This window comes from Astyanax mexicanus, unplaced genomic scaffold, assembly GCF_023375975.1.
Source record: "Astyanax mexicanus isolate ESR-SI-001 unplaced genomic scaffold, AstMex3_surface scaffold_37, whole genome shotgun sequence".
NCBI classification, from domain to species: domain Eukaryota; kingdom Metazoa; phylum Chordata; class Actinopteri; order Characiformes; family Acestrorhamphidae; genus Astyanax; species Astyanax mexicanus.
Genome location: NW_026040047.1, coordinates 482,611 through 626,789, shown reverse-complemented (window position 1 = coordinate 626,789; position 144,179 = coordinate 482,611). Strand labels below are relative to the sequence as shown.

Sequence of the window (144,179 nt, the reverse complement as noted above, 5' to 3'; positions counted from 1 at the left end):
TGTTAAGCTGAGTGAGCTGGTTTAGCTGAGTGAGCTGGTTTAGCTGAGTGAGCTGGTGTAGCTGAGTGAGCTGGTGTAGCTGAGTGAGCTGGGTTTAGCAGAGTGAGCTGGGTTTAGCAGAGTGAGCTGGGTTTAGCAGAGTGAGCTGGGTTTAGCTGAGTGAGCTAAAAGAGCTGAGTGAGCTGGTTTAGCTGAGTGAGCTGGGTTTAGCTGAGTGAGCTGGGTTTAGCTGAGTGAGTTGGTTTACCTGAGTGAGCTGGGTTTAGCTGAGTGAGCTGGGTTTAGCTGAGTGAGCTGGGTTTAGCTGAGTGAGCTGGATTTAGCTGAGTGAGCTGGGTTTAGCTGAGTGAGCTGGGTTTAGCTGAGTGAGCTGGATTTAGCTGAGTGAGCTGGGTTAAGATGAGTGAGCTGGGTTAAGATGAGTGAGCTGGGTTAAGATGAGTGAGCTGGGTTTAGCTGAGTGAGCTGGTTTAGCTGAGTGAGCTGGTTTAGCTGAGTGAGCTGGTTTAGCTGAGTGAGTTGGGTTTAGGTGAGTGAGCTGGGTTTAGCTGAGTGAGCTGGATTTAGCTGAGTGAGCTGGGTTAAGCTGAGTGAGCTGGGTTAAGCTGAGTGAGCTGGGTTTAGCTGAGTGAGCTGGGTTAAGCTGAGTGAGCTGGGTTAAGCTGAGTGAGCTGGGTTAAGCTGAGTGAGCTGGGTTAAGCTGAGTGAGCTGGCTTAAGATGAGTGAGCTGGTTTAGCAGAGTGAGCTGGGTTTAACTGAGTGAGCTGGTTTAGCAGAGTGAGCTGGGTTTAGCTGAGTGAGCTGGTTTAGCAGAGTGAGCTGGGTTTAGCTGAGTGAGCTGGTTTAGCTGAGTGAGCTGGGTTAAGCTGAGGGAGCTGGGTTAAGCTGAGTGAGCTGGTTTAGCTAAGTGAGCTGGGTTTTGCTGAGTGAGCTAGAAGAGCAGAGGGAGCTGTGTTCAGCTGAGTGAGCTGGTTTAGCTGAGTGAGCTGGGTTAGCTGAGTGAGCTGGGTTTAGCAGAGTGAGCTGGGTTTAGCTGAGTGAGCTGGGTTTAGCTGAGTGAGCTAAAAGAGCTGAGTGAGCTGGTTTAGCTGAGTGAGCTGGGTTTAGCTGAGTGAGCTGGGTTTAGCTGAGTGAGTTGGTTTACCTGAGTGAGCTGGGTTTAGCTGAGTGAGCTGGGTTTAGCTGAGTGAGCTGGTGTAGCTGAGTGACCTGGTGTAGCTGAGTGACCTGGTGTAGCTGAGTGACCTGGTGTAGCTGAGTGAACTGGGTTTAGCCGAGTGAGCTGGGTTTAGCCGAGTGAGCTGGTGTAGCTGAGTGAGCTGGGTTTAGCTGAGTGAGCTGGATTTAGCTGAGTGAGCTGGGTTAAGATGAGTGAGCTGGGTTAAGATGAGTGAGCTGGGTTTAGCTGAGTGAGCTGGTTTAGCTGAGTGAGCTGGTTTAGCTGAGTGAGCTGGGTTTAGCTGAGTGAGCTGGTTTAGCTGAGTGAGCTGGGTTAGCTGAGTGAGCTGGGTTTAGCAGAGTGAGCTGGGTTTAGCTGAGTGAGCTGGGTTTAGCTGAGTGAGCTAAAAGAGCTGAGTGAGCTGGTTTAGCTGAGTGAGCTGGGTTTAGCTGAGTGAGCTGGGTTTAGCTGAGTGAGTTGGTTTACCTGAGTGAGCTGGGTTTAGCTGAGTGAGCTGGGTTTAGCTGAGTGAGCTGGTGTAGCTGAGTGACCTGGTGTAGCTGAGTGACCTGGTGTAGCTGAGTGACCTGGTGTAGCTGAGTGAACTGGGTTTAGCCGAGTGAGCTGGGTTTAGCCGAGTGAGCTGGTGTAGCTGAGTGAGCTGGGTTTAGCTGAGTGAGCTGGATTTAGCTGAGTGAGCTGGGTTAAGATGAGTGAGCTGGGTTAAGATGAGTGAGCTGGGTTTAGCTGAGTGAGCTGGTTTAGCTGAGTGAGCTGGTTTAGCTGAGTGAGCTGGTTTAGCTGAGTGAGTTGGGTTTAGGTGAGTGAGCTGGGTTTAGCTGAGTGACCTGGGTTTAGCTGAGTGAGTTGGTTTTGCTGAGTGATTTGGTTTTGCTGAGTGAGCTGGGTTAGCTGAGTGACCTGGGTTTAGCTGAGTGAGTTGGTTTTGCTGAGTGAGTTGGTTTTGCTGAGTGAGCTGGGTTAGCTGAGTGAGCTGGGTTTAGCCGAGTGAGCTGGGTTTAGCCGAGTGAGCTGGGTTTAGCCGAGTGAGCTGGTGTAGCCGAGTGAGCTGGGTTTAGCCGAGTGAGCTGGGTTTAGCCGAGTGAGCTGGTGTAGCCGAGTGAGCTCGGTTTAGCTGAGTGAGTTGGTTTAGCTGAGTGAGCTGGGTTTAGCCGAGTGAGCTGAGTTTTGCCGAGTGAGCTGGTTTAGCCGAGTGAGCTGGGTTCAGCCGAGTGAGCTGGTTTAGCTGAGTGAGCTGGGTTTCGCTGAGTGAGCTGGGTTAAGCTGAGTGAGATGGTTTAGCTGAGTGAGCTGGGTTTAGCTGAGTGAGCTGGTTTAGCTGAGTCAGCTGGGTTTAGCTGAGTCGGCTGGGTTTAGCTGAGTGAGCTGGGTTTAGCTGAGTGAGCTGGTTTAGCTGAGTGAGCTGGGTTTAGCTGAGTGAGCTTGTTTAGCTGAGTGAGCTGGGTTAGCTGAGTGAGCTGGGTTTAGCTGAGTGAGCTGGGTTTAGCTGAGTGAGCTGGGTTTAGCTGAGTGAGCTGGGTTTAGCTGAGTGAGCTGGGTTAGCTGAGTGAGCTGGTTTAGCTGAGTGAGCTGGGTTTAGCTGAGTGAGCTGGGTTTAGCTGAGTGAGCTTGTTTAGCTGAGTGAGCTGGGTTAGCTGAGTGAGCTGGGTTTAGCTGAGTGAGCTGGTTTAGCTGAGTGAGCTGGGTTTCCCTGAGTGAGCTGGTGTAGCTGAGTCAGCTGGGTTTAGCTGAGTCAGCTGGGTTTAGCTGAGTGAGCTGGGTTAGCTGAGTGAGTTGGTTTACCTGAGTGAGCTGGGTTTAGCTGAGTGAGCTGGGTTTAGCTGAGTGACCTGGTGTAGCTGAGTGACCTGGGTTTAGCTGAGTGAGTTGGTTTTGCTGAGTGAGTTGGTTTTGCTGAGTGAGCTGGGTTAGCTGAGTGAACTGGGTTTAGCCGAGTGAGCTGGGTTTAGCCGAGTGAGCTGGTGTAGCTGAGTGAGCTGGGTTTAGCTGAGTGAGCTGGATTTAGCTGAGTGAGCTGGGTTAAGATGAGTGAGCTGGGTTAAGATGAGTGAGCTTGGTTTAGCTGAGTGAGCTGGTTTAGCTGAGTGAGCTGGTTTAGCTGAGTGAGCTGGTTTAGCTGAGTGAGTTGGGTTTAGCTCAGTGAGCTGGTTTAGCTGAGTGAGCTGGGTTTAGGTGAGTGAGCTGGGTTTAGCTGAGTGAGCTGGATTCAGCTGAGTGAGCTGGGTTAAGCTGAGTGAGCTGGGTTTAGCTGAGTGAGCTGGCTTAAGCTGAGTGAGCTGGGTTTAGCTGAGTGAGATGGGTTAATATGAGTGAGCTGGTTTAGCTGAGTGAGCTGTGTTTAGCTGAGTGAGCTGTGTTTAGCTGAGTGAGCTGGGTTTAGCCGAGTGAGCTGGGTTTAGCTGAGTGAGCTAGAAGAGCAGAGGGAGCTGTGTTAAGCTGAGAGAGCTGGGTTTAGCTGAGTGAGCTGGGTTTAGCTGAGTGAGCTGGTGTAGCTGAGTGAGCTGGGTTAGCTGAGTGAGCTGGGTTTAGCTGAGTGAGCTGGGTTTACCAGAGTGAGCTGGGTTTAGCAGAGTGAGCTGGGTTTAGCAGAGTGAGTTGGGTTTAGCTGAGTGAGCTGTGTTTAGCTGAGTGAGCTGTGTTTAGCTGAGTGAGCTGGGTTAAGCTGAGGGAGCTGGGTTAAGCTGAGGGAGCTGGTTTAGCTAAATGAGCTGGGTTTAGCTGAGTGAGCTAGAAGAGCAGAGGGAGCTGTGTTAAGCTGAGTGAGCTGGTTTAGCTGAGTGAGCTGGTTTAGCTGAGTGAGCTGGTGTAGCTGAGTGAGCTGGTGTAGCAGAGTGAGCTGGTGTAGCAGAGTGAGCTGGGTTTAGCAGAGTGAGCTGGGTTTAGCAGAGTGAGCTGGGTTTAGCAGAGTGAGCTGGGTTTAGCTGAGTGAGTTGGGTTTAGCTGAGTGAGCTGGGTTTAGCTGAGTGAGTTGGTTTACCTGAGTGAGCTGGGTTTAGCTGAGTGAGCTGGGTTTAGCTGAGTGAGCTGGATTTAGCTGAGTGAGCTGGGTTTAGCTGAGTGAGCTGGATTTAGCTGAGTGAGCTGGGTTAAGCTGAGTGAGCTGGGTTTAGCTGAGTGAGCTGGGTTAAGCTGAGTGAGCTGGTTTAGCTGAGTGAGCTGGTTTAGCTGAGTGAGTTGGGTTTAGGTGAGTGAGCTGGGTTTAGCTGAGTGAGCTGGGTTTAGCTGAGTGAGCTGGGTTAAGCTGAGTGAGCTGGGTTTAGCTGAGTGAGCTGGGTTAAGCTGAGTGAGCTGGTTTAGCTGAGTGAGCTGGCTTAAGATGAGTGAGCTGGGTTTAGCTGAGTGAGCTGGTTTAGCAGAGTGAGTTGGGTTTAACTGAGTGACTTGGTTTAGCAGAGTGAGCTGGGTTTAGCAGAGTGAGCTGGGTTTAGCAGAGTGAGCTGGGTTTAGCTGAGTGAGCTGGTTTAGCAGAGTGAGCTGGTTTAGCAGAGTGAGCTGGTTTAGCAGAGTGAGCTGGGTTTAGCAGAGTGAGCTGGTTTAGCAGAGTGAGCTGGGTTTAGCTAAGTGAGCTGGTTTAGCAGAGTGAGCTGGTTTAGCAGAGTGAGCTGGGTTTAGCAGAGTGAGCTGGGTTTAGCTGAGTGAGCTGGATTTAGCAGAGTGAGCTGGGTTTAGCTGAGTGAGCTGGATTTAGCTGAGTGAGCTGGGTTTAGCTGAGTGAGCTGGTTTAACTGAGTGAGCTGGGTTTAGCTGAGTGAGCTGGTTTAGCAGAGTGAGCTGGGTTTAGCTGAGTGAGCTGGTTTAGCAGAGTGAGCTGGGTTTAACTGAGTGAGCTGGGTTTAACTGAGTGAGCTGGTTTAGCAGAGTGAGCTGGGTTTAGCAGAGTGAGCTGGGTTTAGCAGAGTGAGCTGGGTTTAGCTGAGTGAGCTGGGTTAAGCTGAGGGAGCTGGGTTAAGCTGAGTGAGCTGGTTTAGCTAAGTGAGCTGGTTTAGCTGAGTGAGCTAGAAGAGCTGAGTGAGCTGGTTTAGCAGAGTGAGCTGGGTTTTGCTGAGTGAGCTAGAAGAGCAGAGGGAGCTGTGTTCAGCTGAGTGAGCTGGTTTAGCTGAGTGAGCTGGTTTAGCTGAGTGAGCTAGAAGAGCTGAGTGAGCTGGTTTAGCAGAGTGAGCTGGGTTTAGCTGAGTGAGCTGGTTTAGCTGAGTGAGCTGGGTTAGCTGAGTGAGCTGGGTTTAGCAGAGTGAGCTGGGTTTAGTTGAGTGAGCTGGGTTTAGCTGAGTGAGCTAAAAGAGCTGAGTGAGCTGGTTTAGCTGAGTGAGCTGGGTTTAGCTGAGTGAGCTGGGTTTAGCTGAGTGAGTTGGTTTACCTGAGTGAGCTGGGTTTAGCTGAGTGAGCTGGGTTTAGCTGAGTGAGCTGGTGTAGCTGAGTGACCTGGTGTAGCTGAGTGACCTGGGTTTAGCTGAGTGAGTTGGTTTTGCTGAGTGAGTTGGTTTTGCTGAGTGAGTTGGTTTTGCTGAGTGAGCTGGGTTTAGCTGAGTGAGCTGGATTTAGCTGAGTGAGCTGGGTTAAGATGAGTGAGCTGGGTTTAGCTGAGTGAGCTGGATTTAGCCGAGTGAGCTGGGTTTAGCTGAGTGAGCTGGGTTTAGCTGAGTGAGCTGGATTTAGCTGAGTGAGCTGGGTTAAGATGAGTGAGCTGGGTTTAGCTGAGTGAGCTGGGTTTAGCTGAGTGAGCTGGTTTAGCTGAGTGAGTTGGGTTTAGGTGAGTGAGCTGGGTTTAGGTGAGTGAGCTGGGTTAGCTGAGTGAACTGGATTTAGCCGAGTGAGCTGGGTTTAGCTGAGTGAGCTGGGTTTAGCTGAGTGAGCTGGGTTAAGATGAGTGAGCTGGGTTTAGCTGAGTGAGCTGGTTTAGCTGAGTGAGTTGGGTTTAGGTGAGTGAGCTGGGTTTAGGTGAGTGCGCTGGGTTTAGCTGAGTGAGCTAGAAGAACTGAGTGAGCTGGTGTAGCTGAGTGACCTGGGTTTAGCTGAGTGAGTTGGTTTTGCTGAGTGAGTTGGTTTTGCTGAGTGAGCTGGGTTTAGCTGAGTGAGCTGGGTTTAGCCGAGTGAGCTGGGTTTAGCCGAGTGAGCTGGGTTTAGCTGAGTGAGCTGGGTTTAGCCGAGTGAGCTGGGTTTAGCCGAGTGAGCTGGGTTTAGCCGAGTGAGCTGGTGTAGCCGACTGAGCTGGTGTACCTGAGTGAGCTGGGTTTAGCTGAGTGAGTTGGTTTAGCTGAGTGAGCTGGCTTTAGCCGAGTGAGCTGGGTTTAGCCGAGTGAGCTGAGTTTAGCCGAGTGAGCTGGGTTCAGCCGAGTGAGCTGGGTTCAGCCGAGTGAGCTGGGTTTCGCTGAGTGAGCTGGGTTAAGCTGAGTGAGCTGGTTTAGCTGAGTGAGCTGGGTTTAGCTGAGTCAGCTGGTTTAGCTGAGTCAGCTGGGTTTAGCTGAGTCGGCTGGGTTTAGCTGAGTGAGCTGGGTTTAGCTGAGTGAGCTGGTTTAGCTGAGTGAGCTGGGTTTAGCTGAGTGAGCTGGGTTTAGCTGAGTGAGCTTGTTTAGCTGAGTGAGCTTGTTTAGCTGAGTCAGCTGGGTTTAGCTGAGTGAGCTGGGTTTAGCTGAGTGAGCTGGGTTTAGCTGAGTGAGCTGGGTTAGCTGGGTTTAGCTGAGTGAGCTGGGTTTAGCTGAGTGAGCTGGGTTTAGCTGAGTGAGCTGGGTTAGCTGAGTGAGTTGGGTTTAGCTGAGTGAGCTGGGTTTAGCTGAGTGAGCTGGTTTAGCTGAGTGAGCTGGTTTAGCTGAGTGAGCTAGAAGAGCTGAGTGAGCTGGGTTTCCTGAATGAGCTGGTGTAGCTGAGTCAGCTGGGTTTAGCTGAGTGAGCTGGGTTAAGCTGAGTGAGTTGGTTTAGCTGAGTGAGCTGGTTTAGCTGAGTGAGCTGGTTTAGCTGAGTGAGCTGGGTTTACCTGAGTGAGCTGGTGTAGCTGAGTCAGCTGGGTTTAGCTGAGTCAGCTGGGTTTAGCTGAGTGAGCTGGGTTAGCTGAGTGAGCTGGGTTAGCTGAGTGAGCTGGGTTTAGCTGAGTGAGCTGGGTTTAGCTGAGTGAGCTGGTGTAGCTGAGTGACCTGGTGTACCTGAGTGAGCTCGGTTTAGCTGAGTGAGTTGGTTTTGCTGAGTGAGTTGGTTTTGCTGAGTGAGTTGGTTTTGCTGAGTGAGCTGGGTTAGCTGAGTGAGCTGGGTTTAGCCGAGTGAGCTGGGTTTAGCCGAGTGAGCTGGGTTTAGCCGAGTGAGCTGGTGTAGCCGAGTGAGCTGGTGTACCTGAGTGAGCTCGGTTTAGCCGAGTGAGCTGGGTTTAGCCGAGTGTGCTGAGTTTAGCCGAGTGAGCTGGATTAGCCGAGTGAGCTGGGTTCAGCCGAGTGAGTTGGTTTAGCTGAGTGAGCTGGGTTTCGCTGAGTGAGCTGGGTTAAGCTGAGTGAGCTGGTTTAGCTGAGTCAGCTGGGTTTAGCTGAGTCGGCTGGGTTTAGCTGAGTGAGCTGGGTTTAGCTGAGTGAGCTGGTTTAGCTGAGTGAGGTGGGTTTAGCTGAGTGAGCTGGGTTTAGCTGAGTGAGCTTGTTTAGCTGAGTGAGCTGGGTTTAGCTGAGTGAGCTGGGTTTAGCTGAGTGAGCTGGGTTAGCTGAGTGAGCTGGGTTTAGCTGAGTGAGCTGGGTTTAGCTGAGTGAGCTAGAAGAGCTGAGTGAGCTGGGTTTCCTGAATGAGCTGGTGTAGCTGAGTCAGCTGGGTTTAGCTGAGTGAGCTGGGTTAAGCTGAGTGAGTTGGTTTAGCTGAGTGAGCTGGTTTAGCTGAGTGAGATGGTTTAGCTGAGTGAGCTGGGTTTACCTGAGTGAGCTGGTGTAGCTGAGTCAGCTGGGTTTAGCTGAGTCAGCTGGGTTTAGCTGAGTGAGCTGGGTTAGCTGAGTGAGTTGGTTTACCTGAGTGAGCTGGGTTTAGCTGAGTGAGCTGGGTTTAGCCGAGTGAGCTGGTGTAGCCGAGTGACCTGGGTTTAGCTGAGTGAGTTGGTTTTGCTGAGTGAGCTGGGTTAGATGAGTGAACTGGGTTTAGCCGAGTGAGCTGGGTTTAGCCGAGTGAGCTGGTGTAGCTGATTGAGCTGGGTTTAGCTGAGTGAGCTGGATTTAGCTGAGTGAGCTGGGTTAAGATGAGTGAGCTGGGTTAAGATGAGTGAGCTGGGTTAAGATGAGTGAGCTGGTTTAGCTGAGTGAGCTGGTTTAGCTGAGTGAGCTGGTTTAGCTGAGTGAGCTAGAAGAGCTGAGTGAGCTGGTTTAGCAGAGTGAGCTGGGTTTAGCTGAGTGAGCTGGTTTAGCTGAGTGAGCTGGGTTAGCTGAGTGAGCTGGGTTTAGCAGAGTGAGCTGGGTTTAGTTGAGTGAGCTGGGTTTAGCTGAGTGAGCTAAAAGAGCTGAGTGAGCTGGTTTAGCTGAGTGAGCTGGGTTTAGCTGAGTGAGCTGGGTTTAGCTGAGTGAGCTGGGTTTAGCTGAGTGAGCTGGTTTAGCTGAGTGAGCTAAAAGAGCTGAGTGAGTTGGTTTAGCTGAGTGAGTTGGTTTTGCTGAGTGAGTTGGTTTTGCTGAGTGAGTTGGTTTTGCTGAGTGAGCTGGGTTTAGCTGAGTGAACTGGGTTTAGCCGAGTGAGCTGGGTTTAGCTGAGTGAGCTGGGTTTAGCTGAGTGAGCTGGATTTAGCTGAGTGAGCTGGGTTAAGATGAGTGAGCTGGGTTTAGCTGAGTGAGCTGGTTTAGCTGAGTGAGTTGGGTTTAGGTGAGTGAGCTGGGTTTAGGTGAGTGAGCTGGGTTTAGCTGAGTGAGCTAGAAGAGCTGAGTGAGCTGGTGTAGCTGAGTGACCTGGGTTTAGCTGAGTGAGTTGGTTTTGCTGAGTGAGTTGGTTTTGCTGAGTGAGCTGGGTTAGCTGAGTGAGCTGGGTTTAGCCGAGTGAGCTGGGTTTAGCCGACTGAGCTGGTGTACCTGAGTGAGCTGGGTTTAGCTGAGTGAGTTGGTTTAGCTGAGTGAGCTGGGTTTAGCTGAGTGAGTTGGTTTAGCTGAGTGAGCTGGCTTTAGCCGAGTGAGCTGGGTTTAGCCGAGTGAGCTGAGTTTAGCCGAGTGAGCTGGGTTCAGCCGAGTGAGTTGGTTTAGCTGAGTGAGCTGGGTTAAGCTGAGTGAGCTGGTTTAGCTGAGTGAGCTGGGTTTAGCTGAGTGAGCTGGTTTAGCTGAGTCAGCTGGGTTTAGCTGAGTCGGCTGGGTTTAGCTGAGTGAGCTGGGTTTAGCTGAGTGAGCTGGTTTAGCTGAGTGAGCTGGGTTTAGCTGAGTGAGCTGGGTTTAGCTGAGTGAGCTTGTTTAGCTGAGTGAGCTTGTTTAGCTGAGTGAGCTGGGTTAGCTGAGTCAGCTGGGTTTAGCTGAGTGAGCTGGGTTTAGCTGAGTGAGCTGGGTTTAGCTGAGTGAGCTGGGTTAGCTGGGTTTAGCTGAGTGAGCTGGGTTTAGCTGAGTGAGCTGGGTTTAGCTGAGTGAGCTGGGTTTAGCTGAGTGAGCTGGGTTAGCTGAGTGAGTTGGGTTTAGCTGAGTGAGCTGGGTTTAGCTGAGTGAGCTGGTTTAGCTGAGTGAGCTGGTTTAGCTGAGTGAGCTAGAAGAGCTGAGTGAGCTGGGTTTCCTGAATGAGCTGGTGTAGCTGAGTCAGCTGGGTTTAGCTGAGTGAGCTGGGTTAAGCTGAGTGAGTTGGTTTAGCTGAGTGAGCTGGTTTAGCTGAGTGAGCTGGTTTAGCTGAGTGAGCTGGGTTTACCTGAGTGAGCTGGTGTAGCTGAGTCAGCTGGGTTTAGCTGAGTCAGCTGGGTTTAGCTGAGTGAGCTGGGTTAGCTGAGTGAGCTGGGTTAGCTGAGTGAGCTGGGTTTAGCTGAGTGAGCTGGGTTTAGCTGAGTGAGCTGGTGTAGCTGAGTGACCTGGTGTACCTGAGTGAGCTCGGTTTAGCTGAGTGAGTTGGTTTTGCTGAGTGAGTTGGTTTTGCTGAGTGAGCTGGGTTAGCTGAGTGAGCTGGGTTTAGCCGAGTGAGCTGGGTTTAGCCGAGTGAGCTGGGTTTAGCCGAGTGAGCTGGTGTAGCCGAGTGAGCTGGTGTAGCCGAGTGAGCTGGTGTACCTGAGTGAGCTCGGTTTAGCTGAGTGAGCTGGCTTTAGCCGAGTGAGCTGGGTTTAGCCGAGTGAGCTGAGTTTAGCCGAGTGAGCTGGATTAGCCGAGTGAGCTGGGTTCAGCCGAGTGAGTTGGTTTAGCTGAGTGAGCTGGGTTTCGCTGAGTGAGCTGGGTTAAGCTGAGTGAGCTGGTTTAGCTGAGTCAGCTGGGTTTAGCTGAGTCGGCTGGGTTTAGCTGAGTGAGCTGGGTTTAGCTGAGTGAGCTGGTTTAGCTGAGTGAGCTGGGTTTAGCTGAGTGAGCTGGGTTTAGCTGAGTGAGCTTGTTTAGCTGAGTGAGCTGGGTTTAGCTGAGTGAGCTGGGTTTAGCTGAGTGAGCTGGGTTTAGCTGAGTGAGCTGGGTTTAGCTGAGTGAGCTGGGTTAGTTGAGTGAGCTGGGTTAGCTGAGTGAGCTGGGTTTAGCTGAGTGAGCTGGGTTTAGCTGAGTGAGCTGGGTTTAGCTGAGTGAGCTGGGTTTAGCTGAGTGAGCTTGTTTAGCTGAGTGAGCTGGGTTTAGCTGAGTGAGCTGGGTTTAGCTGAGTGAGCTGGGTTTAGCTGAGTGAGCTGGGTTTAGCTGAGTGAGCTGGGTTAGCTGAGTGAGCTGGGTTTAGCTGAGTGAGCTGGGTTTAGCTGAGTGAGCTAGAAGAGCTGAGTGAGCTGGGTTTCCTGAATGAGCTGGTGTAGCTGAGTCAGCTGGGTTAAGCTGAGTGAGTTGGTTTAGCTGAGTGAGCTGGTTTAGCTGAGTGAGATGGTTTAGCTGAGTGAGCTGGGTTTAGCTGAGTGAGCTGGGTTTAGCCGAGTGAGCTGGTGTAGCTGAGTGACCTGGGTTTAGCTGAGTGAGTTGGTTTTGCTGAGTGAGCTGGGTTAGCTGAGTGAACTGGGTTTAGCCGAGTGAGCTGGGTTAAGATGAGTGAGCTGGGTTAAGATGAGTGAGCTGGGTTAAGATGAGTGAGCTGGTTTAGCTGAGTGAGCTGGTTTAGCTGAGTGAGCTGGTGTAGCTGATTGAGCTGGGTTTAGCTGAGTGAGCTAGAAGAGCTGAGTGAGCTGGTGTAGCTGAGTGACCTGGGTTTAGCTGAGTGAGCTGGGTTAAGATGAGTGAGCTGGGTTAAGATGAGTGAGCTGGTTTAGCTGAGTGAGCTGGTTTAGCTGAGTGAGCTGGTTTAGCTGAGTGAGTTGGGTTTAGCTGAGTGAGCTGGGTTTAGCTGAGTGAGCTGGGTTTAGCTGAGTGAGCTGGGTTTAGCTGAGTGAGCTAGAAGAGCTGAGTGAGCTGGTGTAGCTGAGTGACCTGGGTTTAGCTGAGTGAGTTGGTTTTGCTGAGTGAGCTGGGTTAGCTGAGTGAGCTGGGTTTAGCCGAGTGAGCTGGGTTTAGCCGAGTGAGCTGGTTTAGCTGAGTGAGCTGGGTTTAGCTGAGTGAGCTGGGTTTAGCTGAGTGAGCTGGGTTTAGCTGAGTGAGCTGGGTTTAGCCGAGTGAGCTGGGTTTAGCTGAGTGAGCTGGGTTTAGCCGAGTGAGCTGGGTTTAGCCGAGTGAGCTGGGTTTAGCCGAGTGAGCTGGGTTTAGCCGAGTGAGCTGGGTTTAGCCGAGTGAGCTGGGTTTAGCTGAGTGAGCTGGGTTTAGCCAAGTGAGCTGGTGTAGCTGAGTGAGCTGGGTTTAGCTGAGTGAGCTGGGTTTAGCTGAGTGAGCTGGGTTTAGCCGAGTGAGCTGGTGTAGCCGAGTGAGCTGGTGTACCTGATTGAGCTCGGTTTAGCTGAGTGAGTTGGTTTAGCTGAGTGAGCTGGGTTTCGCTGAGTGAGCTGGGTTTCGCTGAGTGAGCTGGTTTAGCTGAGTGAGCTGGGTTTAGCTGAGTGAGCTGGGTTTAGCTGAGTGAGCTTGTTTAGCTGAGTGAGCTGGGTAAGCTGAGTGAGCTGGGTTTAGCTGAGTGAGCTGGGTTTAGCTGAGTGAGCTGGGTTTAGCTGAGTGAGCTGGGTTAGCTGAGTGAGCTGGTTTAGCTGAGTGAGCTGGGTTTAGCTGAGTGAGCTTGTTTAGCTGAGTGAGCTGGGTTAGCTGAGTGAGCTGGGTTTAGCTGGGTGAGCTGGGTTTAGCTGAGTGAGCTGGGTTTAGCTGAGTGAGCTGGTTTAGCTGAGTGAGCTGGTTTAGCTGAGTGAGCTAGAAGAGCTGAGTGAGCTGGGTTTCCTGAATGAGCTGGTTTAGCTGAGTGAGCTGGGTTAAGCTGAGTGAGCTGGGTTAAGCTGAGTGAGTTGGTTTAGCTGAGTGAGCTGGGTTAAGCTGAGTGAGTTGGTTTAGCTGAGTGAGCTGGGTTAGCTGAGTGAGCTGGGTTTACCAGAGTGAGCTGGGTTTAGCAGAGTGAGTTGGGTTTAGCTGAGTGAGCTGTGTTTAGCTGAGTGAGCTGGGTTAAGCTGAGGGAGCTGGGTTAAGCTGAGGGAGCTGGTTTAGCTAAATGAGCTGGGTTTAGCTGAGTGAGCTAGAAGAGCAGAGGGAGCTGTGTTTAGCTGAGTGAGCTGGTTTAGCTGAGTGAGCTGGGTTTAGCTGAGTGAGCTTGTTTAGCTGAGTGAGCTGGTTTAGCTGAGTGAGCTGGGTTTAGCTGAGTGAGCTTGTTTAGCTGAGTGAGCTTGTTTAGCTGAGTGAGCTGGGTTTAGCTGAGTGAGCTGGGTTTAGCTGAGTGAGCTGGGTTTAGCTGAGTGAGCTGGGTTAGCTGGGTTTAGCTGAGTGAGCTGGGTTTAGCTGAGTGAGCTGGGTTTAGCTGAGTGAGCTGGGTTAGCTGAGTGAGTTGGGTTTAGCTGAGTGAGCTGGGTTTAGCTGAGTGAGCTGGTTTAGCTGAGTGAGCTGGTTTAGCTGAGTGAGCTAGAAGAGCTGAGTGAGCTGGGTTTCCTGAATGAGCTGGTGTAGCTGAGTCAGCTGGGTTTAGCTGAGTGAGTTGGTTTAGCTGAGTGAGCTGGTTTAGCTGAGTGAGCTGGTTTAGCTGAGTGAGCTGGGTTTACCTGAGTGAGCTGGTGTAGCTGAGTCAGCTGGGTTTAGCTGAGTCAGCTGGGTTTAGCTGAGTGAGCTGGGTTAGCTGAGTGAGCTGGGTTAGCTGAGTGAGCTGGGTTTAGCTGAGTGAGCTGGGTTTAGCTGAGTGAGCTGGTTTAGCTGAGTGAGTTGGGTTTAGGTGAGTGAGCTGGGTTTAGCTGAGTGAGCTGGGTGTAGCTGAGTGACCTGGGTTTAGCTGAGTGAGTTGGGTGTAGCTGAGTGACCTGGGTTTAGCTGAGTGAGTTGGTTTTGCTGAGTGAGTTGGTTTTGCTGAGTGAGCTGGGTTAGCTGAGTGAGCTGGGTTTAGCCGAGTGAGCTGGGTTTAGCCGAGTGAGCTGGGTTTAGCCGAGTGAGCTGGTGTAGCCGAGTGAGCTGGGTTTAGCTGAGTGAGCTGGGTTTAGCCGAGTGAGCTGGTGTAGCCGAGTGAGCTGGTGTACCTGATTGAGCTCGGTTTAGCTGAGTGAGTTGGTTTAGCTGAGTGAGCTGGGTTTAGCTGAGTGAGCTGGGTTTAGCTGAGTGAGCTGGGTTAGCTGAGTGAGCTGGGTTTAGCTGAGTGAGCTGGGTTTAGCTGAGTGAGCTAGAAGAGCTGAGTGAGCTGGGTTTCTTGAATGAGCTGGTGTAGCTGAGTCAGCTGGGTTTAGCTGAGTGAGCTGGGTTAAGCTGAGTGAGTTGGTTTAGCTGAGTGAGCTGGGTTTAGACAAGTGAGCTGGGTTTAGCCGAGTGAGCTGGTGTAGCCGAGTGATCTGGGTTAGCTGAGTGAGCTGGGTTTAGCCGAGTGAGCTGGGTTTAGCTGAGTGAGCTCGGTTTAGCTGAGTGAGTTGGTTTAGCTGAGTGAGCTGGGTTTCGCTGAGTGAGCTGGGTTAAGCTGAGTGAGCTGGTTTAGCTGAGTGAGCTGGGTTTAGCTGAGTGAGCTGGGTTTAGCTGAGTGAGCTGGGTTAGCTGAGTGAGCTGGGTTTAGCTGAGTGAGCTGGGTTTAGCTGAGTGAGCTGGGTTTAGCTGAGTGAGCTGGGTTAGCTGAGTGAGCTGGTTTAGCTGAGTGAGCTGGGTTTAGCTGAGTGAGCTGGGTTTAGCTGAGTGAGCTGGGTTTAGCTGAGTGAGCTGGGTTTAGCTGAGTGAGCTGGGTTTAGCTGAGTGAGCTGGTTTAGCTGAGTGAGCTGGTTTAGCCGAGTGAGCTGGTGTAGCCGAGTGAGCTGGTGTACCTGATTGAGCTCGGTTTAGCTGAGTGAGTTGGTTTAGCTGAGTGAGCTGGGTTTCGCTGAGTGAGCTGGGTTAAGCTGAGTGAGCTGGTTTAGCTGAGTGTGCTGGGTTTAGCTGAGTGAGCTGGGTTTAGCTGAGTGAGCTGGGTTAGCTGAGTGAGCTGGGTTTAGCTGAGTGAGCTGGGTTTAGCTGAGTGAGCTGGGTTTAGCTGAGTGAGCTGGGTTAGCTGAGTGAGCTGGTTTAGCTGAGTGAGCTGGGTTTAGCTGAGTGAGCTGGGTTTAGCTGAGTGAGCTGGGTTTAGCTGAGTGAGCTGGGTTTAGCTGAGTGAGCTGGGTTTAGCTGAGTGAGCTGGTTTAGCTGAGTGAGCTAGAAGAGCTGAGTGAGCTGGGTTTCCTGAATGAGCTGGTGTAGCTGAGTCAGCTGGGTTTAGCTGAGTGAGCTGGGTTAAGCTGAGTGAGTTGGTTTAGCTGAGTGAGCTGGGTTTCGCTGAGTGAGCTGGGTTAAGCTGAGTCAGCTGGGTTTAGCTGAGTCAGCTGGGTTTAGCTGAGTCGGCTGGGTTTAGCTGAGTCGGCTGGGTTTAGCTGAGTGAGCTGGTTTAGCTGAGTGAGCTGGGTTTAGCTGAGTGAGCTGGGTTTAGCTGAGTGAGCTGGTTTAGCTGAGTGAGCTGGTTTAGCTGAGTGAGCTGGTTTAGCTGAGTGAGCTGGTTTAGCTGAGTGAGCTAGAAGAGCTGAGTGAGCTGGGTCTCCTGAATGAGCTGGGTTTAGCTGAGTGAGCTGGGTTTAGCTGAGTGAGCTGGGTTAGCTGAGTGAGCTGGGTTTAGCTGAGTGAGCTGGGTTTAGCTGAGTGAGCTGGGTTAGCTGAGTGAGCTGGGTTAGCTGAGTGAGCTGGGTTTAGCAGAGTGAGCTGGGTTTAGCAGAGTGAGCTGGGTTTAGCTGAGTGAGCTAAAAGAGCGGAGTGAGCTGGTTTAGCTGAGTGAGCTGGGTTTAGCTGAGTGAGCTGGGTTAGCTGAGTGAGCTGGGTTTAGCTGAGTGAGCTGGGTTTAGCTGAGTGAGTTGGTTTACCTGAGTGAGCTGGGTTTAGCTGAGTGAGCTAGAAGAGCTGAGTGAGCAGGTGTAGCTGAGTGACCTTGTGTAGCTGAGTGACCTGGGTTTAGCTGAGTGAGCTGGGTTAGCTGAGTGAACTGGGTTTAGCCGAGTGAGCTGGGTTTAGCCGAGTGAGCTGGTGTAGCTGAGTGAGCTGGGTTTAGCCGAGTGAGCTGGGTTTAGCCGAGTGAGCTGGTGTAGCCGAGTGAGCTGGGTGTAGCCGAGTGAGTTGGTTTAGCTGAGTGAGCTGGGTTTAGCCGAGTGAGCTGGGTTTAGCCGAGTGAGCTGGGTTTAGCCGAGGGAGCTGGTTTAGCCGAGTGAGCTGGGTTAAGCCGAGTGAGCTGGGTTAAGCCGAGTGAGCTGGTTTAGCTGAGTGAGTTGGGTTTAGTTGAGTGAGCTGGGTTAGCTGAGTGAGCTGGTTTAGCTGAGTGAGCTGGTTTAGCTGAGTGAGCTGGTTTAGCTGGGTTTACCTGAATGAGCTGGGTTTAGCTGAGTGAGCTGGTTTAGCTGAGTGAGGTAGAAGAGCTGAGTGAGCTGGGTTTACCTGAATGAGCTGGTTTAGCTGAGTGAGCTGGGTTTAGCTGTGTGAGCTGGGTTTAGCTGAGTGAGCTGGGTTTACCTGAATGAGCTGGTTTAGCTGAGTGAGCTGGGTGTAGCTGAGTGAGCTGGGTTTAGCTGAGTGAGCTGGTTTAGCTGAGTGAGCTGGGTTTAGCTGAGTGAGCTGGGTTTAGCTGAGTGAGCTGGGTTTAGCTGAGTGAGCTAGAAGAGCTGAGTGAGCTGGGTTTACCTGAATGAGCTGGTGTAGCTGAGTGAGCTGGGTTTAGCTGAGTGAGCTGTGTTTAGCTGAGTGAGCTGGTTTAGCTGAGTGAGCTGGTTTAGCTAAGTGAGCTGGGTTTAGCTGAGCGAGCTGGGTTTAGCTGAGTGAGGTAGAAGAGCTGAGTGAGCTGGGTTTACCTGAATGAGCTGGTGTAGCTGAGTGAGCTGGGTTTAGCTGAGTGAGCTGGGTTTAGCTGAGTGAGCTGGTTTAGCTGAGTGAGCTGGGTTTAGCTGAGTGAGCTGGGTTTAGCTGAGTGAGCTGGGTTTAGCTGAGTGAGCTAGAAGAGCTGAGTGAGCTGGGTTTACCTGAATGAGCTGGTGTAGCTGAGTGAGCTGGTTTAGCTGAGTGAGCTGGTTTAGCTGAGTGAGCTGGGTTTAGCTGAGTGAGTTGGGTTTAGCTGAGTGAGCTTGAAGAGCTGAGTGAGCTGGTGTAGCTGAGTGAGCTGGTTTAGCTGAGTGAGCTGGTTTAGCTGAGTGAGCTGGTGTAGCTGAGTGAGCTGGTTTAGCTGAGTGAGCTGGGTTTAGCTGAGTGAGCTGGGTTTAGCTGCGTGAGCTGGGTTTAGCTGAGTGAGCTGGGTTAGCTGAGTGAGCTGGGTTAGCTGAGTGAGCTGGGTTTAGCAGAGTGAGCTGGGTTTAGCAGAGTGAGCTGGGTTTAGCTGAGTGAGCTAAAAGAGCAGAGTGAGCTGGTTTAGCTGAGTGAGCTGGTGTAGCTGAGTGACCTGGTGTAGCTGAGTGAGCTGGGTTAGCTGAGTGAACTGGGTTTAGCCGAGTGAGCTGGGTTTAGCCGAGTGAGCTGGGTTTAGCTGAGTGAGCTGGGTTAGCTGAGTGAACTGGGTTTAGCCGAGTGAGCTGGGTTTAGCCGAGTGAGCTGGGTTTAGCCGAGTGAGTTGGTTTAGCCGAGTGAGCTGGCTTTAGCCGAGTGAGCTGGCTTTAGCCGAGTGAGCTGGGTTTAGCCGAGGGAGCTGGTTTAGCCGAGTGAGCTGGGTTTTGCTGAGTGAGCTGGGTTAAGCTGAGTGAGCTGGGTTAAGCTGAGTGAGCTGGGTTTAGCTGAGTGAGCTGGGTTAGCTGAGTGAGCTGGTTTAGCTGAGTGAGCTAGAAGAGCTGAGTGAGCTGGGTTTACCTGAATGAGCTGGTGTAGCTGGGTTTAGCTGAGTGAGCTGGGTTTAGCTGAGTGAGCTGGGTTTAGCTGAGTGAGCTGGGTTAGCTGAGTGAGCTGGTTTAGCTGAGTGAGCTGGTTTAGCTGAGTGAGCTAGAAGAGCTGAGTGAGCTGGGTTTATCTGAATGAGCTGGTGTAGCTGGGTTTAGCTGAGTGAGCTGGGTTTAGCTGAGTGAGCTGGTTTAGCTGAGTGAGCTGGTTTAGCTGAGTGAGCTGGGTTTAGCTGAGTGAGCTGGGTTTAGCTGGTTTAGCTGAGTGAGCTGGTGTAGCTGAGTGAGCTAGAAGAGCTGAGTGAGCTGGTTTAGCTGAGTGAGCTGGGTTTAGCTGAGTGAGCTGGTTTAGCTGAGTGAGCTGGGTTAAGCTGAGTGAGCTGGGTTTAGCTGAGTGAGCTGGTTTAGCTGAGTGAGCTAGAAGAGCTGAGTGAGCTGGTTTAGCTGAGTGAGCTAGAAGAGCTGAGTGAGCTGGGTTAGCTGAGTGAGCTGGGTTAGCTGAGTGAGCTGGGTTAGCTGAGTGAGCGAGAAGAGCTGAGTGAGCTGGTTTAGCTGAGTGAGCTGGTGTAGCTGAGTGACCTGGTGTAGCTGAGTGAGCTGGGTTAGCTGAGTGAACTGGGTTTAGCTGAGTGAACTGGGTTTAGCTGAGTGAGCTGGGTTTAACTGAGTGAGCTGGGTTAGCTGAGTGAACTGGGTTTAGCCGAGTGAGCTGGGTTTAGCCGAGTGAGCTGGGTTTAGCAGAGTGAGTTGGTTTAGCTGAGTGAGCTGGCTTTAGCCGAGGGAGCTGGGTTTAGCCGAGTGAGCTGGGTTTAGCCGAGGGAGCTGGTTTAGCCGAGTGAGCTGGGTTTTGCTGAGTGAGCTGGGTTAAGCTGAGTGAGCTGGGTTAAGCTGAGTGAGCTGGGTTTAGCTGAGTGAGCTGGGTTAGCTGAGTGAGCTGGTTTAGCTGAGTGAGCTAGAAGAGCTGAGTGAGCTGGGTTTACCTGAATGAGCTGGTGTAGCTGGGTTTAGCTGAGTGAGCTGGGTTTAGCTGAGTGAGCTGGGTTTAGCTGAGTGAGCTGGGTTAGCTGAGTGAGCTGGTTTAGCTGAGTGAGCTGGTTTAGCTGAGTGAGCTAGAAGAGCTGAGTGAGCTGGGTTTATCTGAATGAGCTGGTGTAGCTGGGTTTAGCTGAGTGAGCTGGGTTTAGCTGAGTGAGCTGGTTTAGCTGAGTGAGCTGGGTTTAGCTGAGTGAGCTGGGTTTAGCTGGTTTAGCTGAGTGAGCTGGTGTAGCTGAGTGAGCTAGAAGAGCTGAGTGAGCTGGGTTTACCTGAGTGAGCTGGTGTAGCTGAGTGAGCTAGAAGAGCTGAGTGAGCTGGGTTTACCTGAGTGAGCTAGAAGAGCTGAGTGGTTTAGCTGAGTGAGCTGGGTTTAGCTGAGTGAGCTGGGTTAAGCTGAGTGAGCTGGGTTTAGCTGAGTGAGCTAGAAGAGCTGAGTGAGCTGGGTTAGCTGAGTGAGCTGGTTTAGCTGAGTGAGCTAGAAGAGCTGAGTGAGCTGGTTTAGCTGAGTGAGCTGGTTTAGGAAAAACAGTTACACCCAGCAGCATAAGTTCAAGCTTTATGATAATAGGAAAAATACATGAAATATAAAACAATAACCAATTATATGCAACGTAAATATGTTTATAATTATTATAATTCATTGTATTAGATCAGATCAGTTATAGGTTGGGATATATATTTAAAGTGGAATTATTGATGTTATTGTTTTTGCCTAGTTAAGATTGAGCTGATGTTTTGTTTTATTTATTTCCTAATTATTTTGTTATTTATTTAGTGTGACTGGATTTTATTTATTGGACACTTCAAAATTATTAATTAACAATTATATTATATTAGCTGAGTGAGCTAGAAGAGCTGAGTGAGCTGGGTTTATCTGAATGAGCTGGTGTAGCTGGGTTTAGCTGAGTGAGCTGGGTTTAGCTGAGTGAGCTGGTTTAGCTGAGTGAGCTGGTTTAGCTGAGTGAGCTGGGTTTAGCTGAGTGAGCTGGGTTTAGCTGGTTTAGCTGAGTGAGCTGGTGTAGCTGAGTGAGCTAGAAGAGCTGAGTGAGCTGGTTTAGCTGAGTGAGCTGGGTTTAGCTGAGTGAGCTGGTTTAGCTGAGTGAGCTGGGTTAAGCTGAGTGAGCTGGGTTTAGCTGAGTGAGCTGGTTTAGCTGAGTGAGCTAGAAGAGCTGAGTGAGCTGGTTTAGCTGAGTGAGCTAGAAGAGCTGAGTGAGCTGGGTTAGCTGAGTGAGCTGGGTTAGCTGAGTGAGCTGGGTTAGCTGAGTGAGCGAGAAGAGCTGAGTGAGCTGGTTTAGCTGAGTGAGCTGGTGTAGCTGAGTGACCTGGTGTAGCTGAGTGAGCTGGGTTAGCTGAGTGAACTGGGTTTAGCTGAGTGAACTGGGTTTAGCTGAGTGAGCTGGGTTTAACTGAGTGAGCTGGGTTAGCTGAGTGAACTGGGTTTAGCCGAGTGAGCTGGGTTTAGCCGAGTGAGCTGGGTTTAGCAGAGTGAGTTGGTTTAGCTGAGTGAGCTGGCTTTAGCCGAGGGAGCTGGGTTTAGCCGAGTGAGCTGGGTTTAGCCGAGGGAGCTGGTTTAGCCGAGTGAGCTGGGTTTTGCTGAGTGAGCTGGGTTAAGCTGAGTGAGCTGGGTTAAGCTGAGTGAGCTGGGTTTAGCTGAGTGAGCTGGGTTAGCTGAGTGAGCTGGTTTAGCTGAGTGAGCTAGAAGAGCTGAGTGAGCTGGGTTTACCTGAATGAGCTGGTGTAGCTGGGTTTAGCTGAGTGAGCTGGGTTTAGCTGAGTGAGCTGGGTTTAGCTGAGTGAGCTGGGTTAGCTGAGTGAGCTGGTTTAGCTGAGTGAGCTGGTTTAGCTGAGTGAGCTAGAAGAGCTGAGTGAGCTGGGTTTATCTGAATGAGCTGGTGTAGCTGGGTTTAGCTGAGTGAGCTGGGTTTAGCTGAGTGAGCTGGTTTAGCTGAGTGAGCTGGGTTTAGCTGAGTGAGCTGGGTTTAGCTGGTTTAGCTGAGTGAGCTGGTGTAGCTGAGTGAGCTAGAAGAGCTGAGTGAGCTGGGTTTACCTGAGTGAGCTGGTGTAGCTGAGTGAGCTAGAAGAGCTGAGTGAGCTGGGTTTACCTGAGTGAGCTAGAAGAGCTGAGTGGTTTAGCTGAGTGAGCTGGGTTTAGCTGAGTGAGCTGGGTTAAGCTGAGTGAGCTGGGTTTAGCTGAGTGAGCTAGAAGAGCTGAGTGAGCTGGGTTAGCTGAGTGAGCTGGTTTAGCTGAGTGAGCTAGAAGAGCTGAGTGAGCTGGTTTAGCTGAGTGAGCTGGTTTAGGAAAAACAGTTACACCCAGCAGCATAAGTTCAAGCTTTATGATAATAGGAAAAATACATGAAATATAAAACAATAACCAATTATATGCAACGTAAATATGTTTATAATTATTATAATTCATTGTATTAGATCAGATCAGTTATAGGTTGGGATATATATTTAAAGTGGAATTATTGATGTTATTGTTTTTGCCTAGTTAAGATTGAGCTGATGTTTTGTTTTATTTATTTCCTAATTATTTTGTTATTTATTTAGTGTGACTGGATTTTATTTATTGGACACTTCAAAATTATTAATTAACAATTATATTTTTCTTCTATTTAGGTTAACTTATTTTTTTCTCACTTCTTGTGGTTGTTTTTTTTCCTTTTTTGCTGCAGCTGTTAAAGGTATAGACCGTTTCAATGAGGAAAACAATAACAAAGCTACTGCGCATGTCGACGCTTCTATTTTCAAGGATACAGGTGTCAAAATGAGAGCGCATATTTCGCAACTCTCCCAAAAACAGAGCAAACATACGGTCAGAAATTAGTAAAAAAGTGATCAAACTTCTTTTCCTGATCCTTTGATAAGGAATTAATAGGGAAGTTTTTTCCTCGGATTTAAAACGCTTGCCAGAGGTTATCTACCCAGATGTGTATCACTACCTTGTTGAAACGTGTGTGTTTACACCAGAGAGGCAGTGAAAGCGTACTGCAGTTTGGACGCATATAATTACCGTCTCAGTGGAAAAGTTGGGGATATTTGTTCCTGTAGTAGAGAAGCATCACTATAGTGTTTGGTGAGGTTGGAGCAAGTCAAACGCTGTCCAACACGTACTCTGCATGATTTATAGATCAGAAGGAGGGAGGAGTTGAGAGCAGACACTGTAACTGCAGGCAGGTCAGCAGTGTGAAAAACGAAAGCAGGCATGTTTACTATGGAGCACCAAAAATGACATAAGTATGAATGAATAAATGTTGAAATGAATAAATAAATAAATAAATGTTGACATACATAAATGCACATATAAATGAATAAATAAATACATAAATAAGAAATGTATTTATTATTTAACTTATTTACCTATACAATTATTTGTGCATGTATTTATTTATTTCAACATTAATTAATTTATTCATTTATTTATACATTTTTATGTGTATTTATTTATACTTATGTAATTTTTGGTCCTAAATAGTTTACTTGTTAAAAGAACAATTTGACCTGATTTTCAATGTTTGTGACTCTCAGATTAGGTGAAGTTTGCATTCATGTTAAATTAAAAAGTTACATCCACTGTTTCGAATGCTGTTTACCGCTAAACGGAAGTGTCCTAGGAACAGCTACGTCACTTCCTACGCTCATAAATATTCCTCCGAAACAGTCTATAGTATCTTTTGCTAAGGTGCATTGAATTAAATTAATGTTTTTTACTATTTTAACAATCTTTATTCATTTTACAAGATTTTAACACGAACACGTTCTCATTATTTAATTAAAAAATACTAGTTCTGTTCATGTAAGTACACTACTACTAGTAGTAGTTCAGTGTTTTAGAGTTTGTTGTGTAACAAACGGTGTTAATATAATATCCTCTCCTATAAATAATACACAGTACTCTGCTTATAATTTCAAATTTCTCCCACTAAGTTAGCTGTTATCCATATTTGTTATCCTAGCTCATATTTATGCAGTTTAATGCTATAATATCATATATTCTTTTATAAGAGCCACACCATGAGATCTGCTGTGGTTCTGCAGAGGGAGACTGTCCGACTTAACCTCTCCCACCTCAACTGCGCCAGGCTGCTCAGCTGTATCTTTAACACACACAACCAGTTACGACTCTGGTGCCCTCTGGTGGTCACAGAAACCCAGAATATATTATTAAACTGTATTTTTCCTCCACTGTGGTTCACATTTGGACTTTTTACCTGAGCACAGATTTCACACATACATTTCAGTTTTTGTGGATTGATTTCAGTATCAAAACAATTGCAGTTCATCCTTCTTACATTTTGGTCTCATTGTAAATATGTGCACTGTGAACATAATTAATAAACTATGTAATCAACATAATTTTAAATAACTGTTTTATTTCTTTAGGTAATTGTTTCACTGCTCTGCTGCTCCTCTCCTCCTCCATCCCTCAGCTGCTTTAAAGAGAGGAGTGGGGAAAGTGGAGTTCTGGGGCGAGTGGTCAGTCTGGTGGTGAAGTGGATGAGAAGGAGCTGTTTTATTTACACTTTATTGTTTGTTTGTTTTTTCAAGAGGAACTTTACAATAAAACGTATATTTCAACACAATATCTAAATTCATAATATACACATTATGAAGTTTTTGACATTTATATATTGTTTGTAAGTAAAAATGTTGTAAAGGGTCCATTTGTCTCTTTTTTCTTTATGATTTTTCAAAGTCCTTTTTCTTTTAAGTTCAACTATGATCTGTTTAAAAACACCTGATTTATTTCCACCTGAAATATTTAGATTAAATATAGCAATTTTATATCTTGTTTTCCATAGTTTACATTTAACCATACAACCATACAAATAATCAGCCTAATAATTTCCCTTTGAGATTCAGTGAGGCTTTTAAAATTCCATATTTATTGTCTTTAGATTATATATAATTGTTAATTTACCATTAATTTGATTTCATTTATTCCATACTTTTAGCTATGAGATTAAAACAAAAAATTATAGTGTTTCTAATTGGGCACAATTTGTTGTAGGACACATAGTGCTCTTTATTTTATAGTTCTATTTTATAAGGTTTCTTACATGAAGCCTTTCATTTGAAATCCGCTCTCATTTCTTCCAGAATTTTATTTTTATATATATTTTTATTTATCTGTTCTAAATCATTAGCTGTTAAGCCTTTTTATGAAACCATAGTACCATCGTTTCTTTATTTATATATCTTTATTAGATTCAAAAACCCATTTCATTTTATGACCTTTATATGTATTTACTAAGTTTGAAAACATTATTATATTAGATATTATGTTTCTGAGGAACCTTTTTTTCCCTTGCAATTTGTGATTTTTTTCCCCCAGCCATTCTGCTTGCCTATATATAATTAAAGTGTATCCCTTTTTCTATCTGGTTCGTAGGGGATAGACTGTATCCTCGCTTCCTGCGAAGTGCCCTAAACTCTGAATTGGGATAAACCCTAAACCCTGCTGTGACGCCGCGGCATTAACCGGAAGAGCACGTCATTTCCTGCTGTGTGTACTGACGTGTCCGCGCGGAGGGTCCGCGGTGTGTTTATACCCGCTCTGTGTAACGGAGAGTTTAACAGAGTGTTTAACAGAGTGTATTAGTGTTAGTTCAGGCGCTGTAGAGTTCAGTAGTCGGGCAGGATGCTGGATTTCTTCTCTATATTCAGTAAGGGCGGGCTGGTGCTGTGGTGTTTTCAGGGCGCGGGGGTCTCCGGCTCGTTCGCGGGCCCGGTGAACGCGCTCATCCGCTCCGTGATCCTCCAGGTGAGCAGACCTCGCCCCGGGTTTATCAGAAGGAGACAGTATGTTCTCTAACTGTTCATTTACTGGTAATCTACCCTCACAGACACGGAGTTACACAGTCCTGCACTGAATTCTGAACCCACGAGAAACGGGCACTCAGTACCAGACTTTATCTAAGTGTAATATAAAGAATGTTGGAACAGCTATCAGAGCTTCGGTTAGAAGAACATATGTTAACTGCAGCCTTGTGTGGGTTCAGTACAGAAACACAGTAGTTTAGCCGATTTACTGTAATTATTTGTGTTAAATAGAAGCTAATCATCCTCGTTTAGAGCTCATTAAATAACAGTATATAATATGTGATTTTAATATAATATTAACCTGTTATTACATTTATATTTCTAATGTCAATGTTTTAGTCCAGTTAAAATGCTCTTTTGTCACTGTGGCTGTTGAGATAAATCCGTTTTCTAGATATACTTTACAGCATTTAGGGCCTTACATTTATTAGGGATGCTTTTGAGAATTTTTTTTTTGTTGAGGCCGAATAAGTAAAAAAGACCCAATAATTCATAGTGCTTTTTTTGTTTGTTTTGATAGAATATTAAAACCTTTAGTTCTTAAGATATTTTCAAAGTGTAGTTTAGTTATAGAGAATGTTGCTTTCTCTAATTTCTCTACATCTTTAATTTAAATGCTTAACTTACATTTAGGCGAGGGTGGGGGGTGTTTTCCTCAGTCTCTCACTGAATGAATACAGTAAAATTTATTCTCACTTTTCATATAAGTGACAAAGTCTTAATTCCTTTAGATAGTTTCAGATAATCTTATTCTTTATCACTGAAGCTGTGGGTGTAAATAGTGTTACAGTACGCTTAAGAATATTTCATATAGTTTATATGTGTTTATACTGCAGCTGAAAATCCACACTTAATCTTTGTCAGGTGTAGTTTGGGATTGTAATTATAGAAATGAGAAGAATATTTGTAATAATGATTACTTGATTAGTCAGTATTACTAATGTATTAATCAGCTTCAATGCATATGTTTTTATTTGTTTCTAAAGTACACATACTTTTGTTGACAGGAGCGCACTGGAAACAGTTCCTTTACCCACAATGCTCTGAGTCTGAAGTACAAATTAGACAACGAGTTTGAGTTGGTGTTTGTGGTAAGTGTTTAAGTGCCTAAGCAAGCGCTTTTAGATAATCAGCTAAATCTGAACTCTACTACGGTTCATTCTGTTTATATTTATGACATTTTGCTGATGGTTTTACCCAGAACTGCCCTAAGTCATGGTACACTGAGAACAACAGGTGAATGTAGGTAGGTGCCCGGTAACTCCTAATGATGTAGAGTGGTATAGTACCGCATTACCTTACACCAGGTGCCAGGTGTAGAGAAATTCTCAGTAATACATGTCCTTTGTGAATGTGTTGCCCTTTTAACTTGGTCACCTTTAGCAATGTGATGGGCTCGAAATTGTTCAATTGATTAATGCCCTTCTGTGCAAAAAAATTTTTTGACTATGTCAAAAATCAAACAGTTATTTTGAAGGGAGGGACAGCAAAAAAATCTGCAATACTTAAATATAGAATACATAAATAAAAACACTTGTGAAAGAAGTTATTTAGATTATTTTAATAAACTAATAGTATATGTGCAGTGTTTTTAATGATCTCAGTTCATTTTTGTAATCTTGTTTTATTATGTCTCCTGAATTAGGTGGGATTTCAGAAATTCCTGACTCTTACTTATGTGGACAAGTTCATAGATGATGTTCAGCTTCACTTCAGAGATCGCTACAAAAATGAGTTGGAGCAGAAGGGTGAACTTAAATTTTTAATCAATCGTTTTGAGTTTGAGGACGATTTCCACAGGCTTCTTAGGTAGGACTTGGTGAGAAGGGTCACAGACTGATTGCTTCTGCATTTGAAGCTTTTTTATAAATGTAAACTTTGAGGGGACTGCTTTCCTAAAAGTGTGTGTGTGTCTGTCTGTGTGTGTGTGTGTGTGTAGTAAAGCAGAAAAGGAGAGCATAGCTAGACTTCCAATGAAGACTTACAGTGAGTCCAAGAAGTCTCAGAAAACTGTGAAGTCTATGATTGAAACAAAGGGTGGAGAAAAAGTCAAGGAGCAGACTGGCAAGAAAAATAAGCATGCAAAAAAAGGTGAGATTATTTAACATCTGGCCATTAGACACACAGTTTGCTGTTGGAGCTCTACTCTAACTTTTAATTATTCTTGATTTATATAAAAACAACCCTCCTTCGTTTAACCTGATCTATCTAATTGTTGCCTTCAGAAGTAAACTAAGGTTGTTTGCACTTTGTAAAGGAAGAATGGTTTGTTTTCTTTACACCTTTTTGGATTCGTTTGTATAGCTGTGAATACAGTACTCGCACTCCGGTGAGGACCACAGTAACTACAAGCGGTGGTCTCTGGAACTTTTTGTTTGTGTTGAGAATAAAACATGCATCAGTTAAATGGCTGTTTGGTAAACTGGTATATTTTTCTGATAAATACTGCAGTTGCAAACCAATGCCACCTCTGCTATTGCTCCAGCACTAGTAGATTATCTTCCTGTACTTATTTTATTGCTCCTGCCCACATTTAAAACTTGGAGGTACTTATGTTTAATTTAACTATACAAAACCATACGTATCTATTGTACTTAATGTATTAGTGTTTAGTAGGGATGTCCTGATCCAGGCATGTTTTAAAGAATTAAATATTAGCTATTTTAATATTAGTAATATACTATTGTAATCTTAACCACAGTGTTGAGGGTGCCATGTAGTTTCCTCAGTGCGCCATAAACAGACATTATTGTCCAGTCGGCAGCACTAAAGAAAAGCTCTCAGCAGGTAAATAAACAAATGTACTTAGAATCTGCAGTGAGGTCATGTTTTACACTGGATAAAACTATTGAGAAAGCACTGTTTTATCAGTGGAAGAACTGAGGGCCTTTCTTTGTTTTGAAGGTTGCCTATAAACCGAAGGGAAGCTAATGCTAATACACGTAATATTTCTGTCAAGGGAACTAGGAGCTGAAAGCATTGTAAATTAACTTATAGGTTTGTCACAGACAGGCATTCTTTGAAGACACTCTTAAAGCTAAAATACATTCGCTGTATAATATGTTAAAGATGCTTAGTCATTATACCATTAAGCAAGAAACTAAAGGAGTAATGAGTTCTTAGTAAAAGAAAGTAAGTTAATGTTTTCAATGTTTTTTTTTCCTTTGTTCTAGCTGAAACAGGTGGAGAGGAACAGACCAAATCTCAGAGTGTCTCTACGAAGGCAGTGGAGAATGGGAACCAGGGCATGACGCAAGAGGAGATCATTCAGAGAAACCGTGCAGAATTTATACGCAAGCAAACGGGTGGACGAGGAGAAAAGATTAAGTAAATTAAGATTATAAGGAGTATGAATAAGCAAAATAATCTGTGATTTTTGCTCATGCCCTATTCTATACAAGGGGTAGGTTGTACCAGCATGTTGCAGTTACTCAATTTTTCTGTGTTCATGTTTGACAGCAAGTCACCTAGGCCTCAGAATCCAAAGGGGAAGGTGAATAGAGTTTGGGACATGGGTGGTACTAACTGCAAGGATCTAGACTACAGTAAAACCAACAGCAACACTTCCCATAACAACCAGAGTCAAGACAATGACGCTCCAGCTGAACAAGTAGGTATCCAGAAAATGAAACCAGAAAAAAAGCACAATTTAATTCAGTTTTACCTGTGTTGAGCAGCTCAGTGCTAAGTACACACTAAAAGAGATGTTCTTTCCCAGCAAATCCAGGTGCACTCTATGAAGGGTGAGCTGCGTGATGTGGACTATGAGTCCTCAGAGGATGAAGAAGAAGAAGAAGAAGTGGAGGAAGAAGAGGAGGATAGAGGAATGACTGCTGATAGCAGTAGGAAAGGGTGAGACCCCTGCATTGCAAAAAAGGACTAGAAAATAACTCAATTCAATATTTAATGTTGAAAAGGCCTCACTGTCATTTGAAACAATTGAATTTTATGTCCCGTGTATTACTGGAGACGTACAAGGGTTAAACAATGAAACTGGAGCACCTGGTTTTAGAGCACAGTAATTGATTGTGGTGACGGACAGTTCTGGTGGAAACAGGAGAGTTGAGGTGCACATTGAATTCTGCGTGATTTGATCAGCCGTGGTTTTATGGTTTTTGGATACAATCCGGGTTAGCACCCGAACATCCCTTTCAGACAGCCATGAAACCTCCCACACTAAAATGACAAGTGTTTCAGTTTCACTGTCCAACCCCTGTACTTCACGTTCATCCCTAAACTTTTTCTTTACTAACTACAATGTAGGATGCTTGTTCTCATATCTACCGTTTGGTTGTAGATCATTAAATGTGTGATATTGCAGAATTATTGCAAATAAAATTATTTGTATTGGTGTAATTTAACTGTTTTGCAAAGTTATAGCAAATAAAGCTTGTTTTTGATATTATTAGTCAGTTTGTTTAAAAAAACTGATTTAACAGATTGTGTGGTGTTGCTATAATTGACATAGTAGTATTTGCTGTCTGAAAAGAACATGTTGCAGTAAATGTTGCACTGGCCACTTTTTTGTTTTGGTTTGCTTTTGATGTAGCTCCGGTCACAGTAACTGAAATATGTTCCTAGTAAATAATTTAAAATGTATTTAAAGAAATAAGTGTTTTATCTTACACAGAGGCAGAAAGGGTTTTGGCGGCATGTTTGGAATGCTGAAAGGGCTGGTTGGCTCCAAGACCCTGACTCAGCTGGATATGGAGCCAGTCCTAGAGAAGATGAAGGATCACCTCATTGGTACATTGACTCTTCTGATCTTTCTGATTCTGTTCTGTGTTATGTTCCTGAGAGTCTTTTTGCAGTGGATTGTGGTTTCCTGTATGCTGATTTGTTATGTACTGTCACTAGTGTTGCACGTTAGAGACAGTGGGCCAAAACACCTTCTGTTTAAATTAATTTTAAAGATTTATGCTGTTTACTATTGTAATATTCAGTATTAAGTTAAAATGACCGCATAAAATTAAATTCTTGTAATACTATTTTTCTTGTATTTTAAAGCTAAGAATGTAGCAGCCGATATTGCCTCTCAGCTGTGTGACTCTGTGGCCAAGAAACTGGAGGGGAAAGTCATGGGCACTTTTACCAGTAAGTAAACAAGCTTTTAGTAGTCTGTACAAATTTACTTTTCACCACAAATCCAACTGGTACACAACTCACCATCCTTAAACCCAGTGAGTTATCTTATTGTCTTGTTTTTCCTGAACCATTGCTTCTGTCTTTCTCTGTTCTTTTCTAATTTCTGTTTTCTTTGTTCTCTTCCCCGTATCTCTCTTTTTAGCTGTGGCCTCTACGGTGAAACAGGCTTTACAGGACTCTCTGGTGCAGATCCTGCAGCCAAAGCGACGAGTGGACATTCTGAGGGATGTGCTCGAGGCACGTGCACAACGCAAGCCCTTTGTCATTACCTTCTGTGGGGTCAACGGCGTCGGAAAGTCCACCAACCTCGCTAAGGTCAGCCCATCATTGTCAGAGTTTCATCAGAGATGTTTCAGTCATTTTCACCCTTCACTCTGCAGAAACTGCATATTGCGGTTGCATAGACCTTTTTGTAGACTTATTTGTATTCTTTAACGAGAGAGAGACTTAAAAAATCTTTAATCCAGGGGTTCTTAAACTTTTTCATCCATCTTTTTCGTGTTTCACTTAGCAACAGCCCTCCTCACTGCCCCCCCTGCCCCCAAATCAATCATTATATAAGTATGCTCACTCTTTTTTTCTTCTTCTTGTTTCCAATGCTGGAAATAAAACAATGGAAAATGTACATATTGCGTCTTCAATCCTCTAGTATTAGCCTAAATTAGATCAGAGATGTCGGCCTCAGAAACAGTGCTGTTTAGAAACTTCCTTAAGAGCAGGAAATGCTGGAATTTTTCGTTTTCAACACAGGATGTTCAACTTCTTCACAAGTATTGGAGCAGGCTTTTGCATTTGTTAGGGATGTCCCAAACACCTTTTTTGTCTCAGATGTATCTGATTTTGAGTATCTGCTGATAGAGTCCCATTGTGATACTTTAGCAATGCAGTGAAACACATCCACATTTTTTAAATAAATCTTTAATTATTATTCATTTATATAAGATATTTACATTTAAATATTTACATTTAAGTATCTTTTTTTAAGTACATAAACTAAAAATGTAAAAAAAAATCAAATATCAGACAGAAAAACCTCGTCACAGTTCTCCCAGTACACTGAGTAATTTAAAAGGAACTGTTAACATGCATTTTAATATTTTTTATTATAGGTAACAATTATATTAACAATGTATTAAACTATGTGTAGAGCCTTAAATAGGTGACTAGCGATAGTCCACTGTATATTACAACGCTGTTTACAGCAGGGGCGTATGGACAATCACTTGGCTTGGGTACAGATTTTGCAGTACACTTAAGTCATTTGGGTTTAAGTACATGAAGCAGAATAGTGTGATTATACGAATTATTTTCAAATTAAAGCTGACACTCGATTAAAATGAACTGATTTAGGATTAATTGTAAACACTGAAACTTTCAATTCTGGATTTTTAACTTTAAAATAAGAATAAATGTAAGATCGTCACAATATGGTTTTGTTTGTATTCAGATATGTTTGTGTCTTTTTTTTTACTTTAAACACAGTGTAATACCAGTTTGTGATATCATGTTGTTTTTGTTTGCGACACATAAATACATGCTTCATTACTTCACTTGGTGGCGCTATAATCAAATGAATAGGGAAAACCTGCAGTGAAGAATATTGTAAGTTAATATCTCTGAAACACAAACCAATAAATTAATAATCCCTGGTATTTGCTTATTTAGGAGTATTTTATTCTCTTCTGTAATACAGATGCTGAAGTATCGTAGAGATTGTGTAATGATATATAGAGCATTGCAGAATCACTTTATCGTGACATTATTGTACCTGTGGGCAACATATATAACATAGCCCTGTAATTCCCACCCCTAGTAAAAAGAGTTGGGGCCATATTGCTTATTAATGCATTAAAAAGACTGTGTTATAGTTTCCAGTAGAGCTGGGCGATATGGCCCAAAAGAAATCTTCGATTAAAAAAAATAAATAAATAAATAAATAAATCAGATTTTCGATTTAAATCGTTTTTTTTCCCCTACAAAAAATCTAATTAAATCACTTAAATGTCCCCTTTGTGGTTAAAGTGCAACCAGAAACAAGCAAAAAAACTATTGTAAACAGTAAGAACATTTAGTAACTTTTAGAAAGCTTTCAACATAGTTTAGGTACTGAATCAATGCACCCTCAAACTGAAAAAAGAAAAAAAAACACCCTCAAAAAACAAATAGAAAGAAATAAAATGGTGCCCTTTTTGATAAAACTTACAAAACAGAAAACAAGTACAATTTAATATGCAATTAAGCAAAGACTTTTCCTCATTGAGCTTGAATTACAAAACAAAGTTTTCTATAAGTGCCAGTGTTGTATAAATTGTTCTATACATGCTTGTTTTACTTTGGATGGTGTGCTGGTGCTGCTGCTGTGTTTATTCCGCTGGGAGAAGCACTTTTTGTTTCCCACTCCGCTACACGCTTCTGTTTAAGGTGTAGAGATAAAATTTTCGTGCTGCTTCTTGCGTGCGTGCGTGGAGCACGCGGGAGGGAGGAGCTCACAGGAAAGTGTCGGTGGTGAAAATTAAATCTCAGAGAAATCGATTTTCATAAAAACACATCGTCCTTAACTGTAAATTCGAATAAATCGATTAATCGCCCAGCTCTAGTTTGCAGATTAATAGTGTGCGGTAATGCATTAATGACAGCAGTAATTCAGTTGTGTTTTTTAAATGGGATGATTCTTATAGAACCTTCCAGGGTGAATATTAGTAGATATGTTTATGCTTATTTCAGAAACCCATAATAAAACTCTTTTAAGTGAAAGTGATTTATTTTTTTTAATGTTTCCAATAGCTGAATTAAACTTTTTTTATTTGCAAGCTTTATTTTGCTTGCATGGTTTACATTCCCTTGATGTATATAAAACATAAGTTTGCATAAAAACTATATTGCTAAACATATTCGCTCACCCATACAAATGATTTAACTCCGGTTCCAAATCACTATCACGGCCACAAGTGTTTAAAAGCTGCAGCTAGGAAATCAGACTGCTTGTACAGATAGTAGTGAAAGAATGGGTCACACTCTAATGGAATGGAGAGTTTCCATGAAAATATGGTAATGGTAATACAGTGTATTGCTTTGTGCTGTCTGAACAGAAAATTAATAATAAAAAAAATCACTAATTTGGAAAAATATCACAAATTTAAAATGTTTTCCAAGTACCTGCAGAAAAAGAAAAATAACAGACTTCAAGTAAACTCAGGGAAATATCACTTTTTATTGCATATCAGTTGTTTCTACTTCATCTTTGTTTTTAGTGTTTGTTCTTTTTAGTTTTTGTGAGAATGTGTGCTCCAGTAGGTTATGGTCTGGTGCTTGGCCAATCTAAAACTGAATTTTTTTCCCCTGAAGTTCTGGGTTGTGCAGTCATCGTGATTTGGTGTTTCTGTAGAGGTCTAAATTCACTCTGCTGCTACAATTATTACATCATGTTATGTCATCAGGACAACGCAGTCATATTGCAGATTACATTCCAGAAGCATTCATACAATCCTTGATACGACCCCTGTGATTTACCCATAAGCTCTTATGAATCGGGTCTTGGTGTCATTGTTCCTCTGTCTGGCTTTCTAATGGTATCTGCTGATGAGTGGCTTGAAGTTTGTGGAGTTATTTTTGAATAGTGAATTGTGATGTCTTTAGCCCTGTCATGTAGAGTATTGGTGATGTCACTCACTGTTGATTTTTGGAGTTTTTATTCACAGCTATTATAAAGTTTGTAATTGTCTGCTGTTTTTCGTTTTGATGTCTGTTTTATATTGTTGTCTAATTGATTTATTTTGTTCATAAAGATGCTGCAATTTGAGTTGGCTTTGACCATTTTATATATGCACTTTTCTGGTCTCCTGATTTCAATACTTTCTTAAGAGAGAGAGGGAGAGACACACACACACACACACACACGAGAAATGTGCACATCAAGGTCGGTTTCTAACCATTAACCATGTAATCCAAAACATGAGATCCTTATAAAAGATTAATACTTAAACGTTTCCTTTGTTTATAATGCACTTATTAATGTAATAAGTCTAACCTGTGATACATATTAATGATTTCTCACTATAGATATCATATTGGCTGATCGAGAATGGCTTTACCGTGCTGATTGCTGCTTGTGACACATTTCGTGCTGGTGCTGTGGAGCAACTGAGGACCCATCAGCGACGACTCAACTCGCTGCACCCACCAGAACAGCACGGTGGTCGCCCTGTCGTCCAGCTGTTTGAGAAAGGTTATGGCAAGGACGCTGCCGGCATTGCGATGGAAGCTATTGCCTTTGGTAAATATTACACTTTTGGTGAACTGTCACAGTAGGTTGCAGTACATTGAGGGTAGCCCTCATTTACACTGTCGCTGAGCCAAAACATAGAGAAAAAAAATAAGACCAGCATTTTATATATATATATATATATATATATATATGTGTGTGTATATATATATATATATATATATATATATATATATATATATATATGTGTGTGTGTATATATATATATATATATATATGTGTGTGTATATATATATATATATATATACACACACACACACATATATATATATATATATATATATATATATATATATATATATATATATATATATATATATATATATATATATGTGTGTGTGTGTGTGTGTGTATATATATATATATGTGTGTGTATATATATATATATATATATATATATATGTGTGTGTATATATATATATATATATATATATATATATATATATATATATATATTATATATGTGTGTGTGTGTGTGTGTGTGTGTATACAGACGCGGTAAGGAAAAAATAAATAAATAAACACACCGCTCCTCACGCGGGATCGAACCCGGGTTGTCCGTGTCGCCGGCCCGCTGCTCCGCCTGTTGAATTGGGACGCGGCCGTGAAAAAGCGCCTTTATAAAGAGATAGGGAGCCCGAGAACGGGCGGAAAAACGAGAACGGGCGAAAACTAAAGTCATGCCGAGCGCGCTGGGCGTGACTAAAGCGTGATGAGCACTTAATCATAACACAAGTTAACAATCGGTCCAGACCTTCTCTCTAACTGGACCAAACTGAATATTAATTAAATACCCCTGTCATAGAAGAAGCTTCTGCTACTTTTAAGTTGTATGTCTGGCTGCATTTTGGCTCCAGCGTAAACAATAAAAGATAACAGAGTGACCAACAAGATACAAACCATATATAAATACTGTAAATAAATCCTACACGTGACTGTTTCATAGACAGCTGTACTAATCCCTTAGCTCTGTACTGTATTTAAAAACATGTTCTGTCTCTGTTTCACTTCAAGCATAGTCTTAATATGACTGGTTATGGTTATTCATAGTAAAATTACAAGAGATTTAGGAGAAAAAAAACACAAACCATAGTCTTAATATGACTGGTTGTGGTTTGCACTTATTGTTTGCACTATATAGGACCTAGAAAAGTTTTATTTTTTATTTTTTATTCTTATTCTTATTTCTATTTCTTATAGAATCAATGTGTGAGAGAAACCAGTCTGTTAAGTTTGCGTTATATGATTTTGTCAAATAAAACTCTAATTTTCTAATTTTTCATTTTTGACGTTTTCTTAAAATTTAATTTTTAAATCTCGTCTCGTCTCGTTCTTGTGAACCCAGTATCGTGTCTCGTCTCGTGTGTATATATATATATATATATATATATATATATATATATATAAGATATAAATATATATTATAAGATAAAAATATAAAAGTTATTGAGTAGCATCAAAGGTAATCAAAGGTATTGATAAATACGGTTGAATAAAGTGATCTACAACTCTCCAAAAACTGAACTAAACAAGTAAGTTTTTAGTCTAGACTTAAAGATTGAGACTGTGTCTGAGTCCTGAACATATTCGGGGAGATTATTCCAGAGTTGGGGAGCTTTATAAGAGAAAGCTCTTCCTCCTGCAGAGCTCCTCTGAATTTTAGGAACTACTAAGAAACCAGCTCCCTGAGATCTAGGTAATCACGGTGATGGGGTCTCGTAAATACTCAGGAGCGAGCCCATGTAGGGCTTTATATGTTAACAGGAGAATTTTATAGTTGGAATTTGACTGGAAGCCAGTGCAGTGCTGATGGAGTGTAACGGTACAGAAAATTCACGTTTAGTTCACACCTTGGTATAAACTAGGGATGCAACGGTTCTCAGTATTTTATGGAACCGTTCGGTTCGGCCTGTTCGGTTCGATACACCCGGATGGACCGCGGTATTTCGGTGCCGCACAACAGAGCGAACGAACGCTCTCCCGCTGTACATGGTGCTGACATGCAAAAACCAATCAGAATTTTTCTGAATTTTCCAGGAGCAAATCAGCGCTCTGAAGGCAGACGCTGAAGATTTGAGGGATAATTAAACAAAACTTTCTCAGCCGCGTGATCATGGCGAGTGAACGCAAAAATGGAGAAAATACATTTGAAGCGGCGCCGTCATTTTATAAATCTTTGGATTTTGGGAGCATTTTGGCTTTCAGTGTTGAGTTTGATGAACAATGCAGAAAAACAGTAAGCAGATAAAGCACAGTGTGATATCAGTTGCCTGTTTTTGACTAATGGTAAGAATAAGTGTTTCTTTTTAATAATAGATATTGTGACTCAAATTCATCTGTGCCTTTTTTCTATTTAATATTGGCTCTGCAAATCTGAGTAGAATCACCTTGTTGATTTGAAATAGAAAGGAATAAAAAGATAGATAATATTGTAAAAAGATATATATATATATATATATATTATCTATCTCGAAACCGAACCGAAACCGTGGCCCAAGAACCGTAATACGAACCGAACCGTGGCCACACTGTACCGTTGCAATCGTAGTATAAACCCCACAATTCGGTAGGAGTTCTTTAAGGTTGGTGTAAAAAATAAAAAGGCTTGTTATTCTGTATAGCCTTTATACATTTATTAACTTCATAACAATAAATCTTCATTATAACCATATTCAGTCTTTTGGGACGGAATGTTGTAACGGGGCTCGAGCACTTTTATTAAATGCAGAATCCAGGTTTCTCTCCTACTCTCATCATGAGAATCTTCATCTTTTAGATCTTGTTGGAACAAACAGTGAACCTGATTGTGGCGCTTTATTAAGAACAAAAACAACAGCATTACTTTAACTGATTAAACTACAATTTTTTTTTTCCTAAGCATATTACTGGATGTGTTTCAGTGTTTGAGTTCTTTTTAAGAAATATTAGCATTAGATTGACACCACTAAAATAATAAAATTTTGACAATCACTTAAAAATGAATTAAAATCATGATTAATTTTTTAATGCTGGAATTTCATAGTATTATTGTGAGGAGACAGTAATAATATTGTAGCATGGTTTAGGTCTGGCAGACTGGATCGAGAGAGGGGGGGGTGCGAAAGACAATGAGGGAGAGAGCAAGCAAGTGAGAGAAAAACGAGGAGAGAAAGGGAGAGGGAGCAATTGAGCAAGAGAGACAGAGCGAGCACGTTCACACTGGAAAGCGACAGGGCGCGATTTCAGCGCAGCGCCGGTTCTGGATCATTTGAATTATCTGCTTTTCTGCACCCGCTCTCTGCATTCTAGGTATGCACCGTACCGTGTATTCTGAGTGCGTTTGCACGCACCAAAACGTGAACCCCGCACCATGACGGTTAGTAAAGAGGACACGTACCGTTTATATATGGTAGTACTTTATTAATTTTTTAGTTTTTGGGGGGTGATTTTGTGGAAACTGCATCGTGTGTGCAGGTTTTAAAGTTTTCCCAGTTCTAGCTGTGGAAGTGGGTGAAAGGCTTATGACCTAACCTCAATAACTGGGTTCTACATCAGTCACACCAAACGACCCACAAGATGGGCTGTTTATCTGTAGATTATATCCTCAAATGTTTTTGATTTTATTATCAAAGCAAATCCAATTTATTTATATAACACTTTTTACAACTGATGTCACAAAGCAGCTTTACAGAACAAATAATAAAAAAAATTAAGTTTGCTCGATTAAATTGCTGGAATATAAAGTAGTATTTGCCTGATTTTATAGTCATTTTTGAAATAAGACTAAAGACAAACCCTTTAAGTTTATTTATTTATTATTATAATTTTTTTTTATCTCAGCCTGTGAGGCTGAGACTTCATACTTGCTCTAAAATGTTCCCATTCCTGATTGGTTTGGAATATGTTTTAGGCCTAAAATGCAGGAATAAAGGTATATAAACAAATGAAATATAGGTGACGAGACAAAACATGAAGTTCACAGTGTCTGTTGTGAAATGCAAGTTTTTTTAACTAGCGATTTCAGACTGTTCCATCCATTACTGATTTTAAGTAGTAGTTTTTGATTAGGTTATTTATTTGTGTCGTCCAGGTCAGTTAGAATGTTGAGTACAGTAACATACCTCTAATTCACCATTCATTTTGTATCTCTCTCTCTCTGTGTCAGCTCGCAATCAGAGTTTTGATGTTGTGCTGGTTGATACGGCTGGTCGTATGCAGGATAATGCCCCACTGATGACTGCCCTGGCTAAGCTTATTGCTGTCAATGCTCCAGACCTGGTGCTGTTTGTGGGAGAGGCGTTGGTGGGCAATGAGGCTGTGGATCAGCTGGTGAGCTTAGCATTGTTATGATAAACCTATACATGTACTTAGGGCTCACATGCCCTGTGTCTGTGTGTCTGTGTGTCTGTGTCTGTGTCTGTGTGTGTTGGTCATGAACTGTTTTGGTCATGAATTTACACACACGCACCTCCCCTAAAAAACATTGATTTAAAACTGTTTGCTTAGAAAAGTTAATGTGGATGGCGCCGAGTGGTCCAGTGGTCTAAAGCGCTGCCATTATGAGCGGGAAGTCGCAGGTTCAAATCCCGCTCATGCAGCTTCATCATCAAGCTGCTGGCACTCAGAGGGAGCACAATTGGTCCTGCGCTCTCTCCCCATCATGCTGGAAGGTGGCGCTGGGCGGCACGAGGCGTCTGTGAGCTGATGTATCAGAACCTGGCCGCTGTGCTTTTCTCAGAGCGCGCTAGCTGCTCAGGCAATGATTCATCAGCAGCAGCTCAAAAAGAAGCGGTGGCTGACTTCACACGTGTCGGAGGAGGCGTGTGCTCGTCCGCATCCTCCAAGGGTCGCAGGTGCCACTGGTGATGGGGACGCACAAAGAGGTGGAACAATTGGATATCCAAATTGGGAGAAAATGGGAAAAAAATCAGAAATAAAATTATTAAAAAAAGAAAAGTTAATGTGGTTTCTGGCCTAACCTTCTGCCCCAAAAATCCTATTCGGTCCTATTCGGACCATACCATAATGATGTCATAACATCATTATTTTTTTTTAGCATCTATTTATAAATACACAATATGGACAGAAATACTGGGGCACAACTACTTAAATTCATTTCATTTATTTCCATTGCCATATGTTCTAAGTGTAAAAAATGGAGTGCCTAGAGATATGATCTGGCTTTACACACATTAGTGATAGAACGGATAGTTTAAAAAGCTCTCAAAAATGTCAGGGCTCTACTGTAACTGTGCCCAGGGCTGGACTGGGACAAAAAAATCGGCCCTCATAATTTGCAGAGCACAACCAACTTGTAATTTATGTATGTGGGGTTACAGAGAAGCATAATGTATCATCAGCATATTAAATTCAATATTAGAGTTCAATTCTATTTTTTCAGGTTAAAGGTGCTTCCTCCTTTAAACAGCTATAACATGTATTTGTATCAGGCTACAAATAGGGCATTCTTTATAGCCTCACCATTACCATTATTCATAACAAAAATTGAACTTTATTATAATCATGTTTTGTTTTTTGGGATGGAATGTTGTAATGGGGCTCGAACCCCTTTAATAAATGTTTGAAACCAGAGTTCTCTCCTACTCTCATCTCATCTACTCTCTAGGTAGAACAAACAAACAATGAGCATGATTGTGGCGCTTTATCAAAAACAAAAACAACAGCAGTACTTTAACTACAAATATGTTTTCCTTATTACTTGGTGCATTTTAGTGTTCTTTAGAGAGAGAGAGAGAGAGAGAGAGAGAGAGAGATTAGGCGAGCCAGGGAGCGAGAGAGAGACCCCCTCTAACTTGTGGGCCGGTCTCTTACGTTACATTACATTACATTTGGCAGACGCTTTTGTCCAAAGCGACTTACAATAGTCAAGTACAATGTAAAATGAGTTTAAAGGTAAAACATCTTTGGATAGGGATAAAAGGAGGTCAAATGGGAATAGAAAAAAAAGGAAGAAAAAAAAAATTCAGCGTTGGCCCACGCCAGATTACCAGTCCAGCCCTGCCTGTGACTGGTTTTATTGAGAAGTGTAAGGGTTTAAAAACCACAGCAGATCAGCGAATCGCTGAGGAGCATAGTGCAGAAAAATCACCAGAAGTGCTGAGCAAGGTATTAAGAATTTAAGAAAATAACCTGCAGGCGGCGAGAGTCTGGAAACGGGTAAACACATGGCAGAATCTGCTTAGTAATAAAAGAAACCAACGGCTCGGTTATTTGGAGATGTTTGGGATTCAGAGTGTGAGGTGAGCAATAAAATAAGATATTTTGAAGAGGGGGTGGGGGAAGTAACAGGTAGGCCACGGTCTAAGTCTGGACCCAGGCGCTGCTCTAATCGGACTGGACTGTGAACTATTGAGAATTATTTAATTTCCACAGTGTTTATTTTAAGTGGCGTAATGTTACTAGCCTTCACTCAGTGGAGGCTTCACTGTGCGTGAAACTCACAGACTAATCAAACGCATCGCCAAAGATGTTCCTCAGATCTGTGCAGATTTGGGAAAGAGGCTCACAGGAGAGGTATGAAGCTCATTCAGAGCATTTTCATGATATAAAATGTTGCTAGAACTACTTGACTACTCTAATATACAGGATATGGAGGTGAATGATAAAAATGGCTGTCTTTTTGCTTTTACCTTATGGGATGAAAAAATATTGAGATGTTAGTTTTGATCCATATTGTCTCCAGTGCTCTGCTGCCTTGATTACTCCAGTTTCAAGCTACAAAAACATTGGTCTGGGAGCGTTGTGGTATGTGAGTTAGAGTGAATAGAGTGTGAACAGTGAAAGTGTGACTGTGTTTAAAAACTCCAGCAGTTCTGTACCAGCACAATACACAAATGCACCACCTCTTTTATTTAAAATCATCTGGTTTTAAATGTGTCTGCAGGTTAAATTTAACCAGGCACTGGCTGACCATTCCATGTCTGATCACCCAAGACTCCTCGATGGCATTGTTCTCACCAAGTTTGATACCATTGATGACAAGGTATGGCTTTACTTATATTCATTCTCATTTAAGTAAGTAGTAGATATACATATATATATACATACAAGAGAATATACAGCTCTGGGGGAAAAAAAAGAGGCCACTTCAGTTTCTGAATCAGTTTCTCTGATTTTGCTATTTCTAGGTTTATGTTTGAGTAAAATGATCATTGTTGTTTTATTCTATAAACTACAGACAACATTTCTCCCAAATTACAAATAAAAATATTCTCATTTAGAGCATTTATTTACAGAAAATAAGAAATGGCTGAAATAACAAAAAAGATTGAGAGCTTTCAGACCTCAAATACAGGTGCTGGTCAACGAATTAGAATAATTTGAAATAGTGCAATCATGAAATTCTTTGAATGCATTTTTTGTGCAGAAAGCAAATCAGGTGTTCACCGCACCTGTCCTACTCGTTAGACTAATCACAGAACTCGTTACCTGGAAAAAATTTGCTCAGCTGAGCTTTCCAAAAGGCCCATTTAGGCCATTTAACTGTGACACTGTTGTTTTATTGTATTAGAATAATGGAGAAACCGTTTCATTGAATTAGAATAAATGCTCGAATTTTTGTTTTCTGTGAAGAGTGTTCACTGTGCAGTATAAAGTCAGGGTTGAGTAGAATTTCTAAGTTGTAAAATCAATCATGGGTAAGCAGCGCGACCTCTCAACCGGAATAGTGGCTCAAATTCAAGCCCTTCGCCAACAAGGCTTGACCCAAACTAAAATTGCTGAGCAGCTCGGCATCAGCCAGTCTTCCGTCTGCAAAGCTCTCAAGAAAAACTGCAGCAAGCGCACCAACTGTTCCGGCGTCCGAAAAACTTCTGCTCGCGACAACAAGCAGCTGAGAAAGATCGCAGTCAGCAACCGGTTCAAGTCCACTTCCGAGCTCACCGACTTGTGGAACAAGCAGACCGGCGCTGACGTCTCCAGATCAACCACTTACCGTCGTCTGCGCGAACTCGGCTTCAAATCTCGCGTTCCAGCAGTAAAACCGATGCTGAACAAGAAACAAATGGAGAAACGGCTGAAGTGGGCCAAAGAACACGGCGAGTGGACTGCTGAAGACTGGCAGAAAGTGGTCTTCAGTGACGAATCACGCTTCTGCATCTCCTTCGGTGACCAAGGTCCTCGTGTCTGGCGTCGTGGTGGCGAAACCTACAACCACGAGTGCGTGAAAAGATCCGTCAAGTTTCCCCAGAGCGTTATGGTCTGGGGATGCATGTCCGCTCGAGGTGTAGGGAAACTCTGCTTCCTCAAGAAGACTGTCAATGCTGCCGTATATCAAGATGTTCTGGAAACGTTCCTGATTCCGACTGTTGAGGAACAGTTCGGCGAAGAAGACTTCATATTTCAACAGGATCTTGCACCGGCTCATGCGGCAAAGTCGACCAAAGATTGGTTCACTAAAAAACAGCTTGAAGTTTTGGCATGGCCGGCCAACTCGCCTGACCTCAATGTCATTGAAAACCTTTGGGCCATCGTCAAGCGGAAAATTTGCGTCAGAAAGCCTACTGCGCTGGACCAACTGAAGCAGAACATCGCCACTGCCTGGGAAGCTGTGAGTGCGGAAACTTGTGACAAGCTGGTCAAATCGATGCCGCGGAGACTTCAGGCAGTCATACAAGCCAAGGGGGCAGCCACCAAATACTGAGAAAGTGATGATTGTAATTATAATAAAAATTATTCTAATTCAATGAAACGTTTCTCCATTATTCTAATTCAATAAAACAACAGTGTCACAGTTAAATGGCCTAAATGGGCCTTTTGGAAAGCTCAGCTGAGCAAATTTTTTCCAGTTAACGAGTTCTGTGATTAGTCTAACGAGTAGGACAGGTGCGGTGAACACCTGATTTGCTTTCTGCACAAAAAATGCATTCAAAGAATTTCATGATTGCACTATTTCAAATTATTCTAATTCGTTGACCAGCACCTGTATAGGCAAAGAAAACAAGTTCATATTAATCAAGTTTTCAGAAATCAAAGATAAGATTAATATTTGGTGTAATAATCCTGGTTTTTAATCACAGTTTTTTTTATGCATCTTGGCATCATGTTCTCCTCCACCAGTCTTACACACTGCTTTTGGATAGTCATCCAAAAGCAGGTAAAATCTGCATCTCCATACAGATTCTCAGCAGAAGGAATCATGAAGTCCTCTAAATCATTCTGGTAGACTGTTGTGGTGACCTTGGATTTAAGAAAGCAGAGTTTACCAATACCTGCACCAGTCATTGCACCCCAAATCATGTCTGACTGGATATCTCACACTGGGTTCTGTTCCTCACACGTCTTCCTCCAAACTTTTGAACCTTGATTCCTGAATGAAAGGCACACTTCATTGGACAGTCCAGCTCTTCTTCTCCTTTGCCCAGTTGATACGCTTCCTACACCGGCTCAGGTTCAGAAGTGGCTTGACACGAGGAACCCGACAGTTATAGCCTCTCACATCTATCAGATGCGTCTGTTTGTGGTGTTTTTTGAAGCTGTGACTCCTGCCTCATTTCACTCTTCCTGGATCTCTGTCAGATTCTTGAATCTTCTCCTTTTGCTAATCCACTGAAGCCTAGGTCATCTCTTTAGCTGGTGCATCTTCTCCTGCCACGTCCTTCCTCTAGACTTTCTGTTGATATGCTTGAACACAGCACTCTGTGAATTCTGTTAGGTCTGCAGTCTTCCCCATATTGAACTGAACTGAAGCAATTTAATGACACCTGGGAAAACCTGTGCAGGTGCTGTGAGTTTAGTAGATGATTGGTGTCACGCTCAGTTTTAAGCATTCACGCCCTGCAAAATTTGGGCTGATTTGTCCACAGTATTCATTTTTTTTTTAAATCTTGTTTTCAGGGGTTTTATGAGTTGGAAGCCCAAAATATGGAAAAATCAACAAATAAATTCCTACATGTGATAAAGTGATATTGCACATAGGTTGGATAGTAAATAAATAGCAAAAAACAGACGATGCTGCACATATTGCGCACAGTGGAGCACTACAGCAGCAGTAATAATAATAACAGTTTCTTGCTGTACTGTACTCTTACTGAACCGTGCATTTGTGTACTGTTACCCATCCCCAGTGTGTATGTTTACACTTTATTTTAATGACTCTTATTTGAATGTTAGCATGTTAATGAACCCTTTCTGAAGCTGCTTGTTCTTTTCTGTAGGTTGGTGCTGCAATTTCCATGACCTACATCACTGGTCAGCCAATTGTCTTTGTGGGAACTGGACAGACCTACAGTGATCTACGCAGCCTCAATGCGCGAGCTGTAGTGAACGCACTTATGAAGGCCTGAATGTCCACCGCTCACACCACAGTGCTGATTTGAATCTGATTCTGGATAGCCTGTAAATCTTTAACTGTACTCACCCTCAAAACAAAAGAACAAATCTTCTGAAATGATTTGAGTACCAGATTTTAGCCCTCTATTCCTGATTGACCTCAGGGCGCACATCTGATATACAAATAGTTTAAAATAAGGAATTTACTGATATCAGGCTTAACTCTTCACACAATTCCTTTCAGGTCTTAAAACCCAGACACAGTGTGTCATGTTTATGGTTCCTCACCACAAGAGGAAAATAAGGAATAGGGTTTAAATGTTTAAATTTGATCGAGGAGGAAGGTTGTATTAAAATGTCATTACTTCAGGATTGGACCCAGTGTAAAGCAGTGTTGTGGCTACATGGCTCCATAGCCAAACCAAACCAGCGCTTCGAGAAATTTCACCACTGCTAATGCCCGCCTCATTCCGATTCGCTTACTGCAGCATTCAGATCTTTACTTTCTTTACACAGATGAGCTTTATTCAGCTAAAGAAAAGGAAGATGTATTGTAAGTATTGATTTTTAGAAAGTTCATAAAGAAATTATTTCTGTACCTTTTTCCTTTTCTCGCTCTGTGAGGCAGGACAGCTCAGGTGTCATGCTGTCTGTCCCCAACGTTGAGATATGGATGGAGAAATAAAGAAATCTAATTTATGCCAAAGGTATGTTTTCTGTTTTTCTTTTCTGCATACTTTCAGTAATGTACATATGACCCACATCAAGGCTGATGATTTTTTAAAGTGGAATGGTGTTTAAGCTATTCCGGACTTTAAATAAATGGGTATATTGATTTCACAATGTTGAAATTACAGCATTTGAGTTCCTCTTATTTCAGGGCATCATAGTGTTTGAGTGGCATTTGAATTTAGTGTTTATTTTTTTATTTATATGTTTATTTTTAATTAGGCAGGTGTGTTCCATTGCTTCATAGACTGTCTTAGGTTTGCTTTCATACTCTTGAACATTTTGGTCTGAATCAAAACAGCTAATGTGAAGTGCCACAAAACAGGGTATGGAATTTTATTTATTTATTTATTTTTAACCAGTTTTAATTTTTTTCTGTTTTGAAAACCAATAAATTTTTTCTTCTTCTTTTTTTTTTAAAGCCAATTATTTTACAAAGGAACTCAGACCGTGATAATTTACTGCAGAATTGAGCTCCTCAGCCAACAGCAGGAATCCATTAACCAACTACTGGTGTTTTAACTACTAAAATAATGAACAAGGTGCTCTTGGGGGGCCCTGTTGGCATCTTTGAAGAATGAGAGATGAGTGCAGCTTCAGTTCAGCCTCAGTACCTCATTATCAGCAGCACCCTGACGATGCCAACATCCCATCCTGTAAACATACCCACAACCTCCCTCACTAAGACAAATGCCCAAATTGACCAGAAATTATTACTCAAGCAGCCTTTTTGACACTATTTTATACACTGTTAAAACATTCTAATCATCCACCAATCATTATCTAAATCATTATCAGGTTTTTATTTTAAATAATGCAGCAGAGATCCTGCAGGATTCCTTATAAAGCTTCGTATCTAATAGAAATGACTGTTTAATTTTCAGTGTTTAACATTTCCTAACTGCAGAAAATATTTAGTGCTGTGTAAGATATTAAAAGACTAAGCTTTTATTGGAGTAACTATTTGAAGTTCTGTGAGTACAATTGCATCCAGTAACGAGCATTTCCACTTTAGGTGTGACAGTACATCTGGAGAATACTGGACAACTGTGGAATAATATCTGTTTATCACAGAAATAAATGTTGTTTTTTTTGATTGAGGTACACAAACAGCAATTCATGAAATAATGTTTTGTGTACACATGCTGTTCATCCTCATTCTGCAGTTTGACCAGGAACGTTGTCTGGCTACATAAAGATTCAGGGCTCAGCCCTGAAAATCCTGCATAACGTGTTATTACTTTTTATATTTAATGTATTTAAAGGTGTGGTGAATTTAGCATTGTTGATTGTTGGTGTCTTATTAAAAATCATAATGGAATGCTGTTTATTCCAGTTTTCTAGTATCCAAACTACAGTTTACTTTTACTGTTGTTTAATTAAATTACTGAAAGGAATATAAGGGGTTATTAGTCCAAAGGGGAATACAGTGCTCTAGAATCTCTGTGGCTATGCTTGTTCTTCTCCGTATGCTTCCGGAGGGCCAAGATCCCAAAGATCTGGTGTCTGACCTCTGTTATAGCCTTGCCAAGCCGAGCAAACGTACAGAAGACCAAAAGCCCTCAAATAAGATCCTGGAGAGGTTGATTGACAGCTGCACCGAACCAGTGGTGGACCCACAACTTCCAGGCTTCCACCAAGGTAGGTCAATCCTACTCACTCAGGATCTCCAAAACAGCTTTTAGGAAACAAGAAAGCTGGAGTAGTATTCCTAGATCTTTCGGCCACCTATGAGGCTGTGTGGCACCGTGGGTTAAAACTGAAAACTGTCGGACCGGCCCGTGGAGAGGTTCATTATGGGAGATGCTTACGAACTGTAGCTTTATTGTACTGACCATAGTTTTCAATCGTAGCCCACAGTGTTGCGCTGTGTTGTAAGATCTCTGAAAACTACTCCAGCTTGTCCTCCTAAACGCCGTCTTCAATGTCCTGAGTGGGTAGGGTTGACCTATTTTGGCCAGTACAACATCTTTATTTACAATATATACATCTACAAAGAACGACTATGCAGATGATTTGGCCCAACATGGAAGGTGAAGGAAGAGGGGTCTCAGCCGAGACATGGGCATCCTGGCAGTCAGGGACCCAGGCGGTGGTGTAAAAGATCTGCCACACCACCTGAGGACCTTGCTGAACTCAGGTCAGCCGCTTCAAGTCAGAGACAGGGCGTGGCTGTAAGACACTCAGTGAAAGAAGTCGTTATAGGTACTCTGCTAAATAAATACTGAGAACTGAGAGAGGAGCAGTGCTAAATGAGCTGTGCAGTAGAAACTGGATGAACTTGGGGCTTGTTCAGATTTGCTTGGGGCTATAGCGCCACAAGCCCAGACCAGGTGACGCCTCCGAGTTTTACCACTAGACTGCATGACTGCAACAAGTTTAGGCTGTAGTTCTGAGTGAAATGTGTTTTTAACATGATAGTTTTCCACCTTAGACAAGAGTCAGTGTGAAATTTTAAGTTAGACACAAATAAAGAGCTTCACACATGATGCTCCTCTTATATATTTTACTATATATTATTCCTTTTGGTGAGTTTGGCCACATAGTGCGAGATGACCATGAGAAGAGAAACTCGCCGTGAATGTTTGAGGGGCTTCTGCATTAGGAGGTAGGTAACAAGTTAAAATATAGCCGCAAGCATCGGGTTCAAGCACCAACTTGCACAATGGTGCCTACTGGAGCATTGAATGGTGATGTGTAAGAAGGTCTAATATGATTGGAGATGCCCTGTCACATTTAGAAATTATCAAGTTTTTCACCTGTTATTAATGTTGAGCAGAGGCCTTTCAACCTGATCAGTGCTTAAATTCACATGTAAATCTAGTGAACTTTGTAGGATATTCATTAAGTGAGTTAGAACTAGTCAAAAGGTGTCTACATGTTATTGGTATTGATCAGGTGGCTTCAACCAGAATGTTCACAAAGTGGTATTCAGATTGACCTTTGAACCTTTGCAGAACAAGCTGAAATGTTTGACCAAACAAGTTTGAATTAACACAAAGGAGTGAATGTTCTGATATGACATGTAATTACGAAGTTATTATAAATCTAGTTCTGAATTAAATGGCGCTTCATCAAGCACCAACTAGCACAATGGTGCCTACTAGAGCATAGGATGGTGATGTGTAAGAAGGTCTAACACAATTGGAGACATTCTGTCACATTTAAAATGATCAAAAGTCTTTCACCTGTTATTAATGTTGAGAAGAGGCACAAAGGAGTGAATGTTCTGATATGACATGTAATGTCAAGTTATTCTTAATCTAGTTCTGTATTAAATGGCGCTTCATCAGAGTGATATTGTACAGAGGTCTTTAACATTGTGAGATTACAGCAAATACTGCAGAGTTACAGCAATTTAGGTTAGAAATTCCAAGGACGCTCAGACTGCTTGATGCCTGGAGAGTATTGTATGTGAAATTTTCACAAATGTTTTTAATGAACATTTACCTAGAGACTCTACAGTGTGCAGCTAGGGTTGCAGCGGTAACCGGTTTCACGGTATACCATGGTATTAAAATGCACGGTTATCATACCGTGTGTGTTTGCTTATTACCGGTAAAACTCAATCCAGCGGAGAAACTCACCCGCGCATGCGCAACTCTGCTCCGCTTCAGCTGCTCAGCACACAGCGTTGAGAATGGCAGAAAGTGCATCAGACTAGAGCTTAGATTCTCTGCCCGAACCAGACCTGACCCGAGGCCCGACCCGAGATCGGGTCCGTTCGGGCCGAGATTTCCCACCACATTCCTCGGGCCGGGTCGGGTTGGGCTCTAGAAAATAGTCTGAGATGTAGGCGTCTGTTTTTTAATTATATATTTTATTTTTAAATAAAGCTCTGGTGTGATAATCACAATGTTAATGCTAAGTAACCAATTATTATTGTTAATGAAAACGAACCAAATAACGAAAACTGAAACTTAACTAACTTATTTATAAGGGCTGTTTTCACTCCCGCAGTTCTACAGCGGGAGGTGTTGTGCCGATTCTGTCCGCGAAGCGGGAGTCGGATTGAGCAGGGAGTCGGATTCGGCATAACAGCGGCAGCGCGGCAGCACCTCGCGGCCCGCGGTGTTAGTTGTAAGCGCTCGCGCTAGCTGCAAAATACGACAGAAAACACTGAGAAACTGCAGAATTATGAATTGGACTAAAATATGAGCACGAGGAGATAAAAGAGAACCTTTACCTGTGAGTAGCTCACATCAGAACACGCAAATCTCTCTCTCTCTCTCTCTCTCTCGCACGTGAACTCCTCCGCACTGTGTTTAGCTGTTATTAAAAATCATTTTTATTAAATAATAGTTCTATGCTTCTATGTTACAGTGTTAATTAACATAATTCTGATCATATTTCGCTCATTCAAACAGCCTGAAAACATACTTGTAATCTTGTAATCAACAAGCTTGTAATCAATGTGGCCGTAAAGTCACAGCTAAAGGAGGAAATACATCAAACCTGTTCTCCCATCTTCGAGAACACCACCCCGCCGTGCAGCGCAAAGTATGTGTTTAGTTTATAATTTTAATCTGAACATAAATAAAACCTCTTTGTAGTCGTGCACAACCCAAAAGCGCTGAGTTATCTGAAATTTGGGCACGCAGGTACAGGCGTGAAGTGCGTGCTACGATGGATTCACGTGTCCGTGTAAAGGTCCTGGCCGGACTGGATGTGAAAGACGCCATTCATTTACATGCGTTCATTTTCTAATTCTGACGTGCCTGTTTATCATATGTTAAAACCAGACTCGCTGTGAAAGCCTTAAAATAGAAATCTCTATTGTGAGGATCATGTCAGAAATAAATCCCCTCTTTCTGCACTATCTGCTTATATACCAACTTTTTTTTATATATACACTCTTAATGCCCTTAAGAGTATTGGAAAACATGGTTTCCTTCACCTGATGTTGTACAGCTTATTTTTTTTAAGGAGACATTATCTATATTATTGTTCCAGGTTTCTACAATAAATAGTTAATTGAACAAAAAACCTTTGTTGTAATTTCTTTAAGGGTCAGTTTAATAATATATGTAACAAACTGTGATACCGTGATAACCGTGATACCGCGGTATTTTCTGAGACGGTTATCATACCGTGAAAATCTCATACCGTTGCAACCCTATGTGCAGCAAGACTGAAATGGAGGTGATAGGCCAAATATCCAGAGAGTAGTTTCAATATAGCTATTTTCAAACAATTAGCAATTATGAATGAACAAAGCACTTTTTAAACATAGTTGTATTGAGAAATTTGTCAGAGCCACTGTACTAAATATGGCAAAAACAATTAGATGTCAAAATAGTACAGCATGATTGACATATAATCGTTTTTTTGGAACAGCGCCCCCCAGTGGGCGGATTGTTTCAGCACTTTGCAGGTCACTACAGTGTCTCCACCTGAACATAACTGCCAAATATCATCCAGATTGGGCAACATTCAGCCTGCCAAAATGTCTGCTGAATGCTGATTGGCTGATGGTGTTCAGCCATGTTGATTGATTAAGTTGCCCTTTGAACATCCTTTAGAGGCTGTATGATAGATTCTGCATGCAAAGTTTCAACTTGCTAGGTTGCACGGTTGCTGAGAAACAGTGCTCCAAATTTACCTCTTGAAGTGAATGGGGCATATATCCGGAAGGACTAATTTGCATATGGCGGCCATATTGTTTACATATTTCAACTTTTTCTTAATGAATATGTTTTGATACCAAACATGCCAGGATTGGTCAAAATTCCTAGGACTAGTTTGCAAAAGTAGGTTTTGCATATTATGCAAATTAGCACAAAATCTATATAGACGGAAGTGCATGGTCCAAATTGGAAAGTTGTTGGTATTGACCCAAGGAATCCATCAAAAAAAGAATTTTGAATGTAGGTCTTATGGTTTTTGAGTTATTGAGAAAATTGTGAAAAATGAATTTCCTTGTTTATAGCGCCACCACTTGACCAATCGGTGCCATTTTTGTTGTCCACCGAGATGCACTGATCCTACATCTACCTACCAAGTTTCATTTCTCTATGACTTTCGGTTTAGGCTGCACAACTGTTTTTACAGGAGAAAAAGAATAATAATAATAATAAGAAGAAGAAGAAGAAAAATCTTAGCAAAAACAGTCTAAACAGTCTAAAACAGAAGATAATGAACATTATATTCAAATGCTTCTGGACACTCTTCAAATGAATTAATTCAATGGCAGGTGTGGGCTAGAAGTATTTATTCACCCTCAGTATTAATCTGCAGAGCATTGGAACTGTGTTCTCTGCAATAATGGCGTTCAATACTTCTGGTGTAAGGTGAGGTAAAGCTCTTGTTGCTAAATGCAATTAAACTCTAACTCCAAAATCAAGAAGAGTTTTCTGTAGTAGAGACAGTAATAAGAGCAAACTTTTAATATCCTTGAGATATGGTGCCTTCTGGCTGCATCGTCATGAATGAAAGTATGCAGCAGCTGCGTAGTTTCAGTGGGGGCTGTTGATTTGTTTATAGGATGTTAAACATAGTTGTGGCAGACCACACTATCACTAAGAACATACTTATAAGAAGTCTTTTAATTTATAAAATGCAAAAACACATAGTACCTGGATCAGATTTGCACTTTTAAAGATGAAAATTATGTTTGGGGCAATATTTTAAAATCCCCTCTGAATCATAAATCAGTAAAACAGCACTTATAAATACCCAAACAGAAAAACTGGACAAAACAGACAGTAAAAAAATACAAATGCCTTTTAAAGAACTCTACAATACGGCATCTGTCCTTTTTTCCCGCAGGAGTGGTCCGTGAAAATTAATGAATGCAAGTTTTCATATTTGAATTCATCATGTTAAATTCGGACACAACACCGTGTCAGTAGAAAGCCTGAGAACTGTACACATTTAGTAGGGCTCATTTCATTTGGCAAAAATATTTTATACATGTTTAAATGAGTGAATAACATGGAAACGTATGGACGAGTTGTCATGGTATTTAGTACCATAATATTGGTACTAAGTGTCATGGTATTTAGTCCTCATTCTTGACTCCAGGTGATCTGTGACTGCTACAGAAGAGCATCTTAATCCACTTTAGTCCGCTCCTGGTACTTTTCCCTTTTACCTGATAAGCAATACAGCTAGCAAGACTGAAGTCTGTTCTGGGTGACGGACCTCCAGTACTGGAGGGTTCAGCTGATCTCGGTGTCTAGACCGAAATTCTAGACTGTCAGGAGTGGTAGTCTGGAAAAAAAGAAGGACATATTTAAACACTGTTTGAAAGATTTTGCTACTTTACATGATGTTAGTGGATTTTTGTGCTATAATATTTGCATTTTTTATCACCGAAATAGATGTACAATAGTCCCAATTTGCACACTTCACAAATTAAAGTTGTGTATACTGGGAATTTCACTAGGAGAAAGAGGAATAAAATGAGGAATAAAACAGCACTAAATGGCTCTAACCTTGCAGAAATGTTTTCTGTGTAGTAAAGCCGTTTTGGCTTTCCTCTTGTATTAGTGATCCTGTGAATCAGAATGTTGTTAATTTACCAGCATATAAGCATTGAATTTTTGTCTAATTCACTCTAACTGAATTAATTCACATACTCGGGTACTCAAGTATGGGGGTGTGTCAGTATATTTTTGACATGCAGCATTAATGTAGAAAAGTATATGAGATCGTAAAGTATCTGCTGCCAAGATTTTTCACAAGACAATGCAAAAGCATTTTCTGCACACAGTATATAGGCATGGCCTGTCTGCAGTTCTGACCTGGAGAAATCTGTTGAGACTTTCATTAGACTCTGTGTAGAAGATTTCTTTAGTTTAATATCAGAACGAAACTCTGCAGGTCCTTTTCTTGTTATGAAGAATGTCAGATGCAGAATTTACTTTTTAGGTGGGTAATGGCATTGTCTACAAAGAGTTTCATTACGGATGTAGTGCACCAAGCTGGACATAAAACGACTGATCAGAAATAGTTTAGATAATTGCTTATTTATCATGTAATCAATGATAAATAAAACACTTTGCAACGTGTAAGTAGTGCAGAAATACGTGTCATTTGACACCAGTTGGCCAACAGTCCCAACTAATGGATTTCCTGCAGTTTTAAGGTTTTGTCTGCGTCCTGTTATTGAACACTTTTCAGTGCTGCCTTTCAGCTGTTTTCTTATTGCATTTATTAATAAACTAATTCTTGTAATTCTGTTGTATGCTGAGGGAGGTGTCATTTCTGTTATTGGCTGTGGACCTATTACATAATGTAATCAGATTCTATTTTTATCTTTCTAGTGGCCCACACATAGAACCGGGAAACATCTTGGTTCTTTTTACGGCCAGTCCATCCCTGCTTTAAGGGACAGGGTAAAATTAAACATTTTAGTTAAATTGTTGGATTTGGTAGAATTGGAAAATACCTTGACCCCAGCTTTCAGCTACATGGTGTAGTTATTTTTATAGTTCTCACTGGCATTTCTACACGACCTTAATGAAGATGTGGATGCAGTTCGAGAGAACTGATCATGTATTTGTGGACGGCTCCAGTGTAGTCCACTGCACCAAGCGTCTTAAGCATTTGGGTACAGGGAAAGCTGTGAAAATGCAATTCTTTGTTAAACACATGAAAAACATTGGATTTGTGCTCACCACATCCATTGGTGTCCCTATTGCAGATCTCATTGGCCAAGCGCTCAAAGTATTCCGGCAGGTCAGCATACTCATTTCCGTACGAGATGACTTTAATGCCCTTGTCAAGCATATTGTCACGAAGCTTCTTGAACTCTCCGACATCCTCTCTACGCACCAGCATGAAGTGCTCCAGGTCTGACTTGTGCTTGACTGCCTCCAGAAACAGTGCCTGGAAGGTAGTGTCATCCACTGTGCGTCCACATCCCAAAAACACAAACGATTTCGTTTCATACAGCTTCTGGATCTCCCGCTAAGAACAAAGAACAGCACAATTAATGCTCTGACTCATAACTTTTTAAGCACAACAAAGCAGCAATGCTTCTACTGGAGATTATATACAGTACCCCTGCAATTCTGTTAGATAATGCTTCATTTCTCCCAGAAAATGATTACAATTACAAATGCTTTGATATTAAAATGTTCATTTAATTTGTCTTCAATCAAAAAACACAAAAAGAACAGTCAATAAGCCAAACTGGATATAATTCCACACCAAACATAAAAAAGGGGGTGGACAAAAGTATTGGCACCCTTTAAAAAAATCATGTTTTGCGTCTCTAATTTGTGTAATTAACAGTTACTTACCTGTGGCACATAACAGGTGGTGGCAATAACTAAATCCCACTTGCAGCCAGTTAAAATGGATTAAACTTGACTCAATCTCCTTGTGTGTACCACATTGAGCATGGAGTAAAGAAAGAAGACCAAAGAACTGTCTGAGGCAAAATTGTGAGGAAGCATGGGCAATCTCAAGGCTTCAAGTCCATCTCCAAAGACCTGAATGTTCCTGTGTCTACCGTGCGCAGTGTTAAGTAGTTTAAAGCCCATGGCACTGTGGCTAACCTCCCTGGATGTGGACGGAAAAGAAAAATTGACGAGAGATTTCAGCGTAAGATTGTGCGGATGGTGGATAAAGAACCTCGACTAACATCCAAACATGTTCAAGCTGTCCTGCAGTCCGAGGGGACAACAGTGTCAACCCGTACTATCCGTCGGCGTCTGAATGAAAAGGGACTCTATGGTAGGATACCCAGGAAGACCCCACTTCTGACCCAGAGACATAAAAAAGGCAGGCTGGAGTTTGCCAAAACTTACCTGAGAAAACCAAAAACGTTTTGGAAAAATGTTCTCTGGTCAGATGAGACAAAAGTAGAGCTTTTTAAATTTACAGGAAAAAAAACGAGGGCTTCAAAGAAAAGAACACGGTCCCTACAGTCAAACATGGCGGAGGTTCCCTGATGTTTTGGGGTTGCTTTGCTCCCTCTGGCTTTGGACTGCTTGACCATGTGCATGGCATTATGAAGTCTGAAGATAATGCATAATGTAGGGCCCAGGTCTCCCTTCAGAGGTCATGGGTCTTCCAGCAGGACAATGACCCAAAACACACTTCAAAAAGCACTAGAAAATGGTTTGAGAGAAAGCACTGGAGACTTCTAAAGTGGCCAGAAATGAGTCCAGACCTGAATCCCATAGAACACCTGTGGAGAGATCTCAAAATGGTAGTTTGAAGAAGGCAAATACATAGAGAAGTCCACTGTGGAGGAGAACGAAATATGCATTTACACTTCCCGAGAGAAGGGCAAAGCCAGTTTTAATGTGTAATGAAACCGTGGACTCTGAAGAGTTGTAACGTTGCGACACCACTATTCTCCCTATCAACCTACTGGCACCAAGCATTAAACTGTTCTCTGGAATGATAACGGTCCAGTACTTTTGTGAGTTGTGGAGTTGGGGAAGGTGTGGGGTGGTCATCGGTCAACTGACATTACAGTATACAATCAAATCCTGTAAGCAATGTTCCAAAATCAAGCAAAAAGCATTTTCTTAGACAACAGAGACTTTTATTTAAATACCATTGATTTAGAAAGAAACAATGAATAAGCAACATAGACTTTTTGTACATGTAACGTTTCCCTATGGCCTTTTAACCTTTTAACTGCTGCTTTAGGTCAGGCAAAATACAACACTTAGTTCAGTTATTGCTGCAAAGGGGAAAGATCACACTAGATACTGATAGCAAATGTTCACATACTTTTGCCTCTAGAATATGTAATAATGGATCTATTAAGTTCTGATGATATTTTAGGTCATTTTTATGCAGAAATATAGAACATTTTAAAGGGTTTCCAAATGTTACGCAGCTTTTTGCATCAAAACAGTGTAGCCACATTTATCATTGTGCACATTTTCTGTGGGCACGACCACCAATGCAATGTGTCGGCGCATGTTATGTAAATTAATGTATTTCTGTAATCAATGATGTCAGTTGTGGTGAATTCTATTAATCACATTTATCATACCAAGCTTTTCAGTCTTGCAGCCTTGAAGGATGCATAAAGCAGCCTAGTGCTTTATGACTAGTTCTAGTCATCTCTAGAACAGTAGATAAGGAGGGTCAATACTCACCATGACTTCAGTGTTTCTCAGAACATTCTGGTAGCCAGCAGGATGCAGCACAATGCCACTGGGGTTTGTATAAACGCCATGTATATGAAGCACACTCAGTCTCCTTTTCTCCTGAGCCCACTCCAGGACCTACATACAAAATTTAAATATATCCATGGCAGTGAGTAAGTGAGGGTGTTTTGGCAGGGATTAAACCTAGTCTTGGACTACACAGCATTTTGAATAGAGATTTTCTATACATGTAACTGACAAATATACTATATAAGGTTTAAATGCTGGAACACTTTCAATAATTATTTGATTTTACACCCTTGCCTGTTCACAGTTCATGAACAATACTAAACTCTGAATAACATTGACACTTCAGTGACTGTTACGTCCTTCTTCTGCTCAGCTGTGGTTTTTAGCTAAGATGTTTGTTCTGTACCTTCTTCTCATCTGTGAGGTCCAGAGATTCCAGTTTGGTGCCTTGATGGGCTGCGTAGATTTCAAGCAGGTTGTCAAAGTTGGTGGTGAGGACTAAAGCCCCACTTTCCATCAGCTGGAGCACAGACCGCAGCAGGTGCTTCCCCGCATGCTCCATCTTACACTCCAAATCGTCAAACACTTCATATAAGCAGTCTTTGAAGAAGGTGGAACGTACGTTTCCTGTCCGCTGCACACAGGGTGAAAGGATCACATACACACACACACAATGACTATCTTTAAGAATAATTAACAAATTCAAAATATACAGGTTCAAAAATATGATTAGGTACAGCTTTACAGTTATGTACACATTTATGACTCTTTATGATTTATCCTTTATGATTACTATGACAAATCCTTGACATCCACACCTTTAAGCCTTGAGCTGTGAAGAGTGAGATTATATGCGTCTATAACTGACCACACAATCCCATCACGCTGATCCTATCACTCTCTCTGCCAAACCATGACTGCATGTTATGCTTAGCTGTTTCTTTCCATACAGTTATTAGATCTACTCTTTGCAATAGACAGAGGCTACTGAGATTACCCAGAGATTATCAAGCTTCTCGGCCACAGAGAGGCCATGTTACCACACAACCAATCAGTACACCTTGGTCATTGAAGAACATAAGTTTGCTTATTTGTGTATCTGGTATGGATACAAATAGAATGGCAATATGAATTGAGAGCCTATATATATTTCTGAAAGTCTCTTACCGGAGAGAGTTTTTGAATGAGGTCATGTGCAACATGCACTAGGTTCTTATCCTCCTGTAGACTCTTTTGGAATCGCCGGCTCTCCTCCTCCTCCAGCAGATCAAAATCATTAGCAGCATCCAAAAGTGCCTGAATCAGGCCTTTCCAGGAGCGTAGTGCGGGCACCTGCGGAGCCACAGCTGAGCTCACCCCAGTGCCAATCACCAGGACCAGCTCTGGGGCTCGTTTGGTCTTCAAGCTGGGTAACAACTTTCTGTGAAACACAATTGCTTTAATATGATTCTAGAATCACTTATGGAAATGGACATTAAAACTTTATTACATTCCTTAAATATGCGTATGCATAAATTAAATTTACCTAAGCTCCAACCCCAACCCCAAGGTGCAAAGCCTAACATTAATTTAAAATTGAATCGCAATCCCAACCCTGTTCCTAATTCTAACCCTAACACTGTTGAGAATCAGCACAGAGTCAGAAGATAATTTTAAAAATATATGCACAATCTATATGTTGCAAAAAAGTGGGATTTAAAGTTCACAAGTTACTGGGGTCTTGGGTTCAAGTCCCTATCTGGGTGGAGTTTCCATGTTCTCCCCGTGTCAGTGTGGGTTTCCTCCGGGGACACCAGTTTCCTCCCACAGTCCAAAAACATGGAGATCAGGTAAATTGAATACTCTAAATTGCCCAGAAAATTAAATACTCTAAATGGATTTGGTGTGTATGTGTACAGTTTGTGGTATGTTTGTAGGTTTGTGTGTGTGTAAGTGTGTGTGTATGACTGTGCCCAGATATGGATTGGCACTCTGTTCTGGGTAAATGCTGTAGTGCCTGATGTAGTCCTCCAGGTGGACGGTTGTTTCTGGTTGAGAGTACGCTGTGCGCTATCGGCTGCTGCTTCTCACCGGCGTGTGGATGAGTGTTGAGTATGAATGGTTGTGTGTAAAACGTGTAAATTGTAAAGCGTCCTTGGGTTTCTAGAAAGGCGCTAAATAAGTTGAACTTCATTCATTCATCCCACTTAACATTAGACGTCTTATAGACGTGCAGATCATGTCCAATACCAATTCTGCACTTCTACAAACTAGGTTTACTATTTGGACGTTTAACTATGACCCTACTTCGACGACAATATGCAGTTAAACATTTGAACGCCGGGCCAGGTTCTCTTGTGCATCATCAGATGGCCAACTCAGTGTCTAGCAGCCACAACCTCGTTTGTGGGTCTAAGTCAAAGAGCCCAGCTTCTGAGGGTGGGCTGTATAGGGGGCAGCCGGAGATTATGTGCTCGGCTGTCTGTTCCGGTTCACCACACTCGCATGCCGCACTGTCCGACAGGCCCCACCTCTTTAAAGATGAACTGAAACGGCCTACTCCAGTGCGCAAACGATTCAGAGAGGTCCACAGATGCCGTGGCAGGTCTTCCCCTTTTACCCCACCTCCTGGGTCCTTAATGTATTGTTGGATGCGGGAGGGCCCAGCCGTCTCCCACATCTGTTGCCAGGCTGATGCCAGCCATGCGTCCCTGGACAAGTCCTCAGGAATAGACTGTAGCATCTCTTGTGCTGCCTTGTTGTAGGGATGGCTGGTGTTATCGTGGCTTTGTGCAGGATGTGCCAGTCATATTTCTGGGCTTTTCTTGCAAGGGTGAGGGTAGCTGCATCCCATCGGAGGCTGGCTGGGGCGATCCCAGCCAGAACTGGCAGGTAGGACACAGGGGTGGGTTTCAGGCAGCCAGTTACAATCCGGAGGGCACTGTTGATCACAGTGTCTACCTTGCTCACATGTGTGCTTCTACTCCAGGCAGGGGCACAGTATTCAGCTACGGGTAGAACAAGAGCTTGCGTGGAGATGCGAAGAGTCTGGGGGGAAGCTCCCCAAGTCGAACCTGCCAGACGGCGCATGAGTGAAACCCTGGCAGATACCTTGGCCTTCACTTCGTCCAGATGTTGCTTATAGGACAGTGTTCGGTCTAAGCGTACACCAAGGTACTTGGGGGGCTTGCTGGAACTCCAGACGATTGTTGCCAACATATACATCCAGTTCCCTTCTTGCTTCCCAGTTGTTGAGGTGGAATGCTGCAGACACTGTCTTGCCCACGCTCAGCTGAAGGTACCACTTTTGGAGGTAGTCTGCTAGGATACCCATGTCTTGGTTGAGACCATCTTCCATTGCCTTCCATGTTGGGCGTTGGAGCATTATGGCCAAATCGTCTGCATATCCGTACTTGGTGGATGTTATATCTGGCAGGTCGTGGATATATATGTTGAACAGCATTGGTGATAGGACGGAGCCTTGTGGAACACCGTTCTTCAGTCTGCGGAGCCTGCTGGTCTGGCCATCGCTGGTCTGGACAGTGAAGCTGCGGTTTGATAGCATCTCCATTATAAATCTCACCATGTGCCGGTCCGGGATTGTCCTTAGCAGTTTTAGATGTAGTCCACGGTGCCACACAGTGTCATAGGCGGCAGTCAGGTCCAAGAATACTACTCCAGCTTTCTCATTATCCTGGAAGCTGTCCTCGATGTCCTGAGTAAGTAGTGTTACCTGATCCACCGTTGACCTGCCTCGGCGGAAGCCAGCTTGTTCTGGTGGAAGTTGTAGGTCCACCACTGGTTCAATACGGCTATGGATCAGACGCTCCAAGATCTTATACGGGACACATAACAGAGAGATGGGCCTGTAGGACTTTGGGTCTTCGGTTGGTTTGTTTGGCTTTGGCATGGCTATGACAGAAGCTTGCCGCCAGGTCTTTGGGAGCGTGGACCTCCGGAAACATATTGTGAAGAACGAGCAGAGCCAGCGAGATGTTCTATCGCTTTGGTGCATGACAAATTCTGGATGGATGTTGTCACGACCTGAGAGGTTGGCATCAACACTGGCTGCCCTGGAAAGTGACAAAACCTCACTTGAGGTCAGTCGAGTGAAGTTTTTGTCTGCATCTGGGAAGCGGCCATTTTTCAGGAGCTGGGAAGCAATGGCGTCAGCAGTCACTGGACACCTGCGGGGTGTTGTTTTTCTCCCTGAGAGCCGGTTGATGGTCTGCCACTCTTTCCGGTTAGAGTGGGTGAAGTTGATTGATTCCACAACTTCATTCCACCTAGTCCTCCGGGTGTCATCCAGTTTCTGCAGTAGAATTGTTGCTGTTGCATCCATTTCTTCCCTGGAGCTTGTCTGCTGGTGTTTGCGCAGCAGGCTGCTACACTCCTCATCCCAGCCTGGAATGTAGTTTTTGTTGTAGCCTCGTGGTATGTTGTGTTTTGCTTCCCTTAGGAGGACTTTGCAGTAGGCCGCGTATGCAGCGTCCACATCAGCTGTTTCGGGGTCCGGCAGACCAGCAGTTCTTCTATCCGTTTCTGCCATAAAGGACTGCCAATTTGCCTTCCTGAAGTTCCATCTCCTGACCGGTTTGCCAGCTACCGGCTGTACCAGCGAAGGTACTTTGATGATGGATGGCCGGTGGTGTGAGCGAGGGAATCTGTCCAAGACCCGTCTCTCAGGTTTTATGTCATTGCTGCGGCATCTGGCGAAGACCAGGTCTGGGTTGGTATAATAATTCGGCAAACGCTCCTTTATGCATTCTGCACCTGCTGCCTGGAATTCATTGCAGAGTACTCTGAAACTGAAGGAACTTATTTCCCTTAGAACATTTAGAAATTTTGTAAGAAACCTGGAATCAGCCTCTTATTGTTTTTGTTCATGTTTTGTGTGAAGGTCCTGTTATTCAACCATATTGACCCATCCAGACTGTATATTGTACATTACTGTTTGATTCCTTATTGTTTGATTCTTTGTTTTATGGCTTAACTGTGAACTGTCTGTTTTAAATGTTGAAACTGATGTTTAGGCTGCTGTCTTGGCCAGGCTTCCCTTGAAAAAGAGATCATTGTGTCTCAATGGGACCGACCTGGTTAAATAAAGGCTAAATAAAAAATAAAATAAAAATAAGAGTTCCATCGTGCAGAGAAGAAGCTTGGGGACTCTTTTGGGTCAAAGAGCAATAATGCTTCAATGTTAGAAGCCCACTTACTCAGGACTTCACCATTCTGAGATGTGCGGTTGTAACCCCAATCTGTGTGTTCACAGTTGAAGTCTCCTGCATAGATGGCAGGAGCAGGCACAGGTGGAAGTGATGTTGCCGTCAGCGCTGTTGGGGGAGGCTTATATACATTCACAACAAATGTTTCTTGGATTTTTGTGACCAGCCACTCAATGTTGCAGCCAGATGGAGCTTGGCTGATGGCAGACCAGCTTAATCCTTCCCAGACAAAAGTTGCCATTCCATGCTTCTTACTGTAGATGGATCCAGCAAGGAGGAACCCAGGCAGCTTGAGGTTGTCATCAGAAACCCAGTGTGTCTCTTGCAGGAGAATAACTGCCACTTTGTTGGAATCGGCGAGGTGTTTGATGACTTCAAGTTTGGCGATGGTCAGGCCCTCGACGTTGAGTTGGAACACTGTCAGACCCTGGTTTTCGACGGTGGGGGTGTCTGGCCGTCTTGATGAGGATGTTCTTGGTTGTGACCTTGGCTTGTACCTTGGTCTGCCAGTTCGATGATTCTTCGGCGACATTAGTTTCATGAGTTGGTCTTGCACCATTTCTCACTACTCGCAGAGGAGGCCACGTGGAGGCTGTCGTCTTCTCCTCCGCTGGGCCAGGTAATTTTTTTGGACGTCCTGGGGACGTACATTATTAAAGAATATATTTATTATTTTTATATTAATTTATCAACCTTGTTGTTATCAATATCATTGATCAATGATCAATATGAATATATATTATTTATTATTAAGCATGGTTTATTACTAAATACATTATATTTTTGTATCTATTTAATTAAATAACGAATTTATGTTTTTTTTTTGTTTTGAAAATGCAACTTGTGTGGAACACAACAGAGGATCCATTTAAAATCAACACAGTGGTACGATAGGGGTAATTAATGTAATTTATCCATTGCTTTTAGTGGTTGTTGGCAGATTGAAGTGTTTTAGAAAAAATGAGGGGGATTAAAATGCAATTTATTGTAAAACATAGTGTGTAACTAACGTGCATTAGGAGTACCAGATACCAGTCTTGAAAACACAGCTTAGCAATCGATCTAGGATCAGCATGTCCTCACTGACCACTTATAAGAAATGTAATTATAATCTATCAACCCAGCCAATCTCATCCCCCCTGCTGCCAGCCTGTCTCCTCACAAGCAACAAATACAATACTACTTACAGATCCCATGAGCTTTAGTCAAAGAAAAGGCATGAGCATTATTCATCTGAACATATGAAGCCTCCTTCAGCAGGATAAACTGGATTAGTTGAACATTTTAATTTCACAGTCTGATCCGGATATTTTAGTACTGACTGAATCCTGGCTTAAGTAGCCCTAACAGATTACAATCTCTACAGAGCCAACAGAAAAGCAAGGGGTGTGGTGTTGCTATTTATGTTAAATGCAACATTCAAATAAAAAATTTTAATACACTATCCAAGGAAGCCTGTTTAAATTGTTAGCTCTGCAAGTGAGTGTTGGACGCAATAAGAGTTTTGTGGTTGCTGGTGTTTATATACCTCCTTCTGAACCCTCTCATTCTATAGATGAGTTAGCTGGGCTTTTATCTCTATACACTGATTCAGAAATGCTGATCCTAGGTGATTTTAATCTGAACTGGTTAACTAATGCATCCCATCATCTAACAGAAGTGTGTGGTAATACTTCGCTTAAGCAATTAATTACTGAGCCAACACAACCAAACTTGCATGAACCCACCAAGTCAACCTTAATAGATTTAATCTTATCAAATAGATCTGACAAAATTACCTCTACAGGTGTATTTGACCCTGGTATAAGTGACCACTGTCCTATCAGATGCATTAGGGACATCAGCATAAAGAAGTCTTCTTAAACATTTTAATGATCAAGCTTTTTTAAATGATCTAGCCCTCAGCATCATTCACTATACCTCAGGAATCCTGGATGTTGACTTTGCACTAGATCATTTTACCAAAATATTTCTAGCAGTGGTAAACAAGCATGTCCCCTATAAAACCATGAGAATACGGGATATATCTAACCCCCGGATGACTAATGAAATATCTTCCTTGCTAAATGCTAGAAAAGTGGTGATAGAGACCAATGGCTTATTTTTAGGCAGTTAAGGAACAAATGTACCTCTCACATTAGAAAGGCTAAAGCAGAATACTGTATAGATTAATTCTCAACATCTGCTTCAAACTCTGTCAAATTTTGGAAAGTTGCTAATTCACTTAAAAACAAATCAGAGCTTACTCCCACCCAGATTTTAGTACATAATCACCAAATATCTGACAAAAGAGAGCTTTGCCAAACATCTATTAATCATTTTGTAGCAGCTGGACATGTATTTGATAAAATTAATACAATAATACCAAACAATGAAACACATGCGCCACCTGCTGTAATATATATTACTATAATATATAGTAGCTAAAGCCCTCAGCACTATTAACACAAAAAAAGGCACAGGAGAAGACAGGCTTGACCCCTTCTTTCTGAAGCTTGCATCTCCAGTCATTCTTAAACATATCACATATATTTCTAATCTCTCCATTTTATCAAGCAGAATTCCCAGGATCTGGAAAACAGCCCAAGTAATACCAATCCACAAAGGAGGTGACCTTGCAGACCTCAACAACTTCAGACCAATCTCTAAACTGTCATGCCTCGCTAAAACTTTAGAATCCCTAGTGAATGACCAACTTAAGACATTTCTCAGTGTAAACTCAATCCTATCAGATCATCAATCTGGTTTTAGAGAGAGGCACAGCACTATAACTGCTACTACTCTGATCCTTGATGATCTTTTAACCTCCATTGATCGAAAGAAACACTGTGCAGTCATTTTCATTGATCTCTCTAAAGCTTTTAAAACAGTTGATCATTCTCTACTTTTAAAAAGTCTACAAAACATCGGCTTCGACCACAATGGTTTAGAAATGACTTAACTCATAGAAAGCAGTGTGTGGTCCTGGGACAATGTAGATCAGAACCGCTACCCATCAAGGATCAATCCTTGGCCCAATATTATTTAATATATACATTAATGATATTGTCACCTCCATTGTGGACTGTAAAATACATTTATATGCTGATGACACAATTTTATATTGCTCAGCTGACCACATTAGTGCGGCAGTAGAGAAACTGCAGCACACTTTTAATGCCGTACAGGCTGCCTTTTATAACCATGAACTTGTTTTAAATGAAAACCAAATAGTTAGTTCAGTCCCGTAACCGCACTCTGCGGTCGTAGGGAGGCATGAGAGATGCTGACACAGTTGTCCTTTTCCACTGCTGCCTGTCCTTGACTTCACACAGGAGCCTGTTCATGTCCAGACCAGTCCAAGCCTTGACATCGTCCATCCAGCACTTCCGTGGTCGGCCTCGTCGCCTACCTCCTTCGACTGTTCCTTGAAGGATTGTTTTCGATAAGGAGTCATGTCTGCTGGTGTGCCCAAACCACTGAAGCTTCCGTCGTTTTACCGTTGCCAGCAGTGGTTCTTGGGGTCCAGCTAATGTGGCAACAAGACCTCTGACATACTCGTTGGTCTTATGTTCCATCCAAGAGATACCAAGGAGCCTGCGGTAGCACTTCATTTCAAATGCTTGTATGCGTTTCTCCATCTCGGTTGTCAAAGTCCAGCTTTCGCATCCATACAGGAAGATTGACAGGACCAGGGACTTGAAGAGCTTTAATTTCGTGTTGAAGCTGAGTTCTTTACTCTGCCATGTTTTTCTCAGGCCTGCCATGGCTGATGTGGCGATTGCGATCCTGATCTTTATCTCTGCTGTGCATCTGCCATCTTGGCTTAGTATGGAACCCAGGTACTTGAATGTATGTACTTCATCTAGCTGTTGGCCATTCATTGTAATGTTGGCACTGCATATATTGTTGATGCTATTCACCATTACTTTGCTCTTGTCTGTGCTCACCTCCATGCCATATGCTCCTGCTCTGCCAGCCAATTTGTCTGTCAGCGACTGGAGTTCTTGGTTGCTGCCTCCCATTAAGTCAATATCTCTTAAATAATTCTCTTAAAATTACAACTTTGAAGGGTTCTAATGTGGAAAGAGTTAATGAATATAAGCACCTGGGCATATGGCTAGATGACAAATTTACTCTTAAGCACCATATTAACAAGCTTTCGGGTAAAATAAGGCAAAACCTTGGCTTCCTATATAGAAATAAATCATGCTTCCCAACAAACACAAGAAAAAAGATTGTAGAAGCAATGTTTTTATCTATGCTAGATTATGGTGGTGTGATTTATAGACATCTGAGTCTGTATATCATGCGGCACTAAGATTCATTACTGGCGACCCGTTTTTATTACACATCACTGTTCACTATGAAAAAGCTGGATGGTCTTCTCTTGCTGTGTATTTGTTTCAGCGGGTTTTATTTATTTTTAGTTTCTTACTTTTTCTTTAATTATTAGTTTATATAATTTACTAATTTATGTTTAGTTTTTTATTTATTCATCTGTAGTTGAATTTTTATTAGTTCTACTACCTTTTTTACTTATGATTACATGATTGCTACTCTTAAATTATTATTTTTACATTAATTTGATTTACATCTTTTTTTTTTTCATTTTTAACCTTTTTTTTTAAACAATTCTTATAGCTTATTATAATGCTGTTTTTTATGCTTTTTTTTTCTTTATCTTTAACCTCCCACTAAACAAAGAGACGTTGAACGAATCTAGGTAAATTTTGCAAGTCCAATTTTGGTCTTCTGAAGGTGCAGACTGTGACGCCGTATTTTTTCCGACGTCTTCCGCACGTTCAATATTGACGTCCCCCCGATCTTCAAATAAGGGCTAATTCTAGTCCGAATTAGGTCATTGCGACCCAAGACGTCTTTTCTACGTAGAAAAGTGGTCTGCAACGACCCAAGTAGGGTTGCAACAGTATGAGATTTTCACGGTATGATAACCGTCTCAGAAAATACCGCGGTATCACGGTTATCACGGTATCACAGTTTGTTACATATATTATTAAACTGACCCTTAAAGAAATTACAACAAAGGTTTTTTGTTCAATTAACTATTTATTGTAGAAACCTGGAACAATAATATAGATAATGTCTCCTTAAAAAAAATAAGCTGTACAACATCAGGTGAAGGAAACCAGGTTTTTCCAATACTCTTAAGGGCATTAAGAGTGTATATAAAAAAATATATATATATATAAATATAATATATATATATATATATATATATATATATACACACACGTTACACACGTCACATGTCCTCTAAGAAGATCCTGTATTTAAAATATTCAGTACAATTATTTAAGTTTAAATTATTATATCTGATAAACTGAGCCTGGGTCAGTGTCTGATCAACAACTGTTGTAAACGTCCGTTTTACTGCCAAGTTGGTATATAACCAGATACTGCAGAAAGAGGGGATTTATTTCTGACATGATCCTCACAATAGAGATTTCTATTTTAAGGCTTTCACACCGAGTCTGGTTTTAACACATGAAAAACAGGCACGTCAGAATTTAAAAATGAACGCATGTAAATGAATGGCGTCTTTCACATCCAGTCCGGCCAGGACCTTTACACGGACACGTGAATCCATCGTAGCACGCACTTCACGCCTGTACCTGCGTGCCCAAATTTCAGATAACTCAGCGCTTTTGCGGGCGCTTACCGCATGGGTTGTGCACGACTACAAAGAGGTTTTATTTAGGTTCAGAGTAAAATTATAAACTAAACACATACTTTGCGCTGCACAGCGGGGTGGTGTTCTTGGAGATGGGAGAACAGGTTTGACGTATGTCCACCTTTAGCTGTGACTTTACGGCCACATTGATTATAAATCGGATAACCATCCTCGGGTGCGTTCGGCGGGTATCTGAAATAGTCCCACACTGCTGATTTTAGTTTAGCCTTTTTTTAGGCGGACGGAGATTTGTTTAGTCTGATGCACTTTCTGCTGTTCTCACCGCTGTGTGCTGAGCAGCTGAAGCGGAGCTGAGTTGCGCGGGTGAGTTTCTCCGCTGGCTTGCCTTTTACCGGTAATAAGCAAACACACACGGTATGATAACCGTGCATTTTAATACCATGGTATACCGTGAAACCGGTTACCGCTGCAACACTAGACCCAAGACGTCTTTTCTAGGTAGAAAAGTGGTCTGCAGTGACCTAAGACGTCTTTTCTAGGTAGAAAAGTGGTCTGCAGCGACCCAAGACGTCTTTTCTAGGTAGAAAAGTGGTCTGCAGCGACCTAAGACGTCTTTTCTAGGTAGAAAAGTGGTCTGCAGCGACCCAAGACGTCTTTTCTACGTAGAAAAGTGGTCTGCAGCGACCTAAGACGTCTTTTCTAGGTAGAAAAGTGGTCTGCAACGACCCAAGATGTCTTTTCTACGTAGAAAAGTGGTCTGCAGCGACCTAAGACGTCTTTTCTACGTAGAAAAGTGGTCTGCAGCGACCTAAGACGTCTTTTCTACGTAGAAAAGTGGTCTGCAGCGACCTAAGACGTCTTTTCTACATAGAAAAGTGGTCTGCAACGACCCAAGACGTCTTTTCTACGTAGAAAAGTGGTCTGCAACAACCCAAGACGTCTTTTCTACGTAGAAAAGTGGTCTGCAACGACCCAAGACGTCTTTTCTAGGTAGAAAAGTGGTCTGCAGCGACCCAAGACGCCTTTTCTACGTAGAAAAGTGGTCTGCAACGACGCAAGACGTCTTTTCTATGTAGAAAAGACGTCTGCAGCGACCCAAGACGTCTTTTCTATGTAGAAAAGATGTCTGCAGCGACCCAAGACGTCTTTTCTATGTATAAAAGATATCTGCAGCGACCCAAGACGTCATTTCTATGTAGAAAAGTGGTCTGCAGCGACCCAAGACGTCTTTTCTACGTAGAAAAGTGGTCTGCAACGACCCAAGACGTCTTTTCTATGTAGAAATGACGTCTGCAGTGACCTAAGACATCTTTTCTATGTAGAAAAGACATCTGCAGCGACCCAAGACGTCTTTTCTATGTAGAAAAGTGTTCTGCAGCGACCCAAGACGTCTTTTCTATGTAGAAAAGTGGTCTGCAGCGACCCAAGACGTCTTTTCTACGTAGAAAAGTGGTCTGCAACGACCCAAGACGTCTTTTCTATGTAGAAATGACGTCTGCAGTGACCTAAGACATCTTTTCTATGTAGAAAAGACATCTGCAGCGACCCAAGACGTCTTTTCTATGTAAAAATGACGTCTGCAGTGACCTAAGACATCTTTTCTATGTAGAAAAGACATCTGCAGCGACCCAAGACGTCTTTTCTATGTAGAAAAGTGTTCTGCAGCAAACTAATTTGGACTAGAAATAGCCCTTATCTGAAGATCTGGGGGACGTCAATATTGAACGCGCGGAAGACGTCAGAACAAAGGCTTCACAGTCTGCACCTTCAGAAGACCAAAATTGGACGTATATATTGGATATAATTGGAGATATGTATCACAATATAAATCAAATCACTTTCTGAAACTTTGGTCATTATTGAACTTAAGTAATTTAATGTACTTCTGGGTCCAAAATACCAAACAGCCAACCAGCCTCCTCAACACACCTGTTTGGCCCTTAAAACAATATAATCTATGAATGATTACTAATGATAACTAATAAGTAATACAAACCCTTTATATTATTTTTCTGTTTAAATTAAATTGTAATAGCACTGGGATATTTAATAAAATTATATTTAATAAATTGATTATTCTCCTCTCTAAATGCAGGCTACTACATAAAGTAAATTACAACAGTATATCACTGTGTTAATTTTGACAGGTGATTTTGATTTAGTTTTAGTCTTAGTCTTTTGACTAAAATGTATTATAGTTTTAGCCACATTTCAGTCTTTTGGCTGAAGTTTTAGACTAAGACTAAGACTAAGACTAAGTTTTAGTCTAGTTTTAGTTGTTATTTTGAGAATATTTACTGCTAATGTTTATTAAATTAATAGCCTTTAGGTTTTGTTGCATTTAAATTATGCTAACATTAAAATGTTTTAAAGCAAGTGACCTGTAATGGTCCTGTAAAAGTTTCTGAAATGATCCACTTCTACTGCAGTACAGATTTATACTAACATTACTGGCTTTCAGTCGACTAGACTTACATTACTTAACAAGTATAACTGCAACTGGTCCACTCCACTAACAGCAGCTACACAGGATAAACAATCTTCTGTATTTAGTAAAATACCCAGCACAACAGACTCTTTATCTGTTAAAAACTAAAAACAGTGGACTGAAACACCTTAGCTAATGATCATGAATTGCACAGATCCTCTTTACACATTAAATATTGCTAACTCGAAACCAGAGACATATCAGACTAGCTAACCTAACTAGCTAACGAAGCCGTGTTACCTGTGTTTCCTGCTTCTAGACATCTAAACAATTTAACCTTTCTAAAATATCTTGGTAACGAGACGCATGCTACATATTCTAGTTTTAGTTTTCTATAGTTTTCCATGGTAGCGCAGCTGAACTTATCCTGTAAATACTGTTAATTTAGTCTTTTTGGCTTTAACTTTACTTAAAAAATAAATTTCCAAGATACTGTTTTAAGCTACGCTGACTTGTAAAAATGAATAATAAATAATCTGATGCAGCTCCTGCAGCGAGTGGTACTTGGCTAAGCATGTAGTTCAGCGTGCAGCCTGATCGTGTGCTGCGCTCCTTCGTGGTGCTACTTAGACGGGAAATGGAAAGTAATGTTTATCGAATCCTATTGCCCAGGCTCATCATCATCATCATCGAGGGAAAATGTATCGCAATAAAAACTGAAATTGTTTTAACACACATTTAGTGTGTTAATTCTAAAGTCACTTATCAGACATGAACACTATAAAAAGACATGATAATGTATAGGTAACTCAGAACTCAGAACTGTGGACTGTACACAAACCTTTTACATGTAAATTTAAACTAAATACTAAAATGGCATTCTTCACATTATTTTGTAAATAGCTGCTGATGCAGTTCTGCATAAATTAATTTTCATAGATGAAAATTGGATAAATTTACAATTTGGAAGAGATTTGGAAGAGAAGGAACGTCCTGCTCCCTCCACCGGCCCACAAGAAGCGCAGAGGTTTTAGACCAGTTTATTCTTGCCGACGCAGCGGCTTGGAAAAGTTGAAGGCAATGCTCCATACTAGTAATATCCTCATTGGATTTTACAAACACAGTGACATCGTCCACGTAAGCACTAAGTTTCACTGTTGCTGCATCTGTGTTACTGGGTACCTGAGATGCTATTCCACTGAGCTGCTTCCTCAAAGCCACCAGCAGAGGTTCAATTGCCAGTGAGTATAGCAGGCCAGACAGCCCACAACCCTGTCGAATACCGCGCTTAACACTGAAAGGCCGTGTAAGACGACCATTTATTTTCAGCAGACTATAAACATCAGTATAAAGCAGTCTAATCCATGAAATAAAATTTGGGCCGAACCCAAAAGCCTCAAGGGTGTCTAAAAGATAGGAATGATCCACTCTATCGAACACTTTTTCTTGGTCAAGCGATATTGCTCCAAGACTCAGCTCCTCCACCTCAGCGTATTTAAACAAGTCTCTTAATAAAAAGAGATTGTCAAAAATAGAGCGGTCAGGAATACGACTGGTCCTCATGGACAATTGTTCCGATACAGGACTTGAGTCTGTTAGTTAAAGCTTTAGATAGAATCTTATAATCAAGTCCAAGTAAAGAAACAGGACGCCAGTTTTTCAGACAGCTGAGATCTCCCTTCTTGGGCAGCAGTGTCACTACAGCCCTCAGACAGCTGAGCGGAAGAAAACCCAAATCCATGCTTTCCAGAAAAACAGAGTGCAGGTCCGGACCTAACAAAGGCCAGAAAGCTTTATAAAACTCCGTGGTTAGGCCATCTAGTCCAGGAGCCCTGCCCTCAGACTGCCCATATACAGAGGCAGTAAGCTCAGCAAAAGTCAGCAAACCTTCCAGAGTTGAGCTGTGATGACTAGATAGACGAGTCAGGTCACTCAGCAAAGAGTCCCTAGCTGCCTGGTCACATGGCTCAGTGGTGTAGAGGTCCTGATAAAACAGCAATGCATGTCTCATTATTTGTTGTTTATCCACAGTCACGCTCCCATCTGGCAAACGTAGCGAAGTGAGGGCCCTTTTCTCTACAGCTTTTTTCTCCAGATTGAAGAAGAAGGTGGTCGGAGCATCCATGTGATTGAGCTTTATGAAACGGCCCCGCGGCCTCTCTCCTCTAGCAGGTTTCTCAGCAACACCTTCTTTTGCTCAATGTATTAAGCATCACCCGGATCAATCAGGCCATCCACTCCACAACTGGACTTCTGAATTTCCCGTTCAAGAAGTTCCACCTGGCACTTGAGACGACTTGTACTGTGGGCAGTATATTGTTGGCAAAACTTTTTATTTGGGATTTGCCAATGTCCCACCATTGACCAAGAGATGAAAACTGACTTTTTTTCTCTCTCCACACCTCCCAGAAAAAAGTGAAAGAGTGCACAAACAACTGGTCTTGAACTAAACTGTTATTAAAATGCCAGTAAGATCGTTGTTCTGCTATAGAGGAAAGAGATACAGTAACCGAAATGAAGTGATCAGAAAGTGGGAAAGGAAGAATAGAAGAACAAGAAAATCAGCCTCTATCATTTTTTCGCACATAAATCCGATCCAGCCGGGCCCCAGAGATCACATTCATATTTACCCGTAACCAAGAATACTGTCTGGCCATTGGAAAAGCCTCCCTCCAGATATCTATTAGGTCATGAAAGTCAACCACAGTCTTAAGGGCAGCTGCTGAACGTGGATGCGGTTCACTGTGATTTCTGTCTAGATCAGGAGTAAGAGTGCAATTAAAATCACCAGCAACCACTGTAATTCTCTCCTCAGAAACAGCCTTAATAGACTCAAGGAGTGTTCCAAAAAACTGAACACGGTCTACACCTACATTAGGTGCATAAACATTAAAAAATGTGAAAGGGAGCCCTTTAATAACCACATCCAATCTCAGCAACCTGCCAGCAATAACCTCAAGCATAGTGGCACCGAGTACCTGAACAGCAGCTGTAATTAAAATACCTACACCAGCACTATTGTAGGATCCATGACTAAAAAAAGCCTGACCTTTCCACTCATTTATCCACTGTGGGTGATTTACATGATCAGAGTGTGTTTCTTGTAAAAAGAGAACGCCCACTTTCTTTAATACTGCATATTCAAACAGAGTAGCTCTTTTCTCAGCATCACGGCAGCCATTAATATTTAAAGAGCCAAGTTTAAAACAAGCCATGGTGCTAAGAAAACAACAAGAAATGCAGAAAAGCCAGAAGCTATAAACAAACCCATAAACATGATTATCTATTGTGGGGCAGTTTCCCCCTAACATTGCTCATGATTTTCTTCAGCCTATATCGTTTTGGCTGATCCAATTCATCCAAAGTTGCCTTTCTCATAGCAACAGAGCAAGAAGCCAAAAACAAAGGTAAGTCCGGAAAAAAAGTGTTCAATTTTCGGTTTACGATGGCCTTTAGTGTTATCTAAAAACTGGTTGATCTGGGAAAGTGAATACAGCGCAGTCCGAGAATTAGGAGTAAATTCTACTGAAACCTGAGAATCAACCCCATCACATTCGTCTGCTACACTATCTAACTCCTCACAGTCCATATCAGATTCATCAACTACTGACCTGACGTCCGGGTCGGCGGGAGGTACAGCGTACTGATCCAGCTCTGGTCCTTCTCCGCGGGCAACACTCTCCTGTGTCCCCTCCATCCGATCAGTAGCAAAAGCACCGAGACCACTCTCAGCTCCACCGGCCTGTACCTGATCCTCTGCAGGCCGCCCAACACTGCGCGCGCCACGGACAGGCCCCACTCCAGCCCCGCTCTCGCGCACCTGAGCAGCCGGAGCAGAGCGCTCAGTTCCCGGTTCAGTGTGCGCTCCGCCCGCTGATACGGGCTCAGCCGGCCCGGCTTCAGCCCCGCTCTCGCGCGCCTGAGCACCCGGAGCAGCGCGCTCAGTTCCCGGTTCAGTGTGCGCGCCGCCCGCTGATACGGGCTCTGCCGGCCCGGCTTCAGCCTCGCTCGCGCGCACCTGCAGAGCTGGAGCAGCGCGCTCAGTTTCCAACTCAATGCGCGCGCCGCCCGCTGACACGGGCTCCGCCGGCCTGGCTCTAGCCCCGCTCTCGCGCACCTGAGCAGCCAAAGCAGCGCGCCCAGTGCCGGGCTCGGCCTGCGCCTCGGCAGCAGCGTCGGCATCTCCCCCCGCGCCGGTCGCCCGGCCGAGCTTCAGAATCATGATTAGCATTGCGAGGACACATCTGTCTAATATGACCGAATTCACCACACGAAAAACAGCGCATAGATTCAGAGCTAATAAAAATAGTGCAGCTCCTTCCCTCCACTGTCACAGCCACCGAAACATTTAAAGAGTCATAGCGCGCGTTTAATATCATAGACGCCTGGCGTCTAAACGACGTGACATGTCTAAATTCCGCGGTCTTACAACCGAGAGGAATCATTTTAACAGATCCAATCACTTTTCCATATCTCTCAAGTATGTTTCTTAAAAGCTCATCAGAAGCGACGGGTGGGACATTAGACATTACAACACGTTTGGATGGACTGGATAAAGCCAAAACCTGGACAAACTCGTCTTTAATAACGAGACCTTTCTCAACCAGTTTATCCACCATTTCAACTTCTGACAGAAACACCACAATTGCTTTATTCATTCTGGAAGCCGATTTTATATTTTTAGCTCCCACTTCCTTACTGACAGCAATTAAACAGTCCTCTACTGATACAGAGGGGTCCGGGAAACATTTACAACCGTGTCTAAAAGTCAGGCGAGGAGGTCCACCCCCGGCCGACGCCATAACGGCGCTAACACTAACACACACTACCCGAATAACAGCCCTAACAGTGAGATCAGTGAATAAAGAAACGATAGAAAGGTTAAAAAACTCACTCAACCGGCAAACAGCCCGCTACTCGCTCACACACTCCGCAGCCACTCACACACTCACTTCCGCTCACGTGAGAGAGAGAGAGAGAGAGAGAGAGAGAGAGAGTGTGTGTATGAGTGAGTGAGTGAGAGAGAGAGAGAGAGTGTGTGTATGAGTGAGTGAGAGAGAGAGAGTGTTTGTGTATGAGTGAGAGAGAGAGTGTGTGTGTGTATGAGTGAGAGAGAGAGAGAGAGAGAGAGAGTGTGTGTATGAGTGAGTGAGTGAGAGAGAGAGACTTTTACCTTGGCTTTATTAAACATTACTTTAAAAACAGAACATTCTATAAATTACAGCCCCCGATTCAACCCCACTCACACGTTGAATTAAGTAAAATGTGCAACAAAAAGTAGATGATCACACCCACACCGCCAGTTCCCCTTCCTCAACACAACACAGTGCCTCACCCACACACCATGTGTTCTCAAATGATGCTAAATCATTCACTGAGCTAAAATAAGCAAAGTCCACTTTTAAACGTGCACTGATCAGACTCTTCAACATCACATCTGGATCAGTGAGACCAAGTTCCCTTATTTTATTCCTTCTGGTGAGCCAGATTGCCAGTTTAGCTTGGCCAAACAAAAAGTTCACCAGGCAGCACTTGAATCTCTGTGTGAAGGTGTACTTAGGCCCTAGAATGAAGAGGCCAAAACTAAAGGTCACCCCAAGTTTCAAGCAGAGCCTATGCAAAAGTCCAAACAGCAAGTTTAGGCGAGAGCAGCCAATGAACAGATGTTGCACAGTCTCAGGCTGGAAACAGAAAGGGCAGCGGATATCCACCCCCTGAACAAAGTGAGCAGTGTGCATGTTGGTGGCTATGGCTCCGTGTATAATCCTCCATTGAAGATCTCCAGATCTCTTAGGCAGTGGAAGTTTATACAGGATTCTCCATCTGAATCCAGAGGTGCTCTGATCTTGTAGCAGACCATGCCAATGATGCTCACACACCTCTTCTAGAGCCTTTTGATGCCTCACCTTGACGCAGGCCGCATACAGGGTCTTCCCATCAGCCTCCTCAAACAAATTCAATTTTGGTGAGACGAAGGACAGTAGGGTACCCCTGCCCTCCTGCCACTCTTCATCCGCAGCAGTCACACGGAGGGAGGGAAAGAGTGGATTAGCCTCTTCTTGAGGTAAGTTCAGAAACTCCTGTACTTGCTGTGGGAGGGCTTCCTTTACTTCATTCAGGAGCTGTCCTAGTAGCCTTTGTGTAAAGATTCCTGTTTGCTGAGCTAGGAGTACCGGTGTTTTCCAGCCAGTATCACTGGCCGCACGTAAGTGTCCCAGCTTACTCACGCCAGCCTTCAAGAACCTCTTTATCAGGGCGGTGGACTGTATAGAACGAAGGGGGATCAGTCGATTATAAAAAATCGGTTCCTCCCATATCCACTGAGTCAGCTGCAGCCCTCCCTCACGTGTGTGTTGTAGCAGGCTCCAAGCTTTCAGCACTGACCTGTAAAATCCCTCCAAGCCTGAGAGGTCCAGTTCATCAGAGCGCATGAGGAAGAGATGTCTGTCCAACCCCATGTTTCCAGCTTTCTGGAGTAGTAGGTGTGCAGTCTCCCTCCAGGGTAGGTCCAGCCCATAAAGCAACCTTTGGGCTGCCCTGAGTCTGAAAGCCACCACTCTGCTCTGCAGGTCTATAAGGCCTTGCCCTCCCTCACACGTGGGCAGATAGAGGATGGGTGCCTTCAGCCAATGCTGACCAGACCAGAAAAAAGCAACCAACTTCCTCTGTATCTCTTCTAGCAGACCAGCAGGTGGGTTTAAGATGGCCAGTCTGTGCCACAGGGTGGATGCCACAAGGTTGTTAGTTATCAGCACCCGTCCCCTGTAAGACATCTGTGGCAACAGCCATTTCCAACGGGCTAATCTCTTTGTAACAAAGTCCAGGACACCATCCCAGTTCTTTTTTATTGCCTCTGCTGAGCCCAGGTGTACACCCAGCACCTTGAGTCCTGCCTTTGTCCACTGAAGGCCTCCAGGCAGCTGAGGTGGAATGGTGTTCCTCCATGGTCCACAGAGCAATGCCCCACTCTTTCCCCAGTTGACCTTAGCGGACGATGCCCTGCTATATGTGTTCAGACACAATTCAAGCTGTTGTATGTCCGCTCTGTCCTGCACGAAGACAGATACATCATCCGCATAAGCGGTCACTGTAATGTGAGGTGAATTACGAATACTCACTCCGTTGATCTTTCTACGGATTAGATGTAGTAAAGGCTCTATAAGAATGGAGAAAATTTGTCCAGACATTCCACACCCTTGTCGCACTCCTCTCCCCAGCTCTATAGGCCGGGTCAGGCCTCCTCCCACTTTCACCAAACAGGAGGCACCTGTGTAAAGCAGCTTAACACAGTTAATAAAGTTCTCACCAAAGCCAAAGTTCAATAAGGTGTTAAAAAGATAGTGGTGGTCAACTCTGTCAAAGGCCTTCTCTTGGTCCAGGGAAATCAGGCCAAGGTCAGCTGGTGTGCAATTTGATAATTCCAGCACATCCCTAATTAAAAACAAATTGTCCATTATAGTGCGGCCAGGGATGCAGTAGGCTTGATCCTGGTGGATAATGGTGTGAAGAACCTTCTTCAGTCTATTGGCCAAAGTCTTGGATAAAATCTTATAATCCGTACAGAGCAGCGCCACAGGACGCCAGTTCTTTAGATCACACAAATCACCTTTCTTTGGTAAAAGTGTCAAAACAGCTCTTCTGCAGCTAAGAGGCAGCTCTCCGTTTTGCATACAGTTGTGGTCAAAAGTTTACATACACTTGTAAAAAAACATAATGTTATGGCTGTCTTGAGTTTTCAATAAGTTCTACAACTCTTATTTTTCTGTGATAGAGTGATCGGAACACATACATGTTTGTCACAAAAAACAGTCATAAAATTTGGTTCTTTCATAAATTTATTATGGGTCTGCTGAAAATGTCACCAAATCTGCTGGGTCAAAAATATACATACAGCAACAAAATTTGTCAATTTTGGTGATGTAGCGAGTTGTGTCAATCAAATTAGCTTCATGTCATGGCCTCTTCACTTCTTGTAAGTGATTCTGATTGACTACAGCTGTTGACTTCTCATGAGCCCATTTAAATAGGGCTCATTTGACCCAGTGATTAGACTCAGCTACAAAAGCTACAATGGGAAAGTCAAAGGAACTCAGTGTGGATCTGAAAAAGCGAATTATTGACTTGAACAAGTCAGGGAAGTCACTTGGAGCCATTTCAAAGCAGCTACAGGTCCCAAGAGCAACTGTGCAGACAATTATACGCAAGTATAAAGTGCATGGAACAGTTGTGTCACTGCCACGATCAGGAAGAAAACGCAAGCTATCACATGCTGCCGAGAGGAGATTGGTCAGGATGGTCAAGAGTCAACCAAGAATCACCAAGAAGCAGGTCTGCAAGGATTTGGAAGCTGATGGAACACAGGTGTCAGTCTCCACAGTCAAGCGTGTTTTACATCGCCATGGACTGAGAGGCTGCCGTGCAAGAAAGAAGCCCTTGCTCCAGAAAAGGCACCTTAAGACTCGACTGAAGTTTGCTGCTGATCACATGGACAAAGATAAAACCTTCTGGAGGAAAGTTCTCTGGTCAGACGAAACAAAAATTGAGCTGTTTGGCCACAACACCCAGCAATATGTTTGGAGGAGAAAAGGTGAGGCCTTTAATCCCAGGAACACCATGCCTACTGTCAAGCATGGTGGTGGTAGTATTATGCTCTGGGGATGTTTTGCTGCCAGTGGAACTGGTTCTTTGCAGAAAGTAAATGGGATAATGAAGAAGGAGGATTACCTCCAAATTCTGCAGGAAAACTTAAAACCATCAGCCCGAAGGTTGGGTCTTGGGCGCAGTTGGGTGTTCCAACAAGACAATGACCCAAAATACACATCAAAAGTGGTAAAGGAATGGCTAAACCAGGCTAGAATTAAGGTTTTAGAATGGCCTTCCCAAAGTCCTGACTTAAACCCCATTGAGAACATGTGGACAGTGCTAAAGAAACGGGTTCATGCAAGAAAACCATCACATTTAGCTGAACTGCACCAATTCTGTCAAGAAGAGTGGTCAAACATTCGACCTGAAGCTTGCCAGGAGCTTGTGGATGGCTACCAAAAGCGCCTAGTTGCCGTGAAAATGGCCAAGGGACATGTAACCAAATACTAATGTTGCTGTATGTATATTTTTGACCCAGCAGATTTGGTGACATTTTCAGCAGACCCATAATAAATTTATGAAAGAACCAAATTTTATGACTGTTTTTTGTGACAAACATGTATGTGTTCCGATCACTCTATCACAGAAAAATAAGAGTTGTAGAACTTATTGAAAACTCAAGACAGCCATAACATTATGTTTTTTTACAAGTGTATGTAAACTTTTGACCACAACTGTACATTCTGTCAGCATTAAGAATAAGTCCTGCCCAATCTGTTCCCAAAAGGTCTTATAAAATTCAGCGGGTAAACCATCAATACCAGGAGAGCGTCCCGGGGTCATTTGAAAAGCAGCAGTTTTGAGCTCATCCAGTGTTAGTGGGAGCTCCAAAGAGTCTCTATCCCCCAAAGTCAGTTTAGGCAGATCTGCCAGTAATGTGTCCACACATGCATTATCACAAGTCTCTGCTCTGTACAAATCAGAATAAAATTCAACTGTTCTTTCACGTATGTCCCTCATGTCATAGGACAGATGACCATCAGACATGTACAAAGCATGAATGTGTTTACTCTCACTGTATTGCTTTTCAAGGTTAAAAAAGAAAGAGCTGGGAGCATCCATCTCTCTAAACAATTGAAACCTGGCTCTGACAAGAGCGCCTTTTGCTTTATCCAGGAGGAAGGCACCCATATCACGGCGCAGCTCCTCAATTTCTGTCTGTAACCCCTCGTGATTCTGGCCCACAATTTGTTCCAATATAACTGAGTTATATTCCTTTCGAAAGCATCTATCACCCGTTTACCTTCAGCAGTGGCATAGGCAGTATACTGCTGGCAATAAAGCCTAATCTGGGCTTTCCCAACATCCCACCACTGCTTCAGAGAGTTAAAATCCGCCTTTCTGTCTGACCAGTTAGACCAAAAAGCCTGAAAACCAGAGCAAAAGGCTGCATCCTGTAAAAGCCTCACATTAAATTTCCAGTAAGCAGCCCTTCTATAGCAGGTTGAAATGACCATACGAACAACAACCACACTATGGTCAGAAAAACTAACTGGCATAATTTGAGCATCAACAAGTCTATTACAGTGAGAATTAGAGATATAGAACCGGTCAAGACGTGCTGCACTCAGTCTATCATCTATAGTTTTAAGCCAAGTGAACAGTCTAAGGGTAGGGTGTTTAACCCTCCAACAGTCAGCCAAATTAAAATCAGTAACAACCCCTTTTAAAATGTTAGCCTGTGCTGCTCCTCCCCAGTCCTGTCCAAATCAGAGGCTAAAGTGCAATTCCAATCCCCTCCCAGCACAAACAAAGCATCCTGACTATGCTGAGCTAATTCCAGTCTAAGAGTATTAAAAAAGACCCCTCTCTCTTTACCTGTATTAGGTGCATAGACATTTATAAATGTAAAATCTTGCTCATACATCTTGGCATGAATTAAAAACATGCGACCTTTGCAAATCTCTTTTTGTGATATCAAAGTAAAAGACAGTCCAGGTGAGATTAAAATGGCCAGGCCAGCACTTAGATTAGTGCCACTGCTTAAAAATAAAGGCCCTTTCCACCACATTTTCCACTGGACTTCATCATCTGCATCACTATGAGTTTCCTGTAAAAATAATACATCCAGCCTCTTGTGCTGCATGTATTGAGCAAGCATTCCACGCTTGCAAACATCCCTCGCACCATTGATGTTTAAGGAGCCTACATGTAAGGTGTGCATAAAGAAAAAAGGGAGGACCAATAGCAGGAAACCAGAGAACAGCATCACCAAAGAGTGTATCAGGGAGGATCTAACAATCAGAGCTGTTTACGTGAGACTTCCGCACCACTGTGGTCCACTTCTTAAGTCTAATCTGTCTCTTGGGTGAGAGCACCTGAAGAGTGTCGGTTTTAGTAGCATGCTGGACGGATCTTAGAAATTTATCTGAGTCAGGAAAAAAGTGGCTCAGACACACGTTTCGTTTGCCTTTTGTAGCACGTAAGAAATTATTAATTACATCAATAGAATATACATCCTCTGTCTGACCAGATGATTCAGTTAATGTCTCATGTGAACTAGCTGGCTGACTGAGCAAAACAGCTGGTATATCAGACAGCCCTGAGCAGTCTGATAACACACTCTCATCCTCAGAAACTAACTCAGCTTCTTCCACAGCAGCCACTTGTTCATCCTGAGCAGAACTCACTGTGCTGTGTTGCCCCACAAATGGCACTTCCTCCTCCTCCTCTTCCTCTTCTACAGGTTTGTCAGTTTTACACTCTGCTTTTTGGTGTGTACTGGTATTAGCAGTGTTACAAGAGGGCTGATCATATGTGTCTGCGCTGATATTGTCTGTTAACTCTGTATCAGTGCTGGGTTCAGTAACGTGTACAGGTGCGATCCCATTATCAGACGCTAAAACCTCCGTGTCCTCCACTCCCCTGCTACTGCCTGCCTGCTGCTCCCCCTGCGAGCCGCCCTGCTGCTCTGCTTTATGCGGGCAGCCGAGCTGTTTGTGGCCGATGTCCCCACACTCAAAACAGCGGAGCTTCTCGGTGCTGGCGAAAACTATGTATGATCCATCGCCATACTTGCACCGGAAGCTCACATCCAGAAACTGCTCCCGATTGTTTAAAAACATAAACACTTGTCTCCGAAAAGACAAAACATGCTTAAATGCTGTATTTTTGCAGCCAAGTGGAATTGTTTTCATTGAGCTAGCAAACTTGCCAAACCGGGCTAGTTCTCTCATTATCACATCGTTTTTAATAAACGGGGGGACGTTAGATATAACAACACGGGTTGCAGGTGAGCTCAGCGGGCTCACCTGTACCATCACCCCATTCACCCAAATCCCAGACTCTACCAGCCTGTTCGCATAGCTTTCATTTTTCACAAACACCACTACAGCCTTATTCATGCGCGAGGCAGAGTAAATATGTTCACAGCTTACCTGCTCGCTGATCCCCTGTAACACCTCTTCAATAGTGGTCCCATTCTCCGGCACGCACCGCACTCCATGCCGGGGAGACAGTGTCTCCACGCCGGCTTCGGAGGCCATGCCGGCCAACCCGCCCCGAAAACCCCAAATCGGCCAAAAACAGTTCAGTGCCAATTAATAAAACGGTATACTTAAAGAAAGAAAGGTTTTAAGAAAAAGAAAAGTTATGAAAGTAGAAAGGAAAGTTGGCTAGACGCCAGAGTCCCCGCACACCGCTACAGCAACGCCGCGCATGCGCAGAGAGAGAGAGAGAGAGAGAGAGTGTGTGTATGAGTGAGAGAGAGAGAGAGAGAGAGAGAGTGTGTGTGTGTATGAGTGAGTGAGAGAGAGAGAGAGAGAGAGTGTGTGTATGAGTGAGTGAGAGAGAGAGAGAGAGAGTGTGTGTGTGTGTATGAGTGAGTGAGAGAGAGAGAGAGAGAGAGTGTGTGTGTGTATGAGTGAGTGAGAGAGAGAGAGAGAGTGTGTGTATGAGTGAGTGAGAGAGAGAGAGAGAGAGTGTGTGTGTGTGTATGAGTGAGTGAGAGAGAGAGAGAGAGAGAGAGTGTGTGTGTGTATGAGTGAGTGAGAGAGAGAGAGAGAGTGTGTGTATGAGAGAGAGAGAGAGAGAGAGAGAGTGTGTGTGTGTATGAGTGAGTGAGAGAGAGAGAGAGAGAGAGAGTGTGTGTGTGTATGAGTGAGTGAGAGAGAGAGAGAGAGAGAGTGTGTGTATGAGTGAGTGAGAGAGAGAGAGAGAGAGTGTGTGTGTGTATGAGTGAGTGAGAGAGAGACTTTTGACTTTTAAAACCCCTTTTATTTAAACAACTAGTTCACATGCTAAGAAAACCCAAAACAGAAACAGAACACTTATACACCAGCACAAACACACACATAGTTCACCAGTGAAATTGTAACACACCTGTATCCTCAACAGCTGCTATGCTGCCATTTATACACCATTTCTCCTCAAAACCAGAAACATTATAAGAGTCTTTATAAAACACATACTCCATCCTGATACGCGACTCCACTAAAGCCTGGAACAGCTGAACCACCTGCACAGACCGACCCTCAGACTTCAGCCTGAAAGATTTCCACACAGCAAGTTTCGCTTGTCCAGCTAGAAAATTAGCCAGTGTACATTTAGCCCTGTTAGCCTTTGAGTATCTGCACCCAAAAATAAACAGCGTGCAGGTAAACAAAAAGCCCAGCCTTCTGAGAGCCTGGCCCAGAAGCTCAAACAGGGGAGCCAAACGAGAGCATTCAGAGAAAGTGTGAAAAACAGAGTCCGGGTTATTACAGAACAGGCATTGTGGAGAGACAGATGGGTTAAACCTGGAGACAAAGTCATTAGTGGGCGTGGCACAGTGTAGGATCCTCCACTGAAGGTCTCCTGAACGTTTTGGCAGAGGACTTTTGTAGAGGAGCCTCCATGAAGGCAGAACATCCTCAGGAACAGAGAGACGGGCTCTCCACTTAGAATCACAGCGTCCCTTTAGCTCCTGATAATGCAGAGCAGCCACACAGCTCAGATACAGCACAGTCTTATCAGCTGTGGAGAACCTGACCTTCTGTAGACTCTCCACCGAGTGAAGCTGCCCAGCACTGCTGCCAGCCTCACACACACATGCAGTGATCTGTAGTTCAGGAAATGGGGCTCGAGTCGGACCACCAGTTAGAGCACGGCAGACAAAAGATTTAAGACCTGGTGTCAGGGAAGCTTTTAATGTGTGTATGAGCCTGCCAACTGATCTCTCTGATCTAAAACCAGTGCGCTGGGTTATCAAATTAGTAATGTGCCAATTACCAGACCCCAAATCCAGCAGGTGTCTGACACATGTGATTCCTGCTCTGGAGAAAGCCCTGCCAAACGTGCTGAACTGGTGGATCTGACGTAACAGAAAGGGGTTTGAAAATAGGGGCTCATCCAGACCATAATGCCCATCCTCATCCCTTTCCACTTTGAACATACCCCAAACATTTAAAACAGACATGTAAAAACTGGACCCAGACAAGTGCTTAATGACCTGTGCTGGTAATAAAAACAGCTGCTTATCATAACCCAGTCCTCCCAGTCTGCGCAGTAATGCCATCCCTAGTCCAATCCAGGGCGTGTCGGCGTCCCCAAACAGCAGTTTTTGTGCAGTATTCAGCCGCATGGCCTTTATTTTGGCTGCAACCTGGATTAACCCCTGGCCACCTTCAGCCATGGGCAGATGCAGCACTCCAGGTGGAAGCCAGTGGAAACCGTCCCAGAAAAAATCAACAAAAGCCTTCTGGATGCGCTGTAATAAACCCACAGGAGGATCCAGTACCGTCACCCGGTGCCACAACATTGAGGCTGCGAGGTTGTTCACCACCAACACTCTACCACGATACGAAAGCTGGGAGAGGATCCATTTCCATCTCTGGAGTCTCCCCAGGATCTTCTCTTCCATACCTTCCCAGTTCTTCTCCATGTAATTGTCCAGTCCGAGGAAGACACCGAGCAGTTTAAACCCCTCTGTGTTCCAGGAGCACTGCTGAGGGAGTCTGGGGGGACCCTCCTCCTGCCGCTGGCCTAAAAGCAAAGCCGTGCTTTTACTCCAGTTGACCTTTGCTGATGTAGCTGCCTGGAACTTTTTGAGGCACTCTGCGACTTCATTAATGTCATTTCCGTTTCTGATGATGAGGGTCACATCATCCGCGTATGCAGTCAGTTTTATGGTCACTTCCCTCCTGGTGATGGGCCTCTGGACTGCAAGACCAGCGAGCACCTTCCTAAAAGCCACGAGAAGCGGCTCTAAGGAGCAGTTGTAGAGGAGCCCTGAGAGTCCACAGCCTTGCCGTATTCCTCTGGTCACAGGAAAAGGCCTTGTGAGGTTTCCATTTATTTTGAGCAGGCTATACACATTTGTGTACAGCAGCTTAACATATGATATGAAAACTGGTCCAAATCCAAAAGCTTCAAGAGTTTTAAAAAGAAAAATGTGATCAACTCTATCAAAAGCTTTTTCTTGATCTAGTGAAATTAACCCCACATTTAGTTTGAGCTCTTTCACATAGGAGAGCAAGTCTCTAACTAAAAAGAGATTATTAAAAATGGATCGGCCAGGTACACAATAAGATTGGTCATTGTGAATGACCGCTGCCAGACACTGTTTCAGCCGGTTTGTCAGAGCTTTAGACAAGATCTTGTAGTCCGCTCCAAGGAGAGAAACCGGCCGCCAGTTCTTTAAAAGTCCAGGGTCTCATTTTTTGGGGAGCAGAGTGACTACAGCTCTTCTGCAGCTGAATGGGAGGAGTCCAGAGTCTATACACTCCTGAAAAACAGCATGCAGGTCTGGACCAATCAGATTCCAGAAGACTTTATAGAATTCAGCTGTTAGGCCGTCCAGTCCTGGAGCTTTACCTGTAGACTGCTCCTGTACAGAGCCAGTGAGTTCTTCTAGAGTCAGTGGATCCTCTAGATCGTTCCTGTGGTGTTTTGGTAGATGAGGAAGATCTTGAAGAAAAGCATCTGCAGTTGCTTGATCACATGGCTCTGCACTGTACAGCTTCTCATAAAAAGACAAAGCAAGAGATCTTATTTCCTCTTTGTCTGATGTCACTCTTCCATCTGGCAGCTTCAGACAGTTCAAGGCCTTCTGTTCTTTGGTCTGCTTTTCCAGCCCAAAGAAGAAGGTGGTTGGTGCGTCCATTTCATTTAGCTGCTGGTACCGAGCCCGTACCAAGGCCCCACGACCTCTCTCCTCAATCAGGTTCCTCAGTAGCAGCTTTTTCACCTCCAGGTCCCCAGCAGCTTCGTCACTGTCTGTGCCTGGGCTTGATTTTAAAATCTCCTGCTCTAAAAGTTCCATTCTGGTCCTTAAAGAGCTTGTGTTGTAAGCAGTATACTGTTGGCAGAAGATTTTTATTTGGGCCTTGCCAATGTCCCACCACTGACTCAGAGATTTAAACTGTGTTTTTCTCTCCCTCCAGTTCTCCCAGAAAAGAGTGAAGGAGTGTACAAAATGGTGGTCCTGAACTAAACTGCTGTTGAAATGCCAGTGTGAGTGATGTTTAGTTGGTGTACAGGATAGTGTAACAGAAATGAGGTGATGATCAGATAATGGAAAGGGAATAATGCTGCTGTGGTGGAATCTAGCTCTGTTATGTCTCTGTACATAGACCCTGTCAAGACGGGCACTAGAAATGGTGTTAGAGTGACCCTTCATCCAAGTATACTGTCTAACAGTGGGGAAAGCTTCCCTCCACACATCAACCAAGTCATGATAGGCCAAAACAGACCTGAGTTTATCTGCTGATAGTGGGTGTGGCTCTGCATGGTTCCTGTCTAGCTGGTGTTCCAGAGTGCAGTTAAAATCTCCAGCCAAAACAATGATTCTGTCCTGAGAGCAGTCTTTCAGGGCCTCATGTAGCTTCTCAAACATAACAGTGCGATCAGAACCATTATTTGGAGCATAGAGGTTAAAAAGAGACAGACGTAACCCATGCAGGTCCACATCCACCCCCAGCATCCTCCCTGGCACCAGCTCTGTTACTCTAACCTGCTGTCCCTGAAACTCAGAGGCTAAAAGTACAGCAACACCAGCACTAAGATTAGAGCCATGGCTGAGAATGACCTGGCCTTTCCATCCTGCTTCCCACTGTATCTGATTATTAGTATCTGTGTGTGTCTCTTGCAGGAAAAGCACGTTGATTTTCTTAAGTTCCGCATATTCAAAAAGTGCAGATCTTTTAACATTATCACGGCACCCATTAATATTTAAAGAACTACATTTTAAAAAAGCCATGATGCAAATAAACCCAGACCACAACCTGTACAAAGTCCACAACCCAGACAAACAGACCATGTTTACAGTTAACTAGTGGATTTGAGCCTTCTTCTAACATTGCTCATCAGTTTCTTTAGTCTGTACCGTTTAGGTTTATCCAGCTCCTCATAAGAGGCTTTTTTCATAGCAGTGGCACATGATGTTAAAAACTGTTTTAAATCAGGGAAAAACTGCTCAATGTTAGGTTTACGCTGATTAAAAGTGCTGTCTAGAAAATAGTGTATCTGTTTAAGGGTGTAAACTTTGGTCTTACCAGCACTGCTCTGATCTACTGAAGCCTGTGAGCTCGGTCCGTCAAACTCATCCAGTAAACTTTCCATGTCTTCATAATCATTATCCGAGTCCCCGGCGAGCGATCCAACGTCCAGCTCCGCGGGGGGAGTAGCGGGGGGGTCGGGGGGAACAGCAGGCGCGGGGAGGCTGGGGTTAGCAGCAGGCGCGGGCGCGGGGAGCAGTTCTTCAGTGCGCTGACTCAGTTCAGCTCTCTGATCCGTTGTTTCTCGTTGGTTGTCCTCAGTGTTTAAGTCTTTTAGCTCGCTGGTCCGGCGGGTGTGTAGCTGCTCTCCGGCGGGCCGCTCAGTGTGATCAGTGGGCGAGCTGTTAGCCGGAGCCGCGGCCCCAGCCTCGCCCTCGCGCGCCTGTGAGCCCGGACCTGCGCGCTTGCTTCTCGGCTCAGCGCCCGGCTCAGCGCGCACCTCTCGCTCAGCGGCCGCCTCCACTACCACGCTGTTAGCCAGCGGCTCGCCGGGCTCAGCTAATTCAGACAGTTTACTGGGGCAGGCTTGTCTAACGTGACCGCGCTCACCACAGTGAAAACACTTCATTGTTTCAGAGCTTATGAACAGTTTGTAGCTTTTCCCCTCCACAGTTACAGTAACTGACACATCTAGCGGTTCATGTTGTGTGTTCAGGATCATAAAAGTCTGCCGCCTGAACGACATAACGTGTCTAAGCTCCGGGCTTCTGAGCCCGAGCGGGATCATCTTAATTGGAGCGACTACTTTACCGTAGCGCTCAAGAATCCTCAATAAAAGTTCATTAGAGATAAAGGGAGGAACGTTGGACAAAACCACCTTTTTAGACGGGCTGGATAAAGGCAATACCGGCACGAATCCGTCTTTAACAACTAGTCCGTTCTCTACCAAAGAATCGGCTATTTCACTCTCCTTTACGAAGAATACCAGAGCCTTATTCATCCTGGACGCAGATTTAAGATTAGCTGCGCCTATTTCTCTACTAACAGCTTCTAAACAGTCATCTATAGAAATAGAGGGGTCCGGGACACACTTACACCCATTTCTAAGCGTTAGGCGGAAAAACTCCCTCTCTACAGACGCCATGCCGGCGTCTCTGCCGACTAAAGTCAGCGCAAAACAACCAACCACCACCAAACACTGATCTAGAGTGAAATCACATCTAATGAGAAAAATACAAATATATACAGAAAAAAAGGGGAAAACTATGAAGTTCTCCTGACTCTCCTACTAACTGCTCCCACCACCAGCACTCTTTCACCATCCCACAATGCACAGAGAAACAGAGAGAGAGAGAGAGAGAGAGAGAGAGTGTGTGTGTGTATGAGTGAGTGAGAGAGAGAGAGAGAGTGTGTGTATGAGTGAGTGAGAGAGAGAGAGAGAGAGTGTGTGTGTGTATGAGTGAGTGAGAGAGAGAGAGAGAGAGAGTGTGTGTGTGTATGAGTGAGTGAGAGAGAGAGAGAGAGTGTGTGTATGAGTGAGTGAGAGAGAGAGAGAGAGTGTGTGTATGAGTGAGAGAGAGAGAGAGTGTGTGTGTATGAGTGAGTGAGAGAGAGAGAGAGAGAGAGTGTGTGTGTGTATGAGTGAGTGAGAGAGAGGGAGTGTGTGTGTGTATGAGTGAGAGAGAGAGAGAGAGAGAGAGAGTGTGTGTATGAGTCAGAGAGAGAGAGAGAGAGAGAGAGTGTGTGTGTGTATGAGTGAGAGAGAGAGAGAGAGAGAGTGTGTGTGTGTATGAGTGAGTGAGAGAGAGAGAGAGAGAGTGTGTGTGTGTATGAGTGAGTGAGAGAGAGAGAGAGAGAGAGAGAGTGTGTGTGTGTATGAGTGAGTGAGAGAGAGAGAGAGAGAGAGAGTGTGTGTGTGTATGAGTGAGTGAGAGAGAGAGAGAGAGAGTGTGTGTGTGTATGAGTGAGTGAGAGAGAGAGAGAGAGAGAGAGAGTGTGTGTGTGTATGAGTGAGTGAGAGAGAGAGAGAGAGAGAGAGAGAGAGACTTTTACAAAGCTTTATTAGAAAAAACATTTAAAAATATTTCACAATTCATCTATACCTTACTCAAGACTGACACAAAACCTAAGAATAAAATATGAGAAAAAGAGACAAAACCTCACAAACACATCACAAGTTCCCCCTCATCAACATAACACAGTGCTTGATTTACACACCACATATTAAACGTCATTAGGTCATTTACTGAACTGAGATACGCAAAATCTACTTTAATGCATGCACTTAATAAACTTCTCAGCAGTGCCTCTGGATCAGTGAGTCCCAGTCCTCTGATCTTGTTTCTCCTTGTTAGCCATATGGCTAGTTTGGCCTGTCCAAAAAAAAAATTTAATAAACAGCATTTAAAACGCTGTCCAGCAGTATACCTTGGCCCCAATACGAAAAGACCAAAACTAAATTTCACCTCTATACTTAAGCAAAACCTGTGTAAAAGTCCAAATAGTCCATTCAGACGTGAACAGTCCGTAAACATATGTTGTACAGTCTCAGTTTTTAAGCAGAAGGGACACCCAGTTTCGGACCCCTGGGCGAAATGTGCAGTGTGAACCCTTGTGGCAATTGCTCCATGTATAATTCTCCACTGAAGATCTCCTGACCTTTTTGGGAGTGGCAGTTTATACAGAATCCTCCACCTAAAACTGGCGGTGCTCTGATGTTTCAGCAGTTCTTGCCACTGATGTTCACGAACATCCTCTAAAGCTCTCAAGTGCCTCACTTTCACACAAGCTGCATACAGGGCCTTACCATCAGTCTCTTCAAACTGACCCAGGTTTGGCGAGGAGAAAGTCAGGAGAGTGCCTCTACCCTCTTCCCATCCTCCGTCTGCAGCAGTCACACACAACGAAGGGAAACCCACAGCAGAATCCCGCCTAGGCAGTTTGAGGTAAACCCGCACCTGTTGGGGTAAAGCCTGCTGAACCCAGGATCCGCTCAAGAAGTCTCTCCGTCGTTACTCCTGTCTGCTGTGCGAGGAGCTGTGCTGACTTCCATGCAGTACCACTCAATTCCCGCAGGTGACCCAGCTTGCATATGCCAGCATTTAGAAATCTTCTTATCAGCGTAGAGGAAGATGCCGAACGAAGGGGTATCATCCGATTATAGAAAATCGGCTCCTCCCACGCCCAGAGTGTTGGTTGTAGACCTCCCTCTCGTGTGAACCGCAACATACACCATGCCTTCAAAACAGAGGAATAGAAGCTCTCTAGCCCCGAAAGGTTTACTCCATCAAGATCCATGAGGAAGAGGTGTCGGTCTAACCCCATATTTCCAGCTTTCTGGAGCAGTTTATATGCTATTTCCCTCCAGGACAGACCTGGAATGTACAGCAGTCTTTGTGCTGCTTTGAGTCTAAACGCAGTTACCCTGCTCTCCAGATCCACGAGGCCCTGTCCTCCCTCATGTGTCGGCAGGAAGAGCACAGCAGCCTTTAGCCAGTGCTGGCCCGACCAGAAAAAGTCCACCAGTCTTCTCTGTATTTCTGCCAGCAGACCAGCAGGAGCATTTAAAACTGCCAATCTGTGCCACAGGGTAGACGCTATCAAATTATTAATAATCAGCACTCTTCCCCTATAAGACATTTGTGGAAGCAGCCACTTCCAACGCGAAAGTCTTTGGGTTACCGAAGGCAGGACACCCTCCCAGTTCTTCTGCACTGCCTCTGATGAGCCCAGATGAATGCCCAAAATTTTGAGACCCGACTTATTCCATTGTAGGCCTCCAGGCAGTGGAGGTGGATCAGCGTTCATCCAGGGCCCACAGAGTAAGGCCCCACTTTTGCTCCAATTAACTTTAGCAGATGAAGCAGCACTGTATGTAGAGAGACACTCTTCTAGTCCAATCACATCAGCTTTATCATGCACAAATACAGACACATCATCTGCATAAGCTGACACCACTGTACAGGGCAATCCATAAATGCACAATCCATTGACTTTTTTCCTTATTAGCCTCAAAAGAGGTTCTATGGCAAGGGAAAAAAGCTGTCCTGACATGCCACAGCCTTGACGCACTCCCTTCCCCAAATCCACAGGTCTGCTGAGGCCCCCACCCACCTTAACAAGTGAAGAGGCACCAGTATAAAGCAGCTTCACACACTTTACGAAGCTTTCCCCAAAACCAAAATTTAACAGAGTAGTAAAGAGATAATCATGATTTACTCTATCAAACGCCTTCTCCTGATCTAGTGAGACCAAACCAATATCAAGAGAAGCGCTATTGGACAAACCAATCACATCCCTTATTAAAAACAAATTATCTGTTATTGATCGGCCAGGAATACAGTAAGATTGATCTCTGTGTATAATAGTGTCCAGTACACATTTTAGCCTGTTGTCTAGTGTTTTAGAAAAAAAATTATAATCTGTACACAACAAAGCCAAAGGACGCCAATTCTTCAGTTCACACAAGTCACCTTTTTTAGGTAAAAGAGTCAATACTGCTCTCCTACAGCTTAGAGGCAACTCACCACTCAGTAAACATTCCATTAAAACTGAAAGTAGGTCTTGTCCAATCAAATCCCAAAACGCTCTATAAAACTCAACTGGGAGCCCGCCTGGAGCCATCTGAAAGGCTGCAGCTTTAAGCTCAGTCAGGGTCAGTGGGAGCTCTAGGGAATTCATATCACCCTCTGCTAATTTAGGCATATCAGTCATAAGTACATTTATACATTCTTCACTGCAGTTGTCAGCTTTATATAAGTCAGAATAGAACTCGACGGCTCTCTCACGTATTTCATTTACATCAGAAGACAAGCGACCATCAGCCATATACAGAGCATGCATATGTTTGCTCTCACTGTACTTCCTTTCAAGGCTAAAAAAGAAAGAACTGGGAGCATCCATTTCTCTAAAAATCTGAAATCTGGCTCTTACAAGTGCACCTTTTGCTCTTTCTAAAGGAAAGGCACCCATATCACGCCGCAATTCCTCTATCTCAGCTTGCAAACCCTGCTGATTTTGTCCCACAATTTGCTGTTGCAATTGAACTATGTTCCGCTCAAGAGTTATTAACACCCTTTGCTTTTCTGAAGTGGCATACGCAGTGTACTGCTTACAGAACAGACTGATTTGAACCTTCCCAACATCCCACCATTGTTTTAAAGAATCAAAATCAGCCTTTCTATCTGACCATCTAACCCAGAATTCACGAAAGCTAGAGCAGAAGGTGACGTCTTGTAATAGTTTTACATTGAACTTCCAGTAGGCCGCTCTCCTGTGACAGGCCGAAAAGGCCAGGTGCACAGTAACTGCACAGTGGTCAGAAAAACTCACTGGCACAACATGGGCTCTAACGACCCTATTACAGTGTGAGTTAGGAATGTAGAAACGGTCATGCCGCGCAGCACTAGTTCTACCCTCCGTCATCATCTTAACCCATGTTAACTGATTAAGGGTGGGGTGTTTTATCCGCCAACAATCAATCAAATTAAAATCAGTTACTATACTCTGTAAAAGCTTAGCTGAAGGCAGGTGCGGCTCTTCTCCAGACCTATCTACAGCAGCAACCAGAGTACAGTTCCAAATCACCCCCCAACACAAAAAATGTGTCCTGGTGACACTGAGCTAATTCTTGCTTAAGGGAAAGAAAGAAAGTTCCCCTCTCTCTACCTATATTCGGTGCATAGACGTTCACAATAGTGAAATCCTTCTCATACATTTTAACATTCAAAATTTGCATTCGGCCTCTACACACCATTTTGTGTGAAATCACATTGAGAGACAATCCAGGTGAAATTAAAATAGCTAAACCAGCACTCACATTGGAGCCATTGTTTAAAAACAAAGGTCCCTTCCACCACATTTTCCATAGAGACTCATCATCATTATCAATATGAGTTTCTTGTAGTAAGAGTATATCCAGTATTTTATCCTGAATATACTGTGCAATCATTTCACGTTTGCAAACATCCCTGGCACCATTAATGTTAAGAGAACCCATGCGCAGAGTGACCACGAGAAAAGCTATGGAAACCAAAAGCAGGAAAAGACAGTAATGTGCCACCATAGATTTTGTTAAAGGAGACCTACACATCATGCCAAACTGTCTTTTCTTTTACGTACTGCTGCCGTCCACTTTTTAAGTCTGTACCGTCTCTTGATAGGAATAGTCTTAATACGACCATTTTTAGTAGCGTCCTGCACTGTCCTGACAAATTTTTCGGAATCAGGAAAGAAGCTACTCAGCATTACCCCTCTTTTGCCCTTTGTTTTCTGCAGAAATTCATCAATCTCAGATAGCGTGTGTGTATCACCTGCCTGCTCAAGTAAGGGAGCAGTTATCTCAGGCTGTGTGCCCGGCTCAGACAGAGCTGACTGACTGTGTAAACTAACAGGTGTTTCTGACAGTCCTGAAAAATCTGATGCCTCACTGATATTATCAGAGTCGAACTCAAGCATTATATCCCCATCCTGTACATGCTGCACTACAGAACTATCTTCCTCTATCACAGGCTTATTAGTCTTAAAACTAGCCTTACCATGAGCACTAGTGCTAAGTTCGGTAAACGTTTCAGCAGTAACAGCAGTAGGCACATTATTCACATTAACAAAGTCACCTCCAGCTGGGCTGTCAGCACCACTGGACCTGCTTTTAACGTTAATGTCAGAATGAAGTGAATTCTCCGCTCCACTGGATACAGTGGCCACAGGAGCAGGTCTGCTATCTGCCTCAGTGTGCTCAGCAGACTCTGCCTGCTGCGAGTCCCCCTGATCAGCTGCTGAACCCCCCGCCGCTGCGCTGCTTTATGAGGGCAGCCGAACTGTTTATGGCCAATATCTCCACATTCAAAGCAGCGGAGCTTCTCTGTACTCGCGAACACAATGTTGTCCGTCCCCGTGTTTAACTCTAAAACTAACCTCCAGATGTTGATCACGGTCAGTCAGAAACATGTAAATCTGTCTCCGAAAAGACAGGACGTGTTTAACGGCTGCATTTTTACAGCCCAAAGGGACCATTTTCATAGCGCTGCTAAATTTACCAAAGCGGGCCAGCTCTTTCATCAGCGCCTCATTTTTAATGAATGGAGGAACGTTGGATATAACGACGCGGGTCGCAGGAGCACTCAGCGGGCTAACCTGCACCATCACCCCGTTCAACCGATCAGCCTGTTTACACAGCTCTCAGTGTCTAAAAACACCACCACCGCTTTATTCATACAGGAAGCTGAGTAGATGTGTTCACACCCTACCTGCTTTCCAACAGCCATTAACACGTCCTCGACGGTCCCGCTCTCCGGTACACACCTGACGCCATGCCGCAGAGACAGAGCCTCCACGCCGGCTCCGGAGGCCATGGCGGCCAAATCGGCCAGAAACGGTTCAAAACCAACTATACTAACCGCTCACTAACAGTGAAAACAGAAAGAAGAGAAAGAAAAGAAAAAAGTAAAAGTTAGAAAAGTTGGCAGCACGCCAAGAAAGCCTGCACACCACCAACAGAAACTCCGCACATGCGCAGAGAGAGAGTGTGTGTATGAGTGAGTGAGAGAGAGTGTGTGTGTGAGAGAGAGAGAGAGAGAGAGAGAGTGTGTATGAGTGAGTGAGAGAGAGTGTGTGTGTGAGAGAGAGAGAGAGAGAGAGAGAGTGTGTATGAGTGAGTGAGAGAGAGTGTGTGTGTGAGAGAGAGAGAGAGAGAGAGAGAGTGTGTATGAGTGAGTGAGAGAGAGTGTGTGTGTGAGAGAGAGAGAGAGAGAGAGAGAGAGAGTGTGTATGAGTGAGTGAGAGAGAGTGTGTGTGTGAGAGAGAGAGAGAGTGTGTGTATGAGTGAGTGAGAGAGAGAGAAAAATGTAATTTAAAAAAAATGTTCATGTTCATGTTTTAGCACTTGATTGAATGGTGTATAATTCTCTCATGTACACAGATCATTTACAAATTTAATGTTTATGTGTCTATCTCATTTTAACTGAAAAAATAAGAAGGAAAACTATGGCATCATTTTCAATATGTATGTGGAATATCCAAGGCTTAAACTCATCAGCCTTTGGCCTAAAAAGTCTAAACAGAGACTTTCTAGACTGTATCAAAGACCTTGACATCGTAATCCTACAGGAGACATGGTGTAAGGCTGAGATGGTCACTCACTGTCCTAAAGAGTACAGAGAAAGTATAGTACTCCCACAGAAGCTGAGCACAATACGTCAGGGTAGACGCTCAGGGGGGATAATAATGTGGTACAAATCAAATCTTCATGTAGCTATAGAAATTCTAAAAACAGGGAAATATCATATTTGGATTAAAATCAGAAACTCTGTAATCGGCTCACAGAAGGACATTTTCATCTGTGCCATACTACACCGAAGACATGTTTTCTGAGCTAGAGAAGGAGGTGTGCCATTTCCAGGCCCAGGGAAATGTGCTTGTGTGTGGGGACCTGAACGCCAGAACAGGGACACAGCCTGACTTTATACCCTCCCAAAAAGATCATTCTAACTTATCATATCTTATTAACAATAATTCTTTTTACCTCCCCAGAAACAGCCATGACAGCGTAGTAAACAGAAACGGAAGAGACCTCCTGCAGCTCTGTCAAAGCCTGGGTCTGTACATTGTCAACGGTAGGACACGAGGGGACTCTTTAGGAAGATACACATTTTGCTCACCTCTTGGGAACAGTACAGTAGATTACATGATCACAGATTTAGATCCTTTCTCTCTCAGTGCATTCACTGTAAAACCACTAACCCCTCTGTCTGATCACAGTCAAATTACTGTGTTCATTAAAAGGACAGAGACTAACAGCACAGCACACACTCAGCCCAGTAAGCTGTACAACATCCGGAGACCGTACAGATGGGCCCAAAACAGCACAGAAGAGTTCCAGAAAACAATCAGCACCCAAGAAATTCAAACTCAGTTAGACACCTTTCTGGATACCATATATTATCACAGTAAAGAAGAAGTCAATCTGGCAGTAAAAAATCTAAATACAATATTCAAAAAAACACATCAGAAAAAGCTAAATTAAAAATTATTAATACATCAAAACCTAAGCTTAAAAAAGAAGATAAATGGTTTGACCAGGAGTGCCAAAACATACGTAAGGAACTAAGGAAATGATCAAATCAAAAGCACCGTGACCCAAACAACAAACAAACATACGCCTTCTTTACTGTGAGACATTAAAACAGTATAAACGTACACTCAGAACCAAAAAAGCCCAGCACACTCACAAACAACTGACACTAATTGAGGAGTCAATCAAAACCAATCAATTTTGGGAAAACTGGAACAACCTTAAAAAAAGAGACCGTGAAGTATTGGCTATATAAAATGGAGATATTTGGACGAACCACTTCCAGACACTTTTCAGAAAAATAGAGACAAATTAAAATCCACAGCAAAATAATATAAACAAAAAGCTTAAAGAGTTAGAATTAGCTGTTAAAGACAATCAAAACCCATTAGACTTCTCAATTACTGTGCAGGAACTTAAAGAAAAGATTAACAAACTAAAACCAAAGAAAGCAAGTGGGCCAGACGGCATACTAAATGAAATGATAAAAAGTTCAAGTTCTAAATTATAGCTGGCAATTGTGAAATTATTTAACCTGGTTCTGAGTGTAGGTTACTTCCCTGAAATCTGGAACTATGGACACCAATCTTTAAAAATGGAGATAAATTCGACCCCAATAATTACAGAGGCATCTGTGTGAACAGTAATCTGGGGAAGTTGATGTGCAGCATCTTAAATTCTAGACTTTTAAACTTCCTTATGGAGCACAATGTCTTGAGTAGAAGTCAGATTGGATTTTTACCAAATTTCCGCACCACTGATCATATTTACACCCTACACACCCTAATTGATAAATATGTTACCCAAAATAAATCCAAAATTTTTGCATGTTTTATTGACTTAAAAAAATCATTTGATTCAATCTGGCACCAAGGATTATTATACACTCTGCTAGAGAGCGGTGTAGGGGGTAAAACATATGATCTAATTAAATCAATGTACACTGGAAACAGATGCGGAATAAAAATTGGCAGCAAACAAACAAACTTCATCTCTCAGGAGCGCGGAGTGAGACAGGGCTGCTGCTTGAGTCCAACATTATTCAATATTTATATTAACCAATTGGCAAAAATATTAGAGAAGTCTGCAGCCCCGGGTCTCACTCTGCACGACTCAGAGATCAAATTCCTGCTCTACGCAGACGACCTGGTCCTGCTGTCCCCCACAGAACAGGGTCTACAGCAGAACCTGGACCTGCTGGAGCAGTACTGCCAGACCTGGGCCCTGGCAGTAAACCTAAAAAAGACAAATATTTTAGTATTTCAAAAAAGATCCAGATCTCAGGGGCAAAAGCACATATTTAAATTAGGTACAAATAATATTGAATATTCAAAAAACTACAATTATTTAGGTATTACAATCAGTTCATCTGGAAACTTTACATTCATGGCAGTGAATGAACTGAAAGGAAAAGCACGCAGAGCTTTCTACGCCATAAAACAACAAATTCCTGTAGAAATTCCAATTAGAATTTGGTTAAAAATATTTGAGTCTGTAATTCAACCTATTGCCCTTTATGGCAGTGAAGTGTGGGGTCCGCTTACAAACCAAGAATTTAGTAAATGGGACAAACATCCAATTGAGACCCCTGAAATCCTGGCTGCCCAAAGAGCAGAGAGTGTGCCCACACTGCCCACTGAACAGACCAGAGACAGAGCTGCACTTCCTTACAGAATGTCCCAAATATTCCCAGATTAGAACCCAATTCTACACCAAATTCACCCACAAATTACCTGCATTTAAAAACATCCCCGATCCAGAAAAACTCCCCTACCTGCTGGGGGAACACAGTGAGTGCTGCACTCTGGCAGCGCAGTACGTCCAGGCCTGCCACAGCCTGAGGGACAGTGAGTGACCACAGATACACTGCTGTACAGAACTACAAGCTCTATTACTCTCTATTATTTGAATTTGAGAGAGTGTGTGTATGAGTGAGAGAAAGAGAGAGAGAGAGTGTGTGTATGAGTGAGAGAAAGAGAGAGTGTGTGTATGAGTGAGAGAAAGAGAGAGAGAGAGTGTGTGTATGAGTGAGTGAGAGAGAGAGAGAGAGTGTGTATGAGTGAGAGAGGGAGAAAGAGTGTGTGTATGAGAGAGAGAAAAAGAGAGAGAGAGTGTGTGTATGAGTGAGTGAGAGAGAGAGAGAGAGAGAGAGAGAGTGTGTATGAGTGAGAGAGGGAGAGAGAGTGTGTGTATGAGTGAGTGAGAGAGAGAGAGAGAGAGAGAGAGTGTGTATGAGTGAGAGAGGGAGAGAGAGTGTGTGTATGAGTGAGTGAGAGAGAGAGAGAGAGTGTGTGTATGAGTGAGAGAAAGAGAGAGTGTGTGTATGAGTGAGAGAAAGAGAGAGAGAGAGTGTGTGTATGAGTGAGTGAGAGAGAGAGAGAGAGTGTGTATGAGTGTAGATCCAACCAGAACATCAGCAAGACACCCTCAGCCTCCATCTGCATATGAAGGCCAAAACTCAACCATAACAGCAGGCCACCAAGAGACATACGCATCAGTAGCACGAAGAGCAGAGAACCCAGCAGCATCAGAACTGAACCAGATAAGACATCTGCTTAACATTGTCTGCTCCAAATTAGTACACTAACTTTTTATTTTTTTTTTTTACTATATTTATACAGAAAGAAGGGAACTGATATACTATTCTAATGAACTACATACAAACCACAGAACATATGAATTCATTTAAAATTAGTTGTTGGAATATTCAAGGCTTTAATTCAAATATATTTGGAAAAAAGTCTTCTGACAGAGAGTTTAGTAACAACCTAAAAGATATTGATATTGCTATCTTCCAAGAAACATGGTGTCGCTCTGATGAAGCTGTGTCCTGTCCTAGAGGATACAGAGATTTATTTATTCCCTCACTAAAAAACTCTAAAATCAAATATGGCCGTGACTCAGGAGGAATAATCATCTGGTATAAAGATAAATACAAACATTCTATTAGAATAGTCAAAAAAGGAGACTCAACAATTTGGCTTGAAATTAAATCTCTATTTATAAACAAATCCCTTTACCTATGTGCAGTATACATTCCCCCTTATGACTCGCCTTATTTTCAAGAAGAATATCTCCCAAATTTACAAACTGAAATTGCACACTTTCAGTCCTGTGGATATGTTTTAATATGCGGAGATCTAAACGCCAGGACAGGGAGAGAAATTGATTATATTGAATCTACAGGGGACAGATTTATCAATTGTGAGACCATGTTAAACATTACTCCACATTTTATTCAAAGAAACAGTTTTGACTCTAAAGTTAACAAACATGGGAAAGAAATTCTAAAACTATGTAAAAGTCTGGGTATTTACATAGTAAATGGCAGAACCAAGGGCGACTCTCATGGAAGATTTACCTATTATTCTAAATTAGGCTGCAGTGTGGTAGACTACTATATGACTGATATTGATCCAAATCTTATTAATGCATTTACAGTCAGGCCACAGCTCCCTTTATCTGATCACTGCCAAATTATACTATATCTAAAATCCATGAATAATATAGTAGAAGATCCTCCTCAATTAGAAAAATTGCATCCAATAAATCCCAAATACAATTGGACTGAACTACGGATTGAGAACTTAAAATTGAATATAAATAGCCACTGCATTACACAAATGCTTGACAATTTCTTATCCAGGAGCTACACCCCTGACTCTGACGGAATATCTAATGCAACAGATGACATAAATAACATTTTTGAAACATTGGCTAAAATGTCAAACCCCTCCTCAGAAAACATACAGAAAACCTCACACCATTTAAATCACACCAAAGAGCCATGGTTTGATAACGACTGTAAAACCTCAAGGAAAAAATTAAGAACATTATCCAACAAAAAACACAGGGACCCAAATAATCAGGACATACGTACTGATTATTCAAATGCTTTAAAAGAATACAAAACACTCCTGAAAATCAAAAAAGCCAAACTATTAAGAACAAAACTTGATCAAATCGAACAAGCAATCAATGACAACTCCTTCTGGGAGCTCTATAAAAAATTTGACTCAAATGAAAGAAGACTACCAATTCAAAACGCCTCAATTTGGAAATCATACTTTGAAAACCTTTATAAGAAAATAGATAGCCCTAAATTTAATCAAATCAAGATAAAACTTGATGAATTAACAAAATCTATTAAAGATTATCAAAACCCAATTGACTTCCCAATTACAAATGAAGAAATCCATAACCAAATTAAAAAGCTTAAATTTAAGAAAGCTTGTGGTCCAGACAATATCAGCAATGAAATGATTAAATTATGCAACCCCAAAGCAATAGAAGCACTTGTTAAACTTTTTAATTTGATTTTAAAATCAGGATGTTTTCCTGAGATCTGGAGCAAAGGACTGATTTCTCCCATATACAAAAAAGGAGACAAATATGACCCCAATAATTACAGAGGTATTTGTGTCTGTAGTAACATCGGAAAAGTTTTTTGTAGTATTATAAATGCCAGAATTATGGACTTTCTAATGAAACATGAAATTCTGAGCAAATCACAAATTGGTTTTTTACCAAAACACCGCACATCAGACCATATATACTCTTTAAATTCTATAATTAATAAAAATATCACCCCTAACCAAAGAAAAATCTTCACATGCTTTGTAGATTTTCATAAAGCTTTTGATTCAATTTGGCATGAAGGCTTACTATATAAACTTCTTCAAAACGGAATAGGCGGGAAAACATTTGATATAATAAAATCACTTTATTCTAAAAACAAATGTGCAATACGAATTGGCAAATCCAGAACTGAATTCTTCCAACAGAGCCGTGGAGTGAGACAGGGGTGTAGCTTGAGTCCCACTCTATTTAATATTTATATCAATGATCTGGCAACCACACTGGAGCAGTCGGACGTCCCCGGCCTCACTTTAAACAACAATGAAATAAAGTGCTTACTCTACGCTGATGACCTGGTCCTAATGTCCACCTCAGAGCAGGGCTTACAGCGGAGTCTGGCAGTGCTGGAGGAGTACTGCCAGAACTGGGCTCTCACAGTAAACCTCAGCAAAACCAAAGTCCTGATCTTCCAGAAGAAATCCAGATCTCAGGAAAACAAATATCAGTTTACTTACGGAGGACAAATACTACAACACAGCACCACATACACTTACCTGGGCATTGAAATCAGCTCATCGGGGAGTTTTGGCCTGGCTGTAAAAGCTCTCAGTGAAAAGGCAAGAAGGGCTTTATATGCTATTAAAACTAAATTTGGTAAAATAAACATTCCCATCAAAATTTGGATAAAACTGTTTAATTCAATAATAAAACCAATTCTATTATATGGATGTGAAATATGGGGGCCAACATTGTGCTTGGATTTAAAGAACTGGGATAAAAACCCTATTGAAAAATTACAATTGGAATTTGCCAAAAACATCCTCGGAGTTCACAGAAACGCCTCCAATAACGCCTGCAGAGCAGAACTGGGCCTTTACCCTCTGCACACTGATATTCGCAAAAGATCTGTAAAATACTGGCTATCACTTAATCAGGCTGATCCAAATTCCATCAGATATAGAGCTCTTCTGGCCAATCAACTGTCCTCAAAACCACACCCACTCTGCTTGCTCAGCCAACCACTCACTGAGCTTCATCCCCTAAACCCCGCCTCCTCCCCCTCCACCTCCTCCTCCACAAACAGCATCAAACTAATTGGTAAATCTCTTTCCCTCGAATATGACCAAATTTGGACAAATGAAATAAATCAACAGATAAAATTAACCTGTTACAGATCATTAAACCGTAACATCACCCTGGCAGAGTATCTAAATATTAAACAAGTTCAGGAGAGAAAACTCCTCACTAAATACAGGATTAGTGATCACGGGCTGGAGGTGGAGAGAGGCAGATACCATAAAACCTGGAGAGCCAGAGAGGAGAGAACCTGCCCACACTGCAGCCTAATGCAGATAGAGGACGAGATACACTTCCTCCTGAACTGCCCACAGTACCAGACCCTCAGAGAGCCGTACTTTCAGCAGTTTAACAACATCAATCCTGCTTTCCCATCTCTGTCTGACTGTGAGAAACTCAGAGTCGTTCTCGGAGAAGAAACTGAGACCATAACAGTATCAGCCAATTACGTCTCAGCTCTACATCACCACAGAAATCAGCTTAATCAACAATCTAATCACAACTCTTTATAAATAATTACAACATAGAACACTGTTATTAATATCTTATTCATTTATTTTCTTTTTTTTTATTTATTTATATTTACTTTTATATGTAAGATGTGTTAATGTATATGTGTATGTATGTGTATGTATATTATATGTATTTGATTTTTATTTTTTACCTTTTGTATATTAACTTCTTGTTTCATTGCTTTGGCAAAAGTTGTTAATTGCAATTCATGCCAATAAAGCTTTTTTTAAAAAAAAAAAAAATAAATAAATTAAAATTAAATTGAGAGAGAGAGAGAGAGAGAGAGTGTGTATGAGTGAGAGAGGGAGAGAGAGTGTGTGTATGAGTGAGAGAAAGAGAGAGAGAGAGTGTGGGTGAATCCCATTTCTCCCCTTGGCCCTACCCCTTACCCCTACCCCTTCTTTTCGAGTGTAATCCTTCCCCTTGGAACGGAGTTACAAGGGGAAGGGGTAAAATCCTACCCCTAGGAATTGGGACAACCCTTCAAGCACCCGGTGAAAGGTGAATCTTATTGAAAATAGCCTCCATAATATACTAGAAATTGTATATCACACTGGTTCCCAACACTGGTCCTGGAGCAGGTAATGTGTTACAAAAACAATATAATGTGCAAGAATATGGGTCCTCAGTGACAGAGGAATCACTGGTATATCACAATGACGTTTGTCAATGAACAATAAATACATAAATAAATAGCACTGATTTATGACCAGGCTACTAGCGGTGGTGTGTAGGTGACCCTGCTGGGCTGATGTGATGATAGCAGTGGAGCGCTAAAGTTCAGTAGCCTAGCTGCTGGTTAACTAGTTAACTTTAGGGCATGGTATGTGTTCAGAAAGGGGGCAGGAGGTGCAGAAATTAATTAATATTGTCCATTCCTTAATTCCTCTGTGATGGGGAGCTGAAATTAGCTCTGATTATTTTTTATTTGATTTATTTTTTTCCGTTCCGCCTTAAATGTGGTAGCGCCTGCCGTCTGTTGCCCCATTTAAGGTGGAACGGGAAAGTTAGCTAGCTAGCTAGCTACCGAAACGAACTACTAGCGAACTTTTTATGCTTGTTACGAAGAATTCAGCCATAAAACATCAAAACTACACAATAAACTAAGGTAATACAGTGCTAATCGTAATTTTTAACATGGAAAATACTTTCTTTGGTCGCTTGTTCCGCCATCTTGCCAGTCATTCTCATACCCCTCGGTACGAAGTGTGGGTCTGGAAAATCTCCGTTTGAAGGGCTAACTAGCCCTATCCCTTACCCCTACCACTTCATCCTAACAGGAATCGGGACACCCCTACCCCTTGACGTGCACGCGCAAAACAGAGGGGTAGGGGTAAGGGGTAGGGCCAAGGGGAGAAATGGGATTCACCCTGTGTGTATGGGTGAGTGAGAGAGAGAGAGAGAGAGGGAGAGAGAGTGTGTGTATGAGTGAGTGAGAGAAAGAGAGAGAGAGAGGGAGAGAGAGTGTGTGTATGAGTGAGAGAAAGAGAGCGAGAGAGAGGGAGAGAGAGTGTGTGTATGAGTGAGAGAAAGAGAGAGAGAGAGAGGGAGAGAGAGTGTGTGTATGAGTGAGTGAGAGAAAGAGAGAGAGAGAGAGGGAGAGAGAGTGTGTGTATGAGTGAGTGAGAGAAAGAGAGAGAGAGAGAGGGAGAGAGAGTGTGTGTATGAGTGAGAGAAAGAGAGAGAGGGAGAGAGAGTGTGTGTATGAGTGAGAGAAAGAGAGAGAGAGAGAGGGAGAGAGAGTGTGTGTATGAGTGAAGTGAAAGAGAGAGAGAGAGAGGGAGAGAGAGTGTGTGTATGAGTGAGTGAGAGAAAGAGAGAGAGAGGGAGAGAGAGTGTGTGTATGAGTGAGAGAAAGAGAGAGAGAGAGAGAGAGAGAGGGAGAGAGAGTGTGTGTATGAGAGAGACTTTTTGACTTTTGATGGTCCTTTATTGAAACCATTCAACAGTCACACTGTCATCTTAAACGCCTTTAAAATTATAAATAGATCAATCAAAGATTAAAAAAGATGACAAAAGATAAAACCCAAAATCACATATGTAGTTTTAAATAAACTCAAGATCAAAACAAAGCTCATCCTCCTCCACTGAGCACACAGCTTCGTCCCAGCACCACACATATTTAAATGCTTCTAAATCTTGCATACATTTGTAATAATTAAAATCAATTAAAATTCTTGATTTAACCAGTCTTACAAAAGTCCTTGTAACATCACAGTCAGCACTACCTGCCACTTTGTTTTTGCGGCTGACATAAATGGCCAACTTAGCCTGTCCAAGGATAAAATTAATGAGCTGACACTTGGACTTAAAACTTTTGACATACTTAGAACCAAGGATAAAAGTCTGGAGTGTAAAAGTGATGTTAAAAGACACAAAAACAGTCTTCAAAACATCAAATAAAGGAAGCAGCCTAAAACAATGCATAAAAGCATGAAAAACAGTTTCTCTCTGGGAGCAGAAAGGACACTGTGGAAAATCTCAGGGTTTAAAACAGAAATAAAAGCGTTAACTGAGATAATACCATGTAAAATTCTCCACTGCAGATCAGCTACTTTCTTAGCTAACGGTGGTTTGTACAGTGCTCTCCACTCAGGCTTCACATCCTCACTCAAATTAAAAACATCACGCCATGGAGTGTCAATCCTACTGTGCAGTCTTTTTTTGTTCAGAACCTTTACACAGGCTCTGTACAGCAGTTTACCCGACACTGTGCTCAGGTTCATGCAGGATTCCCCCGTACACTCCAGGAGGGGGCCCTCACAGTCCTCCAGGTCAGGCGTGATGTTGACCTCAGGAAACGGGTCATCCTCCGCAGGGCTGACCACCCCTGCACTGTAATCCCTCACCTGTTCCCGCTCCCCCGGAGAGAGCGCCGACCTCCAGCCCTGGAGAAGATGAGCCACCAGCCGCAGGGATCTCATCCCTAACCTCGCTGCCACGTTCTCTGCATCCGCGAGATCAGGACCTGCAGCATCCACCACATGACGGAGGGTAGTGACATCAGAGGACAACAGGACTCTGGTCAGTGCAGGGGTGACAGTCCCCGCCAAGTCCAAACGAGTACCACAGATCGAAGGTTCCTCCAGAAGCCAGTGTAGGGACAATCCAGTCTGTAATTGTCTTTTAAAAAAGTTCCAAATCTTAAAAAGTCCACGGTAAAAAACAGGCAGTGCCGCAATATTCAAAGTTTTAAAATCCATTAAAAACAAAGTCCTGTCCATACCCAGATATCCTGCTGTTTTCAAAATCCTGCATGAGATATCCCTCCAAACCAGCTCCGCAGGACCAGCAAGAAGTCTTTGAATGAACTGGAGACGGAAGGCAGCTGTCCTGCTCGCCAGGTGGACGAGACCCTGCCCTCCGTTCTCCTTTGGCAGATATAAAAGTCCTTGTGGAACCCAGTGCAGGCGATCCCAGAAGAAATCCACAAGCACAGCCTGGAGGTTTGCCAGAAGATTCGGAGGGGGGTCTACACATGCTAGTTTGTGCCAGAGTGAGGATGCAGCTAGGTTATTAATTACAAGTACCCGGCCACGATAAGACATTTGGGGGATTAACCATTTCCATTTTCTAAGACGACCTTTAACTTTCTCGACTACACCATCCCAGTTCTTGTCAGTACAGGTGCTGTCCCCCAAATATACACCCAAGTATTTAAAACCACCCCTTCTCCACATCAGCCCATCAGGAAGTATAGGTTCACTACCATCCCACTGCCCAACTGAAACTGCTTCACTTTTAAGCCAGTTTATTTTTGCAGAGGATAAAACCTTAAAGTCAGTTAAAATATTGGCTAAAACGTCTATATTGTTTTGGGTACTTGTTAAAACTGCCAGATCATCAGCATAAGCAGAGAGACATACAGGAGTATTACATCCAGGTATAGTTAAGCCAGAAATGCATGCTCTTTGCTTGACTAACAGGGGTGCAATGGCCAGAGAATACAACATACCAGAGAGAGCACATCCTTGTCTGATACCCCTGTGTACTTTAAAAGGAGCACATAAACCACCGTTAACTTTTAGTACACTCTCAATTTCACTGTACAGAACCCTGATCATGGCTATGAACCCAGGATTGAACCCAAAGTTCTCCAGAACTTTCCACAGATAGCCGTGTTCAACCCGCTCAAAAGCCTTTTCCTGGTCCAAAAATAAAAGACCAGTCTTTAAGCCCAAATGTCTAGAGACGTCCAAAATATCCCGAATTAAATGTACATTGTCAAAGATAGACCTACCAGGCACACAGTATGTCTGGTCAATGTGGATTACCTGCTCCATCACCTTCCCCAGTCTTGAGGCCAATGCTTTCGAGAGCAGCTTGCAGTCCGTGCACAGCAGAGATACAGGTCGCCAGTTCTTCAGGTTGGTCAGGTCTCCTTTCTTGGGCAGCAAGGTTAGGACAGCTCTCCTGCAGCTTAAAGGAAGACTCCCATCACAAATGCTGCTCTGGAGAACCTCCAGCACATCTTGCCCCAACACTGACCAGAAAACTTTGTAGAATTCGACAGGTAGGCCATCAATGCCAGGTGCCCTGCCATTCTCCATACCCTGGAGAGCCCTGTGTATCTCCTCAAGAGATAGAGCCACATCAAGCACCTCAGCCGACTGTTGCTCAAGCTTGGTCAAGTTCTGCAGGAACATGTCCTCCACCTCCTGTACCTCTGACCACTCACCCTCGTACAGCTTTGAGAAAAAGCTGATTGTCTGCTGGCGAATTTCAGCAGGCTCCGAAAGGAGATCCCCTGATTCTGTTCGCACAGCATGCATAAACCTTTTCTGTCCATTTTTACTCTCAAGACCACAGAAGAACTTAGAAGGAGCGTCCATTTCAGTTATGCACTGAAAACGTGAGCGGACCAGCGCCCCCTGTACTGTAATACGTTTAAGAGCGCTAATATGCTCTTGATTTCCTGTGGTCTCTTGTAATCCCTGGAGTTCCACTATTTCAATCTCCAGAGCTTTAAGAGATCTGGTTATGTCCCTTGTGACATTGAGAGTGTACTGTTGACAGAATATTTTAATCTGTATTATGTCCCACCACTGCTGAAGAGATGTAAAAGATGTTTTTTCTGATCTAAAAACATCCCCAAAAAAAGTAAAAGACTCTTTAAAATTAGAATCCTCTAAAAGTGCAGTATTAAAATGCCAGTACGCACTTTGTGGCTTAACATTGCGCCCACTGATGGTACAGATGACCATTGAATGGTCAGAAAAATCGACAGGTGAAATAAAACACTGTGTAAAAGCAGACAACTGATGACTAAAACCATAAAAACGATCTAGCCTAGCCAACAAAAGTGCATTATCCCGACAATGGGCCCATGTATACTGCTTTTGTCTAAAATGGAGGTTTCTCCAGATATCAGTTAGATCATGGGCCTCTATCATCTCACACAAATGCTTACGGGAAGCAGCATGTGGTTCCGTGTGGTTCCTGTCCATGCTGTCCGCTGTGCAATTAAAATCGCCACCCAATATAAAAAAATCAGTGGGATCACAGTTTGCCAATACAGTACTCAGTGTGTCTAAAAAACACATTCTGTCAGCTGCTGCAGTTGGAGCATAAACACAAATAAAAACAAAAACACAGTTTTCAAAACAGGCTCTCACTTTTAAAAGCCTCCCATTTAAAATTTCCTCAACATTGTAAGAAACAAGGGTAAAATTGGGTGAAAAAAATAACAGCTACTCCACCAGAAAGGGAAGTATTGTGCCCAAGAATAGTTATTCCCCTCCACTCTTTAGCCCACTCAGCAGCATTACTATCATTACTATGTGTTTCTTGCAGAAAAACAACATCAACCCTTTTCTGTTTAATTAGCTCATACAGTTTAGCCCTCTTCTCACAGTCCCTTCCACCATTAATACTTAAAGTAGCGATTTTAAAACCATGAGTATGAGTATGTATGAGTGAGAGAGGGAGAGAGAGAGAGAGTGTGTGTATGAGAGAGAGAAAGAGAGAGAGAGAGAGAGAGGGAGAGAGAGTGTGTGTATGAGAGAGAGAGAGAGAGTGTGTGTGTGAGAGAGAGAGAGAGAGCGAGAGAAAGAGAGAGAAAGTGTGTGTGTGTGCGTGTGTGAGAGAGAGAAAGAGAGAGAGAGAGAGAGAGCGAGAGAAAGAGAGAGAAAGTGTGTGTGTGTGCGTGTGTGTGAGAGAGAGAAAGAGAGAGAGAGAGAGCGAGAGAAAGAGAAAGTGTGTGTGTGTGCGTGTGTGAGAGAGAGAAAGAGAGAGAGAGAGAGAGAGCGAGAGAAAGAGAGAGAAAGTGTGTGTGTGTGCGTGTGTGAGAGAGAGAGAGAGAGAGAGAGAGAAAGAGAGAGAAAGTGTGTGTGTGTGCGTGTGTGAGAGAGAGAAAGAGAGAGAGAGAGAGAGAGAGAGAGAGAGAGCGAGAGAAAGAGAGAGAAAGTGTGTGTGTGTGCGTGTGTGAGAGAGAGAAAGAGAGAGAGAGAGAGAGAGAGAGAGAGCGAGAGAAAGAGAGAGAAAGTGTGTGTGTGTGCGTGTGTGAGAGAGAGAAAGAGAGAGAGAGAGAGAGCGCGAGAGAAAGAGAGAGATTCCAGCTTCTCTATCAGCCCTGCGTTTTCCCACAATACATACGGCAGCATCACAAAACATCCCTAATTGGTGACAGTTTTATAAATACACTAAATACACTCACAGATCTTCAGTTGGATCCTGATTGGTTCTACACAACCAGGTCAGTTTTACACAACCAACAGAGATGACAGACACATGAATCCACCAATTATAGATGAGAGGCTGGTGATAGACACACGAATCCACCAGTCACAGAGAGAGGCAGACCGTATTGCTCGTCTTATAGGCTTATAAATCCGGACATGAGTGACGTACAGACTCAGGATTGGGCGGACTCTGTTGATTCAGGAAATGTTTGAACTCTGTTTCTGTGCCGTGTTATCACAAAAATATTTTTATAGAAACGCCCAGCAATGCTGCGTTTGATGCGCCCGCGTGTCCGTCATCTAGAAAGGGTTAAGCCATTTCTGCAAGCACACCACAAACAGAGTCGCCAGAGGTGTGCCTGAGGTGTGCTTTTGCATACCTCTGGCGGCTCTGTTTGTGGCGTGCTTGCAGAAATGTCAGTAAGTCAGTAAAAAGTAGTTAGGAGTATTCAAATCAATAAAATTATAAGGGTGCCCATACTTTTGCACCGGTCAAATTTTGGTTTAATGCATATTGCACATTTTCTGTTAGTACAATAAACCTCATTTCAATCCTGAAATATTACTGTGTCCATCAGTTATTAGATATATCAAACTGAAATGGCTGTTGCAAACACCCAAATATTTACAACTAAAAATGATTAAGATTAATAGGGGTGCCCAAACTTTTTCATATGACTGTATATAATGAATCCAGTACTTTTTATACCCACTTGAAAAATACATTTTGGAGAGAAAGTATGGTAGAAATACGAGGAATGGCTATGACTCCCGACTCCTGACTGAGAGCAGAAGCTTGAGAACTTCAGCACAATTGGTATGTGATAGATCCGAAGAAACCAAACGGGTTAGAATATCACTTCACCGCATCATAATTCATTTGCATAAAGTTGAGAAAATTTCAACTCTGTTGCTTGTCGCTCTGCCACTTGTGCAAGTGTGTCGTGGCGACAAAACGCACATAGGAAATGAATGAACGCCTCTCGCGTGTCGCCTCCTGCATTGTCGCTTTTCAGTGTGAACGCATGGTTAGACTGTAGTTCAGGGGCAATTACAGGAGGCTCATTTTCTTATGCTAATACAACAAATCTGTGGCATTACTGTAACCTCAAAACAGATATGACGATAAATATTGTGGCGATGATAGAAAAGTGTCTATCGTGCTACTTAAATTTACGTCTATCGTCTCTATCGTTTCTACAGTAATTTCATCAATTATTCATGCAAATATATAAAATAGGCTACGATGAAACGTATTGGTGTGGTCACTTTGCATAAATTCGGTTTATATAAGTGATAATAAAATAAACTTCTCAAAAAAGCATCCTTATGTGGTTTTGCAACGTGACGCTGCTGTACGTTATTGCGCGGACACGCCGGTTTGCGACATGCTTTACGTTATTAAACTCATGAGAGCTGAACAATTGAGACACAATTAGCTACTGCATCTACCTCATCTGTTTTCATTTGATACATATATATTGCTGCACTAAAAGGTAGTAATTCTCATTTATGGAAGTTTGGCTTAATGTCACTTTGAAATAAAGTTGGAAAAAAGGAAGCAATGATATTTTGTCATATTTTTTCGAAAAATAACTGAAAACATACTTAAATGTGGTATATCATGATATATATCGTTATCGTGATATAAAAAAATCCATATTGTGATATATGATTTTTCCCATATTGCCCAGCAACAGTATTTATGTAATATATTTTAGTTTGAATGCAACCTTTTAAATGCTTGGATGTATTGATTATTTTGCAATATGGACAGCACTATAATTTTAAATCAGTGTGCAGTACTAAAGTGGTGTTTGATTATTCATCTATTTTATACTTAAAATATCTAAGAATAAAAACAAACCAAGACAGTGGCTGTATTCGGAATGGCATACTACTTACTGCGTACTGTATACTGCTCTAGTATGTACTGCATACTACACACTGCCCAGTATGTAGTACTCGGTACTGCAACCCCTTTGATTGTAGTACCCTACACGGTCCTGCTGTGACACTCAGAGTAAGTTGTAAACAGAAAGAACATTAAAAATGTCCTACCGTTTCATTATTAAGACTAATGAGATCTGCATACTGTCCAGAACAGCAATTGCTGCTTTTATTTTAGAGTTTAATGTAAGTGCAGTTAACCCAATTCTAACAAACATTTAGCAGCAGCCCCCACAACCCAAGTAAGTTCCAGTTATATTTAAATATGTTTTCCTATTTATTTTAGTAGATTACTATTTTCATCTATGTAAGTACCAACAAGAAGAAAACATTTAAACAAACTCTCATTCATATTTACACAATCTCAACAATAAAAGAAATGAGACACGTTGCACAAGTGAAACAATTTTATTAATATGTATTCAAATCATTCCCTTATTTAAAAGAAAAATATGTATTAAAACTGAGGGAATTATTTATTAAATCAACAGAACGATTTATTAAAACTGAGGGAATTATTTACTACATCAAGGCAGCACACAGCGGAGGGTCCCGGCCGCGGAGAGCGCTCGGCCGCAGCAGTGGAGGGACACGGCCGCGGCAGCGGAGGGTCTCGAAAGCGGTGAGCCAATACTTTCCAAAATAATTCCCCTAATTTAAAATATATATATATTTCCATAATTTAAAAATCTCTCGCACTCGCCACCATCTTGTTTTTTTCTAAAGCGAGCTGGAGAAGCCAGTCGCAATGCATGTTGGAATGCAGTACACCGCGAAGATAGCTCTCCATGCACACTGCGGAATCGGAGCGGAGTAGTACACCATCCGGGTACCTGTGGTGCACTACAGATCCTCAGTTTGTGCTCACACTGCGTACTGCATACTGGCTTTAGGCAGATTTAGTACGCGAGTAGTATGTAGTATGCCATTCCGAATACATGCTATATCACTAGACAAACAGGATTGATAAACATAGCTAAGTGTCACTGGTTCAAACAAAATCAGAGCAGAGTGGGTCATTTAGGGTATTAAGACTGCATTTCAATAAATTACTGTGAGGCGTTCTGCTACCTGTGTGTGTGACTGGATGATTGGGGTTTAGAGTTCCTAATATCAACCCTAATCGCTTTATAATGCAGTTGAGCTAGCTGCTACCTAGGGGGAAAGCAATCACTCAGACCAGAACTGCTAAAGGTACTTTATGTTAATAGGTAGTCTTACCTGGCTTTTTTAGCAATCATTTCACCATCCTCAGAATCCAGTGCTGTTCGCTTCTCTGCCTTGACCGTCACAACAGAGGCCATTCGAATCCTACAACAAAAAGGCGTCAAAAAGGGGAGTTAATTTAACACCCAAGCAATACAGCCAACAGACAAATACTGATTTTATAAACCGAATAGGCCTGTCGCGATAACTATGTTATCGACTTATCGTACAATAATTTTTTATCGCGATAATTTTGCCGACGTCGATAAAAGCCACGTGGATTTGTTTACATGAGAGAACGAGTCCTGCTGCTCTCTTGCCGGATCTGTCAGACAGCGACATCTATCGGTTAGGAACTGTAGTGCACACAGAGTTTATGCAGCAGAGAGAGTGAGCAGCACGCGCGCACACACGTGTTAGCTAGCGAACATATTCGAGGCTAATTGGACTTTCTCAAAACAAAACAGCTTTAGAGAACGTTTGAGGAAGTTTAGTCCGGAATAGGCTGTGTTTTAAAGCAGCATTCTGCGGCTCCGGTGTGGGAGAATTTTGGGAGTATTTTGACAAATGAGCGAGGAGAACCATCAGTGTGAATCCGCCGGTATGTTTACAAGGTTTCACAACAGTGGAAACAAAAGCTGGCAATACTACTAACCTGAGATTTTATTTAAAGTACAACCATCCAGCCCAATTCATCCAGCTGAATACTGAATATAAATATTGTTCTCCCAGAGAGATCCAGCCTCAAGCTCCACACGGTGAACATGCTGGTGTTTCTTCCTCAGAATTTGTCTGACAGTTACATTAAAAAATACGTTTATAGCAAGAGCTATGTGGCCTGCTGAGCTATCTGTGTGTCTTCGATCATATGGACTAAGCTAATGTGTGTTTACAGCATATTAAACATATACGATCAGAAAAAGGAATCTGTTACGAGTTTTAAAAGAATAATTAATGTAAAGGTTACTTTAATCTATTTGTTATTACTTTATTTTTTTGAATAAGTGTCTGTTTTTCAGACCCGGGGGGGGGGGGGGTCTGGTTATTTGTTTGAGTTATTTAGGATATTAAAATATTTTTATATTGGGAGCCCAATGTCTGCTCTCAATAATATAAAGTTAGTTTAACTGTAAAATGGTGTAATAGTATTATGCTAGTATATTATTAGTGTGGCAAATTGTCTTAAAGCACCTTTGGGAGCCCAGAAGCAGGAAAAAAAAATCTACAGTGGTGCTTTAAAATGACAATTTTATTGTTTATCGCAAGAATTTCTAGGACAATATATCCTCCTGAAAATTTTGTTATTGTGACGGAGCTACCACCAAATATCATATTCAAACACAGACAGACAATCTTATTTACTTTTATCTCAGCAGGTAAAGCAGAAATATCTCTCACCCAGTGTGTGTGGTTAATGAATTGTTTGGGAATAAATACACACATATATTTATGTGTTTTTGATCAATTGAAACGGTAAACATTAACCTACTAATACAATGCTTCCTAATAACACATTTTATTAGGGATCTAATGATTTACCAATGTTTGGATCAGTAATTTCAGTTAAATACATCATATAGCAGATGAACACAGTGATATTTGAGAAATTAAATGAAGTTTATATGATTTACAGAAAGTGTGCAATATTTTTTTGACTAAATTAGGCATAAATCTGTGCACCCCAACAGAAAAATTACATGAATATTTAGTAATATTTTGCAGAAATAACAATGCAGAATTGCAGAATGTCATCATATTGACTGGAATCCATGAGACCCTCAACTTTAACAAGATTCCAGTACCTGCACTGATCACACAGCCCCACAGCATGATGAACCACCACCAGATTCACCTCTGATTATCTGAGATTTTTCTTGTTCTGCTACTTCAGGTCTTTAACTAGAACTGTATCTGTGGTTCTTCCATTTCCTCACTCTGTTCCTCACAGTGGAAACTGCAGCTGAAATCTCTGAGATTATTGAGCTTTTTATATTCTTCCCCTATGTAGCCCCTGGTATATTTTGGATTTTATTTTACTGTTTAATACATTTAAAAGGTTAAAATATATAAGTTCATGGGTTAAAACTGTGCTTAAAAAGTGTGTTAAAATACTAAGAATGAGACTTGTACGTTGAAAAGCGTTTTCATTGGCTAAAAGAGTTGTCACTCATAATTAGTCTGCCTTTCCTGTTGATTGGGGCTTTGTCTGTAGGGGGTGAGAGAGAAGAGAGAGTGAGTGTGTGTGTGTGAGAGGAGAGTGTGTGCGTGTAGAGGGAGAGAGCGAGAGAGAAGGGGAGTGAGATAAACGGAGCAGCAAAATGTAGGAAAATAATGTAAAACACGTTATATTTGTTAGTTTCTCTGCAAGTCAAGCGCTGAGGTTGTCAACCTGAGAACCTAAGAGTGGACTGAGGAGCCAAAGAGTGAGAGACGAGAGAAATTCTCCCTCGTAAAAGTTCAGTTCTGACGAAAGTTCTGCTGCTGAGGTTCGCACGAGACTCCGCTAGCTTTAGCCCCATCGGCTAACAGCACCCAGGTCAGCTATAGCTCGCTTCCCCAGTGGACTGAACCAGCGAGACTGGGTACCAGGTCATACCTGTCAAGTTTTAGATTTAAAAATAAGGGATATTTTCCTCTGTACGCTTAAAGCCGTCCCACCAGCCCAACGAAGGTTCAGTATCCTTTACATTTTAAGACAGGTTTACAAAAAATCTAAAATAACCACAAGTGAACCACTTACACACTACAATTAGATTATCAGAATCTGAAATGTTGTGGACATTCCTACATATGTCATTCTTTTAATACAGCCAAATTAAAAATCCTTTTCTTTTTTTTTTTTTTTTTAAATAAGATTTCATGTATTTTTTTGTAATAAATGCACTCTCTTATATGATATATTTTTTATTTATTTAATGGATTTAAAATTGAACAAAGGGTGCACAAATTCTGCAAAATGACTGTTGGTGACCTAAAAATGGTATTATGAGCTTTTACTAAAAGGACATGGACCAGATATGTTTCATCAGTAAAAATTAGTCCTAAGGGGCCTGCACAATAATTTTTAATTAATACTTCTTTCTTTTGATCACTCCACCCCTGATCAGTTCAGTTCATTTCGGTCCTCTCCACATTTCTAGTTAAACTGAGTCACAAGCTGTAATCTTTTTATTTTAAGAGGTTTAATCTGTGTGTTTTATTTCGGAGACGAGTATTTTTATGCAGCTATCAGAAAAATCTCCTCACAGTTTACATGATTAGCCAACCGTTACCTTTCTTTAAGAAAAATCGCTGTATATCCAGATCTGTTGTAACATCAGCTGCTCCAACTAGCTGCCTGAACTCACAGCGACGGGGGGCTTCCCCACACTGACCCTCCTTTGCAAGCTGATTGGCTGTTTCTCCTGAAAGGCGGGACTTTCTCCTTGAACCGGCTCCACGATTGGTTAAGAGACACAGAGCGGTCAGTGCCCTGTCTCCTCAATAATATATATTTTTTTATTTTAATATAATACGGGAAATTTACGGGAAAATACTAATACGGGAGGACGGCGGGAAAGAGGAGTACGGTAGTTTCCCGGCCAAAACAGGAGACTTGACAGGTATGTACCAGGTACGAGTGCACCGTGTTCACCATCACCATCACCAGATAGTTGTCTGAGCTGCCGTGAGGCTCAGACTTCCTCTGGCAACGCTGGATTTCCCTCTCGGAAGCAAGGTTGCAGCTCTCCACTCCACCTCACGGACCCCGAGCAGGCCAAGGTTTTCTCTTCTGACGTGAAAGATCGTGAAGCGGCCATTAAGTTCGAAGCTACAACGTTCACAACAAGCAGCACTTCAGGCCTGCGACGTACACACACACACACACACACACACACTAAAGAAAAAAGGGGTACCCCGCATATATTTGTGTTTGCTCTAATTTTTCTAATTAATAACTCTAAAACTAAATTAGCTGTCTAAAAGGTTTGAGTGTGGGCCCACAATAAGTCTGTTTGAAAATCTATAAGTCTGTTTGATAATTAATAAGTCTGATACTTATCTGTCTGAGTTATATCTGAAACTGCAGGGGTAGTGTAAATATCTATTTGTGTTTATATGCAAATTGTTTTGTTATCACTTTATATACTGGTTCTGTGAATTGAAACATCTCATTTGAATAGCTAGATTGAGAGAACTCCAGTATATCCTGGTTGGCTGGATTTAAAATAAATATACCAGCTACAGTTAAAGTCATTTCTGTTGTTTACTTTTTATTTCTTATATAAGCTGTGTTTTATTTTGTTAAATCTATTACAGAGTCACATATTGAACAGTTTTAAGTTTTATATACAAGTCAAACAAGTTAAGTATAATTGTGGCAGAGGTAAGGGTTTACCCATAGAGTTCAACGTGATAACATTTAGTAGTAATTAATTCCATATAATATAAACATGGTCTAACAGCTCATTAATTATATTATAGAGCACGTACCCACCTAACTCATATAGCATAGCCTAGAGTTTAGGGGCGCTACACTAAAAACTATGATGTTGAACAATCTTTGTTTTTTTTTTTCAGGTTATTTGAGAGTTGGGTGATTCTCATGAAGCTGCAGGGAACATGTCCATGACAATTTTTTTTTAAATCAATACTTAATTCATAAAAACTCTGATATTGTGTGTAAAGTGAATAGGGAGTACTGTATGGATCAATTGTTTTCATCATCATATAAAATTATTTTTATATAAATTAAATCAAAAATATATGGAAATTCTCATTACCGTTATGTGTCCGTATCCCTTCTTTCCAATTTTAAGTTAAACCATATTAAAAGTACTAAGCACATCGAATCAATAAAATAGGGTAAAGTCATTTAAAATATCTATATTTATACATGCTATAAACATTTTTTGTGTTGAACAAAAAATGTACTTGATTTTAAACAAAATATCTGTGTCCGAACAATTTTTTTTCTCATTACCGTTTCATGATTTTACCCCCCTATAAAAAGTACACTGTGCCTTTAAATTGATCAGCTATCCCATGATGCATCACTTCAGAGACAAGCTTCAAAATGGAGATAAGGTCAGTTGGTCACTCTTCTCTCCCTTTGAGAAATCTGTGTTAATATTGCTAAAACTGTCCTCAGTTACACTGTGTATTATCATTACCGTTATGGTTTAATACTCATTACTTTAAAAAAATATAAAAATAAATTATTTCATGAATATTGTCACAATATACGGCTTTGACATCTGGCAAAGTTATAGGTTGTTAGCATATTAGCATTTTAACAATGTCATTGATGTTTATACTCTTTTGATTAGTCTAATGATTATATTCATTTTTTGAAGACTGACAGAGATTGAACGCAAGAAGGCAGCAGAGTTTCTTGAGATTTGCTTGTTTTTCTGGTTCCATGGTTTGTTATACAATTGCCTTAACCCTTGTGTGGTGTTCATATTTTTGTTACTCGTTTACTTTGTTACTTGTATTTAATTCAGCAAAATGAAGCAATTTTACATTAAAATGCTTTACATATGCTCGCTTCACCTAAATTGCAAGCAATATAAACAGCTTACATGGTTAATATTTGCCCTTTACCTTTCTTATGTTACATTTCTTTCAAAAAGTGCTACTCTTTTTTTATTAGTTTTTTAATAAAATGTAAAAGAAAATGAATTAAGATATGAGAAGAAAATTTGTTTAGTTTCAAATTTACAAATGTAAATGTGTGTACAGTGTGTGTTTATCAAAAATGTGTTTTTATGTATGTTTTTCACAAAAAAATGAGCCAATGCCAATGAGTTTGAGTTAGGAAAAATATTTTTTCAGTTTCATTTGATGAAAAATGAAAACGGGTCCCACAGACCCGAACACCACACAAGGGTTAACTAAGTTTCATTACCGTTACATTTATTCTCATTACCGTTTAATTGTGTTCTCATTACCGTTATGGATCTAAAATGTTAATTTTTTTTAATGTTTCACATCTTATCATAACTTTTCTTCATTTTATTATAGTATATCCCTCACCTGTTATCCACATGAGTTTTTGATCAAACATATTCTAAAATAATTTCCATTAATTAAAAAATTAAAAGATATTTTACAAATGTTGTATCGGTAATGAGAGTTGCTTAACTATAAATAAATAAATAAAAAAGATCAAAGTAATTGTCAAGGACTGTGCTGTTAAGTTGATGGAATTTGTTGTGGAAATATGAAATTAATCATCAAAAAAAAGTTTTGAACCGTTGATCTAGCTTCGTCATTTACTGTAACGGTAATGAGAATTATTCTGGATCATATCAGATTCAAATGATCATAAAATTCTATTTAAAAAAAATATATTAAAAAATAATCAATATAGTAAAATACACATTCTATTTTAGCTTCTCAACTTGAAAAAATGCTGCAATGAGGTGAAAAACTTTATGTTAATGTGAAGGTCTTCATGAGAATCACCCAGTTGTGTTTTGAGGCTCCCATGTTGCTGCTCCTCAGAGGAAATGCAAAGAGGAAGAAAACTTGCAGTTGACCACTTACTTAACCCCTTCTCATAATTAGATTCACCTGTGTATGTAGGTCAAGGGTCAACGAGTTTAGCGCAGTGGTGAAGGTATTCAAATAATTACAATGACAAGAATGTCCAAATTTAGATGGCGCGAGAGAGCGATCGAACGAGAAAGAGACAGTACAAGCAAATGATCTGTTTCTGTGCTCACTATCTGCTTGTGTGCTCCAGCCTGCCAGTCAGAGCTAAACTTCTAGGGGCAGGCTATGGACTGCGAGTTGCTAATAACAACTCCCGTACCATGACGGTTCGTAAAGAGTAAATGTACCATAACAACCGTAATGTATTATGTATAAAAAAGTTTCAAATGTATTTTAATTAGTGGTGTCAATCGATTAAAAAAATTAATCCGATTATTCACAACAAAATTCTGTGATTAACTGCAATGAATCGCATGTTTTTCTTCAGAAGTAAATTTGTATAAGGGATATTAAATGTAAAGAAGAAATGTAAAAATTGTAAAATGCAATTATATGTATATTAGAGTTATCAATTAAAATAATAGTATATACTTGTATTTTTGAGGAGAGATAAAATCAACGTAGGGTGCTGGAATAAAGAATGCATGATAAATTGACAAATTGTAAATTTGGTTGTGAGGAGACCTCAACATTCATTCCGAAAAATTGGATGATCCATTAAAAAAGGCATTCACATCGATTTTAGACTCAGTTGGTATTATTCAAAATATAACAGGACCTACTCATTACTGTAATCATACTCTGGATTTAGTTTTGACCCTGGGTGTGAGCATAGATAACCCGAATATTCGTTCTCAAACCTCCGCAATTTCAGATCATTACCTTATTTCATTTAAATTACATCTCAGTCATAATATACGTACATCCCCTAGCTATAAAACGTTCTTTCTAATATATATCTATTAATTTTTGTTCCTTTTATATATTTCTGTAATGCTGAAACTATTTTTCCAGTAAACTTTAATATATTTTAAATTCTAAGCTCTGACTCATTGGTCATCATTTCATGTTCTGAGATTTCTCACATCCGAGTTTTATCTAAGTCATGCTGTGGTAAATTACCCTACAGTTCAATTACGCCTTTTACAGCCCAACAATTTACAGATAAGCTTCCAGACTTATCAACTCTAATATATTCTCCTATAGACCCAGTAGAACTAGACAAACTAACCGAAGGTTTAGAAAATACCTTTCGCTCCACTTTAGATGTTGTAGCACCCCTTAAACACAAAATAGAGAGAAAGAAAAAGCTCGCACCGTGGTACAATGATCAAACTCGTACCTTAAAGCAGTTACGAAGCAGTACGAAATTTAGAGCGTAAATATCGATCAACTAAACTGGAAGTGTTTCACTCTGCGTGGAAAGACAGTCTTGTTAAATATAGAAAAGAACTAAATAAAGCCCGCTCAGCGTATCTGGCCTCACAGATCGAGATAAATAAAAATAATCCTAGAGTTCTCTTTAGTGTTATTTCCAAATTAACAAAAAACCAGGCAGGTACTGAACCTCAGATTCCAGCCATTCACACCAGCAACGATTTTATGGACTTCTTCAATAGTAAAATTGAAAACATTCGGGATAAAATTAAACAGATAAATATTACATCCTCTCTGTCATCTGGTCTGGCTGATCTAGAACAAAACTCTGTTACTGAAGTTAGGTTGGAAGTCTTTAACCCACTTCCACAGCTAGAACTAGAGAAAATTATCTCCTCTTCAAACAGCACAACCTGCACACTTGATGCTGTTCCCACAAAATTACTAAAACAGGTACTGCCAGATATAATTAAACCTCTGTTAATGATAGTAAACTCATCGCTCGCCCTGGGCCATGTACCCAAAGCCTTTAAAACAGCTGTAATTAAACCTCTGATCAAGAAACCAAATCTTGACCCTACTGTACTGTCTAACTATAGACCTATTTCAAACTTACCCTTTATTTCTAAGATTTTAGAAAAAGCTGTAGCCCAACAACTTTGCTCTTACCTGCAAAGAAACCAGATCTATAAAAAAATTTCAATCTGGATTTAGGCCTCATCATAGCACTGAGACAGCTTTAGTTAAAATAACAAACGATCTACTTATAGCCGCCGACCAAGGCTGTGTTTCCCTACTGGTACTTCTGGATCTGAGCGCAGCCTTTGATACAATAGATCATACTATCCTTTTAGAAAGACTAGAGAACAGTTCCAGTGACGCTTGCTAAGGAATGGCTGCTTAGACTGAGAGCTCCCGGCATTACCGTGTCATTTATTTGCTTTACTTTACATACACTGCGAATTATTTTACCAACAGACGTTGTATTTTTAACATAAAGGCTTCAATGTCACTTCAAAACCAAAAAGAGTCACGAAGACAGCCTAACAAGACGAAGAACGTCGAACAAGTGGGTGAGAAAGACCAAGACAAACATGGCGCTCCCGGCTCTGAAGACCCACTCGTGGCCGAAATTGCAAGCATGCATCAGCTACTGAAGCAGATGGATGCAAATCAGAAAACAGTTCTTGCGGAAATCAAACAGTCCACTTCAGCAATCGAGGAGAAACTTTCCGTTATCTCGGAGCGCATTGAGAATGCAGAAGCCCGGCTCACCTTTTTGGAAGATGCGGCCGAGGCAGCCAAGACCGACCCCCCGGTCCCCTCGTCTCAGATGCAGGAGATGCGCCGTTGGGTCGATGACTTAGAGGCTCGAGGCAGGAGAAATAACTTACGTTTTAGAGGTTTCCCCGAGGGCTGTGAAAACGGGAGTGCGGTCGAGTTTCTGGAGAGGATAATTCCAGAACTGCTGGGAGTTAGCTTCCCGAGGGGGCTCGTCATCAAGCGGGCACACCGCACCCTAGCTCCGCACCAGGACGGCAAACCAGCCAGAGCTATAATTGCAAAGTTTCTGTGTTTTCGAGATGTTGTCCTGATTCAACGCGCAGCAAGGGAGAAGCGGGACGTTACCTGGAAGGGTCACAAAATTGCCATCTTTCCGGATTACACCAGAGCGGTCGAGACGCAGCGGCAAAAGTTTAGAGAATGCAAAAGAAAGCTCCACGAGAAACACACCAAGTTCGCTCTGGTTTACCCTGCCACTGTCAAAATCTTTAAAGAAAATGGATCAGAGCGGCGATTCGACGACCCGAAAAAGGCTCTGGAGTTTATTGACTCGCTGTGATCGTATGACCTGCATCCCTTCTGAAGGTACCGGTCATTAATAATAAATGCTGGTTATGAGAACTAGTTCTCTTGCACTGTATTGGAATGACATTGAGGTGGACATTTCAGCAGTCCAGCATAATTATACTTTCATTTTTCTCGGTTCTACACGAGTATAAAAGACAGTGAGTGGTTGTCATTTATTGATCTTTTGTTTTGTCATCTGTTCACCCAGTTAAGATTGGACAGACTCCTTTGTTAAACGTGTCATGTTTCAAGTTATATTTCTTGGTGTAAACTGATATTTTACTGTCCCAAGTCGTAGGTTAATTATTATTACTAATACTAATTATTATTAATTAACTATTTGATTATTATTTGTATTATTATAATTCATATTACCATATTTATCATAATAATTATATTCTTGGTTATTATTATTATTTTCTTGTTTATTGTTTCATTCGGCCCACGCATATATTTTTGTTTAATGGCCATACGTCTGGTTTAGCTGGGCTTCGCAGTGGATTATGGATAACTTTATAGGTGGTGCCGCGTATTAGTCAGGCGGCCTTAATAGTGAGTGTTCACTGACGCATAGTTTTGTGTTGGTGTTCTGGTTGTTAGTGCACTCTAAATGGAGTGCTTATGCACCGAGGTTAATTTGGTACGTTTCTCATCTTTAGTGTTATTTTATATTTTATGTTTGGGGGCTGTAATGTATTTAGAGGTTCAGTTATGTTATGAGTAAGCAGGATAATCGCAGGGGGCTGAGTCTCTGTAGTTGGAATGTTAAGGGTATGGGCCATGTAGTTAAGAGGAAAAAAGTTCTTAGTACTGTTAAAGCAAGGAAATATGATATAGTCTATCTCCAGGAGACACATCTTTCAGAACTGGAAAATAAGAAACTGCGCAGAGATTGGGTTGGGCAAGTCTTTTATTCTGTTGGCTCCACCAAAAGTAGAGGTGTAACTATTTTAGTGCACAAGCATTTGCAGTTTAAAGGTAATACAATTGTAACAGATGATAGTGGGAGAATGGTTGTTATTGAAGCTGAAATTCAAGGCCAACCTATAATTCTTGCCAACATATATGCCCCAAATCTAGATGATCCTGCTTTCTTTGCTAGGATGGAACATAAAATAGATGAGGTCCAAAATGGGCGGAATTATCCTATTATTTTAGGAGGGGACTTTAATCAAGTGGTTGATGGTGTATTGGATCGTACAAATCCCCCCAGCCTCATAAAACGTAAGTCTGTTAACATTTTGAATTGCATTTGCGACGACTTGGGTTTAGTTGATGTATGGAGACTATCGAATCCCACAACCAGAGACTACACATTTTATTCTGCCTGTCATCGGGTTTATACTAGAATAGATTATTTCTTGATATCTCATTCTCTTATTTCATCTACAACCTCATGTGACATAATGCCTATTTTAGTATCAGATCATGCAGAGGTAACCCTTAATGTAATGCTAATGGGTCACATAGGTAAATCACGACGCTGGCGCTTAAATTCCAGTTTACTTCAGGATGAACATTTTAAGTTATTATTACAAGAACAGATTACATTGTTTAAGGAGACCAATATTCCATCAGCCCCATCTCCAGGAGTGGCCTGGGAGGCATTAAAGGCATTCCTTAGGGGTTTTATAATTAAGTATGGCTCTTATAAAAAGAAAGTAAAGGCTGCAGAGCTTCTATTGACCTTGAGGGGGAGGTAAAGAGGGCCGAGAACAGTTTAAAAACTAAAATGTCTGAGGAGAACCTGCGTCGACTTTCACAGCTTAAATATAAATATAATACATTATTGTCTCAAAAAGTAGAATTTTCACTGTTCAGGGCACGTCAGCGTTTTTTTGAAGAAGGTAACAAGGCCGGGCGTATGTTAGCTAATTACATCAAGCAACAAGAGATGCATTGTACTATTTCGGCTGTACAGGACCAAAATGGAGTATTACGTACTAACGCTATTGACATAAATGATACTTTCAGAAAATTTTATGAGAACCTTTATAAATCAGAAATAGAAGTTGGCAAGGCAGAAATTGAGATGTTCCTTCATGCTTTAGATCTTCCAACATTGTCTGATGAACAAAAATATATGTTAGATACCCAAATAACAACAGAGGAAATTTTGGACATAATTCAAACATTGCCCACAGGCAAGGCTCCTTGTCCTGATGGATATACAGCTGAATTCTATAAGCACTTCGCACTTGAACTTGCTCCGCTCATGCTTAATATGTACATGGACTCCCTCGAACGGGGATCCCTTCCCCCAACACTTTCCCAAGCTTTAATTTCTCTTATACTGAAAAGGGATAAAGAACCCACAGACTGTCGTAGTTATAGACCCATCTCCTTGACTAACTACGATAGCCGTATTTTCTCCAAAATTCTAGCTAATAGACTAAATAAGGTTGTGCCTTCCTTGGTCCATCCGGACCAAATGGGATTTATACGTAATCGTCACTCCACAGATAACATACGGCGTCTGATAGATATAATGTGGTCAGTCAGGGATGACATAGCTCCCACTGCGGCCCTGTCCCTTGATGCTGAGAAAGCATTTGACCGGGTCGAGTGGGAGTATTTATTTGTAGTCCTTGAACAAATGGGATTTGGTGGGACATTCCTCAGTCTGTTGCGTTTAATTTATAAGGAACCCACAGCAGCGGTAGTATAAAATGGATTGATCTCTTCATACTTTAAACTACATAGAGGAACTCGCCAGGGAGACCCTGCTTCCCCAGCCATTTTTGCCCTTGCACTAGAACCACTAGCTGCAGCCATACGTGCAGACGCCAATTTCCCTGGTATAAATTGGGCCCATAGCACATAAATTGATGCTTTATGCAGATGACGCCTTGACCTTCGTTAGCAACCCACAGACGTCCATTCCTGCTCTAATGACAATTTTAAATTCTTTTTCTAAACTCTCTGGATACAAAATTAATTGGTCCAAATGTGAGCCCTAACAGCATACTGTCCTAAAGCCTTATTTCAACCAGGTGACTTTAAGTGGCCGAAGCAAGGTATTGTATATCTCGGGGTTCGCTTTCCACCTAATCTGTCAGATATTGTAAAGGTAAATATGGATCCCTTACTCGAAAGATTTCAACTAGACATAGAGAGGTGGACTCCTCTCCATCTCTCCCTATGGGCAAAGGCTAATGTGTTGAAGATGAGCATAGCTCCCAAATTCAATTACATCATGCAGTCTGTCCCGGTGACTGTCCCAACTAAATATTTCCATAGGTTCAATCAGCTTTGTGGCACCTTCCTTTGGAATGGTAGACGAGCTAGGATACGCCTAAAAAGACTCCAAGCTAGAGTAGACCAAGGGGGATTAGGAATACCTAATCTACTATTGTATCATTATGCATTTTGCCTTCGACATTTAGCACAGTGGTTTCTCCCCCCTGAGAGAGCACCCCTGTGGTTCACTATAGAAGCACATGCCTGCCCTTTACTTCCAATAAATGCTTTCCTTTCTGCATCTCTTCCTCCTTGTGCTAAGTCTCATCCTATAATGATATGTCTTAAAGAAGTTTGGAGGAAGGTTGCAAAGATCCTCAATTTTGACACCTTATTGAACACCACCTCCAGTATATGGTACAATCCAGGGTTTCCGCCACGTTCATTTCAGTGCGGCGGTCCGCCACGCCTTCGTTCTTCCCCGCCACCCTTCGTGAAAATTCGGAGCCCGGCGTTTTTCCCGCGCTTGATCAGCGTTGCCCCGCCCTCTCTCGTTTCTGACACTGGAATTTGATCATCTCGACAGGACACCGGCTGTCAAACTGGACAACTGAATCCGAGGTATGTGGCGCTGAAATGATGTTTTTTTTATATTTGTGAACAAGTTGTTGAACATTGTTCAAGGGTTATATCGGTAATATGTTGTAGACGTAGCCTACACAACACGGCTGGTTTCGCATGTTGCATCTATTTCGGGAGGCTACAGGTGAGGGCTTCTCTAGCCGTAATTCCTAAACGCACAGCTGTGTTCCAGTCCTGCACATGTAGCAGGGTGGCCGCGGGTCCTTAAAAAGTCTTAAATGGTATTAAATTTCATTTTTGTCAAATAAGGCCTTGAAAAGTCTTATTTTGTCTTAAAATTTCAACCAAAATGTCTTAAATTTGCCGGAGCTAAATTTAGGGGGGAATAATTCCGTCAGCCATGTGTTGAACTTCGGGGGTGGAAATCGGTAGTTAGTCATGCAGTGCCAACATAACGCGCGCGCGCGAGAGAGAGTGTGAGTATAGGACACAGCGAGAGAGAGAGAGACTGAAACATAACGCGAGAGAGAGAGAGAGCGAGAGCGCGCCTGTAAATAGCGAGAGAGAGAGACTGAAACATAATATGAGAGAGAGAGAGAGAGAGAGAGAGAGAGAGAGAGAGAGAGAGAGAGAGACTGAAACATAATGCGCGAGAGAGAGATGAATTAAACAGCTTCAACTTACGCAGGTGTCCACTCAGGCTCACTCACCTGGTGGAGTGAAAATCACGCTATGTTTCTGTTTCTGGAGCTGTCATAAAGCAAGGATGTAGGGCCCTAGAATAGAGGCACCCTAGAACAGCTCTGTGATGCATTTGTTTTCACGGTCCAGTAAACATTTTATTGTAATTAAATTAAAGATTAAAGATATTATTTGTCTGTTTTAATAAGCACAATTTTTAATTAAATTCAATAATATTTTTTATTTTATTTACTCATTCTCACATTTAAAATACCTAATACAGATAAGAGCGAATAAATAATACATATATATTAAATTGAATTTGGTTTTGTATAAAGTTTAATTGTGTATACTGTACAGTGAGAAAATTGTAATGTTTGTGTCTCGTATTGTGTCTTGTGCATTCACATTTGAAGTTTTCAAGCAGCTAGATTAAACGTAAACAATTAATAGTTTTTTTATTTTAACGTATATGATCTTGCGAGTTGGTCTTAATTTTCTTTGGAAAAGGGTATTAAAATATAAATTATCGGGGGGTCCTGCCACCGCACCTTCAAGGAAATCCTGGGGGAAACCCTGCAATCCCTCTTTGCGCATTGGCAAATCCCCTTTTTATTGGGCTGAATGGGCCCGGAAGGGTATTCTGCAGCTTGGTGACCTCTACAAAGAACAGGACCTTAAAACTTTTAGCGAGTTACAGGCAGAATTCGGGTTGCAGCCAAAACAATATTGGCAATATGTGCAAATAAGTAGTTTAATGAGATCAACCTTTAAAAATCACAAAGTTCCTTGGGATGCAGGTACCCCCTCCTCACTCATTTCATTATATGGTCAGGGTCATGAGGCATCACGCTATTACCTAATGTTATTACAGAACCACAGCTCCTCAAGTGCCCTTAAAACTTTATGGGAGAAAGACTTAGCTGTTACAATGGAAGAAAAGGAATGGGTCAGCATTTTGCGTAAATCTAAGGGCATGTCACGTGATATTCGCACTAGATTAATTCAATTTAAGATAATTAATAGAATGTATTGGACACCTGCCAGGCTGTATAAGGCCAACCTTAAAAATGATCCTGGTTGCTGGAAATGCCAAGAGGAGGGTACATTAATACATGCCCTGTGGCACTGCCCCAAAATACAAGACTTTTGGATGCTAGTGCACGCCTGTATCCAAAAGATAGTTGGTCATGAAGTCCCTTTTTGTATCCGCCTGTTTGTATTAGGGGACCCGTCCACCCTAAAAGGCACGAATATAGCTGAAGACAGTGATTGGATTCAGACTGCCATTATGTTGGGTAGACGATTGATTGCTCAACAATGGAAAACAATTTATGCTCCATCATCTACAGACTGGCATGATCTGCTTACTAGGGTGGCTGCATATGAGCGTATCTCTTTTTCTTTGATGGGCAGAATGAAACAGTACTATGTGAAATGGGATAAATTTCTTCAGTATATTAACAACACTTAAATAATAGTCATGCCTCAGCCTTCCTGTGTATACAAAACATGCAGATTTTTTCTTAATGCCTCTTTTTACTTCCTCAGCCTCATTTGTCTTCTTCTCCCCCCTTAAATTTTATTTCACTGTCTTTTCTTTCCCATTGTTTAGTCAGAGTTTTTGTATATGTATATTGCTGTTTTTTTTTCTTTGTATGTGCTTTGTAAGATGTTATTATAATGCTTTAAAATTGAATAAAAAGTTAATCACAAAACAAAGAAAGACTAGAGAACATGGTCGGTGTAACTAGAACTGCCTTATCATGGTTTAAATCATACTTAACCGATCGTTATCAGTTTGTGAGGATAATTGATATGTCTTTCAGTTATACTAAGGTAAGATATGGAATTCCACAAGGCTCTATATTAGGACCGTTATTATTTACATTATATATGCTCCCACTGGGCAAAGTTATTAGAAAACATGACGTAAATTTTCATTGTTATGCAGATGACACGCAGCTCTTCATATCAGCCAAACCTGACGACAGAGTGAGATTAAAGAAAATCGAGGATTGTGTAAAAGATGTGAAATTGTGGATGTCGCACAACTTCCTCCTATTAAATAGTGATAAAACAGAAGTTCTCCTATTAGGCCCCAAAGCTGCTAGAAATAAATTATCAGACTTAATGCTAAATCTGTCCGACTTCTCAGCCACCCCTGGTTCAGCAGCTAAAAACCTTGGAGTTATCATAGATTCAGATCTAGCATTCGATAAACACATATCTAATGTTACTAGAACAGCTTTTCTACACCTACGTAACATCGCCAAGCTAAGAAATGCCCTATCACTGCATGACGCAGAAAAACTAGTCCATGCCTTCATTACCTCAAGGCTAGATTATTGTAATGCGCTACTGTCTGGATGTTCCTGCAGTAACTTAAATAAACTTCAGCTAGTTCAAAATGCTGCAGCCAGGGCCCTTACTAAAACGAGAAAATTTGACCATATTAGTCCAGTACTATCAGCACTGCACTGGCTTCCAGGCAAATTCCGCATAGACTATAAAATTCTCCTGTTAACATATAAAGCCCTACACGGGCTCGAGTATTTGCGAGACCTCATCTCCTGTTATGAACCACCACGATTACTTAGATCTCAGGGTGCTGGTTTCTTAGTAGTCCCTAAAATTCAGAGGAGCTCTGCAGGAGGAAGAGCTTTCTCTTATAAAGCGCCTCAACTCTGGAATAATCTCCCCGAATATGTTCAGGACTCAGACACAGTCTCAATCTTTAAGTCTAGACTGAAAACTTACTTGTTTAGTTTAGCTTTTGGTAATTAATGTTTTTCCCTTTAGATAAGGCTGCAGATGCAGGGGTTCATGGACAGAGGAAATTGTGGTAAACTGAGATGCTGGTGCTGTTGTTCTCCCACTGCACACGGTCACTCAGGTTTGTGGACGGTGGAGTGGGTGGATGCCAGTGTTTCAGGGAGCCTCCATGTCTATGTTACCTTCTGGCTCTCTGCCTTTAGTTAGGCTGTTTTATTCAGTTCTGCCGGAGTCATTTGCCACACTCTGATAATGTTTTAATATTCTCAGTTTTGCATAAATCCAGTTAAAACTAATTCCATCTCTCTGCCTTCCTCAGAGTTACTGACTGCCCACCTGTCTGACCCGATACCGATGTTGGACCCTCAGGCTCTCGCGTCTCCTGTCCGGCCAGACTGATGGAAGTCTCTGAAGTCAGCTCTTCTCCACCACCACCACAGATCAGCTGCTCATCATCCATCTTATTCTTCACTACTGATTACATCCAAGCCATTAGTGGCTCTATTATACTCCTGAATATATAAAACCTATGTGGATGTATAAAAGACTTTTTTTAATTAATTAAAAAGCCGTTTGACCAGTGGTAGGATGGTCCCCCTTATATGTGAGTCTTGGTCCTCCCAAGGTTTCTTCCTCCTCCTGCAGCTCTGTGGGAGTTTTTCACTGGGGGTTCTGTATTCTGTATTTTCTATGTTTAATGTTTTGCCTGATTCTTTGTCGTTGATCATGTTAGGTAACCAACCTAACCAACATAACCAAACCTAACCAAACCTAACCAACATAACCAAACCTAACCAACATAACCAAACCTAACCAACCTAACTAACATAACTAACATAACCAACCTAACTAACATAACTAACATAACCAACCTAACCAACCTAACTAACCTAACCAAACCTAACCAACATAACCAAACCTAACCAACATAACCAAACCTAACCAACCTAACTAACATAACCAAACATAACCAACCTAACTAACATAACCAAACCTAACCAAACCTAACCAACATAACCAAACCTAACCAACCTAACTAACATAACTAACATAACCAACCTAACTAACATAACTAACATAACCAACCTAACCAACCTAACTAACATAACCAAACCTAACCAACATAACCAAACCTAACCAACATAACCAAACCTAACCAACCTAACTAACATAACCAAACATAACCAACCTAACTAACATAACCAAACCTAACCAACCTAACTAACATAACCAACCTAACTAACATAACTAACATAACTAACATAACCAACCTAACCAACCTAACTAACATAACCAACCTAACTAACATAACCAAACCTAACCAACCTAACTAACATAACCAAACCTAACCAACCTAACTAACAACCAAACCTAACCAACATAACCAAACCTAACCAACCTAACTAACATAACCAACCTAACTAACATAACCAAAACCTAACCAACCTAACTACCAACCAAACCTAACCAACATAACTAACATAACCAACCTAACTAACATAACTAACATAACCAAACCTAACTAACATAACCAACCTAACTAACCTAACCAACCTAACTAACATAACCAAACCTAACTAACATAACCAAGCCTAACCAACCTAACTAACATAACCAAACCTAACTAACATAACCAAATCTAACCAACATAACCAACATAACTAACATAACCAAACATAACCAACCTAACTAACATAACCAACCTAACTAACATAACTAACATAACCAACCTAACTAACATAACCAAACCTAACCAACCTAACTAACATAACCAAACCTAACCAACCTAACTAACAACCAAACCTAACCAACATAACCAAACCTAACCAACCTAACTAACATAACCAAACATAACCAACCTAACTAACATAACTAACATAACCAACCTAACTAACATAACCAAACATAACCAAACCTAACTAACATAACCAAACCTAACTAACATAACCAACCTAACTAACATAACCAACCTAACTAACATAACCAAACATAACCAAACCTAACTAACATAACCAACCTAACTAACATAACCAAACATAACCAAACCTAACTAACATAACCAACCTAACTAACATAACCAAACCTAACTAACATAACCAACCTAACTAACATAACCAACCTAACTAACATAACCAACATAACCAAACCTAACTAACATAACCAAACCTAACCAACATAACCAACCTAACTAACATAACCAAACCTAACCAACCTAACTAACATAACCAACCTAACTAACATAACCAACCTAACTAACATAACCAACCTAACTAACATAACTAACCTAACCAACCTAACTAACATAACCAACCTAACTAACATAACCAACCTAACTAACATAACTAACATAACCAAACCTAACTAACATAACCAAACCTAACCAACATAACCAACCTAACTAACATAACCAAACCTAACCAACCTAACTAACATAACCAAACCTAACCAACCTAACTAGCATAACCAACCTAACTAACATAACTAACATAACTAACATAACCAACCTAACCAACCTAACTAACATAACCAAACCTAACCAACCTAACTAACATAACCAAACATAACCAACCTAACTAACATAACCAAACCTAACCAACCTAACTAACATAACCAACCTAACTAACATAACTAACGTAACTAACATAACCAACCTAACCAACCTAACTAACATAACCAACCTAACTAACATAACCAACCTAACCAACCTAACTAACATAACCAACCTAACTAACATAACCAAACCTAACCAACCTAACTAACATAACCAAACCTAACCAACCTAACTAACAACCAAACCTAACCAACATAACCAAACCTAACCAACCTAACTAACATAACCAACCTAACTAACATAACCAAAACCTAACCAACCTAACTACCAACCAAACCTAACCAACATAACTAACATAACCAACCTAACTAACATAACTAACATAACCAAACCTAACTAACATAACCAACCTAACTAACCTAACCAACCTAACTAACATAACCAAACCTAACTAACATAACCAAGCCTAACCAACCTAACTAACATAACCAAACCTAACTAACATAACCAAATCTAACCAACATAACCAACATAACTAACATAACCAAACATAACCAACCTAACTAACATAACCAACCTAACTAACATAACTAACATAACCAACCTAACTAACATAACCAAACCTAACCAACCTAACTAACATAACCAAACCTAACCAACCTAACTAACAACCAAACCTAACCAACATAACCAAACCTAACCAACCTAACTAACATAACCAAACATAACCAACCTAACTAACATAACTAACATAACCAACCTAACTAACATAACCAAACATAACCAAACCTAACTAACATAACCAAACCTAACCAACCTAACTAACATAACCAAACCTAACTAACATAACCAACCTAACTAACTAGGGGTGGGAATCTTTTACTATCTCACGATTCGATTCGATTCCGATTTTGGGGGCCACGATTCGATTCAAAATCGATTTTTGATTCAAAACGATTTGATTTATAAAAATTTATTGAAAACTTATTGAAAAAAAAGCCTCCAAAATATACACTGGTCCTGGAGAAGGTAATGTGTTACAAAAACAATAAAATGTGCAGGAATGTGGGTCTTCAGTGACAGAGGAATCACTGGGATATCACAATGACGTTAATGAACAATAAATAAATAATAAATAACACTGCTTTATTATAAGGCTACTAGCGGTGGTGTGTAGGTGACGCTGCTGGGCTGATGTGATGATAGCAGTGGAGCGCTAAAGTTCAGGAGCAGCTGCTGATTAACTAGTTAATTTTAGGCCGTTGTATTTCTTCAGAAAGGGGGCAGGAGGTGGAGAAATTAATTCATATTGTCCATTCCTTAATTCCTCTGTGATGGGGAGCTGAAATTAGCTCTGATTAGCTTATTGTTATTTTTCCGTTCCGCCTTAAATGCTGCAGCCCGCTGCCACCTGTAGCGTTATTTAAGGTGGAACTGGAAAGTTAGCTAGTTAGCTAGCTAACAGAAACTGAAACTACTAGCGATCTTTTTTATGCTTGTTATGAAGCATTCTGCCATAAAACATTAAAACTACATGTTAATCTAAGGTAATATAGTGCTTGTTCTGCCATCTTACCGGTGATTCTCATACACCTACGCTCTGTGTGGGTCTGACGGTAAGTTCAAACTGCAGCGGCCACGGTCGCTTTGGGCAGTGGGAGGCGGAGCGAAAAACGCTTCGTGCCGCTGCAGTGTGAACTTACCGTGAGGGGTAGGGCCAAGGGAAGAAATGGGATTGGACCTTAGAATCGATTTTGGGACATTTTAAATCGATTCTGAATCGTAGTAAATGAGAATCAAGATTCTTATGTGAATCGATTTTTTGGCACACCTCTATAACTAACATAACCAACCTAACTAACATAACCAACCTAACTAACATAACTAACATAAACAAACCTAACTAACATAACCAAACCTAACCAACCTAACTAACATAACCAAACCTAACTAACATAACCAAACCTAACCAACCTAACTAACATAACCAACCTAACTAACATAACCAACCTAACTAACATAACCAACCTAACTAACATAACTAACCTAACCAACCTAACTAACATAACCAACCTAACTAACATAACCAAACCTAACCAACATAACCAACCTAACTAACATAACTAACCTAACCAACCTAACTAACATAACCAAACCTAACTAACATAACCAAACCTAACCAACATAACCAACCTAACTAACATAACCAAACCTAACCAACCTAACTAACATAACTAACATAACCAAACATAACCAACCTAACTAACATAACCAACCTAACTAACATAACCAACCTAACTAACATAACCAAACCTAACCAACCTAACTAACATAACCAACCTAACTAACATAACCAACCTAACTAACATAACCAAACCTAACCAACCTAACTAACATAACCAAACCTAACCAACATAACCAAACCTAACCAACCTAACTAACATAACCAAACATAACCAACCTAACTAACATAACTAACATAACCAACCTAACTAACATAACCAAACATAACCAAACCTAACTAACATAACCAAACCTAACCAACCTAACTAACATAACCAAACCTAACTAACATAACCAACCTAACTAACATAACCAACCTAACTAACATAACCAAACCTAACCAACCTAACTAACATAACCAACCTAACTAACATAACCAACCTAACTAACATAACCAAACCTAACCAACCTAACTAACATAACCAACCTAACTAACATAACCAACCTAACTAACATAACCAAACCTAACCAACCTAACTAACATAACCAAACCTAACCAACATAACCAAACCTAACCAACCTAACTAACATAACCAAACATAACCAACCTAACTAACATAACTAACATAACCAACCTAACTAACATAACCAAACATAACCAAACCTAACTAACATAACCAAACCTAACCAACCTAACTAACATAACCAAACCTAACTAACATAACCAACCTAACTAACATAACCAACCTAACTAACATAACCAAACCTAACCAACCTAACTAACATAACCAACCTAACTAACATAACCAAACCTAACCAACCTAACTAACATAACCAACCTAACTAACATAACCAAACCTAACCAACCTAACTAACATAACCAACCTAACCAACCTAACTAACATAACCAAACCTAACCAGCCTAACTAACATAACCAAACCTAACCAACATAACCAAACCTAACTAACATAACCAAACATAACCAACCTAACTAACATAACCAACCTAACTAACATAACCAAACCTAACCAACCTAACTAACATAACCAAACCTAACCAACATAACCAAACCTAACTAACATAACCAAACATAACCAACCTAACTAACATAACCAACCTAACTAACATAACTAACATAACCAAACCTAACTAACATAACCAAACATAACCAAACCTAACTAACATAACCAAACCTAACCAACATAACTAACATAACCAAACCTAACCAACGTAACTAACATAACCAAGCCTAACCAACATAACCAAACCTAACTAACATAACCAACCTAACTAACATAACCAACCTAACTAACATAACCAACCTAACTAACATAACCAAACCTAACTAACATAACTAACATAACCAAACCTAACTAACATAACCAAACATAACCAAACCTAACTAACATAACCAAACCTAACCAACATAACTAACATAACCAAACCTAACCAACCTAACTAACATAACCAAACCTAACCAACCTAACTAACATAACCAAACCTAACCAACCTAACTAACATAAACAACCTAACTAACATAACCAAACCTAACCAACCTAACTAACATAACCAAACCTAACCAAACCTAACTAACATAACCAAACCTAACCAACCTAACTAACATAACCAAACCTAACCGACATAACTAACATAACCAAACCTAACCGACATAACTAACATAACCAAACCTAACCAACCTAACTAACATAACCAAACCTAACCGACATAACTAACATAACCAAACCTAACCGACATAACCAAACCTAACCAACCTAACTGACATAACCAAACCTAACTAACATAACCAAACCTAACCAACCTAACTAACATAACTAACATAACCAAACCTAACCAACCTAACTAACATAACCAACCTAACTAACATAACCAACCTAACTAACATAACCAAACCTAACTAACATAACCAAACCTAACTAACATAACCAAACATAACCAACCTAACATAACCAACCTAACTAACATAACCAAACCTAACCAACCTAACTAACATAAACAACCTAACTAACATAACCAAACCTAACCAACCTAACTAACATAACCAAACCTAACCAACCTAACTAACATAACCAAACCTAACCAACCTAACTAACATAACCAAACCTAACCGACATAACTAACATAACCAAACCTAACCGACATAACCAAACCTAACCAACCTAACTGACATAACCAAACCTAACCAACCTAACTAACATAACTAACATAACCAAACCTAACCAACCTAACTGACATAACCAAACCTAACCAACCTAACTAACATAACCAAACCTAACCAACCTAACTAACATAACTAACATAACCAAACCTAACCAACCTAACTAACATAACCAAACCTAACCAACCTAACTAACATAACCAACCTAACTAACATAACCAAACCTAACCAACCTAACTGACATAACCAAACCTAACCAACCTAACTGACATAACCAAACCTAACCAACCTAACTAACATAACCAAACCTAACCAACCTAACTAACATAACTAACATAACCAAACCTAACCAACATAACTAACATAACCAAACCTAACCAACCTAACTAACATAACCAACCTAACTAACATAATCAAACCTAACTAACATAACTAACATAACCAAACCTAACTAACATAACCAAACATAACCAACCTAACTAACATAACCAAACCTAACCAACCTAACTAACATAACCAACCTAACTAACATAACCAAACCTAACCAACCTAACTAACATAACCAAACCTAACTAACATAACCAAACCTAACTAACATAACCAAACATAACCAAACCTAACCAACATAACTAACATAACCAAACCTAACCAACCTAACTAACATAACCAAACCTAACTAACATAACCAAACATAACCAAACCTAACCAACATAACTAACATAACCAAACCTAACCAACCTAACTAACATAACCAACCTAACTAACATAACCAAACATAACCAACCTAACATAACCAACCTAACTAACATAACCAAACCTAACCAACCTAACTAACATAACCAAACCGACATAACTAACATAACCAAACCTAACCGACATAACTAACATAACCAAACCTAACCAACCTAACTAACATAACCAAGCCTAACCGACATAACTAACATAACCAAACCTAACCAACCTAACTAACATAACCAACCTAACTAACATAACCAAACATAACCAACCTAACATAACCAACCTAACTAACATAACCAACCTAACTAACATAACCAAACATAACCAACCTAACATAACCAACCTAACTAACATAACCAAACCTAACCAACCTAACTAACATAACCAAACCTAACCGACATAACTAACATAACCAAACCTAACCAACCTAACTAACATAACCAAACCTAACCGACATAACTAACATAACCAAACCTAACCGACATAACCAAACCTAACCAACCTAACTGACATAACCAAACCTAACCAACCTAACTAACATAACTAACATAACCAAACCTAACCAACCTAACTGACATAACCAAACCTAACCAACCTAACTAACATAACCAAACCTAACCAACCTAACTAACATAACTAACATAACCAAACCTAACCAACCTAACTAACATAACCAAACCTAACCAACCTAACTAACATAACCAACCTAACTAACATAACCAAACCTAACCAACCTAACTGACATAACCAAACCTAACCAACCTAACTGACATAACCAAACCTAACCAACCTAACTAACATAACCAAACCTAACCAACCTAACTAACATAACTAACATAACCAAACCTAACCAACATAACTAACATAACCAAACCTAACCAACCTAACTAACATAACCAACCTAACTAACATAATCAAACCTAACTAACATAACTAACATAACCAAACCTAACTAACATAACCAAACATAACCAACCTAACTAACATAACCAAACCTAACCAACCTAACTAACATAACCAACCTAACTAACATAACCAAACCTAACCAACCTAACTAACATAACCAAACCTAACTAACATAACCAAACCTAACTAACATAACCAAACATAACCAAACCTAACCAACATAACTAACATAACCAAACCTAACCAACCTAACTAACATAACCAAACCTAACTAACATAACCAAACATAACCAAACCTAACCAACATAACTAACATAACCAAACCTAACCAACCTAACTAACATAACCAACCTAACTAACATAACCAAACATAACCAACCTAACATAACCAACCTAACTAACATAACCAAACCTAACCAACCTAACTAACATAACCAAACCGACATAACTAACATAACCAAACCTAACCGACATAACTAACATAACCAAACCTAACCAACCTAACTAACATAACCAAGCCTAACCGACATAACTAACATAACCAAACCTAACCAACCTAACTAACATAACCAACCTAACTAACATAACCAAACATAACCAACCTAACATAACCAACCTAACTAACATAACCAACCTAACTAACATAACCAAACATAACCAACCTAACATAACCAACCTAACTAACATAACCAAACCTAACCAACCTAACTAACATAACCAAACCTAACCGACATAACTAACATAACCAAACCTAACCGACATAACTAACATAACCAAACCTAACCAACCTAACTAACATAACCAGCCTAACTAACATAACTAACATAACTAACCTAACTAACATAACTAATAGTAAGTGTAATAAAGAGCGGTGGGTTGTTATTTCTGTGAGGAGATAACGGAGCTCTTTACTCATTATTAGCAGATATAACAGAAGCTGGGTTAAACAGACTCTGGTTATGGAAAGTTGTTGGCTCGTTTTTTTCTGCTCTAAATGAAAGGCAGTTTTCTCGCCCCATTAACCCAACTAACGTTAACCTATAACTACTACACCGACCGCAGGTCAGTAAGAGGAGTTCAGATAGAGGAGGACTATAGAGAAACTATACAAAACACTGAGACTGGCTGTAAGAGCAGCGTTGGTGTGTTTAGCTGGTTAGCTGTTAGCTAATCTCCAGCCTCTCCTGACCCGTGGCGGGGACGCGCGCGCAAACACACACACAGCGGCACTGAGAAAACAGGACCCGCTGTCTGTAACAGCGGGTCCTGGAGATTAGCCTAGCCTATCCGGGTTGTGTGTGTAGCTCGTTTTACTCAAACTTTGAAAGAGAGTTAAACTCCACTTACCCGGTCGGTCAGCCTTAACTCCGGCTCTCTGTGCTCCTGGAGCGTCTGCTGGATGTAACGTGGTGTGTGAGTCAGCGGAGGGAAAGGCGCATTATCGCCGCTGAGAGGAGAAACAGTGCACTGAGGAGCCGCTGAAACCAGTCACTAACCTTCCGCCAGCCGCCGCGAGGATAATCCCCGCGGGAACACCTGCCGCCGCTTCACACCGTGTGAACCACTGCCGCCGCGCTCTGAAGTACTTACGGGTTTCTGAACGTTTATTTAATAAAACTACTAAAAAGCGCGGAACTGCCTCTAAATCCCCCCTGTCGTACCGGATCCCCTTTAATATTCACTTAATAATAATCCCACAGAGACTCCATCTGCCCCCACCCCTAAACTCCACCCCCAGAGCTCAGAGGGGGGGGGGGGGGGGGGGAGGGAGAGAGAGAGAGAGAGAGAGAGAGAGAGAGAGAGAGAGAGAGAGAGAGAGAGAGAGCAGAAGGGAGACAGATATGTATATTCTGATCAGTTTTTCAATTAATTAATTAACAGATTCAGTTCTAAGGATGCTCATTTTTGTTGTGAGTGAGAGAAACAGTGAGATAATCTTTAAATACTTATATAACATTATTTCAAGTAGAAAAGTAAAACAATTTGGACATAAATCAACAAAATCAGTAAGAAGAAGATACTGAGTCCACATCCAGGCAGAGCAGAGTATGAGAGAGAGACACACATATAAGCCAATCAGAACCACCCCTCTCTCTCCCTGCCCTGTGGAGGATGTGGACCCAGTACACAGTACATGCAGGAAACAGAGGGAGAGAAAGGAAGTACAGATCGATTCAGATGGGAAATGAGAAAAAACACTTTCCCAGACACAGAATGGTTAAACCCTGGTGCCCATTTGCCCAAAAAGCACTGCTCACAGAGGAAAAACTAGCATCACACAGTATAATCCAACACTGGGAAAAACGACCCTAGGGCTCAGCAACAGAGAGTGGCCACCTCCCTCTGAGACCATTGATAGAAAAGGCCAGCAACACCTTCTCTAATTCACAAACCTGATTTTTTTACCCTTACACCATTTAGAAACTCAACACCAACTGAGGGACTGGTGCACCACACGTACAGGCAGTGTACCAGTCCCACATGACCCACCCAGTAGCTCCAGACCTAGCCTGGACCCCTGACCTTCACTCAGGTCATCAGCAGAGCAGTAAACCCTAATGCATCCGAACTCTGAGACATACAGCAGATGTTCAGTCAGATCTGCACATGTCTGATGGGACATGGTTTGTCGTAGGGCATTTAAATAGAAATAGTTTAGTTATATATATACACCATTTAGTTATATATATATATATTCTAACATTATTTTTAGGCAGTACAGCATTGAAAGATGAGACAGATATTAGACAGTAAACAGATACTGAGCACATTTCAAACCATCAGATGAGACCAGCATCCCCATGTAACTGGTAAGATGTAGAGCCGCCCCTCCCCCTCCAATAAACTAGTTAATAGTAGGCAGTGCACCTTTCTGGACGTGACATGCTGTACCCATGTGAAATGAGGCAGAGTAGGTTTATGGCTCATTTACATGGGGACTGTGGTGGTACATACCTGGGAGTCTAGTCAGTTCATTATGCTGTTGTTCAAACAGGGTGAAGTTTAGTTTTCAGGCTCTGCAGTGCACACCACCAAGTCCTCTTTCTGCCAGCAAATCCAGATTAGAATCAAGTCTGATTTTCTACACAAAAACACTGGACCCCAGGAACTCTATCCCACTGGAAGACTCAGGGAGGTGCCACCATGATTAGAAAAGCATTCTTAAAGTGACGTATTTGCCTCCCTACAGATTTCTTTTCTTTTGGCTTTTTTCTGATATTTTTCCCGAATATCAAACAAACTCTGAACCCACCATCCCCACAGTGAAACATGGTGGTGGCAGCATCATGCTATAAAGATGCTTTTCTTCAGCAGGTACAGAGAAGCTGGTCAGAGTTGATGGGAAGATGAATCTAAATAGGAGCTAAATACAGGGCAATTCTGGAAGAAAACCTGTTGGAGGCTGTAAAAGACTTGAGACTGGGAAGGAGATTCACCTTTCAGCAAGACGATGACCCATACATACAGCCAGAGCTACAGTGGTGATTTAGATTAAAGAATATTTATGTGTTATAATAGCCCAGTCTTAATTCGCATTAAGCTCTGTAGCTGAGCTTAAGCTGCTCTCTAGATGAGCAAAGCAGGCAGAGACAAATTACAAAGCACTTACAGTTGTAATTGCAGCGAATGGTGACTCTACTTAGTATTGATATAGGGGGCTGAATACTTTTGAACATCACACTTTTTAGATTTTAATTTGATAAAGATTTTGAAAAACCATATATAATTTTCATTCCACTTCACACTTATGCAATACTTTGTGACCTGCAATCAGAGGTGGAAAAAGTACCTTTACTTTGCTAAAATTCTACTCAAGTAAAAGTAAAAGTACCCATCTAAAAATCTACTGGAGTAAAAGTAAAAAAGTACTCAATTTGAAATGTACTTTGAGTAAAAAGTTACATAGTTACTTTGAATTATTTGATGAAAAAAAGTAAAAACAAATCATAAATTAAATTGTTTTTAATGAACTATTATTCCACATAGTAATTTGGATCTTTCAGGCAGTATTTGTTCAGACCACCGCATAAATGCGACTATAAACTGTATTTTTACAGTTCATTATTATTTTTTAACTTGCAATTGCTATCCTTTAACTGCTATTTATACTTTTTTTTAACATTCAAGCAGACTGTTTAATGATAGAAATATTTATCACCACATGCTTTCTCAGGTTTGATGTGAAAGTTTTGGAAGATGACAGCTCTGTCCGGCGGGACACTTTTTGTATTGCATGAGGACGTTATTGCCTCATTATTCCACGCGTGAGCATCCGTGCGCTGGCGCATCCGAGCCAATAATATTTTTTTTATTCAGGCAATTGTTTTTTCCCCAGCATTTAATTTTTTAGTCATTAATGAGGAGTTTTCCAATGTAGCAAAGTAAATTACTTGTGTCAAAATGTACTTGAGTAAAAGTAAAATGACCTATTTTAAAAACTACTTAAAAAATTACAAATTACTCATAAAATCTACTCAATTACAGTAACTTGATTAAATGTAATTCAATACTTTCCACCTCTGCCTGCAATTGAGACCAATCTTTTAGTCACTGGGCAGCATATTTCGTCTTAATGTTATTGAGATTTCATTAAACCCTGCACAGATTCAATACGCCTTGGGCCAGATGCAGCCCCATAACTTAACCCATAACTTAGCTCCTCCATGATTCAGTGTGTACAAAATTATTTTCTTTGTATGCTTAATTTTTGCATATGTGAACAGAGACCAATAAAGTCTCATCAGAAGTTTTGTGGATTGTCAATTCGCATTTTCGCAAATTCCATTTTAACACTGGTTCCCTCCTCCGTTATCTTTCATTAAGTCCACTTTGTCATGATGGTGCAATTTGACCCTGATGTACCTTGACCTTGGAGTTCACCTCTAATCTCTGTAGGTGTTGTTCTGGGCCGTTCAATCATCCTCTTGCAGACACTTTCGGGGAGGTTGGCTACAGTCCTGTAGACATTAAATTTCTAAAAAAGTATGTGAAACTGCAGTAACAGGCCTGGAACATAATGGAAGGTCTTATACAGTCATATGAAAAAGTTTGGGCACCCCTATAATCTTAATCATTTTTAGTTCTACTACTTTTTGCTGACTTACTGAAGCACAAAATTGGTTTGGTAACCTCATTGAGCTTTGAACTTTGAATAGCCAGGTGTATCCAATCATGAGAAAAGGTATTTAAGGTGGCCAATTGCAAGTTGTTCTCCTATTTGAATCTCCTCTGAAGAGTGGCATCATGGGCTCATCAAAACACCTATCAAATGATCTAAAAACAAAGATTGTTCAACATAGTTGTTCAGGGGAAGGATACAAAAAGTTGTCTCAGAGATTTAACCTGTCAGTTTCCACTGTGAGGAACATAGTAAGGAAATGGAAGAGCACAGGGACAGTTCTTGTTAAGCTCAGAAGTGGCAGACCAAGAAAAATATCAGAAAGGCAGAGAAGAAGAATGGTGAGAACAGTCAAGGACAATCCACAGACCACCTCCAAAGAGCTGCAGCATCATCTTGCTGCAGATGGTGTCACTGTGCATCGCTCAACAATACAGCGCACTTTGCACAAGGAGAAGCCATTTCTGCAAGCACGCCACAAACAGAGTCGCCTGAGGTATGCTTTTGCAAAAGCAGAAATGGCTTGTTTCGCATCACTCTCCCATACAGCTTCTCCTTGTGCAAAGTGCGCTGTATTGTTGACTGATGCACAGTGACACCATCTGCAGCAAGATGATGCCTTAAATACCTTTTCTCATGATTGGATACACCTGGCTATGACAGACATCCCAAGTTGCCAGACCCCCCCCCCTGCCAAAAAAAAAAAAACAAAACAAAAAAGACCTTGCACACCAAAGGATAACGAAACTTTACTTTTATATTAATTAATTTTAATTTTTTTTTAATTAAATTTAGAGTATTCAGAGGTGAGTTTTATATTTTTTTCTTTTTGGAAGGCCCTGCCTTTTTTGGGGGGGGGGGGGGGGAGCCTTTATTTGACGAAAATTGACAGTTACAATATCACAAAAAATTGCACATAAAAAACATTTCATATCATATTACAATAATTATTAACATTGCCTCCGCCATGATCTGCTTTCTCTCACTCACTGAACAAATCCCGTCCGGGAGGGGGGAAAAACACTGCCCGCCCACACTAAAAACTGATTGCCTGTCTCACAGACTCTTTGCAGAGAACAGGCCAATCAGAACCCTCTCTGTTTTCTCTCTCTCCTTCCCACACGCGATTAGAGAATAAAAGTCTGTGGCCTGTGTGCGCGTTTGGGGCACTCGTTCTGAATTCCGGGAGATTATATGTGACTCGGGTACGGTGGCCGAGAAAGCCCAACGCAGTGCAAATTGAAAAGCGCTGCAAAAGCACAAAACACATCCATCAAAATTACAACACAGGCGCTGCAAATAGAAAAACGCGCTGCAAATAGAACCACAACACAACGGAAGTGAGTCACAACACAACGGAATTTTCCCGGGGGACCTTAAAAGATACTGTACCAGCTAAGCTGCGTCTTCAGTAACATCTCGGACTTCACTATGTGTACAAAGGACAATAAGTGGCAAACAAGGCGTTTTGTGAAGCAGAACTTTTAATAATATGCACACAACCGTGGTAATCACAGGTAATAAACATTACTTACTTTTCAGAAGCTTGTTTGCCACTTACTGTCCTTTGTATACAGCTGGTACAGCATCTTTTAAGGTCCCCCGGGAAAATTCCGTTGTGTTGTGACTCACTTCCGTTGTGTTGTGGTTCTATTTGCAGCGCGTTTTTCTATTTGCAGCGCGTTTTTCTATTTGCTGCGCCTGTGTTGTAATTTTGATGGATGTGTTTTGTGCTTTTGCAGCGCTTTTCAATTTGCACTGCGTTAGGCTTTCTCGGCCACCGTACTCGGGGGCATCAGGGAGCCACTACCGAAATGCGGGAGACTCCCGCAGCTTCAGGGAGACTTGGTTTGTCTGCTATAAAGTTCAAAGCTCAATGAGGTTACCAAACCAATTTTGTGCTTCAATAAGTCAGTAAAAAGTAGTTAGGAGTATTCAAATCAATAAAATGATAAGGGTGCCCATACTTTTGCACCAGTCAAATTTTGGTTTAATGCATATTGCACATTTTCTGTTAGTACAATAAACCTCATTTCAATCCTGAAATATTACTGTGTCCATCAGTTATTAGATATATCAAACTGAAATGGCTGTTGCAAACACCCAAATATTTAGAACTAAAAATGATTAAGATTAATAGGGGTGCTCA

The 144,179-nt window shown here is 41.9% G+C and overlaps 2 protein-coding genes across 3 annotated transcripts; one reads left to right on the top strand and one right to left on the bottom strand.

Moving 5' to 3' along the window:
* The first annotated feature begins 24,144 nt into the window (after positions 1-24,144).
* On the top strand, positions 24,145-44,879 carry srpra (SRP receptor subunit alpha). The gene is made up of 14 exons (XM_022685975.2): positions 24,145-24,418; positions 25,485-25,568; positions 26,123-26,286; positions 26,417-26,568; positions 27,651-27,804; positions 27,937-28,087; positions 28,196-28,329; positions 29,108-29,223; positions 29,485-29,571; positions 29,765-29,937; positions 33,682-33,895; positions 38,049-38,212; positions 40,788-40,886; positions 44,059-44,879. Exons 1-14 carry the CDS (start codon positions 24,296-24,298, stop codon positions 44,185-44,187), a joined length of 1,944 nt encoding a protein of 647 aa, XP_022541696.2. The 5' UTR covers positions 24,145-24,295; the 3' UTR covers positions 44,188-44,879.
* A 6,219-nt stretch (positions 44,880-51,098) lies between these two features.
* Positions 51,099-138,601, bottom strand: fam118b (family with sequence similarity 118 member B). Of its 2 annotated transcripts, XM_049473380.1 has the most exons (8): positions 138,259-138,601; positions 111,406-111,495; positions 57,160-57,412; positions 56,399-56,626; positions 55,972-56,100; positions 53,524-53,815; positions 52,339-52,398; positions 51,099-52,114 (listed from the first exon to the last, which is right to left on the bottom strand). In XM_049473380.1, the coding sequence occupies exons 2-8, from the start codon at positions 111,486-111,488 to the stop codon at positions 52,101-52,103; spliced, it is 1,059 nt and encodes a 352-aa protein (XP_049329337.1). In that variant the 5' UTR covers positions 111,489-111,495; positions 138,259-138,601; the 3' UTR covers positions 51,099-52,100. The 2 variants fall into 2 exon arrangements, with proteins under 2 accessions (XP_049329337.1, XP_049329338.1); XM_049473381.1 differs by lacking the exon at positions 52,339-52,398.
* Between the last annotated feature and the right edge of the window lie 5,578 nt (positions 138,602-144,179).

Coding starts and splice junctions, on each gene's coding strand:
- srpra (XM_022685975.2), top strand. CDS start 24,296: ATGCTGGATTTCTTCTCTATATTCAGTAAGGGCGGGCTGGTGCTGTGG. Junction 26,569..27,650: donor AAATAAGCATGCAAAAAAAG/GTGAGATTATTT, acceptor CCTTTGTTCTAG/CTGAAACAGGTGGAGAGGAA. Junction 40,887..44,058: donor TTGATACCATTGATGACAAG/GTATGGCTTTAC, acceptor TCTTTTCTGTAG/GTTGGTGCTGCAATTTCCAT.
- fam118b (XM_049473380.1), bottom strand. CDS start 111,488: ATGGCCTCTGTTGTGACGGTCAAGGCAGAGAAGCGAACAGCACTGGAT. Junction 57,413..111,405: donor ATGATTGCTAAAAAAGCCAG/GTAAGACTACCT, acceptor TGTGTTTCACAG/AAAGTTGTTACCCAGCTTGA. Junction 56,627..57,159: donor TCATTCAAAAACTCTCTCCG/GTAAGAGACTTT, acceptor CCCTGTGTGCAG/CGGACAGGAAACGTACGTTC.